We start from the raw sequence: 144,179 nt of genomic DNA, 5'->3' as shown, positions 1-144,179 counted from the left end.
GTTATATTCTAACTGCATATGTGCATGAGTGTGTACATGTTTGTTTTTACATGCATGCATGTTCACACATCTGTACAGGAGCATATGTGCATGTAGCACTGTAGCAGTGTCCTCCTGTTGTTCATCGATTTGCTCGAGCGGGCACCAGTAACGATTCCATTGCGAGACTTTTGTTACTGTTTTTGGCATATCTAATATGCCACGGGGAGCTTGCCAGGCTCTGCAGTGCAGGTGGGATGCTTTCGATATCTTGCCAGGCTCTCTGAAAGGGGCGGAGGAATTGAACCCGGGTTGGCTGCGTGCAAGGCAAATGCCCTACCCATTGTGCTATTGCTAGTACATGGCTGTATATGTATGTATGAGTGTTTGTGTGCATGGATGTGCACCTGTGTGCACGCAAACACACATGTATATGTCTGCATGCCTATGCATAAATGTGTCCACGTATGTGTGAGTGTGTGTGTCTGTGTGTACACATGTGCTTTTTCCTGATGTATGAAAGAGGGAGCTAGCAATAAGGGAAATGCGTGACTGTCAGTTATAACTGACTGCAAATCTAGATTTATTGTCCAAAAGCAGTTTGATTTTTTATAAAATCACTTCTTTTCTGTACCTTCACTTCCATGTCACTTTAAAGGGCAGTGGATCAGGATCTCAGACTTCCTAATTCCCTGTGGGACCCCCCCCCCACTTCCATTCTCTCCTCAAAGATATTTTTTCTGTTCCCTGTTTCCTCTGGGGTCCTCTCCACCACCCGTTCTGCCTCACAGGTCATGTTCTGGGGTGGCAGGAGAGAGCAACCTCACGCAAAATGCCAGCTGCAAATTGACTTTGGCATCTGTATTTTCTGCTTTGACCATCCAGCCACATTTCCTAATCACACAATTTAGTACCCTGCAAACATGGCCACTGCTTCTTTTTTTCTGTGAGCACTCTTGGGAATAGCAGGAAGATTTGTTTCTAGTCATGAACCAAATATGAAGGTCACAGGACTTTGGTTTTTTTTTCTTATCAAAGAAATATGGGAGGTTTATGCAGGCCAACCTTCCAATTAATCCTAAGAACAGCTGCCTTCGAGGTGGGTGAGCCTGAATATTACTCAGTTTTGTAGGCATTTATCAAGAGGGAAAAAAAAGCCTGTGTGCTGTCCTCTGATTGTTTCAGTTCACTGGGGACTGAAATGTAGTGCAGCTGGGGCCCCTGATCTATGGGTGTGATACTGAGAGGTAGTAGCCAAGCCCGCACTGGTTTTCTAGTGAAAAGGACATTGAAAAATTGGACTCTGCACAAGGTGAGCATGACCTATGTACCAATAGATTGGTTTTTGGGCTACACCTAGCTATGCTCAGGGATTCCTCTTGGCTCTGTACTCAGGGATCGCTCCTGGTGAGATGGGAAATCACATGGAATCCAGCGCTAGAACCAGGTTCAATCTACCTTATCACTGTCCGTATAAGATGCTATACTAAGCGAGCTCAAGTGAAATTTACAGAAGGAAAAGAATAATGCTGAACAGATCCTGAAAGCTGTGATGTAGTACAAACTATAAGAGAGCAACGAAAGGGCCATCTTAGAGATTGTCTGCCTGGAAGGATATCTAGGAATTTTTCCTTTTAATTCCAGAGAGAGAAATGGATAAGGGTCCTGAGTATCTGGAAGTCAAATACTCAGGATTAATCTCCCCACCCCCAGGATATTGATTGTGTCCTGGTCCTTGGCTTTAGGCGAGACACTGTGCTAGGCAGTGTGCCCTGTTCTAGTTTCTGTTTCTGAGTGATGTCAGCCCATGTCCTTCACTGGTACATACTTGCTAAGAGCTCCTGAAATTCAGATTCAGTTCAGAACTTTCTCCTGAGATTTTGAGTCAGGCAGCCAATGGACTCCTAGTTTTTCTCCACCTCAAACTTCTCAGCTGAATTCCTTGCAGCTGCTCTCCCTCTGCTCTCTTCATCTGTCTCATCTGACTTTGTTCTTTACATTTGGTGACAGCCAAACCCCTTTGGTTCCAAGTGTCATATTATCCCAAGAACCAGAACCTAAGGATGCATATAGAAAAATAGACCTGTTATAAGGAATCAGCTCAAGCCATTATACAGCCCAGCAAGTCCTAATTTCTGCAGGGTAAATGAACAGTGAAGAGATTCAGGAGACCCAAGTACATGCAGCCAGAAGGCTGAGAGCTTCAAGACCAGGAAGACAATATTTCAATTGGAGTCAAAATGCCTATATTCCAGTTCATAGACAGAAGAATTCTCCTCTCCCCTTGTTTCATTTTGACCTTCAACTGATTTGATGATTCCCCATTTCCTGCCCTCCCCCACACACTAAGTAAATCTGCCTTACTCAGTGTGCTAACGTTGATTTCATTCAAAATCAAAAACGTTGATTTCATTCAAAAGAAAAATGAAGTGTTGAAAAATGATGCTCCCAGCAAGTATTTTCAGCTTTGCTCTTGGTGACAGTGCAGAAGTTTCATAGAAACATTTATATTTGATCATGTATTTGAGACAATTATATTTGATCGTGTATGTGAGTGCCCCAACCATCACATTTTCCCAACCATTTGTTTTCTCAAACACCCTTCTTTTAATACTATGTCTTCTAAGTACTCTATAATCCTGAGACTACTCATTTTGAACCATCGAGTTGAAAGCAATCAGCCAGATCTCTCATTTCCCAGCTTCGAATAGGCTACTTTCAGACCTTTGTGTTGTGACTTAGTGGCCTTCTTGTGCTTGATCTGGCGGGTTGCATCAGTCTTGTGAAAACATGTGCACAAACCTCAATCTAGAAGATATGATTAGTGATTGGCACTTGTATCTCTCTGTTGTGTACTGCAAGCTCTTCCAGTGAAGAATGGAAAAGAGAGTCAGCAGAGTTGAGTATGAATATTGAAGTGTATTTATTGTCAGCTGTGTGGCTTAATTTCTCTGAACAAAACAGTATTTTACCTGTACGGTGATGCTAAAACCTTTCTTCCAGAGTTGTAATTAAAACAAGCACAAGAGAAAGTACCTAAGTAATGCCAGGAGCCTAGTGTACATCAAAAGCTTTTGCTTGATCGAAGGAGGAACAAATTTAAATTGATCACCTTTCAGTTTTAGCATTTCATTTAATTAATATCACGTACTGCATATTAATTTTTGGTTGACTTTTCTTTACTGTACTCTATTTTTGAAAAACATACTTTTTAGGAGGGTTTCAGTTGCAATTTATGGCAACATTAAATGTCCTCTCTCTCCTCTCTCTCAATCTCTCATTACCTAGCATGAATTTTCATTGGAGAATAAGGACTAATGCTTGAAGGGACCATGTAAGTCCCCAGCTCAATTCATTTCAGGAAAAATGAAGTGTTGAAAAATGATGCTCCCAGCAAGTATTTTCAGCTTTGCTCTTGGTGACAGTGCAGAAGTTGCTAGAGGCTATTTTGAGAGAGCGCCTAATAAGTTCAGAACCCAAATACAGACATGGTTGTTAACACCCTGGGAAATGCCAAATCCAAGTTGGATCTTAGCCAGCAGAGAGACATTCATAGCCCTTGATGGCTTATCTCTGAGCAGACATGTATTGTGCAGAAGGTGGAAGGAGCAATTACACAGGAGACAGAGTTCTCCTCTCTGCTCTATGCAGCAGTCTGCAACCAACAGAAAGGTGTGCTGGGCATTTTCAAAATCTTTTGTGAGCTGGTCAATCGCCCCTGTGTTACAGCCTTTGTATCTTACCCATGCTTCCTGTTCACGGTCTCATTCCTGAGACCTCAGCAACTATCTAAGCTAAGAGTTTCTTACTGTGAATTCCTAGCCTTGATTTTTTGGGTTAGACCTTCAGACCTCCTCCTTTTGACTCCCCATGTAGACACCTAAACCCTAGACAGCTTTATCCATCTTGGGCACTCAGCATTTGAGAACAGGTTCTTTGATGCTACACTGGAGCTTTTTCTACCAGGTAGCAATGCGTTTCTGATTATGGCACTGTTGCTAATTGAGATGAAAGCACCCATTCAGAGTTGTTTTGGAAAGGCAACAGTCTGTGACTTAATTACGATTTGAATTCCGAAGGTGTGAGTTTAAATAATCTCTAATGCTTTGGGGAAGCCTGCTGGCTTTCAACATTTTCCAATATAAAAAGTGGAGGATGGTGAAACAAGTAACTCACAGTTATATTGTGCTCACCTTGTGCTAGGCACTGAGTGCCTTTTGCATATCAACTCATTTAATTCCCACAACTTTGTGTGAATATCGTGTTGTGGCTCAATTTGTTCAGAGTTAGGAGTGGAATTTACTGTTCTTGAATAGCCACTTTCCTTACACATTTGAGAGTGAGGAACACATGAGCCTTTGCTCCTAGTCCTGCACTTGAAGTCATGAACAATTTTTCATCCTTTCAATCCCACCTTCCTCTGCCCAGTAAGATTTGATTCACTTCTTTTAAATTTTTTTTAGCTTAAACATATTCTTTTTCAGTTTTCTAGAATGCAGTCTTCAAGTGACATGGTAAACTACATAAAGTATATATATTAAAAAATGAATTGTCTTTTCTCTGTCTAGTTTCCCGGTCATTTTCATATGGAAATGTATGATCTTTAGGCTGATTCATCTACTCAGGAGGTTAGAAAAATAGAGGAATCATTTATTTGTAGAATATCCTTCTTTTTCTACTGTCTCATATTTCCATGGCTGTGAATGCACAGAAGAAGGACCTGGATGACCACACCTGTAGAGAGAATGCCCACCTGTAGAGACAATATCTACATAGAGGTCAAAGTTCCTCATTGCAATATGATAGCCTACAGGCTTTGGGTTGCAGATAGATGATCTTAATTTTTCTACTGAACTGACCCTACTGGCTGATTCTTCCATCCCAGCACCTAGCACCTGAGGGGTTTCCATGTGAGATGGGCCTAATGGAGAGGCAGTGAAGCCTGGGTCAGAACATCACTGTGCCTGGTAGTTTATAAGACCACATAGGGCCAACCTTCTAGTCTTGCTTTCAATTGTAAACTATTATGACCAGCAGAAGGTCTAGAGGTGTGGGAAAAAAGATTAAGGGTATATCTTTCATTTTGGAAGGAAGAAGAGGGAAATTCCAAATAGATAGTGTTCAAGGTTTTGACAACTGGAAAGAATGCTAAAACTTTAGCATTTTTTTTTTACCAATTTTTAAAATCTTTTCTTTTGTAGGGCTGAATCAAATCCAGATTCTCATGCATATAAAGCAAGTTCTCTATTACTGAGCTCTGTCCCTGGCTGTTTTTTTTTTTTTTATTTAACTCAATTACTGTGAGATAGACCATTACAAAGCTGTTTTAATCAAGAAGGTAAAGCTGGTGTAGAGTTTTTAACTAGGAGGCAGCTTTAGGATGTGGACATGACTACCGGGGCTTCTGGAAGTATAGGGAGGTTGGGGGCAGGTAGCCAAGAAAGCCTGAGATTTCAGTCACAAAAAAATCTATATACTCGAATTTTCAGTAGGTTAATTTCTCAGTGAGGTACGTTTCTAGATGGTGGAGTCTGGCAATGGACACGTGGAAGTTTTGGATTGTGGGAGAAAGAAAATGGCTACCAGGGGCTCTGTTTAGGTAAGCACTGAGCTAACCTGACTCCTCCCATGTGCCCTGATTGATTCAGCCATGCATGGGTCCAAGAAGATTTACTGCATCTTTTTTATCTTTTTTCAAGATTTATTTATGAGTCTCTGGAGCAAGGCCAATAAATGAGCTTGCATGGAAGAGCTGGGAGGTGGGGTGGCGGTGGCTCCCAGGTATCTAAAGTTTATTGGTTTAAATTTTTAGGAAACTTGGTTTTGAGTTGTTGGAGTTCAACTGGAAGCAGAGTGGTGACTTTGGGTTGTCAAGAAACCTGAGGGCATCATCAGGTTGCTGATGCTCTTGCCCAGCTGGTCCAGGTTGACCCGCCAGTGGTGCTGTGTCCCTGGGCATGAGTGGTGGCAGCAGCAGTGGCTCTGGCCAGACTAGCATGGGGCTAGGGTAGTTATTGTGTATGACTTGGGTGCTCTGAGTGGGTCACAGCCACCAGTCCAGCAGAACCTGACCAGGGGCACATGCCCCTGTACTTGGGTCTGGTCTCCACACAATTGGTGCCGAGGGAGACTTCCCTCCATAATAAGCTGTTGCAGGAACCAACAGCAAGGGCTGATTCTGAAGAGCAGTGGTGGCAGGGATTCCCTGCCAGAGGCAATGGTTAATTAAATTCAAGATTTAAACACCCATCCCACCACCATTACACCTTCCCACCACCAAATTCGGGATGTTTCCATTCCAAACCCCATATCCCTGTACCAAAACACAACTGAAATAATATATTTTGTTTTGTCTGTTATGAAGAACTGATGTAGATGCTTCCAAAAAACGTGTGCATATAGGAAACAGTGTGAAGATTGTTCTATTTTGGCAGGAGCCATTAAGACATTCTATGGGATATCACTAACATGTTGTTAAAGTTTGGGTGATGTGAGCTTTGATACATATATCTGAAAATATGTATATAAGTATATACATTTAAGTATATAAGTATATATATTTCCCTCTATGATTTGTTGCCACTATCTGAACCCCATCAAATATGGTATGGTAATTATGGAGAATGGGTAGGAAGTGTCTTAGCTGCTGCACGGTCCAGGATATGTTTACTCATATGTGAGGCTTGGCCTGAGAGCATGGCGAGTGGCCTTGAGTGTGGTAGCAGTTGGGTTGTGGAGGTTTTTGGATGCCAGAGCTGGGTTCCTTAGGGCGGGTGTCTCACCAGCACCCCCCTCTGGGGCACCTTTTGTGAAACAGCCTGGTGTGGAATTTGGTGGCATGGCTATGGGAGCCTCATTTTATGCTCCCTTTCAGGAGAAGCAGCCGTGTGACCTGGACATGGCCGATGATGAGATTATCTGGCACTGGCAGGAGGTGGCTTATGGGTGTGACCCCTGGGTTAACAGAGACTGGGGAAAGCGGGAAGAGGATCTCCGCTCCTGGTCCCATTGCTAAAGGCTCTCTTTTTGAGAGAGAATATTCAAAGGTCAATTTTTCAATTCAATTCAAAGGTAGAATTTTTTTACGCCATTGGCCAGCTGTTCAGAGAACTGAGAGCTGCTGTAGCTCAAACTGCTTTGGCACCTGCCACTATGCCACCACCATCTTCACATCTCTTTCTTTCTGGATTTCTTTCTCTTAATAATGCTCATCAGAAAATCCTCTGTTCAGGACTGGACTTTTCAAATAGGACACCAGGTTTGTACAATATTAATTTATTAATTCAATGGTATGGAAAAATCTCACAACACTATGAAGCTGAAGGATTTCTTTAAAAAGGTGAGCACGGGCTAGACTAAGGCTTGAACCTGCTTGGCTATGGCAGGTGGAGATCGGAGCTCATGGCTTTTGGGGGGATGGTGGGAACATGGGAGATTTAGAGCCAGGAATGGCAAGAAAGCCCTGAACCCTTCCAGAAAGTGCAATGGATCTCAGCAATGGATCTGCTGATGACAAACTCCATAGAGAAGCTGCAGAGATTATAGATGCATCTAGAAAAGCTGATGTTAGCAATGCTCTATATAGCAAGACCAACAGGACCCCAGATATACCCCCTGGATGTACAGGAAGAATGGGTAAACATGTGGATTCCTGGGCATTACATAGCCACATTCTAGAAGAAAGAAACTTGTTATATCTAGAATCTAGTAAAGACTTTCAGGGGAAGTCACTTACATGGTCATTGGGGGCGGGGAGGGGGAAGCGGAATCTGAAGACCTGGTTCAAAGTAGTATTGGGCTAAGTGCCTGTCAACTCTCAGGATGAGGGAACCAATTTACCCAGAGATCCAGGTATGTTGCATTTTAAGGTGAGTGAAGAGGGAGTTAGAGGAAGGAAATAAAACACAGTGGCACTGTTGTTGGAGAACTGCTTACAGTGCATCTGCAGTATGCGAGCAGCCTTGGGTGATCAGAAGGCTTGTAGAGACACCAGATAGCTTACACGAGGGCCTGATGACAGTATTAATGAAGGTGTTGGTCACTGGTTGAGAGATACCTGGGATCAAAAACCCTGCATGGCATTTGATTCCAGTTGACTGGGGCTGGTTAAGAGTCATTTGTAGCCCATCTCTGGTTTTCACAGGACCAATGTGAGTGGTTCCAAGACAACGCCAAATACTGCCCTGCCTGGCATTTTGGTGTTGAAAACTGGGTCAATGGTTGGAAACTTGCCACAGGAGTATGTGGGAGGACTAAGGGCAGTTAGGATAGAGAAGGGACCAGTACGACAATAATAGTTGGAAATGATCATTTGAGATAGGAATTGAATGATGAAAGTAGGTAAAGGGACATACCTGATAACCTTTCAGTATCTGTATTTCAAACCATAAATCCGAAAAGGAAAGAGAGATGGTGGATAGGAGAAGAAAAGTGGTAAAGTTCCTGTTATAGGACAGGGACTGGGTGGGTGGGAAGAAAACGGGGGACATAGGTGGTGGGAAATGTACACTGGTGAAGGGACGGGTGTTGTTCATGTACAAACCTGAACAAGTTTGCAGCAGTATCTCACTGTGTTTCAATTAAAATTAAGATTAATTATAATTAAATAAAATATAAAGTCCAGGAAGAAAAAAAAAAAGAATGAGCTATAATGACAAAAAAGAAGACATGGGACCTCTAGTGGCTGTCAGCGCCTCTAATTCTTGGTTCTTATAGTTCCCAGTTCTCAATTTTTTTTCTCTCAGTTGTCTCAATCTCTTTGTTGTCCATAGAGGGTTTGCTCCTAGGTAAGCCTGAAAGGAAGAAACAGAGTCATGTACAGGTGTTGCCAGACTTTTTTGCCCCTGGGTTCTGTCCTCATTCTCTCAAAGGAGACTTTGGAAAGATAGAAAGTATCTTTGAAAAGACAGAACTGACTTTGAAAAGGTAAAAGACATATTGTATGCTCAGCCACATACACCTCCCTTCCAGCGACTTCTTTCAGTGTTTGTTTTGTTAGATACTTCTTTGCCACAAAATTCTGAAACAGGTGTGGCAGAGCCTAGATTTATTCGATTTCTGTGTTAACTTCTACCACTCTGAAGCTTTTTTGTTTGTTTTGGGGTCACACCTGATTGTGATCAGGACTTACTGCTGGCTCTATACTCAGGAATAACTCCTGGTGGGTTTGGGAGACTATCTGGGGTATCAGAGATCAAACCCGGGTTGAGAGATACCTGGGATCAAAAACCCTAACCATTGTACTATCTGTCCCTCCTCTGAAGCTTTTTCTTATCTAACAGTTGCACTCACTGTATTTACTCTGTGCTGAGAAAGGAGCATGGAAAGTGATACAAACAAATTTGACACCATCATTCAGCACTGTGGGCAGGTGGGGTGCTGGACAGTCTAAATCTGAAGGTGAGGTTCCAGGTGAGAATAGTTAAGAGGGAGGCCACCAGGAGAGCAAAGGAAAAGCCAACATCAGGAACTGTTGTTAGCTGAGTTTGTAGGGCGTTTGCCTTGCATGCAGCCAACATGGCCCACCCGAGTTCGATTCCTCCACCCCTCTTGGAGAGCCCGGCAAGCTACCGAGAGTATCTCGCCCGCACGGCAGAGCCTGGCAAGCTCCCCGTGAGGTATTCGAGTTTGTAAATATGGCAAAAATAAATCACATCTACTGACTTAATCTAAGATCAGAAACTGAAAAAAAAGGGAGAGAAAAAAATGGAATGATTGAGAACAATGAGAGGAAGGGGGAAAGGGCATATTCCAATACCTTTCAACATTCAAGCTTAACACTTTGTTAAGTTTTTTCATTTGTCTTGCTATCCTGCTTGCTCTTCTGCATTTGCAATAATGACAAAAGTAGATTTTGGTCATAATAAACATGATGAATGAAGATAAAAGTCAAGTTATTCCAAGGATTTCATTAGTTTTCCAAGGATTGCATCCAGTGATTTAGGTATATTTATTTTGTCTAACATTACTTTTTTCCCTACTGAGAATTGGCTATTCACTTTCAGACAAGCGAGGTCTTTATATTTTATTTTCCCAGTCCTTACAAGTATGCCAGTCTTCGTGCCAATCCTTTTGAGTATGTCCTGGCTCTGACTTCTAAGCACCATTTGGCATCTTTGACTTGCACATTTGGAAGGTGCCAAAGAGGTGACCTGATTCTACCTGGTTTGACAGGAGAGAAAATGATAAAACTTATCTTCAGAAATACAAGGTGGGGATAGAGCTTCTTTTCACTAGGTTGAATTATATCATATTTTATTTAGAAGATGAATGCTAATTTCTCATTCTTCCCTGGGCATATTTGCATTCATATTAAAAAGTGTCATAAGAAACAATCATCTCTGCCGTATGAACAGAGAAACATTATATTTGTGCCAGTGATGTTTGCATTTTGTAATGTAGTAAGATTTTTGACACATCTGAGATTTATGCTTATAAAATGTAGATATTATTGCCCCTGAAGAGAGAGACATACAGTTGCCCAGATAAAGCAAGTGACTTCGCTGTGGGCTAATTATTTGGAAAAAGAGGGAGAGCAAACCAGAGACCCATCACGTTGCTTAATCCATTGGTCATTCCAGACACCCTTTGGAGAATTTTATGGGTTTGTCTCTTTTAAACCTGTTTGTCTCTTTCAAATTCTTATGATGATAGAATATTTTACATACGGAACTGATATGTAGTTGGAAGAAAAGATGCATTTCCCTTATCTTTTCATGACTTTTCTTTCAGTTTATCTTATTCTTTAGACAATATTTATGTTACATCTTTCTTTTCATCTTTTCTATTATTATAACATATTTTAAAAGTACAAAACATTGAAAAATTAACATGGAGGTTGCATACTGTGGCCTGTTATTTTATTTTAAAAGAAAGTTAAAGCAATTTTACTGAGATTTGATTCATATGGCATAATTCAGGGGATTTTATGTTTGCATAAAATTGTACGACTAGGACTGCTAATTTTGAGACAACCGTGCCACCCAACTGTTCACCACTTAAATGTTAGACCCTGTAGGGTCAGTACTTTTGCTTCTCTCACACTTAGCTCTAAATGACCACTACTAACCAATCCATTTTTTTATTTCCATGACATTGCCTATTAGGATTGTTTCAAGTGGAATTAGATATAATAAATACATTGTGTTTTCTAGGTTCATTTATGATATATGTGAATTAATATTTCATTGTATATTACTGCTGAGTAATATTTAGTCATTTAATGTACTGCGTTTTATTTATATTTTCATCAGTTGATGGACATTTAGGCTGTTTTGACATTTGGATATTATACATATGGACATCCATGTACAAGTTTTTACATGAACATATGTATTCATATTCATTTGTCATGGGAATATATTTAGAATGGAATTATTGGGTATTATGAAAACTTCATATCTATTTATGGAAATGTCAAAATATTTTTTTTCAAGTGACTAAACCATTTAACAATTCTGTCAATAACTAGTGAAAGTTCCAATATTTCCACATTCTGCCAAGAATTTTATACTTTTTATTTTGTTCTTTTGTGCTTATCTGTACTAATATTTTACATGGAATTTAAATTTTTCTGAGTACCTAATACCCTCATCAATATATGATTTGTAAATAATCTTTCCAGTCTTTATTTGAAACTCAGAAAGTTTCAAAAGCCAAAGTTATGATAAATCTCTAAATTTCTGTTTTCTTCTTTTTTTATTTGTGAATTTGAAAACATCCAAAAAACCGTTGCCTAATCTAAAGGCAAAATGATTTACCAGGTGTTTCCTTCCAGGAGTTTTATAGTTTTTGGTTCCTTATTTAGGTCTATGGTTCTTTTGAATTAAAGTTTTAAAAATGGTGTGAGGTTAGGGTTCATTTTCAATTTTTACATGTGGATTTACAGTTCTAGTTCCATTTGTTTAAAAGTCTATTCTTTCCCTGTTGGACTGATTTGGCATGTTTAATGAGAAAAAAAATGAACATAACTATCATTTACAACTGTTGTAACAGTTGACCTTAACGTTCTTATCTACTATTCTTATATTTTGTTATATTTGCAGGTATACCATTGGCACATTTCCACATTAAAAAAAATCAAAGTTTGAATGAATTAGTTTAAATCTTGGAGAAGGGAAATAGAAGAGAAAAATCAGATATTCTGAATGAAAAGGTGGAATCTACACAGCGAAATGAAAACCGTATGTTTGTTTGGTACAGGAAAACAAGTAAGACTTGGGGACACATCTGCATCACATATAACAAGGGCGAGGTTAATTTCCTTTATCCATAGATGAGTGAGATAAAGTAATAAAAAAGTCAATAAAGTTTATGAGCAAGTAATACGTAGAAAGGTAAAATGGATGTGAAACATAGATTATCTTTTAGTTAAAGAAATTCAGAAAAATCTTATGAGTGCTATCCCCCTTCATTTGAGACAAACACCGTGGCACTGATTCCTGCTAAGTGGTGATTGGAATGATAATGGGGGGAGCAGACATTCTCACACATTGTGAGTTTGTGTTGCTGTTACAGCTATTAAAGTTGCTCATATTTTTATTTGCCAATTTCATTGCTATAAATATACTTGGTAGAATAAAAAACAAAACCAAACATGAAACAAAATCAGACTTGGAAACAGCTTAAGTGCTTTATTAGGAATTAATTCTCAAGAATTATCTGGTAACGCTTAAATTTTACCACAGAAAAGTCACAAGAATGCTTTTTATCTAGGTAAAAAATTCAGTAGTGAAAAATATACATCATATGTACCCCACACTAAGTTTTAAAAACTAAATATAAAGATGTATAAAGATAAAATGAAAACAAGCATAATCACTGAAAAATAAAAAAATGTATGCATGCACATATGTGCTAGTATAACACCAGATTAAACACACCATTTGTTGTTGTTTAAAAGAAACATTTAACAACTGTTAATAATGATTAACTTTTGAGAAAGGAACTGGGAAGGAAAGCATGACTGTGCTTTGCATTTTACAGTGTTGTACATTGTTAAATATTCAACTTACAAGGTATCAATTTTACATTTTAAAATATGGTCAACTTGGATTATTTTAACTGTGGAATAATGAGTCATTGTTTTTTCTTTATCCGTATCTATTTTTTTAAATTTTATTGAATCACCGTGAGATAGTTACAAGCTTTCATGTTTGAGTTACAATCACACAATGATCAAATACCCGTCCCTCCACCAGTGCACATTCCCCACCACCAGTATCCCCGGTATACCTCCCTTTCCCACCCTCCCCCTGCCTCCATGGCAGACATGATTCCCCATAATCTCTCTCTATTTTTGGGTATTATGGTTTGCAATACAGACCCTGAGAGGTTATCATGTTTGGTCATTTATCCACTTTCTGCACACATCTCCTATCCCGGCCGATTCCTCCAGCCATCTTTTTCTTAGTGATCCCTTCTCTATTCCAGCTTCCCTCTCCCCTTTGCTCATAAGGCAGGCTTCCAGCTATGGAGAAATCTATCTGTCCTGTGTATCCACTATCCTTAGTTGTCAGCCTCATGTTATGTTGTCTTAAACGCCACAAATGAGTGCAGTCCTTCTATGTCTGTCCCTCTCTAGCTCATTTCACTTAGCATGATACTCTCCATGTCTATCCATCTATAAGCAAAGTTCATGACTACATCCCTCCTGACAGCTGCATAGTATTCCGTTGTGTAGATGTACCAAAGTTTCTTTAACCAGAAAGTTCCAGGGCACTTGGGTTGTTTCCAGATTTTGGCTATTGTAAACAACACTGCAATGAACATATAGGTACAGATACCACTTCTCCTGTGCTTTTTTGCATCCTCGGGATATATTCCCAGAAGTGGTATTGAGGAGTGATATTTCTAGATTTCCTCAATTTCTAGATTTTGAAGGACTGTCCATAATGTTTTCTAGAAAGGCTGGACGAATGACATTCCCACCAACAGTGAAAGAGTGTCCCTTTGTTCCCACATCCACACAGCACTGGTTGATTTTGTTCTTTTGAAATGTGTGCCAGTCTCTGTGGTGTGAGATGATACCTCATCGTTGTTTTGATTTGCATCTCCCTGATGACTGGCGATGTGGAGAATTTTCTTATGTGCCTTTTGGCCATTTGTATTTCTTTTTTCGAGGAAACTTCTGTTAATTTCTTCTCCCCATTATTTGATGGGGTTGGAGGTTTTTTTCTTGTGCAATTCTACTAGTGTCTTGTATAATCTGGATATTAATCCCTTATAAGATGGGTATTGGGTAAATAATCTTTCCCATTCTGTGGGCTCTTTCTGTATTTTGGTCACTGTTTCTTTTGAAGTGCAGAAGCTTCTTAGTTTGATGTAGTCCCATTTATTTATGTTTGCTTCCACTTGCATGGTCAATGCTGTTTCATCCTTAAAAATGTTTTTAGCTTCAATGTCGTGGAGAATTCTGCCTACATTTTCCTCTCTGTACCTTATGGATTCACATCTGATATTGAGGTCTTTAATCCACTTTGATCTGACTTTTGTGCCTGACATTAGACAGAGGTCATTCATTTTTTTACAGGTAGCTATTCAGTTTTCCCAGCCCCGCTTGTTGAAGATGCTTTCACACTTCTTGCTCCTTTGTCAAAGATTAAGTTGTTATATACTTGGGGGTCTTTGACAGAATATTCAACTCTGTTCCATTGGTGCAGGTCTGTTTCTAGTCCAGTACCATGCTGTCTTAATTACTACTGCTTTGTAGTACAGTTTGAAGTTGGGGTTTATCCATATATTTACATGAAAAATTCTCTATACCTTTAACAGCTTCTTAAACTAGCCACAAATTGTACTCTGTTAAATTTGGCACTCAACTTTCTCAAGCATGTTGGTTGATGGCTCCTGGAAGCCAGATGCTTGCTAGAGAATGTTGCTAAATTTTGACATCTTGTGCTCACTCATTTTTTTTAATTACAGTAAAATAGTCACAGTGTAAAATTGACCATTTAGCCATTTTTCAGTCAACAGTTTATTGGTCTTAAGTACGTTCACATTGTTATGCAAATATCGCTACATTCCATGTCCAACATTTTTCATCATTCCTAACTAAAACCATCGAAACAATAACTCCTTATTTCCCTCTCTTCCCAGTCCTGGTAGTCACTAGTCTACTTCTAACGGTGAATGTGACTATCTTAGGTCCTTATATAGATAAACTTCTACAATATTTGTCATTTTATGTTTGTTTTATGCCACTTAATATAAAATATGCTCAAACTTTATCAGCGGAGCATGAATCAGCAGTTATTTCCTTTTTTTTTCTTTTTGGGTCATACCCGGCAATGCACAGGGGTTACTCCTGGCTCTGCACTCAGGAATTACTCCTGGAATTACTCCTGGTGGTGCTCTGGGGACCATATGGGTCGCTGGGAATAGAACCTGGGTCGGCTGCATGCACGCAAATGCCCTATTCTCTGTACTATCGCTCCACCCCTATTTTCTTTTTAAAAACTGAGTCATATTGCATTGTATGTATGTTTACCCCTCTTGCTTAGCAACAAAAGTAATTAATGAATAAATGAGTGGGTTAATAGACACCACTGGTTACATCCATATTTTGGCTTCTGTGAGTGATGTTTTGGGTTTCTACTTTTGTTTTTCTCTGGGTGGTACCCAGACTTACCCAATAGATGGTAATTTCAGATTTAATTTTTAGAGGACAGTCCATACTGTAGGTCACAGTAGTTGTATTATTTTATACTTCTAGAAGCAGTACACCATGGTTCTGATTTCTTCACATTCCTGCTGACACTTTTGTACGTGTGTGTATAGATGTTTACTATAGCTGTTCTAGTGAGTTTGAACAAGGCTGTGCTCTGGGTGAAGTATATGAAGTAACAGGGTCCTGTTATCAGAGTGTGTCGAGGAGATGAAAACACAAATGCAAACTGGTGTAACTGCTACTTGGCAAGTGGTTGTGCAGGTGGAAATACTCTGGGACTGGGTCAGATGCTCATTTTCTCTATTATCAATTCCCTCTTTTCTGAGGTGGAAATATTCCAATTCTTAGCCTGAATCTGTGAATAAAATAATGAACTCACTATTCCCTGATATTTTTTCCTGTATGTACACACCTATGCTAAAGTTTGATATATAATTAGGCACTTTAATGATGAAAAACAATTGCAGTGCAACAGAACAAGAATGACAATTAATATCATAAATTAAATGACGGTGGCCTTTTCCTCTCGAAATACCTTATTCTTTTAATATTTTTGGATTGAAGTTGATGGTCCTAACACAAAATGGCGATAAGGAAGTTCTCTACTCATAGCAGGACACAGATGGTGAGTTCAAATACTTGCAAGGGAAAATTAGGACAAGAAAATTTATTATTGAGAAATTTCTATTCATTTACTTTTCTTTTTGAAAGCTGGGAAGAGATGGCATTCTTTGATTTTAGTGTTAGAACTCTTGGACTCTTTGGAGCATGCTCTGAGCACCACAGGCTTAAAAGAACCATATATTTCCAGGAAAATGAAAGAGAAGAGGCGATAAATTCTTCCCCGTGTCATTGCTTCATATGCAGTCTTGGCTGGGATGAGGACCTGTGAATAATTCTGCCACCTGGCATTTGTAGAAGGCATTTAGCTCCTCAGAGCACAGCCACATAATCAGAGGAGGTGGTGTCCGTGCCGAAAAAAGGTTATCACTTAATTTTTCCTAATCTATAATTACTCATGTGCTTCATGCACCTGGTGGAAATTATATTTAACAGGATATGCAAATTCTTATTGCCTGAGTGGGCTTATATTTTGCTAGTTACTTTCTGCAGTTTCCTTAATTTGGACTTTATTAGTTACTTTGACTATTTTTGTCAATATTATCTTTTTGGATAGTAATAGCCTCCATGTAATGTTGGAGATATGAAACAAAATGTTTGTGTATTTATAAATATGACATTTTGAGGATATTATCTTAATTTTAATATTTTGTATGTTGGAAATTTGTCTGTGGCATCATTGGTTGATACTTGTGTAAGTAATTGGTACATTTAAATTTGGATGAGGTTTAGTTTTCCTTCTGCTGTTTTAGATGTTAATAAGCATTCTTCCCAATGCCCTAACTCACGAGGTCAAGGAGTGACTCTAAGATTCATGTTTTTCCTCTTCCTGTCTAAATAACATACAGGGCTTTTCGTCTTGGTTTCCTAGTAATAAAAACTATCTTGGGTTTTGGAGAGGAAAAGGGAATGGAATATACAGCTCTTCTCTCCCTTCCCCTTCCCTCTTACCTCCCTTCCCCTTCTCTTTTTTCCTCTCCTCTCCCTTCCCTCCCTCCTCCTCCCCTCTCTTCCCTTCCTTCTCCCTCTCCTCCCTTCTCCCTCCCTCCCTCCCTCCCTTTCTCCCCTCCCCTCCCCTCCCCTCCCCTCCCCTCCCCTCCCCTCCCCTCCCCTCCCCTCCCCTCTCCTCTCCTCTCCTCTCCTCTCCTCTCCTCTCCTCTCCTCTCCTCTCCTCTCCTCTCCTCTCCTCTCCTCTCCTCTCCTCTCTTCTCCTCTCTTTTTTTCCCACACCTGGTGGCACTTAGGGATTAGTTCTGGCTCTGTGCTCAGGGATCACTCCTGGTGGGTCTTGAAGGACTTTAAGTAGTGCCAGGGATGGAATCTGAGTCAATTGCCATCAAGGCATGTGCCTCATTACTGGTAATATTCCTATGACCCTTGATTTTCTTTAAAAAAATATTGTACTTTAGGTAACATGGTTTATATTAGTATTAAAATTTTACAGTTTTGATATACTAAGTTACTACACATTCACCACTACCAAAGCATCTAGGACCATCCACCACTGTATTTATTTATCTAATTTCTTTCAACTGTGGAGGGAAGACAGAACAGTCATACTCAGGGACTTTAAATATTCACGGAGGAATTAACAGGATACCAAGACCAAAGAATTATATCAGCAGTCCTGGAAAGGTCTACTTGTCATTGGTTAATTCACAAAATGAGTTGTCATGTCTGTATGAGTTGAATTGTATCCCCTCAAAGATGTATTGAAGTTTTAACCCTGATATCAGGCCATACAACCTTGTTTTGCGAATATAATCACCTTAAGAGGAGGTCACACTGGATTAGTTAGGAATTGAGTGCAATGTTATTCTCATCCTTATAGGAAGAGAAGAGATGCAGTCTCAGTCAGAGGGAAGAAAGTCATGGAAGGAGGGATTTGAGAGATGAGCCTACTTGCTAAGGGATGTCATGGTTTCTGTTAGACCACCTGAATTGAGGAGAGAGATTCTCCCTTATAGCTCTCAGTAATAAAGAACCCTAAAAACTCCTGTATTTCAGTGTTAGTTTCCAGAATTGTGAGAAAATATTTGCAAAATCAACCAATTTGCAGTGATTTACTATGGTAGCTCTGGAAATAACATACAACTTCCGTGGGACCAAATGTACCTAGACCCTAAACAAGATGGTTACACTGACATTAAAAGGGTCACAGAAGGATGGAGAAACAGACAAATTATCCACAGTGGGTCCCATGGCAGAAGGTGGGCTTTGGAATCAGACAGGGTCTACTTCCAGTCTTTAGCTATTTTGCAAACTGTCTGAGCTTTGTTTTCCTTGACTTTACCTGCATTAATACCTTTTGCATGGTATTTCTGGCAGAATTTATATATTGATGGTGTTGTGTGAGCCTGACCAGCTCCTAGGATTCTGAAGTCCTCAGCTAGCACTGGTTACCCATACTTTGGACCAAATTCTCTCCTCAGTCAGGTCAGCCATTTATTGTTGGATTCTGTTCTTTCAATTTCATCTTGGTAATTTTTGTCCTTGCATTGTGTTTATTTAAGGAACCACTCAGTTGGGTGAAACCTCACAGCATTTAGGTTTTGGCTCAATGCATTGGAACAATCTAAATGGTATTTATAGCTAAAAACGTTTGTGCACCCAAACCACATTATTTTCATCTCCTGACACTTGAGTGAGCTCTGGTCTGGGTTGGATCTTTAAGCCTTCCTGTGTTGTGGAGGAGAGTGAATTTTCCAACAGCACTCACTCATGTCTCTAAATATATCAGTCCCACCCCATCCAGGCAGGTCCAACTGTGGTCTTTATGGGGTGATGCACATGGTGGTCCCAATTATAAATATGTGGGTAGATACCATGAGGAAACTTTGGTCTTTTGGTGGATTTGGGGCAAGATATTTTCAAAGCTCAGGGCTGGCTACGAGGCTATAGTTTGGGCTCACTTCAATGTTCCTAATAGACACCTTCTGTGGAAAAAAATGTCATTTTGGGGTCGTATGTGTTTTTCATATTGAGTCTTGGCAAGATCTAAATACACACACAATTCTTCTGTTTCTGCGATACACCTGTGTAGGAAGGAGTTAGGATTTATGAAGTTTGTCTTTTTGGAACAAAAATAATTTTATTTTCATCCAGTTCTATGAACTTAATGTGCATTCCAGCAATATCTCCAAAGGCACTTGGAAGAGTGGGTCACACAAACATCAGGGATTCCTAATGGAGGACTGAAGTTAGACAAGAGCAGACTGTGGAGAAGAAAATATTTGGAGAAATAAGAGCTGCATTTTTATTTTTTTGTTTCCACAAAGCCAAAACCAAAGCTGGAATTTTGTGGTTCCGGCACTTTTTTGTGCCTCCCAGTCATTTTACACAGATGGTTCTGGTTTAAGGATAAGACACTTCATCCACCAGAGGAAAGGAGGCCCAGTTAATGTGTCTGAGCTGCCCATTCTCATGCCAAAGTATACTTTACTGCCAGAGAAAAAGAGTATTCAGAGAGGTGGTTCTAAAGCCACCAATTAAAATGCAAAATGTATAACATTACCCACGATGACAAAACTTGAATTTTCCTTTATATTATGTCACTAAGATTTCCTACTGAATTAGTGGAACTGTTAGGTCAGGCCTCTCAATTACATAGACAATTATGAGCTATGGGAGTCAGATCACCTAGAATAAGAGTAACATGACACTAGTTCCTGACAGCTTGCTCTTCCTTTGTCATTTCAGAAAACAGATTGTGAGAAGCTAAGAAGCAGATTTTCTATTTTTCAGAGATTCTTAAAAAAGTGAGAGATACCAAAGTGGAAGATTAGATCAACTCTTTCTTTCTATAGGAGTAGAGACCTTTCCTGGTTGTGTCTTTCCTTTATCAACTTCTTTACGTGTTCCATTTTCTATTCTTGACATCTCAAATCATTTCTTCTCTGACTCTTTCAACTTCTTTCTCCATCTGGGTGTGAGCTGTTTGGGATTTCCAGGAGATCTGGGAATTGTGTATCATCATATCTCCTAGACTATACATGAAAGCCCATGTCTTCTCATCAGAAATACCTTGATTCTTTTCTATTTTTACATTTTGTGTTGGGCTGGAGCAATAGCACAGCGGGTAGGGCGTTTGCCTTGCAAGTGGCCAACATGGCTGACCCGAGTTCAATTCCTCCGCCCCTCTCGGAGAGCCTGGCAAGCTCCCCATGACATATTCGATATGCCAAACACAGTAACAATTGTCACAATGGAGACGTACTGGGCCCGCTCGAGCAAATTGATGAACAATGGAGGAAAGTGACAGTGACATTTTGTGTTAGGATTTGCTTGTTTTAATAAAACATTCCTCCTTGGGGCTGGAGTGATAGCACAGTGGGTAGGGCATTTGCCTTGCACGTGGCCAACCTGGGTTTGATTTCCAGCATCCCATGTGGTCCCCCAAGTACTCCCAGGAGTAATTCCTGAGTACAAAGACAGGAGTAACCCATGAGTATCACCAAGTGTGACCCAAAAAGCAAACTAAATTGACTAACTAACTAACTAAAATGTTCCTCCTTTTTGCCTCTTGCTGAGTTACCCTCTTTTGTGGAGGTCCTTTCCATTCTATGGCATATGGAAACCTTGCTCTGTGAGATTTTTTTCCCATTGGCATTTTAGTTAATCACAATGGGACTGTGAGTTTTTTTTAATGGAGAATAACTAGACCACTTCTTACCTAGTTCTTAGTGGTATTTAGCACTTGGTATTTGGCACCCAGCATATATAAGTGATCAATCAGTTTGTATCTCACAGCCTTAGAGGCAGATTCACTTTTTCCTCTGATATTCCCAATATATCTACTATCTGTGGTTTTCTTGTTGGAAAGTGTGTCCTATGTATTCCTTTTTTGGGAAATGTGAGTAAAAAATATTTTAGAATGATTTATAATTGCCACTGTACTTTCACAAGTGTTTGGATTTTTCTCTTGATTTTATTCAGGAGAAATAAGACATGTTTATTTTACAATGATGAGTGCATTCACTCTCATTTTTCAGATGGGAAAACTAAGACACAGAGGTTTAGTCTAGTTACAAAATTAGTAAATGGTGAAGCTGGGTCTTATAGCCAAGTTCTCTGAATCTTAGCTTGAAATTTTCTATGACAAGCTATTGTTAAGAAAATCATAACAATAACTTTGTGGGATTTATAAAACAAAAGAAACCACAAGCCTCCATGATAACATCAAAGCTCTTGCAACCTTCAGGGAAGATGCTATCTCTGCCTGTTAGTGTGTGTTATGTGCTGAAATGCGGCTGATGTGTAAGCAGAGCCCAAAATCCAGCACAGAGGACAGACTGCAAGGGGCAAACATCATCACAGTTCATCAAGCTCAAAGGTTTGCAAATATGAAACATTTACTAAGATTTGACCCCATGACTGAGCAAGCCAAGTCCTTGGGTGTGGCCATGTTTTTCCATCAATAAGAAACCCAAGAGGACTTTGGCTAGGTTCAGGGTTCACATCTGGGGAGAAAGGTATGATTCATCATTTATTATGTCCATGTTAGCAAGTGGAAGCCAGGTCTTCCTTCAGTGCCAAGTTGGGCTAATTTTCCCTGATATTTCTTTTTTCGGGGTGGAAGCAAGTGGTAACACTGCCAGGTTTCTCATGGGCCAAGATATGCGAGAAAGTACATATATAGTGTATATATTAAATTTCATAATCTGTTTTATAACCAATTTGATGGCTTTAGATCAGTGTTTTCCTCCTCCATGTGGAGGTCTATAGTAGCCATGGGTACAACTCTTTCTGTTTTTTCACTTAAAGAAAGTAGATTTCCAGAGAAAACTGAGTAGTTGTTATCTTTTTTAGGGGTCAGCAAGTCAAATAAGCTTGGGAACCTCTAGTTTGTCTGTGAAGTCACAGTGTCTCAACTCTTAGGAGTGCAGCCTGTTGGATTCTGGAGCTACCAAAGTATGTAGAGCAAAGAAGTTCTTGGACCCTCAATGAGTCCCTTTGGATGAAGATTAGGATGGGGCACTCTCTACCTAAGTGAGCTACTAATGTAAAGGTAGCATGCTGGCAATCAGATAAATCAGCTGAGGCTTACTGAACCCAGTCCTTGTTAATGTCTAGGGAGTGTGACCTCCTCTCTTTCCTTCTGTATTTCCTGAGCCACACAATTTTTTTTTTTAATTAGTGAAACACCATGAGGTACAGTTGTCGACTTACAAATTTTTGTGCTTGGATTTCGGTCATACCATGATCAAATACCCATCCCTCCACCAGTGCCCATTTTCCACCACCAAGGATAATATCCCTCCCCCCCCATTCCCCCCCTCCCCCCTGACACTGTGGCTGGGCATTTCCTTTTGTTTTCTCTCTCCTTTTGGGTGTTGTGATCAGCAAAAGAGGCACTGAGTGGCAAACATGTTCAGTTCAGTCTACTTTCAACCTGCATCTCCCCTCCTGGGAGGATCCTCCAAACACCCTCCATTTGGTGCTCCCTTCTCTATCTGAACTGTCCTTTCCCCTAGAATACCCGGCTGGCCTCTTAGCTATGGAGTAATCCTCCTGGTGTTGATCTCAGCTATTCTTGGGTATTAATCTCATATTTTGTTATTTTATATCCCCCAGATGAATGCAATCTTTCTATGTCTATCCCTCTCTTTCTGACTCATTTCGCTTAGCATGATACTTTCCATATTGTACCACTTGTATGTAAAGTTCATGACTTCATCTTTTCTAAGAGCTACATAGTACTCCATTGTGTAGATGTACCAAAGTTTCTTTAACCAGTCATCTCTTGGGCACTCAGGTTTCTTCCAGTTTCTGGCTACTGTAAAGAGTGCTGCAATGAACAAACAAGTGCAAATGTCACTTCGACTACACATTTTTGCCTCTCTGGGATATATTCCCAGGAGGAGCCACACAATTTTTACAAGCCCCTGTGTCTAGCCCACTAGCTTACCCTGCTGAGGATTTTTTTTTTTGGGTGGGGGGAAATCACACCTGGCGATGCACATGGGTTACTCCTGGCTCTGCACTTAGGAATTACTGCTGGCGGTGCTCAGGGAACCATATGGGCTGTTAGGAATCAAGCCCTGGTCGGCTGTGTGCAAAGCAGATGTCCTAACCATTGTGCTATCGCTACAGCCCCCAACCTGCTGAGGATTTTGAGCAGAGCATCAGTACATCCTTGTTACACTCTAGGACCTGTTATCTCACACAAGAGTCTCAGTGTAAGGAGACGGTAGATTGTCAGGGAAAAGCATCACGTTGGAACCAGATAACTTGGCATCTGAGCCCTGTGTTAACTCAAGATAAAATGGAAGTTTGGGGGAAGGCATTATAAGCCTCTAACTCAGTTTCTCAGTTGCTGTAATTTGGTGTTGGTCAAATCAAAAAGATACATAGGGATTAGTTTCTGCATCTGTTTGCTTATCCATCAGTCAGATTTCTTAACTTGCCCTTGCCTCAGTTTCTTTCTAAATAAAATGACTCTTGTAGTACTTAACAGTATAATTCACACTAAGAACAATTAGTGATACCAGGGATATAATAGAGAAATAATAGTGATATATCTGGCATCACTAATAAGTACAATGAGTGATACCAGGGATAGGGATTGTAGCACTGTAGCACTGTCCTCCCGTTCTTCATCAATTTGCTCGAGCGGGCGCCAGTAATGTCTCAATAGATTATGAGACTTTCTGTTACTGTTTTTGGCATATTGAATATGTCGTGGATAGCTTGCCAGGCTTTGCCATGCGGGCGATATACTCTCGGTAGCTTGCTGGGCTCTCTGAGAAGGGCGGAGGAATTGAACCTGGGTCATCAGCGTGCAAGGCGAATGCCCTACTGCTGTGCTATAGCTCCAGCCCAGGGATAGGGATTATTTGTACAAAACATTTCTCTATAGACATACCTCTCATCAGAAGGGCTTAGTTTGCATCAGCAAGTTTTACTCTCATTTTTAGGGAGTGGGAGGACCTCTCTGGAAATGGTGAAGGTGGGTAGTCTGCTTATTCAGGATAGAGATCTCAGAACCAGGGGGATCGTAAAAGTGAAAGAATGATCAGTCCAGGAGGGTAGATGTTGCAAGACTGGGGTGGGGGAGCGAGTCATTAGCACAAGTAAGGGACAATAGGACTTTAAGCCTTGAGTTAAAGACTAAGGTTTGGAAGGAAATAGGCTTTTGGAAGGGGGAGGGGCAGAGCAGTAGGGGCCAGGGCTGGAGAATCATAACCAAAATTCTGGTGCAGAGCTGGGAAATGTCAGCCTGGGAGAACAGGGCTCAGCAAACACTTAGAGAATCTGTGGACAGCCAGGCTCTCTATGAATGTCAGGAGCAGAGAAGAGGGAACTTTATCCAAGAGATTTCAGTACTCAGTATGACAAAGAAAGGGATCTGAGTTAGTCTAAATTATAACTACAGACCCCTTCATAATGTTTCTGATTAATTGTTCATTTTATTTTTTGCATGAAGCTCTTCACAACCACATGTAGGACCAGCACATATCTTGCTCTGATTATAAGTATTAGAGTTTAGTTTCAAAGGATTCCAATGGCAATTTAATGATGCTTGTGTCTATAAGAGCATTGTCTATTTCCTTATCTTCTGAAGAATACCATCATCTTCCAACATAATTTTGTCAGGTGGTCAGGAACACTATGCAAGAGAGAAAGCACTGCATTGTACACGACACTGTCCAAAGTTAATTGTCATTATATTTATAGGTAATACTTTTTTTTCTGAGAAATGAAGGCCTTACCATTACCCTATGCTCCCCATTTAAAATTCTTGGGTAGAGACTGCCTTCTGCTTCTCTCTCATTTCAAGGATTATAAGATCATGGGGGAAGCTGAAAGACCTGTCATTTTCCTCAGTCCGTCCGAATTTTCTAGTTTGCTCTTTGCCCCATGAAGTGGCCATGTTGAATACTTTTCTCAAAGTGGTTCTGGTGTTCGGCAGCTGTCACTCCCATGTGAGCCTGTTTCTGCTCTGTCTGATCCTCCTCTGCAGGGACTGGCAGAGTGGGGTTGGCAGGAGATGCTGTCCCAAGTGGGAACTGAGTTGAGTATAAGTAAAGTAAAGGCCCTCCCGTTGATCATCGATTTGCTCGAGCGGGCCCAGTAACGTCTCCATTGGAGACTTTGTTGTTACTGTGTCTGGCATATCGAATACGTCATAGGGAGCTTGCCAGGCTCTGCCATGCGGGCAAGATACTCTCGGTAGCTTGTCGGGCTCTCCGAGAGGGGTGAAGAAATCGAACTCAGGTCGGCCATGTTGGCTGCGTGCAAGGCAAACGCCCTACCGCTGTGCTAGACTGTCTGAATAGAGAATGTTGACATGGGGCTCAAGGAGTTGACCAGGATCTGAACATGAGGCTAGCAGACTTAAGTTTTTGTTTTAGAAACTCCTCTCCCTGCCTATACTCAGTTCCTGATTTCACTCCAACAGCAGATTTTTTTTTGACCATTGATAACCTTCATCCCACCCTCATAATTTCCTGACCTGTCATTCATGTGGGAGCCACCCCTACATTTCAGTGTAGCTGTCTGTTCAGCCTTGGGGAGTGGATTGCTTTCACATTTTTGGGTGTTCTTGAGAAGAAGTTACATGTGTGCTAAGGCTGCCCTGTTCAAGTACTGCAGACTGAGTCTTTGTAGAGATTTCAGTTCCTCTCGATTGTGGAGGAAAGAGGTCACAGACCAGAGTGTCTGCAGAGTTGAGTTTTTGTGGGGAGCTTCTGTCTTTGACTGCCTGAGACTCTCTCCCAGTGGGACTCCCACTTTATCTATCTCATAATCTCCCCTTCCAAGGACCCCAGTCATATTGAACCAGAACCACCCCAACGAGCTTATTTAAATTTAATTATCTTTAAGAAGACCCTTTTCCCAAATATGATAATCATGGTTACTGTCACTGTCCTCCCGTTGTTCATTGATTTGCTAGCGCGGGCCCAGTAACGTCTCCATTGTCATAACTGTTACTGTGTTTGGCATATTGAATATGTCACGGGTAGCTTGCCAGGCTTTGCCGTGTGGGCGAGATATTCTCCATACCTTGCTGGGCTCTCCGAGAGGGGTGGAGGAATCGAACTCGGGTCGGCCATGTTGGCTGCTTGCAAGGGCAATGCCCTACTGCTGTGCTGTCGCTGGAAGAATTTGGTGTTGGTCCACTGACATAAAAATTTGGAAAGAGAGGGACACGACTCAGTTGATAGCAAAAAGCCAAGTTCTGAGTTCAAAATATGGTTCAAGGAGCCAGCATAAGCTTCAGTCACTATAGGGTGAATTTGCTGCTGAGCTGCATCTGTCATACTGATGTTGCTATTACAATGCTGGCACTGAAGGAGAGAGGAAAAAAATCAAGCAGGCCTGTGGGAGGAAGAGGGTAAAGCAATGCTCTTAGCTAGTTGTGAGCAGTTGGTTTCACTGAGAGTGACTAGTGAGAGTAAAGTGCATGTCACATGTGAGGGAGAGGATGGTGGAATTGCCAAAAGTCTGCTATTGCACAGGTAGTCGCCTTTTTTAGAGCATAGTTGGAAGATAATTATAAGGATAGACAATCTTCCTGAAAAATCTCAACAAAGCTGGCACAACCCAATGATAGCACACTTAAACACTTGATCACTTGATCACTTGACATCCCATTGCTCATCGATTTGCTTGAGCAGGTGCCAGTAAAGTCTCCATTCATCCCTGTCGCGTGCTAGTGTAGTCCAATGGCATCTGCTCGTTCTAGGAACATGAAGAGCCTCAAACCAATCATTCAGGTTCTTGATGAAGAAGTCTGACCATCTTGTAGGTGGACAACCACGCTATTTTTTTGATGTCCTTGGAATCCAGTCAGTAATGGCTCTAGTTCAGCGGTCGTCTCGAAATCTTATTATGTGTCTGGTCCATCTAATTTTTGATGCCTTGGCAAATGAGACAGCGTCCCTGATTCTTGACCATCAAAGGAGGTTGGAACTCCAGATTCTTTCTCTCATTTGAGTGAAGGGTGATACTCCAAGCACAGCTCTTTCGATTCCTTTTTGGGAGACCTGAATAGTATTCTCATCCTGTTTTCATAGGGCCCAGGTACCTGAGGCTTATATTAATGCAGGAAGAACAGTGGAATTGAAGAGATGTGCCTGGAGCCAGAGGTTCTTCATCCTATTGGCTATTTCTTTCACTCTTGAAGGCATTCAAGCCGCTCTCTTCCTTTTGTGCAACTCAGTTGCCAGATTTTTTATCATACTGACTTCTCGACCTAGGTGCACATAACTGTTGCACTCCACATCAGGACCCATGGCCTAGAATGGAATGAACAGGGTGAGAGACTGACTGAATTCATCATGTTGACCAATACCATCCATGGTAACTCACAGTTCAGGCCGAATCTAAACGTTGTACTTGGAAGTCTTCTGGTGGACAGTTCCACAACAAACTTGACCATATCATATCAAATCGATGGTTTTGCCAGACCGATGCCGCTGTTGTCCCAAAATTCCAAATGGGATAGGACCACCATCTCCTTTGTGCAAAATTCTACTTCACAGAGCGGGGAGAAAGGGCTTCACAATATAAGACGAGAACTCCCAGAATGACCACCAACTGAGAGCTCTTTGGCACTATTGTGGCAACATGGGAAGATGCCATCCTTGAAAACATTGACAAGGATTACTATCGACTGGTTCAGCACCTCCATGATTGTGAGAATACCGAGAGAGAGATAGCCACAAAAAGATGCCTATCTTCAAAAACTCTTGATCTTATTTGCCAACGTGCCTTGGCACAAGCCTCAGGCAACCACAAGCAAACGTCCGAGCTTGCAAAGCAGTGCAGAGAAGCGATAAAGGAAGACCTCAAAGAGAGAAGAGCAGCAGCGCTGTTAGATGTGGCAGAAGCCAGGAAAAGTATTCGCAATGCCTGCCTGTCCTTTGCCAACTACAAGATCAAGATGACTGCCCTCTGACATCCTGATGGATCGATAACATCTTCCAGAAGAACAATGGAGAAGGTTATCCATTATTACCCAAGCACTAATGAGCTTAAAAATCCAAACATTCCCTATGGGCTAAATTCATTTCATGATGGACTCAAACTTTTCTTTTCCTGTACATAATACAGCGGGAACTTTATAGAATGCATTTAATCAATTTCAATGGGAAGATGCATTCTCAGGTCAACCCACTTGGGCTGGGTGTAGCTTCTATCTGTAGCTTCTGAAGAAACTTAGGTCTGCAGATAGGAACGACAAGGCTGATCTGCACAGTGCAGAGTGCTGGAGGGCTGAGCTCTTTTTATTCCACCAAAGCCATTTCTCTTTGTGTGCCAGGAGTGATGTTTTTAAAAATAAAAGCTTTACATTAATGGCAGTCTCATGACAAGACCCCAGATACTCAAGCATTGAGACATGGATAACAGGCAGCAAAACGGCCTTCCCTGAGCAGAAAGGGTGTGGTTAGTTGCAGGGGAGTTGGAAGAGATCAGAGATCGGAGCAACCCGACATGAATCTATAGAAATTATCACTTACTTTTGACATTTATTGGGCCCGATGTCAAAGAGGATCATAGGATGTGGCCTTGACAGATAATTCAAACAATTCAGCACTTTGGGTGGGTCTGGCCTAGGAATCCAACCAGGAGAAGACGAAGGCTCTTAGAGGAAAGGCAAAATGGGAAGTAGGGAAGTAGGGTATGATTTACTTTGTGCCAGCTTGATTCATGTTAACTATACTTTGCAGTAATTACTCTAATTAGTGGTTTTGAGCATGATGAAAGAAAATAATTATAAGTATTTATAGCTGGTCAGTGGGTTACAGATTGGACAACCATGGAAAGTAGACAGTGAGACATAGTTTAGCTGAATTTATTTCATGTTATAATTAAGGCCCACTGTACTTCTCATTACGTTTATTTGACTGCAGTGTAGCTTTTAACATTAATTAAGGAACCACGTGAGAGCAGTTGTGAAGGCAAGGTCTCTGATGATTGGAATTTCTGTTCCAACATCTGTGATAGAAGCCAACAATAGGGATTCCCTATATGTAGGTTGGTGGAGAGCATGCATCAGTCACCTAAAGAGTCCCCAGATTGTTCCCAAAATGATTGAACACCTAGGTTCTAGGGAGCAAGCCCACTTTGTAGGCTGAACAAACCAATGTTGAGAACAAAATAAAGTTCTGAGACCAAGTTGTCTACTCGGGATGAGGCAGACTTGGTTTTCTCGACTTGAGTCCTAATAAAGAGACTTCATTGATGCAGCCTCATTTCCCCACTATGCCCTGCCCATTCCCACTTCCATTTTCATCACTTACTACATGTATGACTGTGCTGATTTCCATGTAAAATAGGGCAGAAATAACTTATCTCGCTGATCTGTTCGTCTGGATGAAATGAGTTAATGTAGACATGTATGCTGTCCATTACTGTCCAATATAGGGCCATGCATTGTTCAGAAAATGACCATTGTTGACCCCAGCATCTACTCCTCATCTCTGCTTCTCTTTCCCAAGCTCCTGGTTGTTTTTTCCTATTCACCAGCCTGAGCTTGCAACTTCCTCTGGGTTCCCAGGCATGCATTTTCCTCTTTCCTGTTCAGTTCAGTTTCCTCTTCTTTATGTTTATAGTGCTGGTTCTTGTGGGATGCACTTGCACTTAGCTCTGTCTCCTGGTACTCTCCCGGGAGAACAGGGATTGCAACCTCTGCTTACTTTTCTCTTTCCTTTCTTTCTCTTCTAAATATCCCATATTCTTATTTTTACAAGGCGACAGCTTTTCTCTAGACTTCCTCCTTCCTCTCCCCCTCCTCCACCCGCCTTGCACCTTCCTTTCTTTACTCTTTGTTGTCCTAATATTGTTGCCATATCTGGGGGTGGTAAAGTCATTTGAGGTACATAGCTGTGGTGTTCACTGGGGCTACACACTTGGTTGTAATGTGGTGTTTTTTTTTCAAAGTTGTATATACATATCACTGTGAAGTTAGGTGCAGTTACAGACTTACAAACTTCCATGCTTACACTTTAGTCATATGGTAATCGAGTGCCATCTCTACACCAGGGGCCATTCTCTACAACCAATGATCCCAGTATCCCTTCCCCCCCCCCCCCCCCATTCTCCTCCCCAACTCCCCACCTCTGTGGCAGGCACATTCCTGTTTGCCCTCTCTCCTTTTGGGTGTTGTGGTTTGCTATACAGGTATTAAGGGGCCATCATGCTCAGTCTATAGTCTACTTCCAGCACACATCTCCCCTCCCTAATGGGTCCTCCAAGCATCCTTTATTTGGTGGTCCCTTCTCTATCTGAGCTGCCTTTTCCCCCCAGCATGTGAGGCCAGCTTCCAAGCCGTGGAGCAATCCTCCTGGTCCTTATCTCTACTAACCTTGGGTGTTAGTCTCCCATTCTGTTGCCTTATATTCCACAAATGAGTGCAGTCTTTATATGTCTGTCCATCTCTTTCTGACTCATTTCACTTATGTACTGTTGTTTAAACTCATTGTGTTGCTGGAGATAACACTGACAGTGCTAGAAATCTATTTGTTTATGAGTTTTTGGGAGAACACAGTTGGCATTGTTTAGGAATCACTTTTGGCTCTATAATCAGGAGACCACTTGCAGTGACAGAGATCATTTAATGGTCATCCTATACAAGTGAGTGATGGGAATTATGTATGGCAATGTGGGGTGGTGCTGGGCATCAAACTCTTGGCTTTACTCAGGCCAATATGGAGCTCTTCCATGGAGTTTTGTTCTAGGGCTCCATCTCTGTTTCCATCAGTGAAGGATGAAAATTGGTTAGATACAGTAAGACCGTCCTGATTTGGCTACTTATTAGCTGTGACTTTGGGTTACTCATGCTGCCTCTTGATCTACAGTATTTTTTTAAATCTGCAGAAAAGGTATAATAATGTTTACCATTGTAGGGTGCCTGTGATTGCAGCAGTGTTTTGTAAGTGCCTGATTCATATTTTGGCAGATATAAGAGACTCCATCAATTGATGATGATGACAATTATATAATAAAGTAGAACAATGATGTTTATTGAGCACATATTATATGCCAGATACTTTCAAATATTGTTTTTTTTCTCTAATAGGTCTTAATTCAGATGAGCTGTATCTTGCACAATGATCTTATGAGAAAGCTGAGGGAACATGATGATAAACAAAGCAAACTTGAGTATTTACTTCACGCCAGCTGCTATACTTAAAGGCAATCATTTAAGGTGTAAAACTGGGAATCATGAGCAATTTAGCCAAGCATGCATAACTAGAGAGGCGCACAGGGCCAGGATTTCAGCTCAGTGTTTCTCATCTTCAGTTCAGTTTCTTTCATTTTCTGCCAGGCGGACAAGGAGTGGCACCAGGTGAATGAGAGGCTTTAGTGTCTGACTCTAAAGTACAGAGTCAACCGTTCAAATTGCAGTGTCTGGAGGTTTCATTCAGACTGTTTCTGTCTTCAGCAGCACTGGGGTCTTGAGCGTAAATCTTCAGAGGCAGAATTTCTGTGATAGCACAGAAATGCGTGGGGTTCTAGGAACTTAAAACGTTGTAGAGGTCCCACACTGGGAACTCTGAAGATTTGTCAAATATTGGGGTAAATTAACAGAATGTACAGAAACATTTTTGGGAAAAGATGTGACCTGCAATGTGAATGAAGAAATGGATGACAGAGTGCCATGTTTTAGTGACACCAACTTGTGTTTTTCAGGGTTAAACCTCCATGGTAATATCTGCAGAACCAGAAACTCAGAGAGGCAAAGGTCAGATCATTTGTGCAGTCTCTGAAAGGCAACAGTGCCGCTTAGTTCTTGGTTAACAGAAAAGTAATGGGATCTGGCAATGATACACTTTGTTTGAAGATGACCTCCCTCCCAAGTGCTGGAGTCCATGTTTGAATCACTGTTCTTTGTATTTGAGCTTTAGTTATTTACACTCTACCAGAAATGGAAGAAGGGATTTCGACTTCCGGGATGTAGGAAATACAAGAAAGTGTCAGGGAGGTTGGTTAAAATATTGATGACAGAATTGGGTGCACAAATTGTTGGATGGAAAGATAAAATGAAAGAGAGCCCCAGACCTTGCCATCCTTTAAAAACTTTTCCAAGTGCTTGAAATCTGTCTTGTCATATGTGGTAAAATATGGCGGGTCAGACCTTTTATCCTCATTAGAAATAATGAAGCTTAGGGAAGGGGGGAGGTAAGAGCTAGCCAAATTTGGTTTCAAATTTGAAAATTGTAAACTCGAGTTTCACTATTTCACTATTTTTCCACCTTTTTTTTGTTGTTGTTGTTGGCTGCGTGCAAGGCAAATGCCCTACCGCTATGCTATCGCTCCAGCATTTTTACTTTTTGGGTCACATCCAGTGATGGTCAGAAGTTATGCCTGGCTCTGCACTCAGGAATTACTCCTGGCAGTGCTTAGTGGACCATATGGGATACCAGGGTGTAGGATAACGTTGCTTTGTCCTTTCTCCCTTGTCACAGGAGCTTAGGTTTATCAGGTTACACCCATCACAGTGCTCCCGAGTCACACCCATTCCTTTGTTTATGTGTAACCACTTCTCTCTGCTCTCTTCCCCAACCACTTAATCAGTTTTTCCCCTAATCAGAATCTGTTAATTTGTAAGGTCAGATCCTTCTAGGACACTGAAATTTTGTTGTAAGTTAATATTGCCTTTCTCCTCTCCTTATGTCTTTTGAATAGTTTATTTTAAAGCAATGTCCTTTTTGTAAAGATACAGAAAGACAGTTAATATTATGCTTTTGTAACTTAGGATTTAATTGGCTTTGAATATTATTCACTCCTGGGCATCTGCTTTCTCGACTTAAGCCTCAGTTGCCCTTGATTCGTAACACCCCCAAAGCAGGGTCCCAACGAGGGACTGAATGGACCCAGGGCAAGTGGTGAGCTATCCTGACATCGAAACGGGCCAGGCCAAAGTGCTATGATTCTTAACTATAAGTAAAGAGCTTGATCATAGACAGATGCTTTCATGATCCAAAAGCATCCTGCTAGGGATAGGAAAGACTATCTGGCCTGAGCACTGTAGTCTGAGATTGAGATGGCCCTAGAAGAGCAATTCTATAAGCTTAAGTATTTCTAGCTGTAAAAGGTAAAGGTAAAGGCCCTCCCGTTGATCGTCGATTTGCTCGAGTGGGCCCAGTAACATCTCCATTGGAGACTTTGTTGTTACTGTGTCTGGCATATCGAATACTCTCAGTAGCTTGCCGGGCTCTCCGAGAGGGGTGGAGGAATCGAACTCGGGTCGGCCATGTTGGCCGCGTGTAAAGTGAACGCCCTACCCGCTGTGCTATCGCTCCAGCCCATTTCTAGCTGTATCTATACAAAATGATTTATATTATGTATGCTTATATGTTTGTTGGACAAGGAGAGGAGAAACACACCAAGGGGATTTCGTTCTTGGGTGGCCGTCCTGCTGAGAGAGTATCTGTCCTAGAAGGGGCTTTCCCCGAGGGAAAGAACTTTACCCCTATGATTGTGACCACACCTCTGTGTAATTGTTACCCCAACCCCTCATGCTTTGGTATTTAACTAGACTATAAGAGTGAGCTGGGGGATGAGAATCCAGACTCCAGAAGGAGAAGGAGAAGGGGGATCAGTATCCAGATTCCAGAGTCAGAAGGAGGATGAAGGGGGATTGAGAAGGAGAATGAAGTAGCATGGGGGAGGAAGAAGCAGGAGGAGAATCAAAGGAGAATGGAGATGGGAATGGAATAAACTGCAACTGACACCAACCAGCCTGGCCCTTGTTTCTTTCCTTTGCTTGCCCATCGTCATTGACCTCCCTGGGGTTGGGGAATGGCCTGAGACTACCGAACGCGGGCGACGGGGAGAGATAGAATGCCACTGCTGTGGTCCTTTTCTGAGTTTACACACCAGAGATTGAACCCAGGTCATTCACATGCAAGGCAAATGCCCGCTCAGCTGTACTATCACTCTGGCACCTGTTTTCTCACCTCCTAAACTCAGTTTATGCACAGAAAATGAGGATGAACTAATCTACCCTATTGTATCATGTATAATCATCAAATTGTGTAAAGCAATCACTTATCTTTCTGTGGAAAAGGTTATTTCACCATGTGGTAGTAGCTGTTACTACTTATGATCCTCTTGGGGACTACGTCATGTAGGAGGTCCCATTGCTCTAGGACTTCAAAAGAGACAGAGCTGGAGAGAAACAGAGAAAAGAAACAGGACTCAAAAAAAAAAAAGAAAGCAGAAATCGCTTTCCTCTTTGCATCTGCCCACGTGGAAAGAGGAGTGCTCCAGAGGTTCCCGCTGCTCCCGAGTTGGCTTTGCTGCCCGCCAACCTGGCCTGCAGCGGATGTGGGAATGGGCTTCGTGCAACAAAACTGAACAAGTTCTTTTCCCTTTTGCCTGTCATTACAGCTAGATGGGTGTGCTCTGCGTAGACAAAGTGGGTTTTCAGCTGAGATCTTCAATCAACATCGCATACAAATTGAGAAGCAGTTCTCAGCTCTTGCCAAGTTTGCTCGGTCTTGGCAGGGAGTGAATTTGAGGGCTTGAGGGGACTTGCTGGAAAACGTTACTCCAGTGTTGGCTTGACACATAGCCTCTTCAGCTATGACTTTAGCCAAGGCACTGGAATCCTTCCGGCCTGGTGGGCTCATTTTCTCCAGGAGGGATTTTCTTCTGGCTCTATCATCTTCACACTTCACAGCTGAGTCAAGAGAAAAGAGTGCCACAATCTGCAGGGTCAGTGGCACAGTGCTTCTCTGCCTGGTATTCATTCATACATTTGATTGACATTTTCTGTGTCTCGGGTTCTAGACTAGGTACTGAAAGTTCAAATACAGTGTCAACAATGCTAAGGCTCTAGCTGTCATATTTTGAGTGGTCTGTGTGCCAAGTAAAAAGAGAAAGAAAAGTGAAGAACAATAGAAATAATTTTTATCAATATGTTTTTTAGTCTATTTTAGTTCTGGCCACTCATACTTCTGCTCCAGTGTTGATGCCTCAAATAACTAAATTTCCCACTCTTGAATAGGATACATTTGCTCTCTTAAAACACTTAATGACTTGTCACTTTTCTGGGGAGGGGGGTGAACCTCTAAAAATAAATATTTCTTTCTTTCCTCTTTCTCACTTTTAGGTGGGCGGGGGAAGGGTCAGGTTGGACTTCCTAGCTCTGTGCTCAGGAGAGATCCCTGGTGCTTGGGACCATCTTAATCCCTATAGTATCTCTCCATCCTCATAAACATTCATTTCAGATGATAAGTATTGGCTACCTATCACATCTAGCGTTTCTCCGTGGCATGTCCTTGAGACATGGGGAGAGTGCTAAGCACTGATGTGGCATCCCGCTTCAGTCCTGGTACTGGCCTTGAGTCCATGAGGCAGAGGCAGATGGTTTTCTGGTCAGGTGTAACTGAAATGTGTTATCTCAACAAAGTCTGGCAGACAATCTCTTCTCCACAAATGCATAGCACATCTCATAAAGAAACCATGCATATTGCATGAACCTCCAAATGTAGAAACAGATACTCATAACATACAAGTCTCAAAATAAAACCGAAACATTGCAAAACAACAGCAGTTGCAATGCCACCAAATTATTTATTTAATTTTTTTCCTGTCAAGATCATGGAAAAAACTCCCCCTCTTCCCCCAAGTCCCTAAAGTGGAAACTGAAATCCCAGCAACCCTGGAGGCGGGGGGGGGGGGGGGGGGGGGAGGGGGGAGGGGAGGGGTTGGAAACGGGGCCTTATTACAGATGTGGGAATGTGATAGAGGAACTGCTTCAGAGAGCGATGGGGCTGAGTAAAAGGTCTTTTCCTGGTCCAGAAGTCAGCAAAGAAGAAAGCATACAGAAGCATTCCAGAATAGAGTCAGAAGGTGTCAAGTTCAAACAGTGAAAGGTTTTGGTGACTGGGAACTCCTGCCCTCTCTGGTTGTTCTCATACTGGTTTATACAGTGGTCCCAGACAGATGAAGTATGGATTTTTTTTTTTTTTTTTGCTTTTTGGGTCACACCCAGCTATGCACAGGGGTTACTCCTGGTTCATGCATTCAGGAATTACACCTGGCCATGCTTGGGGGACCATATGGGTTGCTGGGAATTGAACCTGGGTCGGGCCATGTGCAAGGCAAACACCCTACCCGCTGTGCTATCACTCCAGCCCCAAGTATGGATATCTTTTTCCTTGCCGAATACCCAGTGAATAATGCCAGAGAATTTGGATGCAGTGAATGTTGCCTGATGCTTTTCTCTGATGCTGTCCCAGGTTGCTAGCTCGAATTTCACTCCTCTTTGAACACACATTAGTATGCGACTGAGAGTGACATTATGTGTAGGGTAACCTTTACTATGCTCTAATTTATGAAAAAGGTAACATTTAAAAACTTGGTTCCTTAAAAAAACTTGTTTTTTTTAACTATTATTAGTGCCATGGACAGCTGCTGATTTTGGATTTCTCACTTCTCTATCCACTTCTTAAGCTAACGACCTCTTGTTTTCTTTGGGGGAAAATGACCTTCCTCTCTTCCTCTCTTCGTTGCAGATTCTGGGATCTCCAGTAACAGTAGTGAAGAGGCAGAAATGGAAGGTAAAGAGGAGTTTGAGAAATGCCTCGTAGAAGAAATCAGCAGGGCTTGCTAATGCTTTAGATGGGAGGGGTGAGGGCAGGGCAGAAAGTCAGGCTTTTGGCTGGGGTGACTGTTGGAAGCGGTGCCACAGAGAACAGGGTGAGAAGTGGGTTATTGCTGGAACACTGAATGTGCAGCGTCAATGGACTGCCCATGGGAGAATCATGGGAGCATTTCCCAGCAACATGTACTCATACTGCGTGACCTTTGCTCAAGCTGCTTTCTCACTTCAATGAAATCTTCTCTAATGTCTCAGGGAATACCCATCACATTTCCTTTACATGCTGTCTGCATGATACACAGGCCTAGGCAAGCTACTGGGACTATAACTCCTGCTTGGTGTATCCACCTTCTTAGTCCCCAAGACTGAACCCATGTTGAGGTCAGAAATGGTATGTGACTTATCTCAGGAACCAACATTCTGTGTAGGAGATAGGATATTCCAACACAGGGGATGTTCCAGGGAAGGATGGCCTGCTAATAAAATAGCTTCACCTTTCTTTTCAGGGGCAAGAAGAACCTGTTTCTGACTTCCTAGTGATTAGACCTCCACTTGAGGAGCTTTCTGGTATGGAATGAGTTTGCACTGAACTGCTCTTGTCTCCTCTTTTCACCCCACTCACGACTTGCAGTTAAGTCTGCAGTCTATAAATACTAGGTCTCCTGGCTTCTGGTCTAGAAGACCCTGACACTTTGGATTTGTGGTCAATACGACCAGCAAAGGCTTACAACCAGTGAAGTCAAGACCCACCAATGCACTGTGGGACTTGTGTTTCCCAACTTCGTCACCATGAACTGATGGCGTCAGCAAAGATCACATCTTAGCAGGTTTGCTCAAGTAGAAAGAAGCCAGAAAAATCTATCAGAGGGGTAGTATGGAAGTCTGTTTTTGCAGTTTCTTATACACTAGGTTATTAATTTTCATGCAGAGTAAACAGAAGTTTCTACTTTTTCACATCTCGAGGCTAAGACCAGTTGATGAAAAACTGCTCGAGGGAACAAAATTTGTAAGTGGCAATATCAGTACCATTTTTCTATTCCTGTTATGAGCCATGCACAAAGGATTTATATGATGTGATTTACAGTTTAATAGGATCATTCTGTGTGCTGATTAGAGAAGAGTCTGTGGGCAGTTAGTGTGTGATGGGGTGGGGAACGAGGTGGAATCAGGGATACCAGATTGGAAGCTTTGCATATAGACGCAATAATGAGATTAGTCAGAATAATACAGTTTTGAATATATTTTGAAGCTAAAGCTGGCAGAACTTGTATGTGATATAGAATAGAAAAGATTCTATAGACTTGCTAAGATGTTGGGCATAAGGAGATGAAAAGATTGATTAAATTGCATTTATTTATGGGGAAGATTAGAAGATCAGAAGTTCAGTTTTTTAAAGCTTTTTTTTTTCATTCATTCATCATCCTGTTATTCGTCGATTGCCTCGAGTAGGACCCAGTAACGTCTCCTTCATCCTAGCCCTGAGATTATATTCAAGGCTCTTTAGGAGAATGAGACCCATCATTGTTACTGGTATTTGGCATATTTGGTATGCCACGGGGAGTTTGCCAGACTCTGCCCTGTGGGCAGGCTACATTCGATAGCCTGCAAGTTTGTCCAAAGTAGGAATGAGATAATAAGATGTCATAAAAAGATGTCCTGATAAGATGTCGCGTGGTTCCGGGATCTGGATTTTATAGTCTCTGAGTCTTGGCCGCTGATGGGATTACACGGCGCCAGGGGGCCAGGTGGTGGGTGTGACCCCTGCCTACTGGAATTTGGAGGATCTGGGTGGAGGATGCTCAACTCCAATCTGAGTAGGCTTGGAGATCTTGGCCCCGGAACCCGCGTGGCTTTGTCCCTCTGCCAGTACCTTCATGTGTGCGGAGAGTGGTCTCGGCATGGTGGTGGCTGGTTTTAAAGCTTAAAACTGGGAAAACTGGGATGTCTTTTATCTGTCTAGTCACGATGTTAGGTAGAGTAGTAGTTATCTAAATGGAGAAAATGGAATCTGGGATTATCAGGGGAGATAGCTCAAAGGGCTGGGACTCATGCTGGGCATCCCTGAGCTCAGAGCTCAATACCTAATATCACATGGATCCCTGAGTACCATTGGAGATAGTCCTGGTGCCCGCTGTCCCCATGAGCAACATTGGTCTCAAGCATCACAACAAGCATATAGTGTATACACATATGTATTTATATATTTGCAAGGTTGGACGGACTCAATAGCAATCCACCATAGGAGTGAAGTAATATATTGAGAGAACACAAGTCACTAATATATGATCCAGACCCATGTGCCTATTTTTATTGTATCAGCGTATACTGTACCATGCGCACCATGTGGTATAGTGTACCACATGTACCAGCCTATATTGTACCACATGTACCATGTGGGCACATTTAACCAGTTGAAAGAGAAGGGGGAAAGGAAAAATTTGATTTCTGGAAAATACAGTTTGGTTTATTGGTTCAAAGGGAAAAATGAACATCTGCTGTCACATAGCCCTATTGAAGTGAGTCCCTGAAAGACAATGACAATTGTAAATCCTGCCCATGGAAAGAGCTCTAAGTAATGCACCTGCTTATCTGTTCCATGTTGAATAGAAAATGGTTAGAGTATACACTCATCTTAAGCAGTGGTGAAAGGTCTGACTTATAGGGCAGAGGTCTGGAGGTAAAAAGCACTTAGAAAAAAAGAGACAAGGAGTCTGAGAATAAAACTGTGTGAGTTGGCACAAAGTATAAAGAACTTTGTATTATGTGTTAAGACTTACCAAGAATCAGCTCAGATAGAGAAGGGAGCACCAAATAAAGGGTGTTGGGAGGATCCTCCCAGGATAGGAGATGCATGCTGAAAGTAGACTATAGACCAAACATGATTGCCACTCAATGCCTCTCTTGCAAACCACAACACCCAAAAGGAGAGAGAGAGAGAGAACAAAAGGGAATGCCCTGCCACAGAGGCAGGATTGGATGAGGAGATGGGGGGTCGGAGGGACACTGGGACCCGTGGTGGTGGAAAATGGGCACTGATGGAGGGATGGGTACTTGATTATTGTATAACTGAAACCCAAGCACAAAAATTTGTAAGTCTATAACTGTACCTCATGGTGTTTCACTCATAAAAAAATAAAAATAAAAATAAAAGACTCACCAGGGATCATATGTTGTGACACAGATAGTAACAACCACACAGAGAGATTTATTTCTCCAGCTGACAAAAGTCAGCTTCTGTCATTAGATGCCCAGGGTCGCATGAATAGAAGAGCTCTGAAAACAGGGGTGGAGACTATATATACCCAATTTTATTGACTCCTACTCATCAAAATGAATCTGGCTGATATGTTCAGGTTGATAGAGACAAATTCTAAGCCTCATTTTTGTTACAGCTGCTTGTTGACCACACTTTACCCATTTCTGAAAAGAATGGTGATTAACCCTGACTAGAATTGATAGAGATTATGGGTCAGGATCTGAGCAGCCCACAAGGTTTCAATTGGCACCACTGACTGAGGAATTTTGGAACGTTAGACCCAGAGTCATGGGGGTTTTGAATATTATGCCAAAGGATGCCTTTGGCACAGGAAATGTGATATATAATCATATAATCACAGGATCCATTGGTCCTATAAGATGCCATCACTTGATCACTTGACTTCCCGTTAATCATCGATTTGCTTGAGTGGGCGCCAGTAACGTATCCATTCGTCCGTGTTGTGTGCTAGTGTAGCCCAATGGCATCTGTGCGTTCTAGGAACACAAAGAGCCTCAAACCGATCGGTCAGAGTCTTGACGAAGCAGTCTGACCATCTTGTAGGCAGGCGGCCACGCGGTCTTTTGATGTCCCGTGGAATCCAGTTGGTAATGGCTCTAGTCCAGCGGTCATCTCCAAATCTCATTACATGTTCAGCCCATCTGATTTTCGATGCCTTGGCAAACGAGACAGCATCCCTGATTCTTGACCATTGACGGAGCTCGGAACTCCGGATTCTTTCTCTCATTTGAGTGAAACATGATACTGCAGGCATAGCTTTTTCGATTCTTCCTTGGGAGACCTGAATAGTGTTCTTATCCTGTTTCTGGAGGGCCCAGGTCTCTGAGGCACATGTTAATGCAGGAAGAACAGTGGAATCGAAGAGGTGTGCCAGGAGCCGAAGGTTCTTCTTCCTCTTAGCTATTTCTTCGATGCTCTTGATGGCGTTCTAAGCTGCTCTCTTTCTCATGCGCAACTCAGGTGCCAGGTCATTCATCATGTTGACTTCTTGACCTAGGTACACATAACTGTTGCCTTCGGAGATGGTCGTTCTGTTGAGAGCGAATGGAATGTCAGGAATGAGACTGTTTCTCATTAACATTGTCTTCGTGAGATTCAGCTGTAGTCCAACCTTTCCACACTCACGGTCAAAGTCGGTCAGCATTTGTGCCGCTTGGCTGATGTTTGGTGTTATTAGAACGATGTCATCAGCAAAGTGGAGATGGTGTAGTTGCTGACCATCTATCTACACTCCCATTCCTTCTCATTCCAGTTGTCGCATGACATTTTTGAGGGTGGCACTGAAGAGTTTTGATGAAATGGTATCACCCTGCCGAACCCCTCTCTTGACAACAATGATCACTTCTTTGTAGAATGGTGAGATCCTGTTAGTGAATCCGTAATACAGCTCACGGAGGATCCTGATGAATTGAGTTTGAATACCCTGATTGGCTAGGGTTCAATGATAGCTTCTGTCTCAACAGAATCAAAGGCCTTCTTTAAATCAATGAACATTAGACAGAGCGGCTTCTTGAACTCCCAAGAAACCTCAATGAGCTTGATTATCGTGTGGATATTGTCAATTATGCTGAATCCTTTTTGGAACCTGGCTTGCTCACATGGTTGTCCTTCATCTAGTGTTCTACCAATCCTATTCAGGATGACCTGAGCGAACAGCTTATAGATGACAGACAATAGGCAGATAGGGTGATAGTTGCCAATGTTGTGGATGTCTCCCTTCTTGTACAGTAGCACAGTCCTGCTGGTTTTCCAATTGGGATGGAAACTTGCATTCAGACAGGTAGTGTGTGAAGAGCCGATCCAGTGTATTGATGAGTACTGATGGCAGGTTCTTCAGGTGTTCAGGTCTGACCTTGTCTGGGCCAGGTGCTGTTTGTTTCTTTCCCGAAGAAATGGCGTGTCGGATTTCTGAAGGGCGAACATTGGGAACGATATATGCATCCTGCGGAATTTGGTATGTGGGCAGGTGGAGGTGGCTATTGAAGAGATCTGAGTAGAAATCTTCATTGTCTTTGCACCAACATCCAATTATGATGAAGGAGAAATTGAGAAGTTCGACATGGAAATGGAGAAGTTCTATAAAGAAGACCACACCTTCTACAAAATCATTGTTGGTGATTTTAATGCCAAGATACGACTGAGAAGATCAGCCGAAGAACTCCACATTGGGATCCATGTCCTAGAATGGAACGAACAGGGTGAGAGACTGTCAGAGTTCATCATGCTGACCAAGACCATCCATGTAATTCACAGTTCCAGAAGGCCGAATCTAAACGTTGGACATAGGAGTCTCCTGGTGGACAGTTCCACAACAAAATTGACCACATTGTATTCAATCGATGGTTTTGCCTGACCGATGCCGCTGTTGTCCCCAAATTCCAAATGGGATCTGACCACCGTCTCCTTTATGCAAAATTCTACTTCACAAAGTGGGGAGAAAGGACTGCAAAATTTAAGAAGAGAACTCCCAGAACAACCACCAACTGGGAGCTCTTTGGCACTATTGCTGCAACAGTGGAAGATGCCATTGTTGACAACATTGACGAGGTATACGATCGACTGGTTCAGCACCTCCATGATTGTGTGAAGAATGCCAAGAGAGAGATAGCCACAAAAAAACGCCTGTCTTTGAAAACTCTTGAGCTTATTCGTCAATGTGGTTTGGCGCATGCCTCAGGCAACCACAAGCAAAAGTCCGAGCTCGCAAAGCAGTGCAGAGAAGTGATCAAGGAAGACCTCAAAGAGAGAAGAGCAGCAGTGCTGGTAGATGCAGCAGAAGCCGGGTAAAGCATTCGTAATGCCCACCTGTCCTTCGCCAACTACAGGACCAAGATGACTGCCCTCTGATGTCCTGATGGATCTCTCACATATTTCAGAAAGGCAATGGAGAAGATTATAAGAGCCATACTGCTCAGAAACCACTACCCTGATTCTAGGGCATTAACTTAGACTTGATACCACCATGAGGTTGGTGCACTCTCCTCTAGAATAAAGTATACACCTTAATTCTAGGAACTTTACATGAAACAATGTCTCTAATACTTAGTTCAGTGTTATTAAATCTTTGTATGCCTGTGAACCAGCACTTGTCCTGTATGAGCAGGTATTTATGAACTGGTACCAGTCCCTGGAATGTAGATCGCTGACATTGATTACATGGATATGAGAGCCAAAGTGTAGCATGAAGGGTGAATCAATTCAGCTTCACCCCTGGTCCACTTTCTAGAATTTGATTCTAAAATCTGACTGAAAAAATCCTGCATCCTTTAGAGACACATGAAGAATACCATTGAACTTTTATATATTTTATTAATTTTTAGAGCATGACGAAGCCATTCATAATTGGATTTCAGTTATACAGTATTCCAACACCCATCCCTCTACCAGTGTACATTTTCCACCACCAGTGTCCCCAGGTTTTCTCCCATCACCATGGACCCCCCCCACCCCTGCCTGCCTCTTTGGCAGGTGCTTTCCTTCTCTCTCTCTCTCTGTCTCTGTCTCTCTCTTTCTCTTCTTTTGGGCATTACAGTTTGTAATATTGATAATGAAAGGTTATCAAGAATAAATCATTACCTACTTTTTACCCTCAGATCTCTTCACAGTGATCATTCCCAGCTATTTTTATCATAGCATACCATTGAACTTTAAGCTGTGTTTTTTACCTGATTCTGGCTATTCTGGGAAATTTGTGCCAAGAACATAAGAAACAATCTGTAGTATTACAAAAGTGATCAGGCTATTGCTACACAATGGAATTTAGAAACAATATACTGGGCACATAATGCGATTTGGAGAAGACAGCTGGACTAGAGCTGTTACCAACTGGATTCCACGGTACGTCAAAAGAATGCCTGGCTTCCCACCTACAAGATAGTCAGACTTCTTTGTCAAAACCCTGAACGAATAGTTTAATCGTTTGAGGCTTTTTGTGTTCCTGGAGTGATCAGAGGCCATTGGGCTACACTAACATGTGACAGGGATGAATGGAGACATTGCTGGTGCCTGCTTTAGCACATTGATGAGTAATGAAATGACAAGTAATACAGGTGATACTGTACATGTAGGTTTATTTAAAGTATCTATTCATGTACCAAGGGCAATTTTAATAGTAAATTGATGAAAGCAGCAGTAAGAAGAGCATAATACAGTAATGAGGTAAACAATGTCTCAATTCCTCAATGGAGGAGAGTCTGGATCACCCAGATAGACTAGCAGAGGCAAAAAAAATGAGGAGGGAAAGCTAGAATAGAGACTAATGAGATAGTAAATTTATGTACTAACTTGACTAAGCCACAGTGCCCCTACAATTGGGCATACATTTATGTAGTTGTTGTCCTGAAGGTAGGCTATATATGTTAATATATTTATATTAATATTTAAATCAGTAGATTTGGGGTGAAGCAGAGTATCCCCATAATGTGGTGCATCTCATCCAAACAGTTGAATATCTTAGGATAAATGACCAGTCTCCATGGGAGAAAGTTGCAAGTGTTGCAATATTAACCATTCCTAATGTTCAACCTATTGTCCTACCACGCAAAATCTGGAATGTGCATCAATTTCTAGTCATTTCTCCCTCTCACTTTATCTCTTTCTCTCTCTCTCACACACACACATATGGACCACATGGACACATACACACTCAACACATGACTCATGTTTACACTTTAGTAATTGACAGACATCTAATTGGGAGGAAGAGTATTGCCATTTATATTCATATTTTTGGGTAGATTTTGTATTTGACATTAAGATAGTCACTAGCTTATTATTCTTCTACCAACTTTAGAAGAGTGGTATGATATGAAAAGAGGGCTTTAGAAAAGTACTTTATAAAATAAAATACTTTTTTTATTACAATTTCTGGTGAAAAGCAAATCAGGGGTTGAGGTATTTGCCTTGAATGAAGTTAGCCCCAGTTTGATCTTCAAAGCTGCTTCTGGTCCCCTTAGCACTGCTAGAAATGATGCCTGAGAACTGAGTCAGGAGTAATCCCTGAGCACAGGTGACTTGGCCCACCTCTCCTCCCAAATAGAACAAATACAGAGGGTATGTGAATTAACAGTACACCTAGAATCAGATTCTAATTCACTCTTAGTTCCGTTTTCCCTCCATTTTCCTGTATGCTCACTCACAGAGGTGTTTCATAGATTCACAAACCTTCATATTAAAATTTATACTAGAAAATTATAAATTTAGTCAGTTTAACTCATTGAAGTAGAAATTAAATATTATATAGCTATCATCATTAAACTCAATCATACTAATTATTCTCTGGGCACTTTATAGTTTTGGAAGCATTTTACCTTCAGAATCCAAACCAAATAAAGGTATGGGGGTGTAAATGAAAAAATATACAACCACTTGTTTTTAACTATTTTTCAACAAATCTACTCAGTAGTCTTATAATATGCAAAAGAATACTACCGCCTGCCCTCTATCTACAGTACCATTACTATTCCCTAAGAATGTCAGAGTCAGTGGTGATTTGCTAGGCATTATTTTTTCCTACTATAGTAGTTCCCAAGCTTGTTAATTCTGAAAGTCATTCTGGATTTATAACCCAACATATAAATCCTTTTACACACACACACACACACACACACACACACACACACCCTGCCTCCACCACACATGTGTTGGTGCAGATGTGAAGCCTCTTTACAAACAAACTGAAGATTATTTCAAGAGTCAGTGTAATGAGCAGTGAATATGGGCTGATTACTGCATTTGCAAATTCTTTTTTCCCCTCAACATTGTGCTAAAGAACAGCCTGTGTTTCCTCATTGACTTATAAATGTAAGTAATCAATGTGTTTGCATAAATATTTAATGGTGTCCACACTCATGTTTACAAATCAATGGACTGTCATAATTGTTTTTGTGTGATCTGATAGACACAAACATAAACACGGGCCCAGAGTATTATAGAAAGCTGCCTTATGGAATTTTGAAAACTGTGATAAAAAATTCATGTCACATGGAAAATTTTGTAGGGAGATTTATGATGGAGGAATTCATACTTGGATACATCCAATTATATATTTTTCTTTATTTGTAGCAATTTCTTTAATGATTACTTTTAAAAATTTTTTTTCTTGGGTGGTAGGAAAACAACCTAGATCTATCCTTTTAGTACATATCTAAGTGTCCAAGATATATTCTTGTGTCCTCAGTGCACTGATCTCTAGAATTGATTCATTTTACAAAGCTAAAATTTATGCCCATTTTTATTTATGGCACAAAAAATCCTGATTTGCCCTTCCCAGATATTTAATCTCATAAACTTACTTTATAGAGAAGCTGAGATTGTTGATTCTCACCCAGCTTTGAATTTTTTACCTATAACCTCATAACCATTCACTTGTGGATGTTTGCCTGAGTAATGAGGTTCAATGTGTGAAGTCACAGAGGGAGACCTGGATTGACTTCCAAGTTTAAGTCAGTTTTTCTACTTGTTATTTTACTTTTGGAAAGTGAAGAAACATCCGTGTTTCAATTTTTTTTAACAAAATGGGGAATAATATTTACCTGGCAGAAATACTAGTCAGTCATAAAAAGGAAGGAAATGTCATTTGCAGTAACATGAATGACTCTTGAGTGTATTATGGTAAGTGAAGCAAGTAAGAGAAGGACAAGTCCCATATTATCTCACAAGTGTGTGGAATCTAAAAGACAAAACAAAACAAAACTCACAAATACAGAGAATAGAGTAGTGATTTCCTAAAGAAAAGAGTAGTTGGGTGACAGACAAAAAGAGTGAAGGGATCAAAGGACACAAGATTTCAGTAAAAAAAAATCACAGTTCATGGTGATATAATGCATGGGATGGAGGCTAGAGTTAATAATTCTGTACTGCCTATTGAAATTTGCCAAAGGCATAGCTCCTGAAAGTTCCCATCACAAGAAAAAATCTTAAAAACCTTTGTATTGTGATGGAAGTTAAATAAAATTATGTGGTGATAATGTTGCAAGATATGTAAACATCTGTCACTGTCCTCCCATTGTTCATTGATTTGCTCGAGCGGGCCCAGTAACATTGTGAGACTTGTTACTGTGTTTGGCCTATGGAATAGGTCATGGGTAGCTTGCCAGGCTTTACCGCGTGCTTGAGATACTCTCAGTAGGTTGCCAGGCTCTCTGAGAGGGGCGGAGGAATTGAACTTGGGTCAGCCACATTGGCTGTGTACAAGGCAAACGCCCTACCTACTGTGCTATCGCTCCAGCTCAATTATATTATACTCTCAAAGATAATATAATCATATATATTAAGTATACTTCAATAGGAAAAAATATTTTAACCTAGGGTGATTTTTCTTTTCTTTCCTGTTAAAAAAAAAATCTCTGTCCTACCATCCTCCACCAAGGCACTCTGGTAAGATTTTCCCAGCCAATATTGCATATGAGCAGGCATTTTCTTTTTAACTTCATGCTTTTTTTTTTTCTTCTTGGGTCATACCCAGCGATGCACAGGGGTTACTCCTGGCTCTGCACTCGGGAATTATCCTGGTGGTGCTCAGGAGACCATATGTGATGCTGGGAATCGAACCTGGGTTGGCTGTGTGCAAGGCAAATGCCTACCTGCTGTGATATTGCTCCAGCCCCAACTTCATGCATTTCTTTTGAAATAAAATATATACCCCTTGTGTCTGATGCTGTTCAAATATTTTGTTATAGTTTTCACCATCAGTTAGGCACAGTAAAACCAATATTACCTTGACTTCATAGTTATATATTTGAATACTTAAAGAACCTGGCAAAGGGCCTCTCTCTTTTAGCAAGTTAGATATGGTAGAGGGAAAAGTGGGTTTGAAGTTGGATGACCTGAGTCTTTGTTCTAACTTTATTGTTATTTGTGTGAAGCCATAAGCTACACAGACTTTCTAGACTCTTTCTTCATTTATGAAGGGGTGGTCATAGTTTTATTGCTCATTTTTAAAAGTAAAAATTCTCAAATCTTGAGACTGGAGAGATGGTACAACAGGTACGGTGCTTGGCTTGCATGCAGCTGGCTCAGGTTAGAGTCCTGGCATCCCATAAATGTCCCACAGCACCCATCAGGAATAATTTCCATTTCTGTAGTATGAAAGCAGATGGAATGACCTTATTGCTAAAGTTTTTTTTTAAGACTTTTTTTGTGTTTAGGGAATGTACAACTGAGGAGTGCAGAGCCAGGATTGACCCCTAAGCATTGTGAAGTATGGCCCCAAACTAAAAAGAGTTCTTGCAAATTTTGTCTAAAATGGAGGGGGGTCATATAAATAAAATGAGTGAAATATTTCTTAGTCTACTTGTTTTTAAGAATAATCCAATGTAGTATCTCTTCGGCCCAGTTTCATCTTTTCTTGCAGCTGAGTAGTATTCCAAGTAATACTTATGAACGAATCCCAGAATATTCTAAAAGTATAATAGGATTATTAGTGTTGTTATTTTCATAATAAAGTTTCGCATGGAAAGCAGAACAATATTCCAGAATGTGGAGTCACAAAACTTTCCTCAGTGAACAGCTTTGTCACTGAGCAGATTTGAGACTTTGATGATAGTGGAGCAGGGTGAGGGTTGAGGGGAAGACGTGGGAGCTAAGATTTACTAAATGCTCCCAATATATCAATTTCTGAGTTCTGAACTTTCACATACCATCCCATTCAATCATTGTATATCCTGTTGGTTGGTGATTATTTTCTGTTTTTTGCAGATAAAGTCAATGGGTCCAGGAAGAGTAAGAAAACATTCCAAAATCGCACTAGGAAGATCCCGGTCTCCATCTGGCTCCTGGCCTGGAGCTCTGAGTCATAGTATTTCGCTCCCTTGCCAGGCCTCAATTTCCATTTCTGTAATATGAAAGCAGATGGAATTGACTTTATTGCTAAAGTTTTTTTAAGACTTCTTTTGTGAACTAATGTGTTTAGGGAATGTACAACTGAGGGCAGCAAGACTGCCTTTTCTTTCTCATTTCCTCACCAGCACAGTGGCAGATGCAAACCAGATCATCTCAGAGAGCCTCTTGAAAGAAGCTGGATAAATAACCGAAATCAGGGAATCTTCCCACAAGCTGTGAGCAATATTCTCTAGAGGCACTTATCTCAAATATAAATTCCTGGTCTCAACTTCCTAATGATTTATGTGAGAAGCAGTGATTTTGACCCATCTGTGATGGTTGCCCCTGATAATCTCTAGAGCACTCGCTGAGCACTGCTGCACCCTGGAGTTGGGCTGGACTAAGTCATTCATTGGTTGGAAGTGCATATGACAAACAAGTGGCTTGTTGTTCACTGGGATGTGTCTGTGGTCTAGGAACATAATAAACTTGGGGAACACAGAGAAGAACATTCCTAATGAAAGTCAAGTCTTAGTACAACTTTGAAGGGAAAGTTGCTCTCAAGAACTTTGAATGTAGGCATTTTAGTCAAGCCTTAGCAATGGCAAATATACACAAAATGAGTAAAAGGCACTGGTTACAGGATGTTTTCAGGTATAATCCTACTTATTTTTTGGTATTATTTATTTATTTATTTATTAGTGAAACACCATGAATTTAGCTATAGTGGTTGTGATTTAATAACAAGGGAAACATCTTAATTACACAGGACTAGAGTAAAGTAAAATAGTTATTTGAAGTATTTTCTTAAGTAGATGTAGGGGTTTTTAGCTTTCTATTGCTTTAATTTTTGTTCCCACTTCTCATCAATGAAAAACATCTTTTTTATATATATCTGTAGAAAGAACACCTTGGTCTTGAGGAATAATGGTCATGAATTCAGAATTTATGCAACCCAAATTATTTGAATTTTAGTTCAAATATAGATTTAACTGAATCATAATCCCCTCCAAGATATCTCCTATAACTTTTCCCTAGTAAATTTGTTTTCTTCTAATATATATCCATAACCATTCTTAAAATAATTAAAAATGGGAATTCTATATGATTCGGCAAAATATAAAAAAATACTAATTTAAAAGGACCTTTATGCCCTTAATTCAAAATAGCACTATTAATAAGAGCCAAAACATGAGATTAACCTAAACACCCACCAACAAGCAACTAGGTAAAGAAGCTGTGGTATATAATCAATGGACTACTAATCCTCCTTTAAAAAGACACAGCCATGTCTTTGAAAACAAAATAGATGGATTGTTGAGATTATTATGCTAAGTGAATAAGAATACCCAGCTCCCAGAAGAGAACAATGCAGAGTCTCCTGCCCCCGTGCCTGGCTGTCCTCACCGGGGCCCCTTGGAGGGGAGCGGGTTGAGTTTCCCTCCCTGTCCCGACCAGGGCTCCAGCAGCCGAAAACCTCCAGAACCAGCCACCACCATGCTGAGCCCACTCTCCACACACATGAATGTACCGGCAAAGGAACAAAGGTATGCGGGGGTCCCGGGGCTGAGCTCTCCAAGCCTGCTCGGATCGGGGCTGAGCATCTTCCACCCAGATCCTCCAAATTCCAGGAGGCAGGGATCACACCCACCAACGGACATCTTATTATGGCATCTTATTATCCCATTTCTACTTTGGACAAACTGGCAAGCTACCGAATGTAACCTGCCCACATGGCAGAGTCTGGCAAACTCCCCTTGGTGTACCCAATATGCCAAATACCAGTAACAATGATGGGTCTCATTCTCCTAACTCTGAAAGAGTCTTGAATATGGCACTTTTTTAAAAATCTCAGGGCTAGGACAAAGGAGACGTTACTGGGGCCTGCTCGAGGCAATCAATGAATAACAGGATGGTCGTGAAATAAGAAAACAAATAACAATCACTATATGGATCACATGATGTGAAGAAAATGAATAAAGTAAATGAACTGAGAAAAAAATACCATCAACTCTACCTTCCAGACTTGAGGAAAAATATAGCAGAGGTGACTTAGAGAAATAAGTAGAGAACTCTTTTTGGAGGTGACTTGGTACTGAGACTTTGCTGGTAGGAGTGTGAAGATTGCCCACATGGAGAAGTGTAAAGCTAAAACCTCGTAATTCCATAATATTTAAAATTGATGATTAATAAATGGAAATGTCCTAAATAAATGAATTTGTCATCACATTTCTCATAGTTGACTGTAATCCTCTGTCTCTTTGTGTTACTCACTCCACTCACTCATTCAGCCAGTGAATATTGGTTGAGTGAAAATAAATAAAATTCTCAGGTATATTAATTTCATAAGACTACTATAACAAAGTACCATAAACTGGTGACTTAGAACAACATAATTTTATTGTCTCTCATATTTGAGGATTAGTAGTCCTGAATGAAGGTAGGTAGGGCCACACTCCCTAAGAGTCTCAGGGAAAATATAATCCTTCCTGTCTTCTTTCTAGCTTCTGCTAGTATGGTGATATTTTTGCTATACTCTGATTATGAATGTACCTCTCCAACCCTTTGCCTTCATATGATATTTCCCCTGTGCTTTCTCATCATCTTCTTGCCCTACATGATTGTCCCTGTGTCTAAATTTCTCCTTATCATCAATGCAACCGTTATCTTGATTCAAGTCTACCCTTAATTATCTAATTTAATTCGATCAAATCTGCAAAGACCTTGTTTTCAAATAAGATTGCATTCTGAACAAGTGGATTAGGGCTTCACCATCCTTCCTTTAGGGGAATGAAATTTAACACACAGCACAGGCTGGGGAATAAGTAGATTGATAATATTAGCAAAAAATTTTTAAAACTGCTGAGTGTTCCAAGGACTTGCATCCAGCTGGGAGCATCTTATGGTCCTCACCTGAGCACAGAGGGGAAAAAGCATTGGGATGACAATCTATAATTGGGATGTCCACCTCTACATTATGAGGTTTATTTTACAGGTACTCAGCCTCAAATTGTACCAAAATATTTTTTTAATAATCTTTTATGTGGTCTCTTAAATAGAACCTTTATACTTGCCAATGGGTTGGAGTCTGTTCCTGCCTTCTGGCCTCCACTGCTTACTGGAAGCCCCAAGGAAGCCATTCTCTGACTTATAGCATTGACCTTATAGTCTTTCCCTTTAGTCATCTGGATCTCTTCAAATCAAGTCTGAGTACACTTTGCCTCTGTGGCCCCTTCATGGTTTTTCTTCAGTTGAGAACCTCACAGACACAAAACCACGGACACATCATCTCTGAGCCTCTCTGTGGTGGCTGCACTGGGGAAGAAGGAATAGCATCTCTGTGGAATGGAAGAAAGTGGAAGCTTTGAGAGTGGATATTGACTTGCACAGGCCACACAGCTAATATGGAATGATTTAGAGGGTTGAATTCTGGTGCATTGGGCTCTTCTGTATTTTTGGCATAATTTTACTGCTCCTCTAGGGTGAAATGTCTGGGGATCAGGTCAAGAGAAGTTTTGGCCTCTTTTTATTAAAACCATAATGAACATTCCTTTTAAATGTCCACCTGTGACTTTGATTCAGTTTGTCCTTTTGCACTGCGTGCCAGAGATCGGAGAGGTTGGGAGACATACAAGCAGGTCATAGAAGGTTTATTCCTCTACTTTGCTGTGTTGCTGAGTCTGAACCACCTGCTGTCTGTTTAGGGGCTCTGGGGTGTCCAGATAGGACCAATAGCATTTCTTTGGAATGGGCGAAAGTGGGAGCCCTGAGAGAGAACTCTGACCGTCCAGTCTGGGAGACTCCTCATTCAAATACCTGGGAGATGAATCTTTAAGAATCTTTTAGATTTAATTCCCCACCACCTCTTATGACACCATGCTCAAAAGTAGTATTTTAGGTGCTTTCCAGTGGCAGTCAACTAAAGATAAAAGAGAGCAGTGAACTTGACAGAGACATGTTCTGGCAGGGACAACTGATTCATGGTCAAAGTCTAAAAGGAACCCTTTGGTGTCTCCAGTTCACAGTGCTCTGAGTAGAAGTGGGCATAGGTCTCTGGGGCTGTTTTTGTTAGTCAAGCCACAAAAGAGAACCACATGGCCCAGGGACGAGTCTTGACCAACCACAGGGGCCAGCTCTCAGGAGGGACTGTGGGGGGACTGCAGGATTTGGGTTTCCGCTTTCTCACAGTGGGCTCAATTGATGGTCTCAGGACTGAGGGGGCCTTGCTGAGCAGGAGTGACTCAGCTTCCTTTGTATGCCGCAGTGGGGAGAAGGAGGACATGTGCTTTTTTACACCTCCGTATTCCCACTTCACTTCCTGCTCTATATTATTCAAGGGTTGGGGATGTGGCTCGGTGGTGGAGCCCCTTGCTCTACGTCTGAGGTCTTGGTTCAAACGTTTATACCATAAAAAACAATTCTTCAAGTCTTTGTTTATCTTACAATTGCTGAAAAAAAATTTGCACTTCAAATATCTGTAGTATTTGACAATTTCCAAAAATACTTCTTTGCACTTTCATTATTCATTATTAAAAGTATATAAAATCATTTATCAAGCTAGTAGTAAACAAATCTTTTTAAATCTAGTAGAGGGTAACCATAAATGCCATGGTTGAATATCACATTCAGTGAATGCCAAGTGATGAGAAGTTTGTCTTGTCTTTTAAAGAAGCTTTAAGGCTTTTTTTTTTTTGCAAAACCGGTTTCAAGGCAATGAATTGTCTAAGCTGGTATCTGTCCAGGAAGCTGTCTTTTTCTTTCATATATGAATGACAATCTAGTTGGATAGAGTATTTCTGGTAAGGTATTCATTGCATTGAGTTTTTGTACCATATTCCTTCATTCTCATCTGACTCATAGAGTCTTGTTTGATAGATCTGCTGTGAATCTTATGGACTTTCCTTTGTATGTGAGCTCCTTTTTTGCTCCTGCTGTTTTCAATATTCTGTCTCTATCTTTGGCTTTTGTAATTTAATTATATTGTGCCTTGGAGTTTTTCTATTTAGGTCTATTTTTGATGGGATCCTTCAAGCTCTCTGATCTTGATGACTCCACTTCTCAACTCTGGGGACTTCTTTTTATCTTATATTTTTGGTTAGTTTGCCACACCCAGCTGTGCTCAGGGCTTACTCCTGACTCTGTTTCCAGGAATCACTCCTGGTGGCACTCAGGAGACCATATGAAGTGCTGAGATCAAACCTGCATCTACTGTGTACAAAGTAACTGTTATATAGTATACTATCACTCTGGCCACCAACTCTGAAATTTTTATCTATGATTCCTTTAACTATTGATTCTTCATTGAATTTGCCTTCCCCTATTCTTTAGGCACTCTGATAATTCTTATATTATTCCTCTTGAATTCATCCCATGGTTCTCTGACGTGTTGTGAATTTCCTTTCAATTTTTTCAATCTTCTGTTGTTTTCTAGTGATGTTATGTATCTTATTTAAGAATTCCTTGATGTTTTCCGATGCAGTGAAAATGACATGAATAAGTGTTTAGAGGGAGGCAAAGGCATGGTTTGAGAAAGAATGGTTAAAGGAGTTGGAATGGTTTGCCAGAAAAAATAAGGAAGACCCAGTTTGATTTGAATTCCAGAGACAATGAACATGTTTTTAAGCATGTTCCTGTTCCAAATATTGTGTGAGAAATGCAATCACTGAAATATTGATATTTACTTATCTAAAATTCAAATTTAACAGAATGTCGCACATTTTTGTTTGCTAAATCTGATGATCATGGACTAGAGTGCAAAGCAAATGAGACCATATTATGTAGACTGCAGGAAGTCAGGAAAGAGAGGCTTCTTTTTTTGTGGGGTTTTTTGGCTGAAAAATGGTATTGTTAAATTTCTGTTATAGAAATACTACTCCAGTATCATGAAGGATGATTGTCAAAGGATAACTGAAAACAAACATATTACTTTCAAAAAAGAAAATAGAGTTCTAACCTGGTAAACAACTCAGGCATTCTTAGGCTACAGACTCAGAGATAATTTGGAATTAGAAGCCACACGGTTTGCTGGGCTGGGGAAAGGAAGTAGTATTTGTGTTGGCAATACTTTCTTATTATGGGCACTTTACTTGTCCTTGAAAGCTTATGAGCTTTTAAATGTTCACTCCCAATAGAGCTGGGAATCAGGGAGTCTCTGGGGACTGGAATTCTTTGCCATTAAACACATGGCTCAGTTCTTTATTTCTTTAAGACATATACTGCAGCTGAACTCTGAGCCAGATAATCACATCCTGATTAAGTGGCCAAGACCACAGTGGGCACAGGTGGAAACACTCAGAGCCATGTTAGAGAGTCTATAAAAGAAAATTTTTTCAATATTTTCTTAGGAGAGATTTATTTTTTTCAAAAGGAAGTGTATGTTTTGGAAGGGAGGGATGTTGTTTATTTCTAAGATTAAAATGCACCTCCAAGGTTATAGAATATGTTTGGCTTCTTCGGAGTTGCTGCAGAGAATTCTCAGAGTTGTAAGAAGACTTTCCTTCTGTTACAGGGACTTTCCTTCTGTCACAGTTGGTAGGTACGTTAGGGAAGAGATCTGACCTGTTCAGGAGGTAGCACATAAACTGGGATAGAGAGTTCCTGAGGCCCAGTTAAAGGGCAATGCGATTGCACAACTCAGAGGCTTTCTTTAAACATTTAGGGTTTGGAAACATAGCATCATTCTTTTCCTCAATAACAGATTACAAAGAATTTCTCCTTGAGATTTTCCAATTTGAATCTGAGTAGCAATACAAGTTGGTGTTTATAAAAAGAGATTTCATGAAATTGAGTCATTCAGCACTAACCGCATCTTTATTCCTATTGACAGTCCTTTTGAAACACATTGACACAGTCTAATTCCTGAAGTTCTTAAAGTCTTTGAAACTTGGAAAAAGACGGGTTTATATAAATAGAAAATAAAAGTTATTTGTTAAATGCATTTGCAGTTACACGATTCTGACATTTTGGTAAAGGAAAGCTTTTCCTTCAATATATCAACCAAGTTGTTTTGAAAAAAGAACAAAGAGCAAGTTTTGCATTTCTATTCCAAGGGTGAAGTATCTTTCCTTCATAGAAATCTTAGGAATGTTGTTTGGGACTATGGCCTGATCTGCTTTTGTTTCATTAATTCCAGGGTAACTTACATTGTTAGAACATACCAAGGACATAGAGCAATTAGAACAACTCCTCGTTCTGGACTGAAGAATTCACACCCTCCTAGAGATTTATTAGGAAACTTTGTTTTCTATCAGCAATGTACAACAACTAAATGAATTTTGAACTTTGCATTATTGATTCTCACTCGATTCTTAAACATAATTTTATTTTGTCTCTGATATTCTCATATCTTATATGTAGCCCTTCAACTTGGGGGGTGGTGGTAGGTAAGGAAGTTGAAGAGACTGGAAAGTGGTTTTTAGCTTTGGGTTGTGTTTTTTTATTGATGTCACTTCCTAGATACCCACCATTTCCTGCAATCACCCTAGCCCCTTTACAGGGACTTGAACTTTATCTCCTCCCTATTAATGGAGATAAGGACATCAGACTAATTCCAAAGTGAGGCATGGAAACAGTAAGGACTCTTAATTGACATTGAGAATTAGTACAGAGGACATTCTAAGTAAATCCATGATTGTGTTTCAGGAGTCTGTGAACCACACCCCAGGCATCTGCTCTGTCAGCAACTTCTAGTATTCTCTACTTACTCTGCCTTATGGCAGTGGGCTGGAGCGATAGCACAGCGGTAGGGCGTTTGCCTTACTAGCGGCCAACATGGCCGACCCGAGTTCGATTCCTCCACCCCTCTCGGAGAGCCCGGCAAACTACCGAGAGTATTCGATATGCCAAACACAGTAACAACAAAGTCTCCAATGGAGATGTTACTGGGCCCGCTTGAGCAAATCGACGATCAACGGGAGGGCCTTTTACCTTTACCTTTACCTTACTCTGCCTTATAGTATCAAACTCTTCTGTGATCCAGGTGGTGTTCTAGCCAATGGGGACAGAGCAATGAACAATACAGGCAGGGATCAGGCAAATCATTTTTCACATCAAATGAGGAAAAGATACTAATTGTATACTTCCAGTAAGTATCGATAAAATATGATTTTATACATATGTACTATATATGCTTATGTCTGTGATTGTGTGTATATACTGATTATATGCCATGTGTGTATATACTAATCATATGCCATATGTTATATAGATTTATCAGGTAACTGTATCTCTATCTCATTTTGTAAAGAAGGCCCAGATAGGAAGATGTTTCAGGACTGACAATAAGGAAGAGAATTTGAAAAGGGCCATTGGGTTTCAGGCCCCAGTGACTAGCTATAAGGCCTGGTGCAAGAGCCCCAGGACAAATGGTCTTATAGGACCAGCAAGTGTCATCCCAGAAACCACTGACCTCCCAGCATCAAGATAAGAGGCTTCAAATATGTTGGTAGTTATTTTGTTCTAGAACACCCCTTTTTTTATGTTCCTAATTGCTGTAAAAATAAAATAGCTTGGGTGTGATGGTCTTTGGTAAAAATATAAGTCAATGAAGACTATAGACCAAACATGATTGCCACTCAATGCCTCTTTTGCAAACCACAACACCCAAAATGAGAGAGAGAACAAAAGGGAATACCGTGCCACAGAGGCAGGGTGGGATGGGGGGTTGGGGGGTGGGAGGGATACTGGGACCCGTGGTGGTGGAAAATGGGCACTGGTGGAGGGATGGGTGTGTTTGATAATTGTACAATTGAAACCCAAGCACAAAAATTTGTAAATCTACAACTGTACCTCATAGTGTTTCACTAACAAAAATTTTAAAAAATATGTAAATGATGGAGAATGGGCACTGGTGGAGGGATGGGTACTGGATCATTGTATAACTGAAACCCAAGCACAAAAATTTGTAAGTCTACAACTGTACCTCATGGTGTTTCACTAATAAAAATTTTTTAAAAAATTCAGAAACTTTAAACAAGGCAAATGTTTGCATTTTCTTGTTTCCATTAAAATGGCATGGCTTTTGTCTTTTAAAAATAAAGGAACTCTGTAATTAAGTGTACTGCATCCTGAGATATACTTTTGAGAAGGCAGAAAATAAAAGAGGAAGGTTAAGGAGTAAAGAGGAGGAGCAGTGGTATGAAACAGAGGAACGTCGCAGATTCTGAGTCAGAGAGGTCTGCCTCCAAATCCTGGTTCTGTGCTTCCCGGCTATGTCATCTTGGGTAATTTATTTATCCTCACTGAGCCTCACTTTCCTCATCAATGGAATCACTATTATTACACTTTGCAATTTGGTTTGGGGTATGATTAAATGGGATAATAATATAGTTTTGCCTGGTGTGGAGGAAGTCTTGAATGAATAACTCTTGAAAATATTACTTCTAACTTGTCTGTGAATCACAAGTCCCCTTCCCCTTCATGAAGATGGAGTTACCTAGCTACCTGAAATAGTACCATCCCATGAGGCTTCCTAGATCTATATATATAATTTGTTCTTTAGTATGTTTGGGGGGCCACAGCAGATGTTATTCAAGAAATTGCCCAAAAATTGCTCCTGGTGGTTCTGGGTATTATGCAGCATTAGAAATGGGTTCCTATATGTCAAACTCATGCCATAGCCCCCAGCCCTATTTATTAATGATTTTGGCAGTAATATTAAAAATTTTCAATTATTCTGATACAATTACTGATGTTGGATGCAGTCCTTTCTTCCTCCCTCATTCCTCTTTCACACCCTTCCTTCCTTCCTTCCTTCCTTCTTTCCTTCCTTCCTTCCTTCCTTCCTTCCTTCCTTCCTTCCTTCCTTCCTTCCTTCTTGCTTTCTCCAGCTCTCCATCTCTCTTTCCCTCATTTATTTAAAAAAATACAAAAAAACTCTACCTATAGTGCAGGAAAGATAGTACAGCGGGTAGGACATTAGCGTTGCACAGAGCCATCTCAGGTTTGATCCCCAGAACTTATATAGTTCCTTGAGCCCTCCCAGGAGTTATTCCTGAGTGTGGAGCTAGGAGTAAACTCGGAGCACAGCTATGTATGGCTATAAAACAAAACAAACACAATTCTAGTTTTAAAAAATTGTTTATTTTAATATCGACAAAAGCCACTACAGTCGATCCAATTCTAGAGTTGAAATTTATTAAATAACAAACCTCCAATGTTAAAATCAATAAGTACAAAAATCAATTTTTATGTGAAAATTGTTATATCTAATCACAGGATTAAGTCCTTGTCTAAGAATTTATTAAGTTGTTTGCTGCTAGTCAAGCTTTCTGTTTTGTTTGCTTGTTTGTTGAGTTTAACTGGCTTCTATGTTACTTTCCAATCTAATTTGATATGCTTCTACTAGAATTTCAGTATTGTGGAATTAGGATGTAATCTCTGTGATCCAGAGACTTCAGGATCTACAGTCTGGGCCAATGAGTTCACATGGAAGCAGTTGTTGGAGGTAGGCATGACTTGCAGAGGTTTCCAGAAGTTTGCGGAGGGAGATGTGAGGAAACTGCCCATTGTGATTCCACGAAGACCCCACAGTTCTAACCTGGGCATTGGGGTACCTAAAATTATTTGCAATTGTCATTGATGCAGAGAATATTTGTGAAGTGATGGAACTGAACCCTTGGCATGGCTGCAGTGGTGAGGTGTGAGTGTGGCTGCAAGTGGTCTTTGGCAGGCCGTTACTCAGCCTGCCTGCCTCCCAAGGGTGCCCAAAAGAGTTTTTGGTCGCGGGACCTGTGTGTACATGAATTTTAGTTGCTTGGTGTGCATCTCCTTGGGTGAAGGATGATTATCCTCCTCTGGAATCAGTAGAGCAGGACCAGTGGTGAGTCAACATGGTGGTGGCTGAGGGGGTGGGGGGCGGTGGATGTGGCTGCTGAGGCTTTCAGAAGTATGGGGTGGGTGGAGTTGGGGCATAAAATTCTATTTTATCCTCAGTTCTGGACAAAGAGAAAACATTTTGAGGTCACGAAGACTTGGCCTTACTCCTGAGAAGTTCACTGTCTCATGGAAGATGTACATCTCTGTCCAGGCTAGTAGCAGTGGAAAAGACAGTGGAATGGTAAGCTTTTTCTCGAAGGCTTAGAACTTTCCCTAAGACTTGAAGGAGTTATGTAGAGAAACATGGAAAATCACAGGGGCCTGAGAGATGTCAGCAATGAGCTCAGACTGGATGGAACATGGGTGTTGGGGTGACACTGGGAGAAGTGAAAACTCAGGGTCCAGGCACACACAAATTGTGTTTGTCTTCACATAGTGTTTGGACTATACCATGCTGGCAATGAATAGAGAAGAGCATGCAAGATGGATTAAAGGTGTGAGTTTGAGTGTTAGACATGCCTGGGGAATAAACTTGAGTGGTTGATTGTATCAGGTTGGATTAAGAGGCATTTTTTATTTTAGTTAATAAATTTATTTAGGGGCTCCCAGGGCTGGAGCGATAGCACAGCAGGTAGGGAGTTTGCCTTGCACGCAGCCAACACGGCCGACCTGAGTTCTATTCCTCTGCCCCTCTTGGAGAGCCCAGCAAGCTACCGAGAGTATCTCGCCCACACGGCAAAGCCTGGCAAGCTCCCTGTGATGTATTCAATATGCCAAACACAGTAACAAGTTTCAAAATGTTACTGGGCCCGCTCAAGCAAATCGATGAACAATGGTAGGATAGTGATAGTGATAGTGATAGTGATTGGGGCTCCCAAGAAATCCCCAGGGTTTAGTGTTTTTTCCTGGCAATTCTCATCCAATAGGCTAAAAATTCAATGCAAGAGTGCAAGGATAAAATGTTGCTTGGACCCTGAAGTGCTGGGGGTTACTATTCATGCCATCCTGGTGGTACTTGGGGTCTCTAGGGATACACTGAGTGGTACCCAGAGCTTCCTCGACTACACAGGGGGGCAAATGGTGTCAAGGACTAAATCAGCATTGATTTCATGCAAAGTATGTATCCCAAATCCCTGGACCATCTACTCAATCCCCAAGAACCCATTTTAAATTCCAGTTGAGCAATAAGGATGCGCTGAATTTAGGGCAATGCAAATGGAGAGGAAGAGATGGAATTTATTCCTTTTGAAGGGTTGGAACCATCTTGACTTGCTGGATAATAAGCATATTACTAGGGAATGTGGAGGAACCCTGGGAACAACCAGATAATAATAGGAAAGAGGCATTGAAATGAGGGTTCCTAATTTTTTTCTGCAGCAGGAGTTTCTCTCCTTATAGAAATGACTGGGCATATTCTTAGCTAGGAATCACCTGGAGACTGCTTGAATTGACAGTAGGGTAACCCAGGCTCTCTGTAAACATGCATTGAATGAATGGTTGCTGGGGGTGGAATTCCTGTGCAGGAACTCAAACAGTGCAGTTAGATTTTGAGTCAGTGTAATTGCTCATCTGTTTTCCCTTTCTAACCAGTTACATCATCTGTGTCCTTTATTCTGTCTAATCTCAAAGCTTCTCCAAGGGCCTCCGTGTCCTGTCTACAAGTTAAGAGCAGCTGAAGCCATGGCAAGTCTTTCCCTTGCACTAAACCCTATTCTGGTTCTTTCCATTTGCAGTCCCAGTTGCCTGAGGTTACATCAACTTGATAAGATTGCTGGAAACTAAACCCTGATTAATAGGATTAGATAGAAGACTTGCCCTTCTTATCAAGCCGACTAAATGGATCTTTGCCTAGACACACTAAATCTTATGGGCTAGTGGACCGTCTTCCTTTGAGAAGAGCAAATCTGTATCAGATTTCCAAGTTCCAACTGGGGTCTTTACTTTTCACAACCAAATGCACCCATCACCAAGTCAAAGATGTTACATGGACAATTTAACATGCACACATTCTAACCTTTCATGATTACTTTATGATGCCACATCATAGTAAGAGTATGCTTTTCCCTAAAGGCAAATCTGAGTTGGATTTCTAGTGCCTTCACATATTTCTAATAGTGAGACCTTATAGAGATCACTTAAAATATCCGTGTCTCAGATATGAAGAGATATATCTGAGGGAATGTGACTATTACAGAGACAACATGTGGGTTAGAGAGAGAGGTAAGGTGACTGTCTTGCAAATAGCTGACTCATTTTTAATCCCAATGCCATATGTGGTCCCCTAAACATCTCAGGAGTGATCCCTGAGCACAGAGTCAGGAGTAAGTGCCAGGTGCTGTCGGTTGTGACTCAAAACAAAACAAAAAACTGACAATGAAAGAAGTCAGAGATAGCATGTTACATGTGCCTTTTTTTGGTTTGACTTAATCCATACACATGAGCATAGATCTTGTCTCCTAATTTCTCTAAACTTCCATTCAAAAACAACAAAATGTTTAATGAGTCACCTTTTAGTTTTAAAATTGTTTCTTGGGTATCACATCTTGTGGTATCAGGGTTACTTTTGTCAGTGCCTGAAGAACTATGAGTGTGAGGGATCAAATCTGGGTCTCTGGCATGCAAAACCTGTACTCAAACCCATTGATCTATCTCCTCTTCACCTTTTCATTTTTAAGTCAAATTTTCTGAGACATAATTTATATACAGTAAATTTACGGGTTTTTGTTTTGTTTTGTTTTCTAGTAAATATACTAGCTCCCTGAGTTTTGGGAAAATAACAATAAAACTCAGGACGGCCATGTTGGCCGCTTATAAGGCAAACGTCCTACCGCTGTGCTATAGCTTCAGCATTCGCGGCCGCGTGACATCTTATTATCTCATTCCTACTTTTGACAAACTGGCAGGCTACCGAATGTAACCTGCCCACATGGCAGAGTCTGGCAAACTTCCCGTGGCGTACCCAATATGCCAAATACCAGTAACAATGATGGGTCTCATTCTCCTAACTCTGTAAGAGCCTTGAATATGGCACTTTTTAAAAAATCTCAGGGCTAGGATGAAGGAGACTTTACTGGGGCCTGCTCCAGGCAATCGACGAATAACAGGATGGTCGTGGTCGTGATCATGAACATTAGAACACAGACTTACACTCCTACTATAATTGTTTTTATAATTCCAAAATGTTCTTCAGCAAACCTACTTTGTAGTTAGTACTTTTCTCCCTGTAGTCTCTAGAAACCACTGATCACATTTTCAGACTTAAGTTTTGCTTTATCCAGAATTTTCTCTTCACGTGTGTGTTTTGGGTTTATTTTGGCGGGCCACTCCCGACAGTGCTCAGGACTTACTCCTGGTTCTGTGCTCAGGGATCACTCCTGGCATGTTTGGGGGACATATGGGATGAAGGGGATAAAACCCCATTCTGCCATAGGCAGGCAAGTTCCCTACTTTCTCACTGTACTACCACTCTGGCCTGCTTTTTCCAAAAATTTCCATTTAAAAATTATATAGTGGATACTAGCTTGGGTGTAGTTTTTCTCCATTGCAAAATGAATTTGAGATTTATTGCTAGTTTCAGTTGCTTCTTTCTGTTGCTGAGTATTATCCAATTGTAGATGTGCAAGTTTGTTTCCCTAGTCACCTTTGATGGACCAGTTCTTCCTGGATTTGGAAACTCTGAGCAAATTTGCACACCAGCTTTTCAGGGCTATATATTTTTCGCTTCTTTTGGAAAAGTACCTAATTGTGGAATTTCTAAGTCTTGAGATGAGAAAGTACTAAGATTTATAAAAAAACCTGCCAAAGTACTTTTTAATATCATTGTATTTATTATTACCTTTTTAGGAAAGTTGTTTGGGCCACAACCACTGGTACTTAGGGGCTACTCCTGACTCTAGGATTAGGAATGACCCTGGATATTCTCAGAAGCATAGGCAGGCCCAGGGATTGAAATGAAGTCAGCCTTAATGCCTATACATACTATCTAGCCCCAAGAGCTGCATCATTTTTGTGATTCATCAAAAGAAAAAAAAACAAGAGAGATTCTAAATTCAGATGTGTTCATTTTAATCCCACAAGATTACAGTTGCTCACAGTGCTGTAGTCACATGGAACATTTCTAACACTACGAAGATTTCTTTGTGGCCATCTTAAAGGCACCCTTTTAAAATATTTTTTATTGAGTCACCGTAAGATACAGTTACAAGCTTTCATGATTAAGTTTCAGTTATACAATGATTGAGCATCCATCCCTTCACCAGTGCTCATTTTCTACCACCAATGTTTTCAGTATCCCTCCCTCCACCCTCACCCCATTACACCTCCTGCCTTTGCGGAAGGCACTTTTCTTCCTACTCTCTCTCTCCACTTTTGGGCATTATGGTTTACAATACAGATATTAAGAGGCCATCATGTTTGGTCCTTAGTCTACTCCTCAGCCTGCATCTCTCATCCCGAGCAATCTGTCCACAACCATCATTGACTTAGTGGTCCCTTCTCCATCCCAACTTACCTTTTCCCCCAGCACAGGAGGCTGGCTTCCAAACCATGGAGCGATCCTCCTGGCAAAGGCACCCCTTTTCCCTCATACTTCATTCCACCCTTAAATTCTATAAGTCAGTAATCAGTGATGCATTTTGGTAATTTTAATTTTAAAGTGTAAACTAAAAGGAACCATGCAGTATAAACTTTTGGGATTGGTTCTTTTCAATTTAGCATCATTCTATGAAGTTTCATCCAGGTTGATGTACATATTAATAATTCTCTGGGGACATTGGTGGTGGGAAATGTGTACTGCTGAAGGGAAAGGTATAAACATTGTATGACTGAAGCCCAATCATAAGCAATTTTGTAACTGTGGAAAAAAAATAAAGATTATTGAACTTTAAAAATAATTTACTTCATTTAGTTTCTGAATAGATTTCTGTGACAGAGATAATCACAATTTAAGCAGTTGAAGAACTTTCTGGTTGTTTCCATTTTGAGTTTATTATAAATAATTTTTCTGCTAACATTTATATACAAGCATTTGTATGAGCACAGGTTTCCATTCCCTGGGATAAGACCCCTGTTACAAATGATGGGTCATATGGAAGTTGCATAATAAGTTATAAAAAGCTGCAAATTGTCTTCTAGCCCACTTGTGCTCTTTTCTATCCCCACCTTCTATGCATGAATGATCCCATGGCCTCACCCACTTATTACTGTTTCAACTTCTCAGGGAAATTCTCTGTCCACATGGTTGAAAGATATATCCTTGATTTTGTTATTTCTAAAAGTTAAAATAATTTTTGTAATGTTCTCCAATACAGTGTTCTCTTTCCCTCAGGTAACGTGTTGTCAGAAATCAGATCAAACAAGGGTAAAAACTTCTTTTCTCTATAAAATCACGTGTTTGATTGGGCACCCAGAGATGTACAAGGAACTTTCATTTCCCTTTGAAACTTACAGGGACAATGTTCAACACCAAATGTTAGTTGTCATTGCATCTTCTTAGTCGCCTTTCATTTACTTGTTCATGTCCTTTTCTTTTATGTTTGCTGAACATAATCAACCGCTAAAATTTTTCTTTGCCAGTATTTTCCCATTTCTATAGGCACTGAGCTTAGTCTAGCATTGTCATCACAAAAGTGAATTAAAATCATGCGGAGTCTATCCTATCCATTGAATGGTGTGGTACTTTGGAATAATTCTCTCATCACTGCCCTAGTTCCCCAAAAGATATCTTAATCATATTTATTTATTCATTAATTAATTACCGAAAGAACACTAGCATGGATTTTTATTAGCATCTGACTTCAAGAAGGATCTTAGTCTAAAAGGGAAAGTTAAGCTATGAATATGTAAAGCTACAAAACCAGGCCAAATGTGATGGGTAAAGTCAAAGAATTAAGATGTTCAAATAGCTTGAAGCTATAAAAGATTGTGTCAACAGAAGAGAGTTTGAAGGAATACATTACAGTCTATAGTCTCTGGGGGTAAAGGAATAAGATTAGGAGAGAAAATGGGCAGTTGAATAGTTCCTATTTATTTCATTGAGGGAGCAAACTAAAGCAAATGACGTAAGGCAAAGATTCACGACATCTGTAGTAACTGCCTGAAGAAGAACCAAAGGGATAGGAAAATACCTCCCTACTTCCCTCCATCCTCACAATACAACTCTGGTGTAATGGTCGCATGGCACTGTGGCTGACCCAGGAGCAAGATTCACTCTGTGCAGGAGTGCTGAAATCGTGATCAAATTCTCACTGGGTTTCAACAGCATTTCTAGTATGTGGCACACATGCATCTGAAACTCTTTCATGTGTGTGTATAAAAGAAATATTCAGTTTGCTTACAACTACTGGTGTTAAGCTAACAAAGTACCTCATGTGGTAGAACAATGGAAAAGCATTTGTTTTTATTAAATTTTGCAAAAATTATTCCTCTGCAAGAGCTCAGCGAACCTTGGGCTTTGCTGACAGCCACTGAGCCAGAAGGAGCACAGTGCATGTGTCAGCCAGCTGACCTGGGACAGTCTCCACCCTATCTTTATTTGTGGAATGATGACATTGGGATTTCTGATGACAAAAGTAAATGACATTATACAGGAAGCACATAGCACTTTTTTGGGTGATGCACTATACTAAAGTAAGTTTTAATGTTCTAGTACGCGAGTAGAAACTCAAGATCAGTGAGTTTTTAAATTACACTTTGTATTTTTTTCTATTTTATTGAGGTGACTTGATTTACAATAACTTTTTTTTTTTTTTGGTTTCGGAGCTATGTCCCATGGTTCTCAGGGTTTAATTCTGGCTCTGTACTCAGGGATCATTATTCTTGGAGGACCTCATACCTCATACTAAGTCTGGTGTGGGGTACTGGGGGTTAAACATGGATCTGCCATCTGCAAGGCAAGCATTTTATCCACTGTACTATCTCTCCAGTCCTACAATACCATTAATGGTAGTTTCATGTATGCATAATTCCAACAGTACACCCACCATCAGAGTGTCAGCTTTCTTCCACCAGTGTCCTGATGATTTATTCTATCTCCTCTTTTCCCGTCCAGATCAGCTCAGACCAAGTCTCCTGTTCTGATGCCTTTGCAATTTGTTTTTTCCTAATTATGTCTCTATATCTCACACATGGAAGAGATCATTCTATATCTGTCCCTCTCCTTCTTACTGACATCACTTAGCATGAAATCCAGTTCAATCTACATAGTGGCAAATTGCGTGGGTTAATCTTTCCTTATAGTTGGTAATATTCCTCTCTCTCTCTCTCTCTCTCTCTCTCTCTGTGTGTGTGTGTGTGTGCGTGCGTGCGTGCGTGTGTGTGTGTGCGTGCGTGTGTGTGTGTGTGTGTGTGTGTGTGTGTGTATCATCATTTCTTTATGCAGTCACCTGTTTTTGAGAGCTTGGATTGTTTCCAGATCTTGGTTATTTTGAATAATGCTGTAGTACTCATAGGTGCACAAATGTCTTTTTTAAATAGTGTTTTTAGGCCCTTAGATTAAATGTCAATAAATGGAATTTCTGGGTCATATGAAGTTCAATTTTGTGAAAGTGTTCATATTGTTTTCCAAATAAGTTGAACTTGTCAACATTTTACCAATAGTGAATGAAATTACTTTTAACCCACATCCAAACCAACAATGGTTTGTTTTGTTCTTTTGGAAATGTGTAGTTCGTTGGTGTGAGGTGACATCTTCTTCTTGTGTATATTTGCATTTTTCTGATGATATTTCTACCAAAAAAACCCTCCTAAAGAATAAATTTGTACAGTAAAGGGCAGGTTACTATACCAACACACAGAAATCCATGATATTTCTGTATACAAGAAATAAAGTAGAAGGAAATTTAAAAAAATTCATTCACAATTGTACTTCAAAACAAAAGTACTTGGAAATCAGAAAAACAAAAGAGATGAAAGACATACAAAATAAAGTAAAATTTCCTTCTAAAAGAAATAGAAGACTCAAGGAAATAGAAATACATCCCTCTTCAAATACCCCTGGCATTTTTCAGAGATATAAACCAAATGCTGTTAAAATAGCCAGTATATAAAAAAATCTCAGGAAAAAGAAGGTAAGAAGATTTCTTTTCCCAATTTTTAATTATATGATAAAGTAATAGTGAGCACAATAATGTGGTACTGGAATAATGAAAGACTCTTACACAAATGAAATAGAATTGAGAGACCAAAGACAGATCCATGGGTATATAGATAGTTAATTTTTAGTGCAGCAAGAAAAGCCTTTCTGACACATATGTTGGGAGAACTGGTCGGCCTCCTTTAAAAAAATGAATTTAGATTCTTATTTCACACCTTACACAGAAGCCAATTCAAAATTCATTAAAGGTCTCTGTATGAGACCTCAACACAAAAATTATGTTGAAAAAAAACATAGGCAGAACCCTTCATTAAATTTAATTTAGAGTCGTCTTTAATGATTCAATACCACTGCCCAAGCAAAGAGAAACAAATGTAATGGGACTATATTAAATTATGAAGCTTCTGTTCCTCAAATAATGATAACCAGAATAAAAATATACCCCACATGCTGGGAGTAAATATTTGGGCACCATTAATCTGACAAAAGGTTAATAACCAAGATATAGAAGGCACTTGTAAAACTTAGCAGCAACAGAAACAACCAGGTCAAAGATTTGAGAGAAGAGATAAACAGACACTTGCTTAAATAAGGCATATGACTGGTCAACAGGTCATTGGATTTGAGTTTACAGTTTCCTGAGATGATTTTAACCAATTATTAGATATAATTAACTAGTGGAGAACTTCATTATATTTCTTAACTATTTTATTGAAAGAATAAACCAGGTTTAATTTGTAAGAAGCTGTGAAATAATAACTTTGGACCTAATCATTTTTTAAAAGAGATATTCATTAAATTACCTGTCAGTTTTGGGAATTCATAATTGACTTAACTTGTAAATAATAATTCAATATTTTAAATTATTTTTTGACCCCCCCCCCCCCCCCACCTACCAGTGCTCAGGCCTTATTCTGTGTTCAAGAGGTCACACTTGGTGGTGCTCATGGGACCATATGAAGTACTAGGGATTAAACCAGAATGAACCATGTGTAAAGCAAGAAATTTAGCTCCTATGCTATCTCTCTGAGCCCAATAATTTCTTATTTCTTATCATTAAATATATAAAATTCCAAAAAATACATGTGTTCAGCATGAGCTATCTAAATTCTTTCAGAGATTATATGGAATTGCGTAAACTACTGCTTCCAATGAGGAAGATGATATAGGTTTGGAAGTCTGTTTATCATTTGCGGGAAGGCTCAAGTAGGTGCTCTGCCTGAATACAGTGGCAGAACAGAGGAGATAAGCAGGAGTGGAAACATCTGGGGAAAGAAAGAGCATTAGTCTAACTAATGCTAACTAGAACTGAGTCTTGAAAGAACTCTGGCTTTATACGAAATGAAGGCACATGCTCTTGATCTGAGATTGATTATTCCGAAAGATCCAGCTTTTTCCTTGTTGTTATTGGGTCACACCTGGCAGTGCTGAGGGCTTACTCCTGGCTCTGTGCTCAAGAAATCACTGCTGATGGGGAACTGGGGGACCATATGGGATGCTGAGGATAGAGTCTGCGTCAGCCACATGCAAGGCATCTCACTGTTTTCATCTCTCCAGCCTAATATTCAGCTTTTTAAAATAAATGCATTTCCAAAAGTTTGTCTAGGATGTGGGCTGGAGCGATAGCACAGTGGTAGGGTGTTTGCCTTGCATGCAGCCAACATGGCCAAACCGAGTTCGATTCCTCCGCCCCTCTTGGAGAGCCTGGCAAGCTACTGAGAGTATCTCGCCCGCACGGCAGAGCCTGGCAAGCTACCCGTGATGTATTCGATATGCCAAACACAGTAACAACAAAGTCTCCAATGGAGATGTTACGGGGCCGGCTCGAGCAAATCGATGAACAACGGGGCGACAGTGACAGTGACAGTGACAGGTCTAGGATGTGGGGTGTTGATACAAAGCTTGAAGATTCATAATGAATGTGTGGAAGATGCTTATATTTCTGAGATATTGAAAACAGGAGGAGTTGGCCTGAAGAGATTGGTTTGACTGAAATTTCTTCTCTTCCTTATGCTCCATGGACCTTTCAAGAACAGTGATGGTGATGGGTCAGCGAGAGTAGGATGGAAATCTCCTGCTCTTCTCGTTTTTCTTGTCCTGAACATGTGACAGGTTATCAAAGGAAAAGTCAACTTATTAACAAATGAAGATTTTAACATGACAGTCAATCCTACATAAAAATAATGTGTAACTGGATATTTATCCTGTGTTAGAGTAAGTGGGTGTCAAGGGAGAGGAGATTTTACTTATCAAGAAAGGATTACTTTATTTCATTCTGAGGTAAAAAGAGGAGTTTCTTGTTACAGGGAAGGCCTGCTCAGAGATTACTTTACATCTGGATAACACATTTCCCCCCCCAATACATTCTTCTACTTAAAAAAAAAAAAGGTGGGGGAGTGGTTGATTCCTTGATTAAGGAAAAGGTCAAAGCACTAGAGCTTCTCAGTCTCAAGGGCTTTACTGCTCTTAACTTAGAACAATTTATTCCAAAATGATGACAATTTCTCTTGATGTGCAGAGGGATAGGAGAGGCTGTCATTAGTTCTTCTTTCCAAAGTGAGACCAATCAGAAGATGAATACTCTGGACATACTGAGAAAAGCACTTTCGGGGAGGCTGATCCATAAAGGAGGTACACTGACATCAGAAAAGCCCCAGGGTCCCCACAACCTATGGGTTCCTAGTGCCTGGTCTAATCATTTACGTAGTTATTTTTCAAAACCAAACAAGTGCAGAAGTGAAAGAAGCGGTGCGTTTCTGTGATGCAAAGGTAGCCCTGAGTTTTGGCTGGATAACAGACAACGCTTTTAGGACACTGTGGGGCTTTCTGGTAGAGTCTTTGGAGTCAGTCAGTGATGCCTGAAGAGCTTGAAGCCATTGGTCATGTTCGCTTCTATATGGAGACACTTGTGGGCATATTGTTACTATTCACCAGATTATGAGAAAGGGGGAACTGATTTCTCTGAACTGATTTTTTTTTTTGACCTGTGTTGTAAACAGGAGCGATATCACAGCAGATAAGGCATTTGCCTTGCATGCGGCCAACATGGCCGACCCAGATTTGATTCCTCCGTCCCTCTTGGAGAGCTGGGCAAGCTACAGAGAGTATCTCGCCCTCAGGGCAAAGCCTGGCAAGCTCCCCATGATGTATTCAATGTGCCAAAAACAGTAACAACAAGTCTCACAATTTGTTGTGAGATGTTACTGGTGCCCGCTTGAGTAAATCAATGAACAACGAGAGGACAGTGCAGTGTTCATAATTTGGTTTCTGTCAATACAATGTTCCAACACCCATCCCTTTACCAGTGCACATTTCTCACCACCTCTCACTCTGAACTATTGAGGTTACTTGTGGTCCCCTTGAGTTTCTCTTTCATGATTCACCATGTATATTTCCTTTTTTGCCTTCATTGCTAGCAGTTGAGCTGAATTTGTGACCCAAATCTTATAAATGTGCAATACTTATGTGATAGAAATTTAATGCACAATGACGACTACAAGTTTGATTTATTTGGTCTTTATTTCCTTTCTTCCCCCTTAATCGATAGTTACTGATTTTTATAATCATTTTTTTGGTGGGGGTGGGTGGGAGGGGAAGGCTAGGTTATAAATATAGGTGCAGAAATCAACTACTAGGCATGATTTACACTGGATTGATTTTTCAAAGTTTAATGCCTAAAGAAAATAAACACTATGGAAATCATAATTATATATATAGTTATGATAATAAACTTTAGCAGAGATCTTACTGAATTTTAGGATAGTTTATAACCTTTTCAAAAGGTTTTATTATTTTTTTTTACTTTGGGGTGTGCTGGAGCGATAGCACAGCGGGTAGGGCGTCTGCCTTGCACGCAGCCAACATGGCCGACGCGAGTTCGATTCCTCCGCCCCTCTCAGAGAGCCCAGCAAGCTACCGAGAGTATTCGATATGCCAGACACAGTAACAACAAAGTCTCCAATGGAGACGTTACTGGGCCCGCTCGAGCAAAATCGATGATCAACGGGAGGGCCTTTACTTTACTTTGGGGTGTGTGTGTGGGCTCTCAAGAATTCCTTAGGGAGTCCAAAGGGAACTCTTGAAAATTCTCCAACAATCAAGTTACAAAGTAGTATGTTAGGGTCTGAGGGTAGGTGCTGCTTAGGCCCTGTAGTGTCAAGGAAGGCTGATGTCAGCTTGGCAGTGCTTGGGGCAACTGGGCCATACCAGGTGATGCTCAAATCTCTCTTGATGATGTCCAGAGGTTCACGTGGTGCAAAAGCTGGGTGCCCCAACACCTATGCTCTACTCCTGCTCATCATTTCAAAATTATTAGTAAATTCATCATTACAATACATTTCCATTACTGAGTATATGGCAGTGCTATAATTAAAAATCTTAACCACTTGGCCATCCCGGTAGGGCTGGAGCGATATCACAGTGGTAGGGTGTTTGCCTTGCACACAGCCAACATGGCCGACCCGAGTTCGATTCCTCCGCCCCTCTCAGAGAGCCCAGCAAGCTACCGAGAGTATCTCACCCGCATGGCAGAGCCTGGCAAGTTCCCCGTGACATATTCGATATGCCAGACACAGTAACAACAAAGTCTCCAATGGAGACGTTACTGGGCCCGCTTGAGCAAATCGATGAACAACGAGAGGGCCTTTACCTTTACCTTTACATATATATATATATATATATATATATACACATACATATATATATATGTATGACCATGTACACATTCCTTTATATCACTTGAAATGAGAACTGTTAACATCTCTCTTGCTGGTTGATCCAAGGATTGAGTTAGAACACCTTGGTTAAATATGTAGATAATTTCAGATCTAGTTGACAGTAGTAAATAATGGTAATATAAGAACACAGGACAGAAAGAAGAACTGGATCTAATTTCGAACTCCAACTATTGTCAATAACATGGAGTGTGATCTATTCTCCAGCTAAGAAATATGAAAATGCTTTGTCAATTACACATAGTCAAACAATACCCAACATCAACAGTCTAATAATGAAGTTGTATCTGCAGAACTTCAAAAGTTGTGAGGCAAGTGGCATGGGACAAGTACTTCCATTATTTTCAGCTCGTTTTGAAAAACCACACATAAGTCATTATAGGTAAAAAGGAATGATTTATGAGTTTTCTGGAATTCATTTTGACTAGGATTCTCAATAGGATTCTATTTTGTTGTTCTTGAACTTATTTGCATAAAGGTTTTTTTTCCCTTTGCATATTTTACAGGCATCTCAAACTCAACACTTTACAACAAATAGTCATTTCACTTTAAATCTGATCTTTCTTTAATCTTCTGTCTCTAAATAGCACTTCCTTTTCCTATGTTGCCTAGAGAGACCCCACCTATCATTCACCCAAACTTTCTCATTCTCTCCATCCCAAAGCACAATCAAACTCAGCTTTCAGGTCTCTCTGATTCATAGATTTTCCTGCATCATGTAATTTCACCTACATGTAGATATATGTATTTATATATTTATACATTTTTTGCACACATATTTTTTATTCAACTTGATAATTACATACTACTTAATATGTGCCAAATGCTGTTTATGGGCATTAGGCATATTAATACATTTGATCTCCACAGCAACCCAATGGGGTAGCTGATATTATCATTTCCATCTTATGGTATGAAGACTGAGTCAGAGATTTTGAACCATGTTTACTCAGAACTATAAGGGTAGAAACTGATAAAACTCAAAGTCAAACCCAAGAAATCTGGAACCCATGCTTCAGAATGTGGGGAATAGTCAAAATAAATGCTAATAGTATAAGTCAGAGCACTTACCTGGCTTTGTAAGAAATGGAGCAACTCTGAGAGTCATGTGTTATTTGTCACATTTTCCAGAGAGTAATACAGATTTAAGGATTTTAAGGAGAGAATTCATCTCCTACAAAGAGCAGGAAAGAGTAGAGGCATGTCAGAAGCAAAGGCAGTGCCAGCAGTCAGGAGGCATACCAAAACAGAATGTGAGGGTAGGGTACTGCTCTGTTTGCTTCAATTAGATATTTTTTTCTTTTGGGGTCATACCCAGTGATGCACAGGGGTTACTCCTGGCTCATGCACTCAGGAATTACTCCTGGAAGTGCTCGGGGGAGACCATATGGGAAGCTGGGAATCAAACTCTGGTCAGTGGCGTGCAAGGCGAACACCCTACCTGCTGTGCTATCACTCCAGTCCTGCTTCAACTAGATTTAACTTGTGTGTTATTGTAATATATAACACAAAAACCGAAAGTAAGTTCTTAGAGTTGAATGTCAGAGATGAGCAGGACCAAGGGGTCATCTAGTTGAGGATCTTCTTATTCAGACAATATTCCAGATCATGTAGTGTGGGAGACTCTTAAAGCCTCATATTGAGGAAATGATAAGGTCAGCCTGACTCATGTCCTCCAAAGTTAAACCAACAAGCACAGAGGTGTCTCTCTCATGACCGAGTAAAATCCCCCAATATGAGAGAATCGAGATGGACAACAGTTGTAGTCAGCATTCTCTTTCTCTCTTTTCCTCCCTCCCCTCTTTTTCTTCATCTGCTTAACTAAGAAATTCCTATAATCAGTTACAAATTCTCACATCATCTCTGCATTCTTATCAGCTCTTTGCAGTTGAGAGATAAAGACCCATGTATCTTCAGATCAAGCAGCAGTTGAAATGATGAATCTTTCCTTCCTAATTTGTCAAAACCACAAGGTGGGCCCCACATTCTAACCAGTGATGGGAACGGGGTAAACCAGAGGGAAACATGACACTGTGTGCATGTGAGCCAGTGACTCTGCCAGAGGCTCACCCTAGCCCTCCCCTCTGACCTACTTTTTTTGGTCCACCAAACAGAAGAGAGATGCTACAGAGAGATGTGCTAAAGCTGGACCTGATAGCATCTCGCCTGTTCCCACCAGATAAACATTCCCAAGATTGCTTCTGTCAGTCTCTGCGTAGGAGGTCAAGGTGCTGCCATAATCAATGGAAACAATAGCCTACTATTAGCTTTGGAATGTCTGTCCCCAGCATAGTTCAGGGTTTCTCAGACTGGGTTGAAAGGCTGACATTCATGGAGATGAATAGGACATTTTTAATCACCAGTCTCTATCCCACAGGCATTCTGCCCAGGGACCATTGAGGACAGAAAGAGGAATGATAATAAGGGAACCTAAGACTTCATTCTTACCACCTAAGAATGCCACTGGTGGGTAGGAAGAAAACAATCTGATGTGTTTTTATTAATCCTCCACAGTGCGTCTGGGATGAGGATATGGATGCTAAAAATTTAAGCCAGTCTGCTCTGAATCCCTTTGGAAACTGCTGGATTCCATTTTCAGAAATAACAGAATACCATATTTTTAGTTTATTTTCCCAAGTAAAATACCAATTCATGTAAATGGATCATTGAACTAGATCTGACAAAGTCTCATTTTCTTAATGATTTCCATTTTCTGGAAACCCAAAAGCATGTTTCTGAAGATGTTAATCATCTCGATTTTTTTCTCATTTGATACTGCTTGTAATTCTCTTAATGGCTCCCATTCATTCTTGTTTCTCTGTCTTTGAAATTTGATTTCCATCCTTACCCCACCAATTCTTACCAATTGTTTAAGAATTAACGCTGTATTTTAAACTTTCTTGTTTCAAGATTATTCTTGAAACAAAATATGTTTATCTTTTCCTGAGTAGGCAAGGTTTTCATTCTGCAGTGATATTAGAAGTTTGAACTTAATTTATTTGTTTTGTTTTTTGAGGCCACACGTTGTAGTACTTAGGAATTACTCCTGGTGGTCAGGGAACAATATGGGATGACAGGGACAGAACCCAGTTCGGCTGCATGCAAGGCAAATGTGCTACCCCCTGTGCTATCACTCCAACTCCCTGAATTGCAGCATACATGTGAAAAATTACATTAAGTAAAATTTTTATATAAAATATTTTGCATATAAAATTTTAAATGCATCTATGCAACCAGCACAGATAAAAATGGAGTGTTTCTAGGACTTGGAAGTTGTTTTTACCTACTCCCCTTTTTGTCAAAAGTTCACCTAAGACATAGCCACATGTTGTTTTCGATCACCAACTCAATTTTCTCTATAACTCTGTAACTTGCTATAAATGCAGTATGTACTTTTTGGATCTGACTTCTTTTGATTAACATCAATGGCTTTTGGATTTATCCATGTTATATGTGCAGCACTGGGTTTTTAGAATTATTATGTAGTAGTCCATTATTTGACTATTCAATAATTTCTATACTATTCTTCTCCTGATGTATGGGTGTTCGAGTTGTTTCAGCTTTTAACAGTTGTAAATATACCTGGTATCAAAAATCCTGTTCATTTTTCAATGTGTATATGTACAGGTATATTCACTCCTTTTTTTTTCCTAAGTGCTCAAAAGGATGACAGTCCCATGATAATTTTGGGCCAGCTGGACCAGTGGTTCAATGCAAAGACCCAAGGGAGCAATGTTGCTCTGTCTCGGCAATGCCTGAGATACCTGAGCCACTCTGTCAGTGCTAGGGGCCTCCATGGACACACCCTGTAGTGCTTGGCCAGGGGACCATGTGGTGCCAAGAACTGAACCTATGACTGGCCCATGGTAGATATGTACCCCAACCACTGTATTATATCCTGACCCCTGATGCATTATTACTTTAAGGGATAAAAGTCTAATTGGAATTGGTGATATACAGATTAAATCTATGTTTAGGATTAGCAGATGGTAGATACAAACACAGTTGAATGATGTGTTTGCATCAATTTTCTAGCGTAGATACCCAGAGAAATCAGGAGTGAGAAAATAAGTCAGTTCCAATATCTAGCCAGATTTAGGTTCTTGTCTTTTTGTCAAAGAAAAGAGTTTCCAGAAAAGAAGATATTGAAGTAAGATCATTTTATTTAGGAAATAAGAGAGAAAAAAGAGAACCCTGTAAAGCAGACAGAAGAAATTACATGCCCTAATTTGGAAAGTACAGGCGATTCTAAAATTAAGTAGACAAAGTCAATGCAAGGAAATTATGCATTTCATGCTGGGATACAGGAGAGCCTCAATGGAGTGTACCAAATAGTTAAGGGAAAGTTGCATACCGAACCGAGGGATGTAAGTGACTCTGGAGTGGGGTGCACAGGGATTGCTTTTGAAAAGCTGATTTTTCTATTTGTCTGTGGTTCACTCTTGGTGATACTCATGGATCATTTCTGACTCTAATATCAAGAGTCACTACTGGCAGTGTTCAGGAAGTCAAACCAAGTCAAGTGACTTAACCTGTTACTACCTCTCTGACTCATTTTTTAAAAATTCATTTCAAAAAGCCAACCAAAAATAGTACTGAGAAGACATTATGTAGCAGAGCACATGTTGAGTATATGTGTGGTCCCGAATTTAATCGTTGGGAGCCAAGTACACCTCTGGGTTTAAGTACCAAACATGAAAGCTTGCTTTCCGTCTCAAGGTCAAGCATCATAGGAATAGCCTCTATAAAACAACAAAAATTATTTGTCTTGGTTAAGTCCTTTCCACAGGTTGTTATTGGTCTTCCTTTATGTTCACAGCATTAGGACTAAAATTGTTTTGATACAGAGCTACAGATGGAGAGTAGGATTCCTGTGAGCAGCTCAATTCAAATTCCACCTTCTAGAAAGCTCTTACCTGCCCTTCTTTTGCTATACAGAAAAGGAAACTTTCTATTAACCTTACTTGTGGTTTTCCTGGTATTTGGAACTGTTACAAATTTATGATGCAAAATTTCCATTTTCAGCATTCAAGGTTCTGCTTTTCTCCACTCCTATTTATAGAAGCTTCTTGTATAATCAGGTAGAGAAAATATTATTAACAGTTGCCACCAACATCCCTTGTTTGAAAAAAGTAGTTTGTCAAGTGGTTGGTGTTGAAGGGTTTGTGTTTGGACAGGAGCTTAAATGTAACATGCCTTGCATGAGGCCAAGAGAGGAATTGTTTGACTCTGGAGAGTTGGTAAGTAGAACAGAAGAGAGGTGAGGACTCCTGATCCCTTAGGGATGTTGCCAAAACACTTTAAGATGATGCTATCCATGATTGCATTTAAAAATGCTGATGCAGTAGATTCTATTGCTGTGTGCCACTTCCTGTGGGAGAATTATACATCTCCACACTCTCAGAAATCAGGCTTGACCATGTGACTTGCTTTAGTCAATAAATTGTGAGGGAAGAAATTGATATGCGTCATTTTCCAAGCTAAAGCTTTAAGAGTTAGAAAGTGATTCCCTCTTCTGTGATGACTGGCCATGTTCCAAATAGCAAATGCTCTGTCAACTTCTGTTCACAAAGAATAAAATGGGCACAGAGCCAGAACCAACAGAGATGAACATGTACAGTGAACAGACTATAAAACTGTAGTATTGGAAACCACTAAGCTTTGGGGGTCATTTGCTCAACCTCAATTATTTTTATACAATTTAGCCTTTCCTGATTGATTGAACTCAGTCTGTTTTATAAACTCTTCTCTCTGCAATCAAGAAAGCATCTAGCAAATTCTGCTCTGTTCGAACTACCCTGGATGAGTAAATTTTGTTGTTGAATCAAGGGAGGGACTGCATTTTGGATCTCAGATGATACAATGCTGAACCAGAGGAAGAGGATGATCTTGAGAATGCTAGCCGTCCTGGAATCTTCATAAGTGGTAGGAAGTGCTTTAACTTCCCCAGAATATGACAGGGAAGAACTGAGTCTATTTTTTTTTATTTCTTTTTTTTTTTTTTATTAGTGAAACACCATGAGGTACAGTTGTAGATTTACAAATTTTTGTGCTTGGATCTCGGTCATACCACGATCAAATACCCATCCCTCCACCAGTGCCCATTTTCCACCACCAGGATAATATCCCTCCCCCCCCATCCTCCCATCCCCCCATCCCCCCCCTGCCACTGTGGCAGGGCATTCCCCCCTGTTCTCTCTCTCCTCCTGGGCGCTGTGATCAGTCAAAGAGGCATTGAGTGGCGAACATGTTCAGTCCAGTCTACTTTCAACCTGCATCTCCCCTCCTGGGAGGATCCTCCAAACACCCTCCACTTGGTGTTCCCCTTTCTATCTGAATTGTCCTTTCCCCTAGAATACCCAGCTGGCCTCTAAGTTATGGAGTAATTCTCCTGGTGTTGCTCGAACTGAGCCTATTTTTAACTGGATAGTCAAACAGCAAGAGACTTCCATTTAACATTTAAGACATCTTTGAAGGAACTAAACTATAAGAATATCACCCACGGATGCTTGACATAATCTTCATTATTAGTTCACTGTATCACTGTCATCCCGTTGATGTTGCTTTACTCAAGTGGGATCCAGTAACGTCTCTATTCCTCCCAGCCCTGAGATCTTAGCAGCCTCTTCTTACGCATCTTTTCCCAATGATTGGAGGCTCTTTCAGGGTCAGGAGAATGAGACCTGTTGTTGTTATTGTATTTGGCGTATCAAATACGCCACGGGGAGCTTGCCAGGGTCTACCCGTGCAGGTGGGATACTTTTGCTAGCTTGCCGGGCTCTCCGAGAGGCATATATTTATATATTTCTCTCTATGACTTGTTGCCTACTGTGTGAACCCCACCAGATATGGTGTAGTAATTATGGAAAATGGGTAGGAAGTGTCATAATGTGTTATGCAGCTTCTTTGTTTTCATTATCTTGGGATATTTGTTATTTTGCTATTGTTTCTTTACATCCTACATGAGAGAGATCATTCTGTGTGGGTCTCTCATCCTCTGAATAAGTTCACTTAGCACGACACTCTCCAGGTCCTTCCATGTAGTGGCAAATTTTATGAATTTATCTTTTCTTATGGCTGACAAATATTCCATTGTGTACCATAGTTTCTTTACCCAGTCATCAATTCTTAGAAACCTGGATTGTTTTCAGAATTTCAGCTATTATCAATATCAGTGTTTGAATCCTCAATGGAATCTGTCAATATTCAAAATGCATTATTTCATTTTTACTTGATTAGGATAGCACAGCAGTAGGGCGTTTGCCTTGCACACAGCCAGCCTGGCCGAGCTGGGTTTGATTCCTCCGCCCCTCTCGGAGAGCCCAGCAAGCTACCCATAGTATCTCGCCCACACGGCAAAGCCTGGCAAGGTACCTGTGACGTATTCAATATGCCAAACACAGTAACAACAAGTCTCAAAATGGAGACATTACTGGGCCTGCTCGACCAAATCGATGAACAACAAGAGGACAGTGCTACAGCAGTGCTACTTGATTAGGACTAGATTCCCCTTCCTACCTTACACCTCAATTAAATATGTAGGTAATTTGAGGCAAGAATATCATATTGCTTGCTGATCTTTAAGCCCACATTAGAATAATGCTGGCGCATGATTGAACTTAAATAAATACTTTTAGGGAAGTGATGGTACCACATGAATATTTTATGAGAACAGGTTCTGCTTCTGTTTAATTTCCTACCATATTCCTGCTTCTTACATGATACATGGAAAATAGCAGACTGTACAAGAATTCCTTCTTGAAAAAACTTGTGGCATCTCCTGAACTATTTAGAAAAATCTTTAAAGACAACTCAGTTCCCAAAACAGCAAGTGGGACAAAACAACCAAATCTTCAGCAATTAAGCAGGACTGCCCTAAATAATTTTTCAAATCTTATCTAGAAGAAAATGGTCAAGTAGATTGTTGACTTCGTTCTAAATCATGTCAATAAGCACCCACTTCCTGTGCATATCATTATGTGAGAAGCCTTTCCATTTTATGGACGCCATCATTATTTGCTGTAAGTGCTGTGAGAGAGAAGCATTTTATCTCTGAAAATTTGTTGGGAATATAATGATAAGTGGTGAATCTCCAAGTGACATGGATATGTGATAACTGGGCTTTATTCATGAGCTTGGTGACATGGTGGGTACAGTGTGGGCGATTGCACAGCAAATTGCCAATGAGAGCTTATTATACACCTGGGCTGTTTGTTACATGATAGAAGAAATTATGATGTTAACTCACAAATGGACGCGTGTAATTTATTATTGTGAATCTGGTTTTAACCTTGAAGGATTTGGTCCTGATAAAGCATATATTAAAGTTTGAAGACTCCTTCAAGCATCAACAAATCTGAGAGTTTACTTGTCTGATTCTGGACTGATAATAAATAAATAAGTATCTGGAGTAATTCCTCTGACCCTATCTATAGACATGTAAGCAATGCCTGGCATTCTTCTATGTTATTGCTAGTTTAAGAGAGATACATCTCTGGTTGCAATTTTCAGCTGTTCCATTTTTCAAAACTACTTTTATTTTTCTTCCCCCCATACTGATCGCTTTTTCTGGGTTTCCTTGTTCTCTATTCCTTTCCTTTGCACAACAAGGATTTTAGAAACCTTTCACTTTTTGACTGTCTAACAAAGGGCTTTGCTTCTGCCCTTCTTATCCCAAGTGAGTTCCCTGAAGATTTCAGAAAAGCTTTTTGGTCTGCAGTTACTGTTGTGTAACTTTTGTTTCAAATCCTCTAGAGGAAGTTCTCTCTTCTAGCTGTCTAATCAACTCTGACAGCTCTGGGACCCACGACCTGTAATTAGTCACACCATGAAGGCAAGTGGCATTTACACTGCTCACCTTTAGAAACTTACATCCGGGTTTCCTGCAGAGAAATCTAGGTTGGGATTCCAAGTCAGTGACTGGCTCATCCCCCCCCAGGATCACTGATTAGGAACAGGCTGTTCCCCCAAGATCATTTCCATATCTATGGCAGGCTTTGAATAGAACTAATACATTTTAGAAATGCAAATGGCCTTAATTTGAGCAAGTGAGTGACAGGCTAAGCTAGATTCTTATTTTTTTACCAATTGCTTTCTGCCATATTCTTTCAGGCAGATGTTTTGGATAAAGAGTAAAGCCAAATGCACATCATGCTGGTAAGGGTGGTGAGGCTGGCCTTGTAGCTACTAAATAACCCCATGCAGAAATTCCTCCCAGTTAGCAGGGCAAGGCATGTGCCACAGATTGCTAAGATTGAGACTGAAAGAGGAAGCCCCAGTCCCATTCTCTAGGCAACATGTCAAGGGGGGCAGGCAGGCCAACCTCAGAAAAGCTAAGAAAGGGAATCATCAGGGGCTGGAGTGATAGCACGGCCGGTAGGGAGTTTGCCTTGCATGTGACCGACCTGGGTTCGATTCCCAGCATCCCATATGGTCCCCCGAGCACACACAGGAGTAATTCCTGAGTGCAGAGCCAGGAGTAACCCCTGTGCATTGCCGGGTGTGAAACAAAAAGAAAAATAAACAAATAAATAAATAAAATAAAAGAAAGAGAATCATAACTATGAAATGTCATAAGGGTGACTTGGGTGTTAGTCTCCTATTTTACTTTATGTTCCCCAGATGAATGCAATCTTTCTATGTCTGTCCCTCTCTTTCTGACTCATTTCGCTTAGCATGATACTTTCCATGTAGTACCACTTGTATGTAAATTTCATGACTTCATCCTTTCTAACAGCTACATAGTACTCCAGTGTGTAGATGTATCAAAATTTTCTTAACCAGTCATCTGTTCTCAGGCACTCACTTTTTTTTCCAGATTCTAGCTATTGTAAAAAGTGCTGAGATAAGTACCAGGAGGTACTTATCTCGCTGGCTTGGAGGCCAGCCGCACACTCTAGGGGTAATGGCAGCCCAGATAGAGAAGGGAGCACCAAATAAAGGGTGTTGGGAAGATCTGCCCAAGATGGGAGATGCATGCTGAAAGTAGACTCTAGACCAAACATGATTGCCACTCAATGCCTCTTTTGCAAACCACAGCACCCAAAAGGAGAGAGAGAACAAAAGGGAATGCCCTGCCACAGAGGCAGGGTGGGATGGGGGGGATGAGAGGGGTAGGAGGGATACTGGCATTAGTGGTGGTGGAGAAAGGGCACTGGTGGAGGGATGGGTACTCGATCATTGTACAACTGAAACCCAAGCACAAAAATTTGTAAATCTACAACTGTACCTCATGGTGTTTCACTAATAAAAATTAGAAAACAAAACAAAACAAAACAAAAACAACAAGGGTGACTTGGGCCATGCTTGATAACCCAGAGAACCTAGGCCCAGCCGTGTTATCTGGATGACTGGAAACCAGAAGATAATCATCTCAGCATCTTCTCCCCTATTTTAATAACTGTGTTTCAGCTCCAGGCACTAAAAAGGCCCTATTCTAAGTATACAGTTCACCTTCAACTCCCAAATATTACACTCATGTCCTAGACACTAGGTCATTTCAGTCTTTCCTATGTGTACTTTGCTTGGACGTAATATACTGTGTCTTTTTGAATAATAGAAAATACTTGGTCTTGGCTCTCTTGGGTCCTGTTCTTCTAGGTCCTGTGGCGGACTCTTCATGTCATAGCTGTCAGCAGCTGGCCTTATAACCTTCTTGTCAGGTTTATTTTCTCTAGGTTTGAGTCCATCACAGATGGTAATTAATGTGAAACTGATGTCTGTGGACCCTACGATAAAACCATGGATTCAGGTAATTGAGGCATGGTATTGCAGACCTCCAGGCATCTCTCTTCCTAAGACTCCCTGACTGGATGGGACCCTTATGTGATCAACGTCCCAAGTAAGCATGAAGAAGTCAGATCTATTCGATGCCCCATTTCCTGACTACAATTAGGACTTCATCTCTGAAAGGGGGGAGTGAAAGAGGAAGCCTCAGTTTCCTCTTGCCAACAGAGAGGAGCCCACAATTTCCCCTCACCAGCAGTTCCATTTCTGCCTATTGACCTTATCCTCAAGACCCTGTCTTTGACATCCTTGGAGTTCCCCAGGACCATTTTCTTCTCTCCCAGAACTAGGAGTCACAAGACTAAGATAATGAATAGTACCCAAGGGAGGTAACCAGAAAGACAAAACAGCCTGACCACCCTGTAGATTCCCTGAATTCTCTGTTATACAAAAACTCAGTTTTCCTATAAAAATCTCACAAAAAGAGCCATAGTGATCTTAGTCTTATACTCAGTTCCTTCTCACTTGGGCAGTTCCTTTTCTTTTCTCTTCTGTTTTCCAATACATTTTTCTACCTTCCAACTCTGAGTCTGAGCACCTTTCTTATTCAATAATTTTATTCTTGAAGATACTGAAGAACCTGGGAATTGCAAATGAACATGGAGACCCGCTGCTGCCACTTTTGCCTTGCCTGAATCAAGACCGGCTTGTTCCTAAGTATAGTTTTTCATCTAAATGACAAAAGAGGTAATCTTGGAGAAAGCCACTATCATTATATGCTCTTTATGAGCTGAAACACTATTATATACATTATTCTGTTTTATTAGGGCATGTGATTCAGTTAGTTTCCAGCTGATCCTGTAACAGGATACTTAACAGTTGAAGCTCATCCAGCAATTGGAAGTTCAGCACAATGTAAACAAAAATCAGGGCTAGGACAGTCCAGCTGGGAGGTAGCTGACCCAGGTTCTATGGATAGAACCCCAGAAGGTTCCCCGAGCCCAGTGTGGAGCGATTCCTGAGCAGTCAGGCGTAAATCCTCAGCACTGCAGAACATGCCCCGCCCAAAATGGATCAATCAACACAAAACATTATGATAGATGAATATTAATGCCCAGTGATTTTTGAGCATTATTTTTTGGTGTTATTGGTGGGGGCTGGAGGAATAGCACAGCGGGTTGGGCGTTTACCTTTTACATGGCTAACCTGGGTTCAATTCCTCCGCCCCTCTCGGAGAGCCCGGCAAACTACCAAGAGTTTCCCACCCGCACGGCGGAGCCTGGCAAGCTCCCCGTGGCATATTTGATATGCCAAAAACAGTAACAACAAGTCTCACAATGGAGACATTACTGGAGCCTGCTCGAGTAAATCAATGAACAACAGGAGGACAGTGCTACGGTGCTATTAGGTTCTTAGTCTAATGGAGAAATGGAGAATTCAGGCCTGAAGGTCCATGATAATAGACTTTGATCTTGGACAAGTAAATTGGCTTAGCCTCCTCCACCTTCTGTTTCTTGGCTTCCTGTCAGAGGTCTTTCTAATACAGGTTCCATCAAAGAGGAGGGAAATGCCAGGGAAAAGAGGCTCTCCATGTCTGTAAAAACATCCAGTCTGCAAGCATTTCTTTCTATGTACAAGGCCTTACAAAGGATTATACTTCCTAGAGAAATCTGGATCCCTAAAGGAATCTGGTAAAAGTTCAGATAATGATACCTATGATTTATGTATCAAATTATATGTTCTGAGAACCTTGATTCTGAAGCTGGGTAGCACTGTAGCACTGTAGCACTCTCCTATTGTTCATCGATTTGCTTGAGCGGGCCCAGTAACATCTCCATTGTGAGACTTATTGTTACTGTGTTTGGCATATTGAATACGTCACGGGTAGCTTGCCAGGCTTTGCCGTGCGGGCGAGATACTCCTGGTAGCTTGCCGGGCTCTCCGTGAGGGGTAGGTTATAATATTGTGATACTGAATTCCACGATCACTTTATAACATTTATAAACACTATTGACTGATTTCATTACTGACACATTGAAGTGATCAATAACTAGCCTAGACTATTTTGAGCTCCTTTTCAAGTAGGTCCTGTCCTTGACATTGTTTTCCTTTTTCAAAAGAAAGAAATTTTATTTATTTACTTATTTATTTTTTATTGAATCACCATGAACCATATGGAATGCCAGGGATCGAACCCGGGTTAGCTGCATGCCAGGCAAACGCCCTACCTGCTGTACGATTGCTTTGGCCCCAGCTTAGGTTTTGGTTTCAAAAGCCCAGTTATAGCAAGAATTCTGCTGAGTATGTTTAACTAGAATCGTCCATCCTGATTATCTGATCAAATTTGTCATCTCCCACCATTTGCCTGGGCAGTAACTGGCCTCCTCCTTTGTTCTCAGTAAAGGTCCTGTTTGCTTAATCTGGAAGAGTGCTTTATCTGTGAAAGTTCCTTGTGGCTAATTTCACATCCATTAATTCCTCCCACACCTAGTTCTGGGCTGGAAATCCTCCTCTTCCCTTCTTATATTTGAATATAGGGTATTTCTCTTTTGACATCTCTTTTCTTCTATTTCAGTTGCTTCTGAGTAGAATCACTACTGTCCAGCTCTGGAGTGTTGATTACAATATTATTAGCATCAACTTGTGATAATTTACATTTTTCTAAAGCATTTTGAGTCTAACTTGAGGCACACAATCACATTAGAAACGGGGACTGGAAATCCTTCTTTTCAGAAGACAATAAAAGCCATGTTGATTTGTCTGTGCTTATGAAATGAATAAAATGTGGAGAAAAACTTGAGCCCAAGTCTGTCTCTGAGCCCTTTTATCTTGCCACTTGGACTCAATTTTCTTTTTCTTTATTGTTCTTTAATCTCATGAGAACTAGGGGCCAGGGTGACTTTTGGAACTTTTGAGAGCAGTGATGACAAAAAATAAAATAGTGCCAACATCTTTACAAGTGTTATGCAGTTTATAAAACTCTTTTATATATCTCGTATAATACTTTCATAGTCATAGCTATATCTGTATAATCACATGTGATCTATAGCTTTATATTTTTACATAAAATAGAACATTGCCTAGATGTGCAGCACTTTAATCTCTAGCTAAGGAAAGTGTTAATGTTTTCAGTATTTAATTATTAAAAATAATGATGCAAAGGAGATTATATGTGTATATATGTATACGTACACACTTGAATGTGTTTAAAGAATTCTGTTTCTCCCTTTGACAAAAATTCCCTTAAATGGTATCACGAGGACATTTGTGATTCTGACATGTTCTGCCAAATTGTTCTCCAGTAAAGTTTTGCCAATATACAGCTTCCATCAGTCGAGTATATGAATTTTTTTCTCTATCCTCTATGACAATGCTGAGTATCATCAATCTTTCAAATCTTTTGCTGCAGATTTTTAGCTTAATGTAATTCTACTCAAGTTTTAATATTTTCCCCTTCAAAAGATTATACAATTAAAAGTGTAAAAAAATAGACTCAGCCATGGCAATAAATCTAAATATAATGTCAATTAGAGTCATGCAGAGTGAGTTTGAGATAGCCAACAATGAATCATAAAAAGCTGTTAGAAACATGCACAGATGAGATGTTTTGAAAAATCTATCATCTGATTAAACAATGGCAGGAGAAGAAAAAATCACAGATCTTAGAAAATCACAATGTGATTGTGTGAATCACACAGCAACATGCAATATGGCACTCAACATGAGTTTACAAAGTAAACAGGAAGGTGTTGAGCTACTCTGAATGATTCGTAGCACGATGAAGAGGAACTTTATATTAGGCCAGCTCTGTCTTCTTCACCTGGCACTAACCATGGTGCAGATAGATGTTGCCTCCTTTGTCTGTCCAGCCGTTGATTTTATTTGCTCCCTATTCACCTATCCATTGTTAAGTAAGCAATTTTATGTTCATTGTGTTTACTGAATCAATATTTATTGTTGATTTTTGTGCTAGATGTCCTAGGACTTAGTATTTTTCTGCCTCATTTATCTCTATGTTGCTGTCCCTGGGTTCATTCTGTAAATAAGACTTGACCTCAGTGAGACCACGTACCCACCAGAACCCTTGGATTCACACTCTTTTATTAAAGCAGATAAACTAAGCCGAACCAAAAGTATATATCTATATCTCTATATATGTATATGTCTCTCTATATGTATGTAAACTTTTTATATCTATATATCTATATCTCTATATATGTATATGTCTCTATATATCTATGTATGTAAACTTTGAGTATATACCCATACACAATATGCGCTGTTCTCCTCCAGCTCTACACACTGATAAGATGACTATATATAGATAGATATAAAAAAGAAGCTATATTCATGAAGGAAGATATTGATCTCTCCCTTCATTTATCAATCCCATGGAAAGAACTGATTAGCCTGGCTTATAATATATCCTCACTATGAAGTCATCATCTTTGATCAAGGGTGGAGAATTTTAGTTGCCTTACCTGGCTCATGGGTCCAACCCTGTTCTGAAGAGGACAAGCACTGACTCATTATGTATTGACAAGATCAGTGTGGAAGAGGAATGTAATTAAATCAGACAAGAGCAGTTATCATTGTTCATTAAGAGGGGAGGCGGTGATAAACACACGGGTGGCTCTGTGTCCTATGGGTGGTATAGGGATATTATTAGTAGAGAACTAGGAAGGGCAGGTATCGTAAAGATAAAAGATATGTGTGGAACTGAAGGAAACTGAAAAGTGTGTGTGTTCATGGAAGAATGAGTAATCATGTCAATTTGCAGGGGATGGGTTGTGGTGGGCAGTAATTGACTATAGGAAGAGAGAAACTTTTATGGGGTCAGAGAGATAATATAGAGGTTAAGATACTTGCCTTACGTGTGCTTAAGCCTAATTTAATCACCAGCTCCATATGCTGTCCCTGAACCCTGAGCACCTCCAAAAGTAATCCCTGAGCGTAGAACCAGGAGTAACCCTGAGCACCACCAGGGTACTCAACCCCCCCAAACAAAACAAAACAGAACAAAACAAACCAAAACACTCCGTGTATTTCCCTTTAGAGTTAGAATTGCTTGGAAATATGAGAGATCAGCTGCACTCATGTTGAGATACATTTGGAAGTAGGGATGGGGAGTAGGGATTTGAGGTGGACAGAGTAGCAGACAGAGTGGGCATATTTAGATACAGGTGAGGTGAGAGATGATGAAAGATAAAAAGAGAGCATCATGGTTAAAGGCCTATTACAGTTCAGACAAGAGTTGACGGTGACTTTGATGAAACCCATTTAGCAGATAAGCAAACCATAACTCGTAAACTTCCCAGTACTTCTGTATCTATGTAGCCTTTCTAATGGTTCCAGGATCTCAGTAGATACTTTTTTGAATCAAACTGAAAGAAGAGGCAATGTCACTTGCTCAAGTGTAAAAAAGGCAATTATGGGACAATATTTTGATTCAAAGTCATGACTACTTCACCCCAAGTCCAGGAATCTCGTTTGTTTCTTTAGGGATCACATTTTACTCTGCACTTAGGAATCATTCCTGGCAGGCATAGAAGACCATGTGGGATGCTGGGGATGAAACCTTGGGTGGACTGTGTGCAAGGCAGTACTAGCCTTCTGTACTGTTTCCCGCTGTACTATCTCCAGAACTAGAGTTTATTTCATAATATAGCACACGCAGATTTCTAGAAATCATATTCCATCAAAAATATGTTTTTGTTTTGAAATTAATAAGAACAGTGCATTTCTCTCTCTTTCTCTCACTGATGCTATATATCTTCCTCTCTTTGAGTTCTTATGGATAGCATTGTAGCACTGTCTTCCCATTGTTCATCGATTTCCTTGAGCAAGCACCAATAACGTCTCACAACAAATTGTGAGATTTGCTGTTACTGTTTTTGGCATATTGAATACGTCACGGGTAGCTTGCCAGGCTTTGCAGTGCTGATGAGATAGTCTCGGTAGCTTGCCAGGCTCTCGGAGAGGGGTGGAGGAATCGAACCCGAGTTGGCCGCGTGCAAGGCAAACTCCCTACCCGCTGTGATATCGCTCCAGCCAGAGTTCTTATGGATAACAAGAGTTCTTATGGATAATTAGTAATATTAGCACGCTGACCACCTGAAGTCTTCAGCATCACGAATCTATATTTTACAGCTCACGTAGATGCATTGACAGCAACCTTCACATCTGAGACAGCAATTGTACCACACACGTTTCTCTTCCCAGGAGCCTCTCTCTTCCTCCAGAGAACCAGAAAAGCAGACTCTGCATCAGGAGCTTAGAATCCTTAACACCTGCAGCTAAAAAGGGTATGCATCCCTCCCTTGCTCTCGTATTGGTTGCTATATATGTAAATGAGGGTTTGAACGGACCAATCGGGTCCTGATTCCCCTACACACGCGCACAAGGGTTTGCAACACAACCAAACAGAAACATTTGTAAATGAAGGACTCTCTGGAGGTTTGATTATCTGGCCTGGTCCTCCTTATTTCCTTTGAAACATTACCATTAGCAAATCTATTGTTTTATTTTAGATACTGAAAGTACAATATTTATTTCCTAGAAAAAAATTGTAATAACTATCAAGAATAGGGCACCTATAGAAGTAACTAAAATAATACTTTCCTTAATTAAGAAAGACTGCATTTCTAATTTGTAATATTTAAAAGAACTTAATAGCTAATATTTATTTCATGTCAACTACATGCTTTGCATGTGTTATAGCTTATACTTAATAAAGTATTTTAATATGGTATTACTTTCCTCTCGCTGGAGCAATAGCACAGCGGTAGGGTGCTTGCCTTGCGTGCAGCCAGCTTGGTCAAGCGGGGTTTGATTCCTCCGCCCCTCTCCGAGAGCCCGGCCAGCTACTGAGAGTATCTCGCCCACACAACAAAGCCTGGCAAGCTAGCCATGACGTATTCAATATGACAAACAGAGTAACAAGTCTCAAAATGGAGACGTTACTGGGCGCGCTCAGGCAAATCATGAACAATGGGAAGACAGTGTTTGTGTTGTTTATTACTTTCCTCAATTTGTTGATTAAGAAAAATCAGCCTCACTGAGTATAAATTATTTGCCTAGGAGACTAAAACTCAAAAATGACAAAACTCTGAACTCTGTGAAGTTCAGCTTTCCAGCAACCAAGGAACTACCTGTCTGTCCTATTCCACATATCCACCTGCTGGCAAGACCAGGCAAAATCCTTTGGGAATACTCCAGCTTTGTCAAGCTTAAGGAACCTGAACCTATCAATCATCCTTACTTGATGAGTGAAATAGCTGTGTGAAATAGCTATTTCTTTGACTAAGAAATAGTCTTAATCCCTTTATGACACTGTGTCAAATTAAAATGAAAAAAATGGACAAATTAAAAAATCACACAGCAGTTAAATAAGATAGATTTAAATAGGTCAAGCTATATGAGCATATATTGTGTGTAAGCAATTTTTATTCTCAGGACCCCTAACAGACACAAAGGTTGAAGGCATGATAAGGAAAAGATGCAATGTTTGCAATATAAGTTATTTCTTCTCTTTATAATTTTTATTTTTCTCCTTTATTTCCTTCCTCCAGCCTTATTGAAATAATTTTCTTTTCTCAACTGGTATTCTTGTTATTTTTTATGTTACTGACATGCCTGTGAATACATGGGCTTGTCTGAGAGAATAGAAGCATGGTCTAAACTCTCTCAGTTTAATACTTGGAAAGAATGGAATTTTTCTTCTCCTCTATCATTCATGCTTTGCTGGTAGGAGATCACAAAGCCAGGCACTTTCACAAGTGGAAAATAATATTGAAGAAGTAAGCAGAAAAAGAATGTACTCATTCTGAAAGAGAACGTCAACACCCTGCTGCCCATTTCACCAACACTGGCATAGACATTATTTGGGTGGTAAAAGAAGAAAATAAATTAACAATCTTGCTTTGGAAATTCTTGATCACCCAGTATCAGGGGTGAACACAAGGCAGATTGAGATGTTTGCTTTCCTAGCTATGGAAGACATTCACGTTTGCAAAGAAAACATTCTGAAGAACGTTTCTGCATTGCAACATCTCAAAAGCTTGGCACAGTATATTTGGTATATGGAACTAATTATACTGACTCTCCCCCACACAAGTTGGTTTTGAAGCAAATGAGATGCCAGTAAAGGATATGCGTAGAAAATTAGAAATCGTTGTATACATAGAATAGATTAACTGTACGTGATACTGACAACTAGATTGTTAACTCTTTGAGAGAGTCATAGGCATGCTTCACAACTTCTTTACCAGCTTGAAACAAATTTCTCACTCCTCTGTATGCCATTTCTCAATTTATGAGGTCTGGTACTGTGATACAATGTGTAAATGGCCAGTTTGATATGGACCTTAGCACTATTTTCTGTTTCCATGATGTTACTTTTTCTCTGCCTAATCAGGATTTCTTTTGGATTTATGTAATTTTAATTTGGTTGCTGACAGATTTTAAATGCAAACCACTTAATTTCAACTTGTTTTGTGTTCAAAGAAGACCCTAGTTTTGAAATCACTCAATTTAGGCAATTGTGCCCAGTTGTATAGCTGTGAATAAATGGTGTCTTCTCCTTGCCCCCCTCCTCTTTAATATGGGTCAGATCTGTAGTGATTTAATACCCACCTAACACAATTGAGATTTTTGCTATCTAGCTCATAGTTTCTCTATACAAACCTTCTTTTGTCTTGACCTCCTTGAGATTTCCTTTTCTGCTTTCCTCCTTCCTTCCTTCCTTCCTTCCTTCCTTCCTTCCTTCCTTCCTTCCTTCCTCCCTCCCTCCCTCCCTCCCTTCCTTTCTTCCTTCCTTTCCTTTCTCCTTCTCTTATTCCTCCTCCTTCTCTTCTTCTTCCTCCTCTTAGCAAAAACAGGTTGAAAAATGAATGAAGGAAGGGCATCTCCTAAGCAAGATTTGCTGTCCTCAGGATTATTTTCTCACATTAAATCTTGACTTACATTTCTGTTAGATGTTGGGAATTCACTTTTGCTAGATCTTCCTTCCTGTATCAGTAGCTGTGATTTGTTTTTCCCGTGTGGTTACTCACCTTTCTAGTTCTGCTTAGCTTCTTGTCATCCTTCAACATTCTTCAAAACTAACCAAGAATACATTTATACTGGTGTTATAGATTTGTAACAGGGTTTTGTCTCCTGCTCTCTATGAATTTACATGCATAAACTAGCATATAAACACCTGCAATCATACTGATTATAAAGTAAAAGTAAAATGAAAATCATGGATGGTACAAAAAATTGTTTTATTATATTTTGTCCCTGCTATTGCCTTCCTAGAATATGAAAATGTTAGCTAAGGTCAAGCAGACAAATGTTTATTAACTCTCTAATACCGGAGTTTTCTTGATATAGGTGTTATTATTATAATATAGTTTTATCACAAACTTTATTCTGCTAGTCAAAGTTCAAATCTAAGTTTCCAATTTCATACATTTATGTTTATTCCTTTTTTGTTTATTGGTTTTTAGGCCACATGTCAGTGCTCAGGCCTTGCTAAGTCATCACTCCCGAAAGGGTTTGAGAGACCACAGAGAATACTACAGAGAATTCTGGGGATTGAACCCTCGTCAGTTCTGTGAAAGTCAGTTCCCTACATACGGTACTATCTCTCCAGTTCTATTGTTCTTTGTGTGCTATTAATTGTTAATTTTTCTTCTCTAACTGTGCCACTCACATACTTTTATGCATTTATTCTGTTTTATGCTACCAGTTGTACATTGAAGGTCCTCATCATGAGGGTTATTGACATGTCCTTTAAGAAAGAATGTCTTTTGTCAAAATTAACAAAAAAGTGAAACATACCTGTTACTAGAAAGTTTCTTAATAATCTATCAATAAGTTTTTTATCACAATATTGAGAGACTTGCTCATTAAAATATGAATTCAGGTTCCGTCAATAAACCTACATTGACTTTAAAGGAAAAGAAGTTGAGAAAAGAAAATATTTTTTTGTAGTAGTAATTTGGTAACTGTGCAGTTAATAATAATTTTACCATCTTTAGAATTGATTATATTTTGCACATTAAAATCATTTATGAATATTTATGTAGGATTTCCGGCAGGCTACAGAGAGTATTGCGCCCGCATGGCAGAGTCTGGCAAGCTGCCCATGATGCATTCGATATGCCAAAAACAGTAACAACAAGTCTCACAATGGAGATGTTACTAGTGCCAACTCAAGCAAATCGATGAATAATGGGAGGACAGTGCTAAAGTGCTATATAGACTTTATTTGAATTATTTATTTCTTTATTTTAATTGAATCATCACCATGAGATAGACCATCAAAAAGCTATTCATGATTGGGTTTCAGTCATACAATGCTCCAATACCCATCCACCAGCATACATTTCCCACTACCAATGTCCAAAGTTTCCCTGCCCCCCACTCAACCCCCTCTTTTATGTCTGCCTCTGTGGCAAGCAATTTTCTTCTCTCTCTCTTTCTCTCTCTCTCTCTCTCTCTCTCTCTCTCTCTCTCTCTCTCTCTCTCTGTCTCCTTTTGTGCATCATGGTTTGCAACTGGGAGGTGCCTTTGTGTTGGGGCATGACTGCTGAGGTGTCTGAAAGTACAGGGAGGAAGCCCATCCTGACCCTGAGAGAAAGGTTGGAGATTTCAGTCAGAAAACCCACATACTCGAATTTTCAGCAGGTTACTATCTTGGTGAGGTCCATCCTGAGATGGTACAATCTGGCTAGGGGCATAGCAGTGATTTTTAGTTATGGGAGCAAGCAGCTGCTGGGTGCTCTGCTTGGGCAGATACTGGCAAATTGGCCTCCTTCCACAGTGTACAGCCTTGCAGGATCTGAGATTAACTGCGACTTCTAATCTCACATGAGATTTATCTTTTTTTTTTTCTTTTTGGGTCACACCCAGCAATGCCTAGGGGTTACTAGTGGCTCTGCACTCAGGGATTACTACTGGCAGTGCTTGGGAGACCATATGGTATGCTGGGAATCAAACCTGGGTTGGCCAAGTGCAAGACAGATGCCCTACCCTCTGTACTATCTCTCCAGCCCCTCGTATGAGATTTATTTATGAGTCTCTGAAGCAAGGCTGATGGAAGAGTTTCCATGGTGGCGCTGGAGTTGGTTCATGGAGGTGATTGCCAATGCTTCCAGGAGTATAGAGAAGTAGGGGGAGGTAGCTCATCCCAATTCTGAGAAAGCCTGGAGATTTCAGTCTCAAAACCTGAATACCTAAATGTTCATCAGATTAATATTTTGGTGAGGTTTGTACCAGGACATTGGAATCTGGCCAAGGACATGGCAGTAATTTGGGATTGTGAAAATTTGGAGCAAGAGACTGCTGGGGGCTCTTCTTGGGCAAACCTGTCCCCTCCAATGTACACCATCTTTAGAGCCTTGTGCTGGTCTGAGATTAACTGCGGCTTTTGATCTCTTTCAAGATTTATTTATGGGTCTCTGAAGCAAGGCTGACAAAAGAGCTTGTGTGGATGAGCCGGAGGTGGCTTGTGGATATTCCACATACCTCACTTTGGGTTGTTTAATTTCTCAGTAAACTTGGTTCTGAATTGCTGGAGTCCAACCAAAGGCACAGTGGCACTTTGAGGGTTATTGGAAAGCCTGGGACACCATCAGGCTGCTGGTGCATTCACTCCGCAGGTTCAGGTTGATCTGCTGTCAGCACCTTAACCCCTGGGTCCTAGTAGCAACAGTAGCACTGGTCCCAGCAGAGACCAGGACTGGGTCCATGGCTGTTACAGTACATGGTTTGGGCACTCTGGGTGGGCTGCAGCCACCAGTTCAACACAACCGGACCTGGGGCCACACAGCCCCAGCTTTGGTCTCCAGACAGTTGATACTCAGAAACTATTTCCTTCATAATATGCTGTGAGTGATGTGGGCTGGTTGGGAAGGAAATGGTGGTGGGGAACCCCACCTGTAGTGTGGGAACCTGGAGTACCTCCTCAACTCCGAGACCTCAACACCCGAGCTTCCAGTGGATCCAAGTTGAACCCAAAGAGTCCTAATTAGACCCATTAAAACTCTGCCACAGTCTGTCATGCTAAGAGCTGCAGGACCTCTTCCAGCTCGTGGTTAGGCTGCCGCCATCCTCACACATCCTTACTCTGGGACTAGCGCTCCATGGCAGGCAACTGGCTGGTTTCATTTAATGACTCTCTTGCTGAGCCAGAGTATCTAAGGAACACCCACGTTCACTCATGCAGAAATCTGTGGCCCCATCACTCATTCAGAGCACTGAGAGCTGCCATCCTTCTGCCCCTTGCTGCTGCGCTACTGACATTGTGACCTGAACTCCTTAAGTAATTATTTATTTATTTCTTTTAATTCCATGGTTAGGCTTTGCCCTTCCATCTACATTATGAATTACTTTTAAGAGAGTTTCATTTCTGACTTCAGATAGCAAATCAAATGGAGGCAATATATTATTATAGGTAGCAATATTTTCAATAGGTAAAAATGGTTTACAATCCAATAAATGCATAGCTTAATGTGAAACCAAAAAAAGGGAAACATAATTAAGTAATTGATAAATTTAAAATGTTTAGTAAGAGAACATAGAATGGGTAAAATTAATTAAAAATGGCTTTTCAAAGACAATGTAGAATGCTATGAAATAATCAACATTTGAAGATGCTTCTATATCCTTAGACATTTTCTTAGAAAAATTTTCTGAGACAAAAATTAGAAATGTCATATAATGTTTAGAAATGTAAGAAAAATATTTTTTTTTGTGGTGGGGGTCACACCCGGCAATGCACAGGGGTTACTCCTGGCTCATGCACTCAAGAATTACTCCTGGCGGTGCTCAGGGAACCATATGGGATGCTGGAAATCGAACCCAGGTGGGCAGTGTGCAAGGCAAATGCCCTACCCACTGTGCTATCGCTCCAGCGTTTGCCTTGCGCACAGTCAGCCCAGCTGAACCGGGTTCTATTCCTCTGCCCCTCTTGGAGAGCCCGGCAAGCTACTGAGAGTATCTCGCCCACGCGGCAATGCCTGGCAAGCTACCCATGACGTATTCAATATGCCAAACACAGTAACAACAAGTCTCAAAATGGAGATGTTACTGGGCCTGCTCGAGCAAATCAATGAACAATGGGAGGGCAGTGACAGGGTAGTAAGAAAAATGCCAAAGAGATAGTATAGAGTTTTAGCAACTTACTGTGCACATAGCCAACTCTAGTTTAATCTCTGGCACTGCATATAGTTCCTAAGCACTGTCAGGAGTGATCCTTGAGCACAGATTCAGAAGTAAGCCCTGAGTATGGCAGGTGTGGCCCCCAAAGAGAAAGTGAAAAATAAAAACAAATTATTTTATAACATAAAAAATGCACAGAATTATTGAAAAAATAAAATACATTCTAACGAATGGATTCAGATGCTTAAAGTATTATAAAACTTTGAATACTAGTATATTACATAAAAATTGGGCTGGAGTGATAGCACAGCAGGTAGGGTATTTGCCTTGCACGCAGCCAACATGGCCAACCCCAGTTCGATTCCTCTGCCCCTCTCAGAGAGCCCGGCAAGCTACTGAGGGTATCTCGCTTGCATGGCAAAGCCTGGCAAGCTACCCGTGACATATTCGATATGCGAAACACAGTAACAACATGTGTCACGATGGAGACATTACTGGGCCCGCTCGAGCAAATCGATGAACAACGGGAGGACAGTGACAGTGACATACACAAAAATTACCACTTGTGAAACTGTCATGTAAACTGTAGTGTTTCTAGCAAAATCAAAAGAGAATGAATTGCCTCCATCAGGTTATTGGACCAGCAGTTTCCAGGGTCATAAAGAGCTTGAGAAGGCATGGGACTAGTAGCACTATAGCACTGCAGCACTGTCCTCCTGTTGTTCATTGATTTGTTTGAACGGGCGCCAGTAACGTCTCCATTGTGAGACTTGTTGCTACTGTTTTTGGCATATTGAATATGCCGTGGGGAGCTTGCCAGGCTCTGCCATATGGGCAGGATACTCTTGGTAGTTTTCCGGGCTCTCTGAAATGGACGGGAGAATTGAACCCAGGTTGGCTGTGTGCAGGGCAAATGCCCTATCTGCTGTACTATTGCTCCAGCCCATGGGACTAGTATCCAGAGAAAATTATGTATCTTCACAGAGCTCTGCCACTTTCTCTGTAAAATGGAGGAAATTACATGATATGGCATATTTAAAAACTTTTTGGATATATGATATATTGAACAAAGGTACAGAGATATTATAATGCATTATTATTACTGAAAAGAATTTTTGAAGTTGAATAAGCATATTATAACAACCATGAATGGAAACTTTCAAGGTGCTGAAAATAATCTCCATAAGATTTATAGACTCTGGTTCAGCCTCTTCTCTTTGTTTAGTTATCTATTCTCTGGCAGTTGCTTAATGAATGCCTTCTGCGTATCTTTCACTGAAATACTTGATAAATGGACTCTTCAACTAGCTCTTTGGTTCATTCACTCATTCATTCAGTTGCTAATTTGTCTAATGCACGTGTATGTGGTCCAGGCACAGTGCTAGAACTATGGATTTAGAGATAATATAGATGGTCCCATTCCTGAAAAGTCCAGTTATTAGGATCTACACAGGTGTGAATAGTGAACAAAAGAAGCAATATAGTCTGATGGATGAGAGGAGCAGCACTGATCTCCTTGTGAAGATCAGAACGAGTCTTGGAGGGGATGACCGCAAGGTATCTGAACTTGATCTTAAAGAATAATCAAGTGACAGCTTGGGAAAGAAGGAGGGTTCAAGGAGTGAGAGGTGCACGTGGTTCTTCTAATAAGCGACACCCCAAATATCATGTGCTAGTTCAGTCTCAATGTTGAATTTGTAAGACAAACAAACTTCTTAAGTGTTTGAAAAGTGGTATGTGGCATACGAAGCATAGAAAATAGCTCTTCAGTTAATCAATTCTCTTTTATGCTGCCCAGTTTATAATTGTGTTCGTTCTTGAAGCAGCTCATAAATATATTACCACTTCAGGCCCAGTTTTTCAAAATGTATAAATGAAAAATGAGCAGTGGTTCCTTCCTTGCTGTGAATATTTTAAGTTTCAACATTAATATACTCATTTCTATTTTATAAGTGCCAAGATGAACATTGAAAATAATGAGTTTTTCTTTATCGATTTCAGAGAAAATATAGAAATGTAAAAACATTGAAGTTCTTTTTTTTTCAAAGAAGCAGCCAAATAAAACAAATTTTTGCCTCTAATAAAACACTAATTTAGGGGTCAGAGAGATAACACAGCAGGTAGGGCACTTGCTTTGCATGCAGCTGACTTGAGTTCGATTTACAGCATCCCATCTGGTCCCTCAGGCACTGCTGGGAGTAGTTCCTCAGTGCAGAGCCAAGAGTAAGCCCTGAGCACTGCCACATGTGGCCCAAAAAGCAAACAAACAAATAAAATCCACTAATCTAATATGAAATAGTTCATATTATGCCAGCATATTTGCTAATATGAGGAAAAGAAATGCATATGAGTCACACAGAACTAAACTTGGAATTGGATTTTGAGATATTTTCACTGACAAGAAATGTCAGTAGTGAAAAACCAGCATGAAGAGTTACAGCAATGTTAGGAATTGCACTTGAGCTGGAAATTAAGGCACTAAGGCTTCTAAGATTTGACACTGAAGAACAAAGGGAGGAAATAGGAAGAAAAATTTATCTGGAGTTATGCATTGTATGTGGGATGGGGAATAATACTATCTTTATTTCACAGATAAGAAATATCAGGCTCACATATGTCACTGAACTTGCCCTCTCACAGATTTTTTTTTCATTGTCATAGCTGTAATTCAGACTCAGGTCCATCAGACTCCTAATCCTAGTTTTAGTTATGACCACTTGTGTTAGATAAGGGCAGAGTAGAGTGAAAAACAAATACTTGGAGAAGAGCACAGCTCTCTATAACAAAGAGATATAATCATTTTTCTTAAGTGGAGGAAAGTCTCTTGCAAGATGAGGGAAAAAGAGGTAAAGGTCAAAATCATTGTTGATTTGTTTATCAGGTGATTAAACCAAGATCATCAGTCAGATTTTATCGATCGATCATATTCTTTTTAGATAGAGAGAAATAATGAAGGGGGAAGACTTTTAAACTGTGAACTTTGATTTTTGTTTCAAAATGTAGTTACTACAGGACAATTTTCTGTGACAGAAAGCCATCAACAGATGAATGTTGCATCTTATTTGGGGAGACTCAAAGATTTATGTGTGCCTGCATAAGCCCATGTGTGCGTGTTTATATATGTGCATATGTAAATAATGTAACTGCATTTTTCAAGCAGCCATCTCAGCAAGAACTGAAACCCTGATGATTAAATTCCACGAATCCTTTTTTCTTTGCCATCAGGAACCTGTGAGTCCTCTTTCCTCTTAGTCACCTAACTTCTTGTTAAACACTTTAATCATTACTCCTTGAAAAGATTGGATAATTATTACTGAATTGGTCTCCCAGACAGACTTGTATTCAATCTGAAACTTCTAGGATGCTTAACATAAAGCGGTGAGCCCCAAATGGCCCAAGTCAGCAGAATGAACTATATAAATGATGTGATATGATGTGAGTGTTGCTCTTGAGAGTAAAGTTCTGTTTCTCTAAAGGGCGTTTAAAATTCCAAGGATTCTACTCAGACAGGTCAGAATTGAATTTGATCGAAGGATTCCTCACTATACAATGTTTAGTTTAGCAATTATTAAAATTTCTACCTGCTGATTAGGCCCACACTGATTTTTAATTATTTTGGCTTCGGGGAAAAAAAAAGAGAAACATTCAGAAATGAAAGCCTCCTAACAGCTTGTTATAGCATTATTTGTTCACAACTACTAGCAAATGTATTTTGTCGAATGTTTCAAATCCAGTTTTTTAAGACTGAGCTGCAGCTAGTAATCATTTCATAAATATTAATGGAGAATATGCAAGTGGAAAGTTAAATTAAAATGCTACCAAATGGCTAGCAGACAGCAGAAAATGAGCAGGAATCTCTAATCAGTGGAATTCATGGTTGTATAACTTTTATCCTCCCATTAGAGTACAAAACAGAAGTTGATTTTTTCTCCCACTTAAAATCAGTTCATGTTGAAGGGAAAATGCAAATCAGCTCAATTACTGAGAAATTCCAGAAACAACTATTCTTTATAGTAAGATAGCTTCTCAGGGTTGAAAGCAAACTACTGGAGACATAGACTTTCTGATGGACTGGGTGGCTTAGCAAGATTTTAGAAAGGAGAGAACAAGCACTATTTAATTAATATGTTATAAATCTATATTTTAGTCATCATAGTGAAAACCTAATTAATATTAAAAATTCCAAACTGATAGAGAATAAAAGTATAGAGTTCTGATTACTGGTCTGTTGTCACTGTAGTGTCTTATTTTAGATCAGTATCAATTTTGCACCCCATATTATAAGCGTCCATCTATCCAGATAATAAGTGCTTACTGAGTATTCACTATAAACTTGTAGCTATATTAATAGTTAGATATTCTTATCCAATAAGTCATGGTCAGATGCTTTCTTATATCACCAATGTCAGTACAAGATAGCAATTATATTGTTGCCTTTTATGAGAGTGAAGATATTTTAAAATGTAAAACATTCAGAATAATTCTAGACACATAGTATAGATCTATTGCAAGCCTGGTGTAAGAATGGGTAAGAGTAGGAGATGAAGATGGACAAAGTGGGAAGAATCTGACCATAATAAGTTTCATATGTTATGCATATTTTCTTGGGAGAAAAAGAAATGAAGAGTGCAAAGCAGAAGGATGAAGTGATTAGCCATGCGTATCAATAAGACGATTGGGACTGCTGTGTAGAAAATGGGTTTTAGATAATGATGTCTAGAGAGCTCAACACAGTAATAGGAAATAAGATTAAAGGAGGTGCAAGAAGACAGTGGGCTGAATAAAGAACTTAGCATACAGGATGACGGTGGGTTGTTATCTGACATTTTAAAGAGGTTTGTTTGTTGGCTATTGTAGCTCTTTAGAAAAAAATATAGTGGGGGAAACACTGGGGTCTCAGTTGTTACCTTATTTGTAAATAGGTGACTGGAAGGTAGTTGAAAGCAAGAAAAAACCATAAAATTAATCACTTAACACAAAGTGAATCTAGCAGAATCAAAATTCTGTCAAAGCAGAAACATCATTCTCGGAAATGACATTTTACCATTTTGGAATTCTATTTCCAATCTCGTAAAACAAGGGAAAATGCAATCCTAATCACAGTCATTGCTTAGAATGCGAATAGGTACAGTACATCCACATATATTGGACGTCAGGACTCAGAATGTGCTGATGAATCTGATGGTAGGGGCTGAAGAAGATTTCATTCTGAGTGATTTACTCAGATTGGAATGCTTAATGAAAAGGAAAAAGAGTCATTTGCACATTGCTCATTCATGTTTTCATTTTACTCCTTCATCTATTTGAAAAATTTTTAAAAGTTAATTTTATTTTTGTAAAGTTGTTCACAATAATTGATTACATTTAATATTCCAACACTAGTCCCGCCACCAATACACCTTCTCATCACCATATTTCAAATGTTTCCACCCTGACCCTTAAAGCCTGAACTTCACACAGGACCTAAATAATTTATTTTGTATTTTTTGTGATAAATAATGCACTAAAAATGATCCAAAAAAGTTTCCTTAGAGGAAAGTGTGTGAGGATTGTTGGAGCCATTAAGCCCTTGTCTTGGTACATCAATGGTGTAGAGTATGAGATGTCCAGGAATTCTAAAATTTTAAAAATACAGTGATAGAGCTGAAGTTCATTTATTTATTTTTAAATGGATAGTGACTTTGAGGTCCAGATGCTCTCGTGTTGTTCTCTTCTGAGAGATTTATTTCTGAGTCTCTGAATCATGAGTTTATGGCACCAGAGGCAATTTGTGGGCATGAATGCCAGGCTACTGGAAGCACAAGGAGATGTGGGGAGGTCGCACATTTCCAACTCCAAACAAGTCTGGAGATTTCAGTGACAGGTCCCGCATACCTGGATTTTTCAGCAGATTCACTCATAGATGAGGCCCATTCTAGCCTGTGGAAGTTGGCCGTGAGTATGGCGGCGATTGAGTTCTGGAGGTTTTCCACCGTCAGGGCTCTATCGGGGCCAGTGTGGGGGACTCCCCTGCTCCCCTCCAGGTTGCTCTTGATGAGAGAGCCACCCATGGGATCCGAAGGCATCTCTGCAGCGTTCTGCTCGCGTTGCTCTCTTCCAAGAGGTTTATTTCAGAGTCTCTATTTGGCAAGAATTTTCTGAAGACTTTATATAGGTAGGAAGCATGTCAGGTGCTTTGTAAAGGAGAATTTGGTAAACAAAGAGTCCTTGGTTCTCTTGTCTAGTCTTTGCACTAAAATAACTGTCAGGTTTACTTTTATCTTTTTTTGCTCACCTTGCCCAGTAGCATGAGAATGCAACAATTTTATCTCTTAGACTCTCAAAACCCAGCACTCACCCTTCATATCACCGTAGGGACAACAGGAGAAAGCACATGGACACTTGCCAGTGAATCCATTTCTGTTTTTCATTTGAGATCAAAATAATAATTGATGGACAAATGATTAATACTAATAATTAGATCAAGCATTTTCTAATAGATCATTTCATATCCATGATCTCAGCTAATTCTATGAGATTGGTACAAATTTTTTTAGTTTAACAATGAGGAAATTGGAACTAAAGAGTAATATCTCATTTGGTTAAAATCACGCAGCTTAAAAGAACAATGTGCAGTTAGTAAGCAGTAAATCTGGGGTGGCGACCTAGGTCTATATGACTGTAACTCCTAGAACAGTAGCTTAGAATCACTGTAACTCAGGAAAATATGGATGTATCATAGTGCCCATGTTTTAATGTGCTTAAATGGTAATGTTTTCTCATCTTCTTAGTATAATTCAATATCCTTCTCAGTGCATATATTGTGTACATATATCTTTTTCAGAGCCTGACAAGCTACCGAGAGTATCTCGCCTGCATGGCAAAGCCTGGCAAGCTACCTGTTACATATTTGATATGCTAAACACAGTAACAACAAGTCTCAAAATGGAGACGTTACTGGGCCTGCTTGAGCAAATCGATGAACAACGGGACGACAGTGACAGTGACAATTATCTAATATATTGTTTTGCTATTTGATTTCCTTCTCTTATTCACATTTTAGAATATGAGCTACATGGGGGCAGAAACCATGTCTCTTGGTCTTGTAACTGGCAAATAATTAACAGTTAGAATAACTTTGATAATTAATCTATATTACGTATCAAGATTATCATATATGACTCACCAAAACTTTGCCACAACAAAGATCGATATAAATTATCTTATTTCATGTGATACATAATGATCCTATTTAGTTTCAAAAATCTCAAAATGTATTTTGTTTGAAAAGCCTGCTGTGCACAGATTTATTCTCTCCTTTATGTTTCCATATAGTTGCCTCCATCGGTCCATTGTTTTATAGGATTATAGTGATAATTTATGTGTCTGATTCCATGTACCTTGAACTTGGCTGCATAGATATTAACCTCTCCTGATGGTTGAAGTTGTAGTAGAGATCACATCACTGTGCCTTTTCAGAAACCAAAAACATAGCAACCCATTTAGCTGATGGCTTCTCAGCGACCTTCAGGTAAGTCTTTCTATGTTAGAACCAATTCAAAAAGCCTGGTAATTGTATACTCAAATGGAAAGATATCATTAAAAGGCAATCAGAGACACAATAAAGAAAACATGGTACTAGTGAAGGAACATAATGATTTCCCAGTAATTGACCCCAAAACATTAAAATTTATATTACTTTAGAAATAATTTAGAATAATTATTTTAAGGGGGCTCAGAAAAATTCAGGAGAGCACAGACCAATCAACTAATTAAAGAAAATAATACATGAACTAGGTAGGACTTAAACTAATAAAATGCAAATAAATAAAAAAGACTGAAACAAAAATCCTGGAGCTGAAGAAATAAATTAAATTAAATTTTAGTATAGAACTTCATCATTAGTCTCTATCAGGAAGAAGAAATCTGCAGAGTTGAAGATAAATATTTATAGTACTATACAGACACAGGGAAAGATAAATTAGAATAAAAATGGGTTGGGCCAGAATGATAGTACAGCAGAAAGGATGCTAGCCTTGCACATGGCCAACCCAGGTGAACCCTAGCACCACATGTGGTCTCCCAAGTCCCGTTAGGTGTGATTTCAGAGTACAAAGCTCTGAGCACTGTTGTGTGTGGTTCAGCCAACCCCCTCAAAATAATGAAAAAAAAAAACAAATTCTACAGACATTATCAATACAAAAGTATATGTTTTATAGGAATACCAGAAATATATGAGAGAAAGGGTCAGAAAATGTAAAAAGAATGATGTTTGATGGAGTAGGGAGTAGGTTGCCCATTCTCGCCACTTCTATTCAATATAGTACTGGAAGTTCTTGCCAAAGCAATTAGGCAAGAAAAAGATATCAAAGACAAACAGAGAGGAAATGAAGATTTCAAGTTATCAATATTTGAGGACGATATGATACTAAGAAAATCCTAAAGATCTTCAAAAAAGCTCCTAAAAATAGGTTTGTTTAGTAAAATGGCAGGCTACAAATTCAATACGCCAAAGTCCATAACTTTCTTATATACAAATAATGAAAGAGAAGGAAGATATGTTTAAAAAACTCTGTTCGCAATAGTGTCTCAGAAAATAAAAAATCAGCTTAACTTGAAATCAGCTTAACTAAAAAGGTGAAGGACCTATACAAAGAAAATTACAAAACACTACTTCAAGAAATAAGAGAGGACACTAAGGAATGGAGACACATCCCCTGTTCATGGATAAGGAGGATTAACATTATCAAAATGGCAATACTCCCCAAAGTACTATAAAAATTTAATGCAGTCCCTATAAGGATACCCATGACATTTTTCAAAGAAATAGACAAACACTCCTGAAATTCATATGGAACAATAAACCTACATGAATAGCTAAAGCAATCCTTGGGAAAAAGAAGATGAGTGGCATCACCTTCCCCAACTTCAAACTGTACTGCAAAGCAGTAGTAATTAAAACAGCATGGCATTGAACTAGAAATAGACCCACAGACCTATAGAACAGAGTTGAATATTCTGTCACAGACTGTCCAATATGCGATCACTTAATTTTTGACAAAAGAGCAAGAAATATGAAGTGGAACAAGGAAAGCCTCTTCAACAAATGGTGCTGGGAAAACTGGACAGCTACATGCAAAAAAAAAATGAATTCTGACCTCTGTCTAATACCCGGCACAAAAGTCAGATCAAAGTGGATTAAAGACCTCAATACCAGACATGAATCCATAAGGTACATAGAGGAAAATGTAGGCAGAACTCTTTATGACATTGAAGCTAAAAGCAACTTTAAGGATGAAACAGCATTGACCATGAAAGTAGAAGCAAACATAAACAAATGGGACTACTACATCAAACTAAGAAGCTTCTGCACTTCATAAGAAACATTGACCAAAATACAGAAAAAGCCCACAGAATGGGAAAGAATATTTACCCAATATCCATCTGATAAGGGATTAATATCCAGAATATACAAGACACTAGTAGAATTGTACATGAAAAAAACCTCCAACCCCATCAAAAAAAGGGGAGAAGAAATGAACAGACGCTTTCTCGAAAAAGAAATACAAATGGCCAAAAGGCACATGAGAAAATGCTCTACATCACTAATCATCAGGGAGATGCAAATCAAAACAACAATGAGGTATCTTACACCACAGAGACTGACGCACATTAAAAAGAACAAGAACAACCAGTGTTGGTGGATGTGGGGAGAAAGGGAATCTCTTTCATTGTTGGTTGGAAAGACAACTGGTCCAGCCTTTTGGAAAAACAATATAGGCATTACTTCAAAAAATAGAAATTGAGTGAACCCACAATTATATCCTGAGGGTGCAAAACAGCACAGTAGAAATGACATCTGCACCTGTATTTTCATTGCAGTGTTGTTCACAATAGCCAGAATCTGGAAACAATCTGAGTGCCTGAGAACAGTCGACTGGTTAAAGAAACTTTTGGTATATCTACACAGTGGAATACTATGCAGCTATTAGGAAAGATGAAGTTATGAAATTTGCTTATAAGTTGATGGTCATGGAGAATATTAGGCTAAGTGAAATGCATCAGAAAGAGAGAGACAGATAAAATGATTGAACTCATCTGTGGAATATAAAAATGAACTTGGGACATTCAGCCAGCAAGCACTGTAGCACAGTCCTCCCGTTGTTCATCAATTTTCTCGAGTGGGCCCAGTAACATCTCCATTGTGAGACTTGTTGCTACTGTGTTTGGCATATCGAATATGTCACGGGTAGCTTGCCAGGCTTTGCCATGTGGGCGAGATACTCTCAGTAGCTTGCCTGGCTCTCTGAGAGGGGAGGAAGAATCGAACATGGCTCGGCCGAGTCAGCCACGTGCAAGGAAAATGCCCTACCACTGTGCTATCGCTTCAGTGGAATATAAAATAACATAATATGAGACTGACACCCAAGGACTGTAGAGATAGGGCCAGGAATATTGTTGTATGTTTGGTAGCCTGTATCATGAGCTGGGGGAGGAGGCAGCTGGAATAGAAAAGGAATCACTAAGTCAATGATGGTTGGAGGGATCATTTGGGATGGGAGATGTGTGCTGAAAGGACCATATGTGATAGCCTTTCAGTATCTGTATTGCAAACATAATGCCCCAAAGTAGAGAGAGAGTATGGGGAAAATTGTCTGCCATAGAGGCAGGAAGAATACTGGGGTCATTGGTGGTAGAAAACGTGCACTGGTGGAGGGATGGATGTTCAATCATTGTATGACTAAAACTCAAACTAAAAGCTTTGTAACTGTATCTCATGGTGATTCAATAAAAAAATTAAAATTTTTAAAATAAAGTGATAAAAATTAGTTGAGTCATGATTTTCAGTGATCAAACCTTGATTCTCAAATACCTGATATTGAGAAGTGTATAAAATGAAAAAATATTATCCTGGATATGGAGAGCATTATGCTGAGCGAAGTCAGTAGAGGGAGAGATACAGAATGATGTCTCTCATATGTGGAATATCAAGAAATATAATAGGGAAATAACAAATGTCCAACAGCAACGGAAACTAAGAACTGCTCTTCAGTAGGAAGCTTACCATAGGGCGGAGGTTAAGGAGAATAAGATGGAATGATGGTAGAGGGGAGAAGTCATTGTGATGAAGGGCACAGTGATGGAATGTTTTATGCAAGAAAACCTAACATTAACAGTGCTGTAAAACATAGAGCCTAAAATAAAATGAAAAAAATAAGTAAAATAAATCCCCCCACCCCCAAGAAAGATAATAATTTAAAGAACTTCCTTGAAGATACAGACATGTTCAATAACAAATATATAAATTCTTACTGATCTACTAAGGCCTGGAAATTAGAAAGAACAGTCAGTGGACACAGCAACTTGGAGCAGAGGAGATAAGTCCTGTACTCCAGCTGTCCTGTCTGTACAGAATGCTGCCTTCCCTGGATGGTCTTTCTTTCTTTCTTTCTTTCTTTCTTTCTTTCTTTCTTTCTTTCTTTCTTTCTTTCTTTCTTTCTTTCTCTCTCTCTCTCTCTTTCTTTCTTTCTTTCTTTCTTTCTCTTTCCTTCCTTTCGTTCTTTCTTCATTTCTTCCTCTTTTTTGGTCACACCAGATGGTTCTCAGGGGTTACTTCTTGCTCTGCACTCAGGAATTAGTCCTGGCGGTGCTTGGAGGATCATATGGGATGCTGGGAATATAGCCCTGGTTGGCCATGTGCAAGGCAAACACCCTTAATTCTGTACTATAAGCTCCAGCCCTGAGTCCTCTTTCTGATCCTAATAGTGGGCCCAAAATTTTCTTATGTTGATGTAGTAGTAGGTTTCTATTTCTTGCAATATAAACAGTCTAACTAAAGCACTTTCTTACTCATTATCCTTCCACCTGTATGTTTTAATGATTTCCAAACAAAGTGCTTGTGAAATATACTATATGAGATAATATGTGCACATAATTTCAATGGGATTTGGCACAGGGTAGATATTCACTAGTCACTGACTTCCTTCTTAAGAGAATAGAGAACATATTCACCACCCAAACTTCTCACTGTTTAAGGGGAAAACTAAAGCCCATAAAGGTGAAATGACTTGTAGATGATGAACACCTATTATCCCTTAATTTCCATTCTCTAATTTTCTCAGGGGCTCGAATTATAGCATAGCAGGTCAGGTGTTTGCCTTGCACGTGGCTGGCCCAGCCGACCCAGGTTTGATTCCTCTGCCCTTCTTGAAGAACCCGGTAAGCAGCCTAGAGTATCTCACCTGCACGGCGAAGCCTGGCTCCTTTGTGGAACCCGGCTTGCTCACATGGTTGTCCTTCATCTAGTGTTCTGCTAATCCTATTCGGGATGACTCAAGTGAACAGCTTGTAAATGACAGACAATAGGCAGATCGGGTGATAGTTGCCAATGTTGTGCATGTCTCCCTTCTTGTACAGTAGTATAGTCCTGCTGGTTTTCCACTGGGATGGAACCTTGCATTCAGACAGGTAGTGTGTGAAGAGTCGAGCCAGTGTATTGATGAGAACTGACAGCAAGTTCTTCAGGTGTTCGGGTCTAACCTTGTCTGGGCCGGGTGCTGTTCGCTTCTTTACTGACGAAATGGGGTGTTGGATTTTGGAAGGGAAAATGTTGGGAACAGCATAGCCATCTTGCAGAATTTGGTATGTGGACAGGTGTACGTGACTGTCAAAGAGATCCGAGTAGAATTCATGGACAATCTTCTCCATTGCCCTTCTGGAAGACGTGATAGACCCATTAGGACATCAGAGGGCAGTCATCTTGGTCTTGTAGTTGGCAAAGGACAGGCTGGCATTGTGAATGCTTTTCCCGATTTCTTCCACATCTGCCAGCACTGCTGTTCTTCTCTCTTTGAGGTCTTCCTTTATTGCTTCTCTGCACTGCTTTGTGAGTTCAGATGTTTGCTTGTTGGTGACTGAGGCTTGCACTAAACTGCTTTTGAGAATGAGCTCAAGAGTTTTCAAAGACAGGCTTCTTTTGTGGCTATCTCTCTCTCAGTGTTCCTCGCATAATCATGGAGGTGCTGAACCAGTCAATCATATTCCTTGTCAATGTTGTCAATGATGGCATCTTCCCATGTTGCCGCAATAGTGTGAAAGAGCTCCCAATTGGTGGTTGTTCTGGGAGTTCTCTTAAACTTTGCAGCCCTTTCTCCATGCTTCGTGAAGTAGAGTTTTGCTTGAAGGAGACAGTGGTTCGATCCCATTTGAAATGTTGGGACAATAGTGACATTATTCAGGAAAAACTGTCAATTGATATAATTTGGTCAATTTCATTGTGGAACTGTCCACCGGGCAACTCCTGTGTCCAATGTTTAGATTTGGCCTTCTGGAACTGTGAATTACCATGGATGGTCTTGGTCGACATGATGAACTCAGACATTCTCTCACCCTGTCATTCCATTCTAGGTTATGGGTCCCGATGTGGAGTTCTTCAGCTGATCTTTTTGGTCCTATCTTGGCATTGAAATCACTGACAATGATCTTGTAGAGGGTGTGATCTTCTTTATTGAACTTCTCCAGCTCCTTGTAGAACTTCTCAATTTCTCCTTCATCATAATTGGATGTTGATGCGTAGACAATGAAGATAGAAACTGCTGGCAGTGAGCCACATCTATTCAATTGTAATCATCTGATTCAGGTTGTTAGGCATTCAAATGAATGAATGCTCATGGCCAAGTTCATGTTCACAAGGACACCAACACCACCGATGCCTCTTTTGTCGCATGTACCAAGGAACAGTTATTCTCCAGTGTCAAAAATGGCATGATGTGATTGATGTCTTCTCTTCTTGGTAAGACCAATGATGTCGTACTTGGTCTTTCACTCTTGCACCATCAGGTCTTCTATGGATGCATCTGATACCAGCATACGTGCATTGAAAGTACAGTCAGTCAATTTTGTCCTTCTTCGTTTTGGCAGCCTAGTTCGGCCTTGAGATTTTATCAGCCTCTCCTTCCTCATCCTTCTTAATGCTGCTGTATTGGTGGCACTTTCAATGTCAGGGGAATGAGACCCATTGTATTTACTGGTTTTGGCATATTGAATATATATGGCACATAAGCTTCCCAGTCTCTGCTGTGCGGGTGGTATATTCTTTATAGCTTGCCAGGCTCTCTGAGAGGGATAGAGGCTTTTAGGGCGGCCTCTAATCACCCTTGCATGTGTTCCCATGGTTCAAACCATATTTGTACCCCATCAAATATGGTGCAGTAATCTTGGAAGATGGGTATTAAGTGTCTTATGATGTGTCTTAAGATCCAGAAAGCAGCCTGGAGCTTGGCAGTAGCTGGATAGTGGAGGTAGTGGAGATCTGCCGATGAGGTATTTATTTGGTACCTGTAGGGTGGGGCTTCCGGGTATAATTTCTTGCTCACCGGAGATTGGTGAGAGCAGGCAGAGGATCTCTATTTCCGGGTCCCATTCAGCCTGGATTTCAAGGTTGCAGAGTTTCACTTACCTGGTTCTGTGGGGCTTCACTCGTGTGTGAATCTCAGACCCAAGCATCTGGAACGTGGCCTGGAGTGTGGCAGAGACTGGGTAGTGGAGGTAGTGGAGTTTAATACTTATATAAACATTACTAGAAATCTATAAGGTACATTTTATTAACCCACTTTGTTTTTTCAATTGGGGGCTGTACTTGGGAGACCATATGGTACTGGCCATTAAACATTGGTCTCCTGCATGCAAAGCATGCACAAAATGCTTTGAACAGTCTATCTGGTCCAATTAACCTACTTTGCAGGTGAGAAAACTGTTTTTAGTGAATTTAGGCAGCATATATCTCAGAGATGTTAGAGCTGATGGGTCTAAGAGCAGGGACAATTCTGATTCATCTGTGATTATGCTTCTACAATCTAACTTTTTGGAGAAAAAGAGTCAGCAGGGTCGGAAGAGAAAAATGACTCAAATAGCTCCATGGAGGCAGCCAAAGAGGTCTGATCAAATGTTTTCCCCAAATTTCTCCAGCAGCTTCCAGCTTGAGAATCTGTCCTTCCTATTCTCCATTTTAGTGAGTCATCAATGAAATTCAAAAAACCCCTCAGCTATACAACTGTATGTTGAATTTCAACACACAGATGAGTGGTGACTGGATGTTCGGTCTCTGCTAGATACAGGCCCTTGGTGTGTGACGAATGCCAGAAAGGGGCAATTCAGTATGGAAATCCAACTCCAACTTGCTTCCGCCACATCAGGGGATGGTAGGATCAAAATGCATTTAGTACTGATGAATGAAATGCATTATTAGAGATAGTTCTTCCAAAAGCAGAGGTAATTATCTCAGCATTAACATTTCTAATTTAATTCAGCCCTGATTAAGCTTCTGCTTTCAGAAAGAGGAAATTGAAAGTAAAAAATGCAGGATGGGAAGAAAGGTTCTAACAAAGGTGGCTCTCAATTGGGAAGAAACTTGACATGGGACTGAATTATGCATACTTCATAATGCATACCAGGTGAGGCTTAGAGAACAACCTCCGTCTGACAAAGTAGGCAACTCCAATACTTTTCACATAGGCGCGTTTGAGGAATATTCATATTGATTTTTAGATATCATGTGACTTTTCCCCTGGAACCGTCAGGCTGGGCTCTTTGCATCAGACACCTTGCTCCTTTCCTCTGTCCTTTGAAATAATAATTGTCTTGTTAGCCGCTCGTTTCTCTCACAGAATTTCAAGGACAGTGGCAATGACGTAAGTGCCTTTACATTCTCTGTGCCAATCATATTACCTGGCACAGAAGAGGAACTGACAGATGAAATAACTAACGAGCTAATGAACCGGAACAGCTTCTGCTTCCCTTGACCAACATCTCTACATCAATCCTTCTGCTCCACAATCATTTATTCATTTCCTGGCCAGAGAACAGAATACTTTAGCAAAGTACTTTGGGGGTATTGAGGGGAGAAATGGAGGCAAAGAACAAGGAATGACTAATCATCTGAGAATAATAAAATGCAAGCTTATATCTCCTGAATTTCAGAATGAAAGGTGGAGTATCAGATCCCATTTCCCATGTGAAATTCTTGGCTGTTTTTTTTTTCCCCCAACAGTCAAGCTAAAAAAGGAATTTTTCACAAAAGAGGTATTTTTCTTCTTGGCCTGGAAAATCAATTTCGATGTTAATCTTGTTCTTTGGAATGTCCTCCCCCACCCTTTTCCACCTAGCAAAATAATCTTCATCTTTCATAGCCCAGCTCAAATGTCAGTTTTTCAAATAACAATAATCATAGGTAATATCTGTGGAGTCTTAACACTGGGGCAGGAATTATGCTAGGTTTTTTTTTTTTTATAGAAATAATGCTACATCAAGAAAGAAGTGTACCAGCTAGTGATCTCTCTGCCTAACAGACCATCTCTCTCTCTCTCTCTCTCTCTCTCTCTCTCTCTCTCTCTCTCTCTCTCTCTCACACACACACACAGAGCATTAAGTTAAAAACAGTGATGAGTATGTTTATTATTCTTTGTAATTCATTATTCTTCTATGGTATAGTCTTGCATCCACTCAAACATTGATGTAAGAAATTAGAGCACATAACAGCATCTAACTTTTCTAACAGATGATACTTAGAAATTCAGAATGGTAGAATAGATTAGTTTTGCTTTTCTTAAATCATATTTCATGTTTAAAAGCATCCTTTCAAAACATGATTTCACAATAGATATATCTGAGATCTGAGGTCCTGAAAGATAAAAGAATCAGCATGTAAATCACATTTAACTGAAATGTCATTTTGGGACATCATGCTTGTGGGGCTTGTGAAGCTAAAGCAAGAGAAAAATCATTTTAAGTTCTGTTTTATTGCTTTCTCTGGAGGTAAATTCCTGAAATCAGTGTAAGTTCTCATGTTTAATAGACAAAATGGAGTTTTCCAATACAGATGACATCCTATCTTGACAATTGCATATATATATATATATTTTGCCTTCACTCAAATATAAAACTTTTACTTTTCTGTATACACTTTAACCATTGGAGACAGTACCGAGGAACCATGAAATAATGGGTTAATAAAAATATTTGATCATGGTGTTTCACTGATAAAAATTTTTTTTAAAAAATAAAAGCACTTGAAAATTTATCAGGAGATAATTCAAGGAGCTAGAAAACACACACACACATACACACATATACATACATATATATTTTCCACACAGGAGGTCTGGGTTAAATTCCTGGCTCAATGAAGTACTACTGAGATTACCTTTCTAGAACTGGGCAGATTCTGAGCATCCCCTATTGTACCATTCAGACCAAAAGTAAATAGATAAATAAGAAAACTAATAATCAAGTGGTGTGTGTTTAATATGAGCAATAAACTTTCCATACCTCCATGGTCTCATTGGACATGTAGCATTAATAACAGTAACAACTATTTCACTGGACTTTGATGGAAATTAAATTATTTATTGCACATGATATTAAAACTACCACTATATGATAGTTATTACTTGTGACTTGTGAAATAAAGACCTAAAGTTCCATGTCTGATAACCATCCAATTAACTTTTCTGAACCTAAAAACGTCCTTTATACTATAGATCCCACATGTATGATTTCATATCATGTTATTCTCTATGTCACTCTTGTGTTTTCAGCAGAATTTATAGTCTAACTGATTATTATCTATCACTGTTGCCCTCAGCAACCAACCTACTGTCCCCTTTTCTCCTACCATGCTCTTTGCAGTATGAACTACACATTCATACACACATGTTCATGTGCGCACAAGCATGTAACACAGATTAATACACAAATGTACATAAAACACAGACTAACAAGTCTCCTTTACATATCACTGTCATTTTCTCTGGCTTGTCTTCATGTGGCTTTCTCCTTGGCTCAGAAAAACTCTTTGAAAGGACTTTATGGCATCCCAAAACTTTAATTAGATGCCCTGTCTTGGTGTATATATAACCTAACACTATCATGATCTGCTTTAAAGACTGAATCTTATATGTTGGGGGAGCTATAGAGAATAAAGGGTGTTAGAAGCAGAATAACATGTCTGGAGCTTCCAGGACACATAGTGGAATGTTCATTAGTACTTTTGTCAGAATATTGATTGAATGGAAGAGCCTTAGTTTCATAATTTAGCCAAAAAAAAAAAGAGAAAAACGTGGGGGCTGGAAAGCAATTGGTGCTCTTAGCTGAGACCTGGTATTGGTAGCAGAAAGTTCAGGAAATTGCCTATTGGACTTTGAATTCTATATGTGCCTACCATCAGCTCATGAAAACCACAAACTTACATTTTTCTCGATATCCATGAAAGTCGGTGGGCAGGAGGCTGGAGGAGAGAAGGAGAGTTATAAAGTAATTTACACCAGAAATTCTGATGGCAGTTAGTTTTGTCTCTTATTATTGTTGTACTATCTATTGATAGTACAAATAAATTTTTATTTAATATGTATACTTTCACTGGTAGTCAGACTTACAATGGTGGTATATAGACACCACCTGGGGAAGAAGAGTAGTGGCATCTGCAACAGAATATGTGAGCTATATTCTTCTATTTGTGTTTTTTTGGGGGGTCATAATGAATGATACTTGAATGATACTTAGGCATACTGTTGTAGGGACACTCCTGGAGATTCTTGGGGTGCCATATAGAACTGGAGCTTGAACCTTGACCTGCAGCATATAGAGCATGCTCTCAGCCCTTTATGCTTTCCCACCCATTTTATGATATGATAGTTTTAAATTTATTATTTTTTAAAAAAACTTTCACAACAAAGTACCACAAGTTGGTGCAAACAAAACAAATCTAATCCACTGTCTCGAAGTTTTGGGGGATGGAAATCTGAGATCAAAGAGTTAGTAGGGTTGATTCCTTCTGAGGGTTCTGAGGTAAATTCTACTCTAGTTCTTTCTCTTTGACTTTTTTTCTTCTTCCTTTATTACTTCACATCAGCATCTCTCTATGATTATCGATGTCTAAGTTTCCCCCTTCTTTTGTAAGGCCATCAATCATATTGGAAATATATTCTAACCTACTTAACGACCTCACATTGTCACGATTGCCTCAGTAGAGAACAGAACTCAAAGAAGGCCATATTCTGGAATTCTAGGAGCTAGGTATTCAACACTTGAATTTAGGAGAGAGGAACAATTCGGCCTGTAATGCTTGAAAGACTGCCTAATCCCAGGGTCCTGTGACTTTTGCCCTGGTACTTGCTTTATTAAATGCCACCTCCCCCACTTCATTCTCCATGAATTTACAGAGAGGCACACAGATAACGTTTCCTGAATTCTAACTCTTCTTGTGCTGCTGCAAAGCTGTTATTCTCTTTAGTTTCTTCTTTCATCAACCTGGCTGACAACCAATATCTTAAAAAAAAATCCCCATGCTGCAAGCTGAGTTCCTGCCTTGGGTCGATGTGGGTTTATTGATATTCCAGCATGGTTTGCTCCACAATTTATGCTCTGCAGTTTGTGAACCACAGACCCAAGGGGAAAAGTGATAGTGAAAGAGGGGATTTTTCGATCACTTCATATGCAGTAAGTGAATCTCAATTTCCTGCCATATTATTTCAGAGTCTTTAAATATCCTTTTCTCTGCCTGGACTTTAGAAATTATGAAAGCCCCCAATTCCGCAGCATAAAATGAGTCTTGTAAGATTTATAATGAGAACAACCTCTTAACAAGGTAGCTGTATCTCTGAACATCTATATATCCATTTTTTCTGGTTGAGGGAAGTATGCCTGTGATAGGATCTGAAATGACAGGAACAACTGAGGTTTAGGAGAGCTTCATTCCAGGATTGTGAGCACAGGAACCATCCATCTCTTTGACTTTGCTTCTCTTAGCATAGAAATAAAGTACAATTTTATTTAGACTATAGACCTATGCTCAGAACAGGACTTTTAAAACAAGTGATGGTAAGGATGATGAATTTTTCAGGCTAAGATTTAAAATTGGGAAAGTATGCAATAGCAATGCCAGAGGAGAACTTTGGAACTATTTTAAGTGAGAAAAAAACAGGCCCACGCCACTGTTTTTGAATGTGCAATGGTTGCATAATAAGAAAAAAAAAACAGACCATTATTTGTAATGAATAAAATAGTCCTAACATTCTATTTCTGGTAAGTATAGAAATCAGCATAGAAGGGTTTCACAACAGAGAAAGAAGAAAATGGACAGGGGTGAGGAAACACAAGGAGTGGGGGAGGATGGTAGAAGTTTCTGTACTCTCTATTTGTGCATGTGTGTGTGTGTGTGTGTGTGTGTGTGTGCGCGCGCGTGTGTGTTTATGGAAGACCAACCCATTTGTACAGAAGCTTCCACACGGTTTGGCTTACTTTTGAGAGCTCATGAGAAAGAAAATGTGAAGTTGCTGAAGGTTCTGCTCTAGTTATTTCAACCAGTTCCTTTCCAAGTCCAAAGATTAGAGTGACAAGAATTAAGGAGAACTATTTCAGATGTGAAACTCTACAGTACTCATTTTTTTCCTTACACTTATGACGTCCTTGAAAATGGAGCCTGGATAACTCATTGACAAGATGATTGTTCCTACTATAAGGAACACAGAATAAGAAATTGAAATTAAGGGTCATTTTGCCTTATTAGTGCTCAGTGATGGACCTTAAGTGGGCTGCTATGGCAATCCAAAGCAGGGGGAGAGCTCAGCTCTCTCGGACACCAGTTTTTTTTTTTTATCCTTTCCTTCTAGTTGGACTCTAGGTTTCCTTAAGTCATCTCTGTCCTGGGGATTTACTCATATTTGAAAGTCTATCTTATTCACCTTTAGTATTGTCTGTTAATTTGCTGAAGAGAGGACAGAGAGATTTTTCAATCTGGATATGCTCCAAATTATTATTTTGAAAATTCTATCTCTTAGAATGCTTTTATGCTTGTAATCAACATATAAAGGCTTGATCATTCAAATAGCCTCTAGCCATCACTTAGCTGGATTCTTCCAAAGGCCATCCCTTATCTTTATGGCTTTCTTCCTTTCATAGTTTCATCAAGTGTAGATGAAATTTCTTGTAAGGTGTAGGCACTGTGCACTCCTAATGATTCTTGTGCTGTGAATTTCAATTTGATAGGCAGTGTTCTACCTAAATCCACCAAATCTAATTAGGTAGGGCCTTAAATACAATGCATCAGTGGCAACTCTATTTAAAAATTAAATCTCAATTTTGCCTATAAGCTCTTAAAGTTGAGAGGGATATGGGTGGAGCCTGGTGTGGAAAAGAAAATTGCAAGGAAACAAGAACAAGTCATTTGAGGATCATGTGTGACTAAGGAGCAGAGTTAGAAGCAAATGAGAATCCCTAAAGAGAGACGCTGGGATGAAAATCATATATATATATATATATATATATATATATATATATATATAAAACACTTCGTGATTCAATCCAGGGCATAAGCCTATTTTTACTATAGAAAGCACCTATGTCATGGATTGTATTATTATGAAATTTCTGCTTTTTACATGGAATCATTTACTTTATTCCAAATACTTTATTCCAAATAGGTGTTAAAACACCAAAGGAATATATGACACGATTCCCGTTATCGAGAAATGTGTGATGATAGGTGAGATCTGTCTTTCACTTCTACTATTTACTTATTCATTCAGTGTATATTTACTAAATGATAGAGCTCTGGAGTATAATCAAAGGATCTGGAACTCAGAAATCATGCAACATGGAATCAAAGTCTGATTATGTCAATTACATGAGACAAGTCACTTGGTCCCCGTTTTTTTATTTTTAAAATAGGAGTAATGCCTCTGGGGTTGTCATTGAAAGAAGAAAAGCCTCTGACTTACACAGTGTAGTTTCCGACCCCTGGTGAACACTGAGGGAATGTTTTCTCACATTATTCTATGAGGGGTGGTTGTTGGAGACATGGTAGCTGGCAAGGATGCAAATAATGGAAGAACCCTCTAGATAGTTGGCACTGACATCTACACAATGCTATACTATGCAGCTGTTAGGAAAAATGAAGTAATGAAATTTGCCTATAAATGTATGGACATGAAGAGTATCACGCCGAGTGAAATGAGTCAGAAGGAAAGGGACAGATATAGAATGACTGCATTCATTTGTGGTACATAAAAATATGTACAGTGGAAGAATAATATCCATAGTCAGGGAAAACAGGAGTTAAGAGGACTGGTCAAAAGTTGGCACTGAAGATCCCATTTGATATGGAGAAAAGTCAGTCGGTGGAACCGTCAGGGAGAAGGATTTCCAACTGAGAAACACATGAGCATCAAGTTATTGCAGAAGAACAGAGGCTGAATGAACAGAGTCAGGCATGCCTGGGGTTCACTGAGCAGAGATGACAGGATGGGATGACAGAAGTCATACTGGAGAAGAGTCAGGGGAAATTCATGCTGAGTCTTGTGATCCCCACCAGGAGTTTGGATGTGGTTTCAAGTGTAAGGAATAAAGCAGCTGAGACATGATGTGATTTTCATGCCTTTGCTTAGTATGTGCAAATAGTTGAGGAAATGTCTTCCAGGTTTTCAGAATCAAATAGTGGGTGTGCAGGTTCAAAAAGGCAGAGAGCAGAACTGCAATCTTGGCAGAAAATTGGGTTGCACTCACTGGGCATGAAAAGATTCTTCCTTTAAAGAAATATTGCAGGGAAGTAGGAAGCTTCCCTCAGATATACCTGACTGCGTAATCCCACTTCTGAAGTGCAGACACACATCTGTGACTGTTTGCGTGAATTAGCTCTCAGTTCATGTGCAGGGAGAATTCAGTTTGCTGTTTAGCATGCCAAGCCCTTTGCTGGGCTAAGGACATAAATGTAAATCAGATTCACTGCCATCCCAAGAACTCACTCTTCTGATGCCAGAGGCAGATTAATGGCAGGTGGATCCCATGTGTGAAAAGTGTGGGTGGAAGAAAGTAGTTGAGGCAGTCCATGAAGGCAGCAAGAAGAGAGAACTCTTCTCTCAGGGGAACACAAGAGAGGAGTGACAGAGTGTTAATGGAAGGAGGTCACCTTTCCTGACTGTCTGTCACCTCCATCTATCTTGACCAAATGGATTTGCCCTCTATTTCATGTCCTTTGAGTCCACTTTTCTTCCCAGTGAGAAAGTGCCATTTGGAGGTATTGACTCAAGCATGGAGGAAATAAGTTCAGAGAGTGTCATGCATTCTCCCAAGCAAATGGAATGTTTCCATCTGACTTGGGAACCACTGAGGGGAAGACATAGCTTAAAGACCCCAGATTTTGATTTTTAAGAATTTCTGACCTATAATTAAAGCTATGAGAGGAGATTATAAGAAGCTATATGACACAAATACTACCTATATATATATACATACATAATTGTTTTGACATTTATGTAGCTTAATTTGTGTGTGTGTGTGTGTGTGTGTGTGTGTGTGTGTGTGTGTGTGTGTAGGATATCATTAGTTTGTCCTTTCTCCCTTGCCACAGGGAGCTTATGTTTATTGGGTTACTCCCATCATAGTGCTCCCATTCCTCTGTGTTTACTTGTAACTCCTTTCTTTGTGCTCTATTGACTTGTAAATATTGTTTCTCTCTTCTCCTTAAGTCCTTTTCATAGTTAATTCAGAGCAATGTTATTATTGTGTGGACACAAGAAGACAGTTAATACTATGCTTTGTAACTTGGGAGTTAATTGACTCTGAATGAGATTTACCTCCTAGATATCTGTTCTCTGACATAAGCCTCAGTTACACTTCCTAGCCGCCCAAAAGCAGGGTCCCGACGAGGGGGAGAACTGCCCGGGCCTTCCCTAGCCACCTAGAGATTATACACATATGTATTAATTCTTGGATTAAATATAATTATCATATATATGTTTACTTATTTCATGTATTTAGCCAATATTTATTGAGTACTTTTAAATAAGACATTTCACTGGATCCTTGGCATTTCATTCACAAGAAACAGATATTATTTGCATTCTTAAGGACCTCATATATCCAGAGAAGAACTATATCAGATAGATGAAAAAGAGGAAACTGGTATGGTTTTATAACCTAAAGGGTAAAACTATGACTCATAGATGCAAGTTTTCATCAATTGGATTTCAGCTAAAGATAAGAAAAAGTTTTCCAGTGGATGAGATCTCAAGGGGTTGGGAGAGATTCCTGTCACCATTAGGTCTCTTCAGATGATAAACCCAAGGCAAATGGCTTAGTGGGATAGAAGTACCTTGCAGAGGACATTAAAGGGAAAAAGTAGAATTATATAAAGGGGGTTAATAGTATGGACCTTAGTGATTAATGAACACTAAACACTAGAAAATTTTCTATTTTAAATCTAGTTCAAGGTTTATTTGGGAGTGTTGTTGGTCCATTCCTGGTGTCTCTCAGGGTCTATCTCCTAGCTCTGTGTGCAGGAATAACCCTGGAAAGTGCAATGGGAAACATTTGTGATGCCAGGGATTGAAATTTTGTATAACTAAACTTGCATGAAAAGCAAGTGCCTTGATTCCTGTACTATCCCAGAAACCTCTAGACCAAGGATTTTTTTTAATAGGTAAGAAAGAGATTCTGTGAAGTTCAGAAAATTGGCTTGAGTCTTCACTTTTAACAGCTTGCTTTTAAGAGCTTTGCTTATAATGACCAAAGCTTGAATTTAACCAAGAGCTTCAGTAGTGAATGAATAGATAAATGATACTTCCAGACAATGATATATTCTTAAGAATCAGAAGGAAAGGAGATACCAAGTTATGGAAAATCATGGATAAAACTTAAATGCTACGTGAGCGAGCAAAACTGAAAATACCACACACAGTGATTCCAACTATATGACATTCTAAAAAAGGCAAAAGCTATGGAGATAGAAAAAGATAAGTGGTTCCCAGGAGTTGTAAGGAGAAGAAGAATATAGAGCACAGAGGAATTTTAAGGCGGTAAAAATAGTTTGCATGAAAACATAGTAATAAATGCTTGTTTTCATATTTGTCTAAACTATATGTGAGTTGTAATGCAAGGAAAGAATTTTGTGTGATTCTGAAGTGTTAATGTAGGTCCATCAATTATGAAAAATGTGCCATTAACTATTGAAAGATGTTGGTAAGGAGGAGGAAAGGTGAATGTGGGGGCAGAGGGTATATAAGAAATCTGTTACTTTGCCTCAAAATTGCTCTGGATTTAAAATTCTCTTAATATTAAAAACTAATAAATAATAAACAAATGAGAAAATGGGGGTCAGATGATACTTACATGATTGACTTAGAGTGCTGTGAAAGGATTTGCTGGACATGTTTGCCCCACAAGGACCTTCACTCATTGGTTTGGTGAACCCACAGGTACATGAGACCTTTCAAGAATCTGATGAAGAAAAGTTTCATAAATATAATACTCAGAGCACAGAGCACGGATATACCCAGCTGAGAGCTCCACATGAACCTAGAACTTAAAGTGTTTTTTTATTTTTATTATTAGTGAAACACCATGAGGTACATTGTAGACTTACAAACTTTTGTGCTTGGGTTTCAGTTATACAATGATCGAGTACCCATCCTTCCACCAGTGCCCATTCTTCACCACCAATGATCCCAGTAGCACTCCCACCCTGCACCCCATTCCTCCTACCCCATCCCACCTCTGTGGCAGGGCATTCCCTTTTGCTCTCTCTTTCCCTTAGGGTGTTGTAGTTTGTAATAGAGGTATTGAGTGGCCATTGTTAGAACTTAAAGCATTTTGAAATAAAGTGTGGGTCCTTACTGGCAATCAGAGGATTCCTCAAAATTAGATCCTACTTCTTTGCCCCCACTCCGCCTCATTTTCCCTGCTCCCATCTCACCCTATATGCTACCCTCAAAAGAGGTACCACCTTAGGTCCAACCACTATTTGTTTCACAAAGGGAGTGTGCTCTTTATATGACCCACCCACACTCTCTATTCTCCACCTTTGACCTGAGAATGGTGACTAACAGTAAAGGTAAAGGTAAAGGTAAAGGTAAAGGCCCTCCCGTTGTTCATCGATTTGCTCGAGTGGGCCCAGTAACGTCTCCATTGGAGACTTTGTTGTTACTGTGTTTGGCATATCGAATACGTCACGGGGAGCTTGCCAGGCTCTGCTGTGCGGGCGAGATACTCTCAGTAGCTTGCCGGGCTCTCCGAGAGGGGTGGAGAAATCGAACTCGGGTCGGCCATGTTGGCTGCGTGCAAGGCAAACGCCCTGCTGCTGTGCTATCGCTCCGTATCAAAAATAATTTTCTAGGTTGGTGAAAAGACAAATTTCACTGTGTCTTTGGGTTATGAGTTGGGCTGTGATTGCAATACATTTCTCTGAAGTAGTAATTTCTGTAGTTCACTGCTATGAACCACACAGTCTTAAAATCAGAGATGGTCTAGATTTCTTATCAGTGAACTCAAGACCTTTTAAGAATCTTTTAGTGAAGCTTTATCTATTCTCTCATGGGGGAAAATAACCACTGCCTTTCATTATCATGATGCTAGCATTCTGAGTGCCAAAGCCATTCCTATAATGGCCCTACCGCTCAGAAGCTCCTTGTAAAAAACGGTTTCTAGGCTCTAAATCCAGGTTCAGATTGAATGGAGGCTGAATTTCAAGAAGCTGCTCCTGTGGGGTGAATAGGCAACCGGCCTCTGCTTCTGGGTCCCAGGCAAGGCTCTGTGTGTAATTCCTTCTTTCCCCAGGGTATCTTCTGCTCCATAAAGCAGGTTTGAGAAAGTCTATTGAAATCCCAGGGTTATAAGAAATTCTTAAGCCTACATGAGGATTCTTTATGATAATTTAGTTTATTTTTTTAACGTGTGAGAAGTCATTATGCTCTCAATAAGTCTTCATTGTGTGTGTGTGTGCATGACAGTTTAAAAGGTGCTTTCCCAGGTCTCAACTAATTTATTCTTTAAGTTAATTCTGTGAGAAAAGCAGAAGGAGGAAGAATTGAGTGGGGATCTTGAGGATAGAGTGACTTTTTGAAAGAGACAAGGGTGATGGGACCAGGTCTGGAGAGTCCTGTGGCAGAAATTAGTTTGGGGGCCAGAAAGTACAGCAGGTACAATTTGCCTCGGACTTGATTATGATCCTCAGTACCTGGTTTTGATCCCCAGTACCCCCACATATAGTCCCCCGAGTCTTTCAGAAGCAATTTCTGAGCACAGAGATAGGAATAAGCCTTGAGTATAGCTGGGTGTGGTCCAAACACAAACCCAAAAAGCCTATTTTGGAATCAAAGATCTTTTAGTTCTTGTCCTTTTACCATCTATGCCCATCTGGGTATTGCTGAGAATCATGGTTCTTCCTCTGTCTTCTAAAAGCGCATGTTGTATTGTGAGGATTGAAAAACAATGCTTCTATTCATAAGAATCTGCAGGTTTCCAGTGAAGTTATTGATTAGCTGAATGCTGTAGTTGAGGTGACCCATGCAGAGCACTGAGCCACACTCAATGAACAATGACTGTCACAGCTGATAGCTTTCCTGAGCTCCTGAAGATTCAGATGATTGATATATAAATAGTGATTTGACCCCCTTTAACAGAAAAGAAACCTGTGCTTGAAATATCACAGCTACTAAGTAGCAACTGGGATTTGAACCTAATAAAGGATTTTTCCCTAATAACCAAAGTTGCTCATTGATACAAACAAAATTTGGAATTAGAAAATAATTTTGAGAAAAGGATTATATGAGAATTAGAAAGTTTAGAACATATAAGATTCCCCCTTACCGCCCCCCCCCCCTCCTTGCTAATAAGGAAACTGAGTCCCAGGAAAGGGACTTGTGCAAAACCACCAGTGTGTTAATATAGGACAGAGGTTAGAAGACAAAGTCTCCTGCTTCTTTCCCTATACTCTAGGCAAAGATATGTGCCTCTGTCTTCTGCAATATTTCCTGTCTTGTGCCTTTCCTCTGGGTCATTGATGTTATCCCTACCCTACCCTCTCCACCAAGCCACATTTATTCTATATGTAAGCAAGATGCATATGCACATGTCTATATTCTAGAACTGTAGCACTATCCTCCCGTTGTTCATCCATTTGCTCAAGTGGGCAGCAGTAATGTCACCATTGCGAGACTTATTGTTACTGTTTTTGGCATATTGAATACACCATGAGGAGCTTGCTAGGCTCTGCCGTGCGGGCTGGATATTCTTGGTAGCTTGCTGGGCTCTCCTTGAGGGACAGAAGAATTGAACCTGGGTCAGCCACATGCAAGGCAAATGCCCTACGCACTGTGCTATAGCTCCAGCTTGCCCCAGATGTACCACCTTCAAGATATACTCGCTAAATAAAACAAATGATTTATGACTATTAGCAGTTTTATTTATCTGTTTTATTTAATGAGTATATCTCAAAGTTGGTACATTTGGGGCAAGAGAAACAAAAGTTTAAATATATATTGAAATTTTCACAAGATGCACCTTGATCTGGTTGTGATTCAAGAAAAGAAAGTCTCATAAATAAAAGTATCCAAAAATGTTGTCTCCTCTAAGATAGTTCATATGTAGATCATTAACAGATACATGGAAACTAAGGGCCCAGCTGATTTCCTTCATTGAGAAGTGGCTCATGTGTGTTTTCTGGAATGGTCCAGGGAAATGGCTGAGTGATCCAGAACATATAGACAGACAAAAGGACCACAGAGGTTCAGTAGTGTACATTGTTGCTGATATTTTTTATTTTTTGAATAAACACTAAGGAGAGTATGAATCTAAATCAAGCTCTATGGTCACTGAGGGAAAAGAACTTATCGAACTCAAGTTCTTGAGGTTTATCTTAAACACTTAAAAATATACCTTTTGAGTAATACATTTGCGTTGGCTCTTTGAGCTTTACTATTTGATTCTTATAGATATAATTCCTTGTAAGGACAGATTTAGCTGAGGTCCATTTTCTATGGTGACATATGAAAGTTTTAATCCAAAGTATACTTCTCCATCACAGCTACAGCTTTATAAAACAAAGAAATACAAAACTCTAGTATCTAAATTTAAATCTTTCTACAGAAAAGATTCAGATTATTATTATTATTTTTCCTCCCAGATCTTCAGGTATTTTTAATATAAGTCTATACATTGAGAAGTATGCCCTGTGACAAGATAAGCACAACCATATTCAAGGAAAGGGGGTTCCCTGGAAGAGATGATATTTGTTGTAATAAAATAGTATCCTCTCATCTCACAACAAGAATTAGGGCATGGAATTTCTAATTGAGTCATGACACATTACTCACTTCCAAATGAATTTAAAATGTAACTTCTTTATATGGAATTCAAAATCACCCACAGCCTGGTAATCTCCTGCATTGCTAGCTTAGTCTCTTATTTTCTATTTTCTACATTTTATTATTCAATTGCGTGAGACTACTCAATGAACCACAAACGTGTTCTGCATTTCTTTAAGTCCACTCTATGTGCCCTTCTTATGACTTATGGCTGCTCAGTTTTGCAAGATAAATACTAACCCACTAAACTCCAGGTTCCTAGTAGCCTTCACTTCTGGTCAGCAGTCAGTCCTGCATTGATTTCCCAGGGATGGTTGGTTCTATGCCTCTATCAGAGCAGTGAGTGGATATGGAGACCAATTCCCTCTTTTAGCCTGACTATTCTTTGACTCACTCTCCCAGCCACAGACCTCACAGGAGCTTAGTTAATGCATATGGAATGAAGGACAAAAATGACAAAACTCTACTTTATAATTGGGAGTTGAGATGGAATAATTTTGCTTTCTAATACTCCCCCCCCCCCCCCCCATACTTCTGAGCCTTTCGATCCCGAAGTGCTGTGACTAGGAGGACTCTCTGTTCCTCTCACAGATGGAAAGACTGCACTGTTAAGAGGAGAACCAATACTTCAAGTACATCTCAGTGATCAGAGAAAGAAGAATGGTAGTTATGCTAATTGTTAGGCTAATTTTCTTCCGTTAGGTATAGCATCCTCCTGCACACAAGGTCCTGTCCATTTGTGTTTAAGTACCATGGTGAACACCAATTACATGAAGACATTAACTTTCATGAATTTGAGAGTTTCAATTCCCTCCATAAACTCACAGCTCCTGCAGGTGAAGTCTGGCCATTATTTTTTCTCATTCCACTATCTATAGGATGCCTCCACTTCAATTTTTCCATAGGCCCTTGAATGCCCATCCTTAACTCATTATCTTCTCAAATTCTGCTCACTTCTTATCTCAGAAAAGGATATAAAAACATGAAAATCATTCAGAACCACCCTTTCCTTTTACCCACCAGAAAAATACAATCTTTTGTTAGTTTTTTGGTGTCCCCTTAGAAGCATATTTTCCCAACTTCAGATCTGTTAGAGCCTGGATCAATTCCTCTGTGTCGGCTGCTTGCTATTTTTCCAAAAGAGAATTTCAAATGTTATTTTTTTTTAAAAATGGTTCTTCTTCCTTGGATTCACAGATGATTTAAAAAATGGTAATTACCTCTTCCATCTTCAGTTATGATTCTATTTTGGAATCTTCCTCTAATTAAAAAAAATCACCAGCTCCTAGTGCTATTTGAGTCTGAGTCATTTGTGCATTAAAATCAGCAGAGTTGCACAAATAACTGTGCAATTTTGATTTCCCATTCCACACCCCTGTCCCACAGCCCACCTTCAGATCAAGATCAAGTACCTTCGTAAGATATAAACCTCTGTCTCAAACAACATTGCATTTTGGGGCAATTTCCATTCACATTTTAAAAAAATACTTCAGAATACCTGGCATATGTAGAGGTATTTTCCCTTACTGTATATATTATTTATTGACTTCAAATTATACATAAATTACACTCATAATTCCCTGAGGTTAAGGCTAATGATTAATTTTTATTCTGGTCATCTCATCTTCAATTCCTTTAGTTGTCAAAGATTAATCAATTTGGAAACCCCATAAAGCTTATCAAGCTTGATCCCTTTATTTTTGTTTATTTAGATCATACAACTAGTAAGCATGGCCATTTGATTTTAGAAACATACAATACAGGGGCCAGAGCAATAGTACAGAGGGTAGGGAATTTGCCTTGTATGCGGCAGAACTGGGTTCTATCCCCGGCATCCCATATGGTCTTCTGAGCACTTCCTGAGTAATTCCTGAGTGCAGAACCAGGACTAACCCTGAGCACTGCCAAACGTGAGCCAAAAAGCAATAAATAAATAAATATAAAATAAGAAAGAAAGAAAAAAGAGGGAAAGAAAGAGAAAAAGAAAGAAGGAAGGAAAGAAGAAAGAAAGAAAGAAAGAAAGAAAGAAAGGAAGAAAGAAAGAAAGAAAGGAAGAAAGAAAGAAAGAAAAAAGAAAGAAAGACCTAACACATACTGAATCCAGACTTCTCCCAGGAAGAGTTCACCAGAATATATTATTCATGGGGTCAGCACAGTTACAATTACTTTGGGAATGTCTGAATGCATCCTGACTTTCCAGCCTCACTGCAGAAATCAAGCAGAAAGCATAGGTATTGTGATTCAGTCGGTTAGAAGGGATGTGTTGGATCTGAATCAGATAGATATGACCTAAAGGTTAAGAAAGGGAAGATTCACATGAGATCCAAACTACAACAGCCAAACTTTAAAATGTGCCTGCAAGGTTGCTTCCTGGAGGTCACAGGAGGGAACTGGGGAACACTGGTGGAGGGAAGTTGACACTGGTGGTGTGATTGATGCAGGAATATTATATATTTAAAACTTAACTATCAATAATTGTGTAAAGCATGTTGTGTAAAAAAATGTGTAAAAATAAAATAATTTTCTAAAAAAGGGGGAGATCCTGGTTTACTAAAGGTACTGAGTAAAAACTGAGAAGAGCTTACACTATACTTTTTCAGTTTGAATTCACTTTGACAATATTTTTATGAATGCATAAGCCCTCAGACATTGTTGTACAAAGAGTGAAATTGCATATGTTGCTGTCTTGGGAAGATCCAGATGATTGCGTATCCTTATTTAGAGGGTTCTGTATTGTGAAGAATTTACTGAAGGGTTGGGGCGTCAGAGAAGGAGCACTACTGTGCATGGAGTGACATAATGACAGAACTGACATCTCAGCTGGCCATTGAAGTGTCAGGGGGGCTTTCTAAGATGGGGTGACCAAGGAAGGGAAAGGGCAGTTTAGGTAATGTTAGGTTTTATTCAAGGACACTGCATATCTGACATTCCAGGGGTGTAGACAATAGGAGTGAAATGCAAGTAGGAGATACTAAGAGATTAGGTTGAAACTAGATCAGGATAAACTTCTCTGTCAAGCTTTAAACTTTGTCATGAGTAGACAAGCAGGCAGTAGCTGTCTTTCAGCTAGGATTGTCCAACATCCTGCGTTTCACTGGAATGGTCTTGTCCCCTCACGTAGCCAGGGTTATCATCTACTTGTTAAATTGGAAATCTGAAAGTCCTTTTGATTCTTGCTTCCTCAGTTTCCTTCCTCTTGATCATGCCTAGTTCATCCTCACACAGCCACAGACCACCTCATGTCTATTCACTCACCACTGTCCCTTTCTAGCCTGTCACCATCACTGCTTGCATGAACAATTGCAACTGTTTCCCCAGGACTTTACTTCCCTGTCCCTTTCTGCCAATGTATTTTGTAAAATCCATTTATATTTCTCAGTAGCACTTACTGCACCTGACACATAGTAGATAATAAATATTTGTGGAATGAGAAAACTTTACTCCTCTTATACATCTTTTAAAGACCAGATTTTGTTGATACTGCCTGATGGTTGGCACACAAACTTATATTCAGAATTAGAAAAAGTGACTTGGGCTGAGCCAAACACATTTACTGATTATCTACTAATCAGGTTCTTTCTCTCAAAGACCACAGAATAAATATTAAGATGCTAGTCTAGTGTTTCCCAAAGTAGGCAACCACTCGCTGCTTTAGGGTCCTGTGATACTCTTGGGTGTGCTGGTTAGAGGCCTTGGGTATCACTGGGGTTTTCTTCTGTTTTCTTACTTAAATAAGGGTATTGCTGAATTATTATTATTACTTTTTTTGAAAAGAGGACAGTAGAAAATTTAAATTTTGGAACCTCTGCTCTAGTTAGTTGATTGCAAGTCTTGGCTTTCTAATAGCTGTAGTCTTAGAATTGGGCTATTTATAAATAGAGAACATTGATTCAGAGAAAAAAAAGAAAATTTGGGATAAAAATTCAATAAAGGCAGTGACTACACAGAATTCTAAATCAGGAAGAGTGCTATTAAATTCTGACTATTTAAAAAATTTTCTTTTTAAATTTTAGACATGGGCTAGAGCGATAGCACAGTGGGTAGGGCATTTGCCTTGCATGCGGTCTACCCAGGATCGATTCTCAGCATCTCATATGGTCCCCTGTACACCATCAGGAGTAATTCCTGAATGAAGAGCCAGGAGTAACCTCTGAGCATCACCGGGTGTGACCCAAAAATCAAAAATAAATAAATAAATAAATTTTAGACACTGTGGCTTACAATACTATTAATGATAAGGTTTTGCGTATAAAACATTCCAGTATCACACCCTCCATATCATCACACCCACTACAGTGTCCGCTTTGCTTCACCTTTGTCTCAGTGTCCACCTATTCCATTCTTCCCTTCAGCACCCATCTCTTGTTGAAGTTCTCAGTTTCTGTTGCCTTTGGGCCTTTATTATTCCTTTGTATGTTTCTTTATATCTCACATGAGAGAGATCATATGTGGGACATGAGAGAGATCATATGTGGGATATATGTGTCTGTCCTCTTTCTGACTATACTCAGTGTGATACTCTACAGATCCACCCATGTAACAGCAAATCAAATCCTGATTCTTTCTTGCTTCTGTTTCCCTAAATTTGTGTCCCTTCAGATCTGTGTGTCATTTTTATTTTTAGATGGTTCCTCTTTGTTTAAGCCATTATAACTTTATGTTAATAAGAACATGAGATGTAGATAAAGACATTGAGGGAGATCAACGTGGTCACAGCATGGAGGGTCAACATGAGTAGCGAGTTTCATATAGGACAAGTATTAGGTGGCTTTTGCAGCATGTTAAGTGAGAAATAATATGATCTGGAGGTGGGGAAACTGGAATGATACAGCGAGTAGGGCATTTGCCTTGCTTGCAGCTGACCTGAGTTTGATTAGAGGTACCCCATATAGCTCCCAGAACTTGTTGGGAGTGATTCCCCAAGTATTGAAGCAGGAGTAATCCCTGAAAACATGTGGGTGTAACCCAAACACCAGGAAAAAAAAGAGGCCACTATGAGATCTGAACCAAGGAAAGTAGAGATGATCGGGGGAAAGGTTCATGTTACCAATGAACACGGTACCAATAGGAGTCTAAGAAGATGAGTTAAAATGAGACTCACTTTTAGCTTGGTTCACCCAGAGATGATCATTTTACAAGTTGAATTCAAATGTAGGAGTGGATATAGGAGTAAAGATAACTTACACCTCCCCAAAACTATTCCTATTTACCAGGCAGGATGCCAGACCTGTTCCCACTCTCACTGGAAGAATCCAACTATGCCCATTTCTAATGTTAAAGCTCTTATTTAGTCACTAAAATTTTTAATTCAAATAATTTGCATTTGGTCTCATTAATATCTTACTCATCCTTCAAGATTTATTTCAAGTTTCTTCTTTCCTGCCTGCCAGAATTTCCTGCGTACCCAAGTCCTCTGACATGGTGTTGCCATGGAAAGTCATAGAAACTTTCTGTGTACCACATGTAAAAATTTGGAACTCCATGCATGCTTTGTATATCCTGTATTCTACTCACGATCACGGTCACGATCATCCTGTTGTTCATCGATTGCCTTGAGAAGGCACCAGTTAGGTCTCCTTCGCCCTAGCCCTGAGATTTTAAAAAGTGCCATATTCAAGGCTCTTTCAGGGTTAGGAGAATGAGACCCATCATTGTTACTGGTATTTGGCATATTGGGTACACCACGGGGAGTTTGCAAGACTCTGCCGTGTGGGCAGGTTACATTCAGTAGCCTGCCAGGTTGTCCAAAGTAAGAAAGAGATAATAAGATGTAGTGTGACCGCCTGTATTCTATTAGAGGCAAGATCTTCCTTAAGAGAATTAGTGGATTGTCTTTTTCACACACAATTGGCTTAGTTTTGTACAACATTGGTTTATTTTTATTCTTCTCAAAGACTTGAAAGAGTTACGTGTTTTCAGAAACTATACTATTTGTTCATTTGGGACTTTTTTCTTCAATTCATGACAGAGAGCACTTACATGTCAGACCAGCAAATTAAACCACAATCCTCTACTGCCTTATCTAAAGCCTGGGTAAGGGAAGTGATATGTATGAAGACTTGTTTGAAGGGCATGCTATTTATCCCTTCCTCTAGTGTGCTAATTTTTATTCCTGCATCAAGCTGTGCACTTGGACCATATGTTCTTAGTCCCCAGAAGAGTTTTTATGCATTTTAATTTTATTTCCTTGGCTCATATCCAGAGATATTATACATAATGGCTTTGTGAAAACTATTACTTGGAGGGATGTCTTTGAAGTGTATGGATTAGGTCATTCAGTTCCTTCTATATGGAGTCTAGAGCATGAAAATCTGTAAAGATAAAGGCCAAGGAAAATTTGGCTTCCTTTAAGGAACTGGAAAAGCTATTTCTTTTTGGTGACAAGTCTATCTTTGCTTTTAGGATGGACCGTCAGGAAGCTTAGAATCCAACTTTTCGAAGAACAGAAAGGACCATGAAATCCTGTATAGTTTATACACATGGGAGGCAGCACTTGGAGTGAACATGGTAACAGTAATAGGTCTTTGCACAGAAACAAAAAGTGGGCTAGGAGTGAGACCGGACATTTTGGAGCCTTGAAATTCTTGCAGGCTACACTCTACAATACCTCCACTTGAACCACTATTTACTTTGATTCTCTCCTGTTCTGTGGCCAGAGTCAGTCAAGGCACCAGACCTCAGTGTTTTAGAAAGTGAAAGAATTATAGTAAGGTCTGTAATTGAGGGCTCATTGGGGACCCTCTCTAACTGTTTATGGATAAGGATATTCTTCTCAGTTCATCCTTCTTTTCTCCACTTTTTTCTCTGGCCTTGCCTTTTCTGGAAAACCTCCAGCTACCTCTCATCTGAGCTGTTGACTTTGATAGTAAATGGATATGGGAATTATATAGGAAGTAATTCCGCCCCCCCTTTTTCTTTTGTTTTTGGACATACCTGGCAGTGCTAGCGCCTCTATCCCAGGCTCTGTGCACAGGGATCACTCATGGCAGGGCTTGAGGGACCATATGGATGCAGGTACCTAAACCAGATCGACTGCATACATGGCAAGGAACTGACTCATTGCTTTAGCTCTCGAGACTAAAACTTATATGTATAGTTATGTACACCTTTTACCAAATGACTCAGTCTTTGTGTTTATGTTTCTAGATGTCTTTTAAAAAATGTAAAGGGGCTAGAGAGATAGTACAGGGGAGAGATAGTACAGGGGTTAAAGTCTTGCATACAGCAAGAAAACTGGTCTAATCTCTGGCACTGCATATAGTCCTCCAAGCACCACAAGGGATGATCCCTGAGTTTAGAGCCAGAGGTAAGCCCTGAGCACCACTGGGTTTGACTCAAAGCTCCCGTGGTCCCCTACCCCCAAACCTGTAGGTGATGAAAATGTGAAGCCCATAATAAGAGTCAGAATTTTTCAAAATTTACAATCATGGCTTTTACCTAATGATCTTTTAAATGCAAATCCTGACTTCAAAGGCTTGAGGTGATACCTGAGAGTTTGCATTTCTAAAAAGATATCAGGAGATCTGACACTGCTGATCTCTGAGTCACACTCAGAGAAGCTGGGGTACAAGAGACATGATGGAGGATGTGAAGGTGGAAATGCAACTGATTGACTTCATCAGGAACTCAGACAAGGGCACATCCAGTAGGGCAGAAAGTAGCAGAGTCATTATCTGTTGTCTGCTTTTGGTTAGAGCCAAGTCTAACCTGAGACCCAGGTGAAGGGCTATGCTCAAGCATGTACTTTGTCTTTCCTGCCCACCTTCTCTGCGTTGATCTCTCCTGGGATTGTCTGTGATTAGATACCTGTCTTAACACACACACACACACACACACACACACACAACACACACACACACATGCACACAGAGGAATTTGTTTACTAAGTAGACTATAAGAAACTTCAAAACAGTCAGATGTTGATTGAATCCAACGGGTATGTTGAGTGAGTGAAATGAGTCAGTGTTTGGGGAATAGGAAGGAGGATTAATATTATTACTGCTACTGTGTGACATACAGCAATTCTGTTTCACAAAGGAAAAAGAATATTTTAGAACATCGCCATAACGTTTTGGGGGGAGGAATACAGGCTGGTACAATGGGGTTCCTGGCTCTGTGCACAGAAATCAGAGCCAGTAGTTTCAGGGGACCTGGTGGTTTCAGGAATAGAATCGTGCCTCTGTATGCTCAAGCTCATTGAACTATTTTCTTGGTTCTTGCACAGAAAATTTAAAGTCCCAGAATAGTGTTCCTTCCTCTGTGTTTGTTCCTACCTGGAAGGCTGGCTTGCCCTTACCTAGGACAATAGCTTCTCTCTTAAGGCTCAACTAAGGAAATCTCTTCTTGTATCCAATTTTTCTTTACCTCTCTTGGCCTCTTGGTTGCTGCAACCCTAGAACAACACCCATCATCAACTGTCCTACTCATGGGTCTCTTATCCGTATATTCACAGCATTCTTCACATTGCCCGGCACAGGACAGAAATTTAGTGAGTAAAAGTTGAATTAAATAAGATGATACATTAAGTAAAATTTAAAAACTTCCTTGCTTGGTTCTTCTTGATTTTCATTCACTAAAAGCATAATTAACCAAGACAGCAAGAAGCAGATTAAGGTTGGCTACCACTGTGAATACAGGAGTACTAAACCCTGATTTCCTCTGAAATTGGAAGCTGTTCAGATGTAGCCCAGTGCAGCAATAATTTTTGGTCTTTGTAACTACCCTTCCTGAAGCTGGCAGGTTGCTTCCCAACAGCTGGGCATTCTACTTCCAGACTGGGTTACAGAAATCTCTTTCCTCTGAAACAGGGACCCAATGATCCTGGAGGGACTGTTTACCAAAGGAAAGTGAAACCTCCTTGCCAAGTTGGAGATACCCTGTTGGCTCCTGTTGGGTGCGATTGATTTCTGATTAACTCAGAACTCATGATTAACACTCCTTTATTACAGGAAAGTGACATTTGCTATTATGTGATTCAAAGCATACTTGTTAATTATTGTATTTTTAGCTGATACACAGCATCCATTTTTAGAACATTCAGAAAAAATGTCATCTCTTTGAAGGCATGTCTAGGTAATGAAACCCAGGGTAGTCATAGTTAAGAATTTTCTTTTCTCTCTCTTGTAATTAAGAGCTAGAATGAAAGAATATAGTTCTATTAAAAATGATGACAAGTTACTGCTACTGAGGGAGAGAACTGCCTCACCGCACCTTCTTTCTGGTGCTCTCAGGGATGGTGATAACGAGGGAGACTCTTCTGCCATGGTTGCATGACCCTGTGTCAAGGACATATATTGCATCTGTAAGTAGGTGGATAGAGTGAGGACTACATTGCAAATATGACAACTGGCAGTTGAATCTAAGAGAAAAATGCAAACTTAATGTGTGCATTAAAGTTTGATTTACATGTTGTATATCATGATTTATTCTCTACTTAAAATGAGATCATTAGTAGTTAGAGAAAAAAACAATCAAAATTGCAAGAATTTTCACAACGAGGAGAAGGATGTTTTCTGTTTTGAAGACTTGAAGGAGCAAACTCAGTGAATACTTTCTATGCTGTCAGTTAGAATCAGAGCAGAATCCTAGATTCACCCTTGATTAGCTGGGAGAGGGCAGGGGAGAGAAGTTCCAGCTAACTACTAGGTGTGGGCAGGTTCTGCACTCTCCTTCCCAGCTACAAGTCCTCAAAGATGCTCTCCAGACAGTTGTTCTTTTATCTTCTTTTGAAAATGCCTGGTTTCATTCCCCTGTAAAAAACTATGCACGCAGGAGTTTGTGTGTTTGCAGGCTCTCTGGACGGCTCTATCTCACCGCCCGGGTTCGGTGCCCTTGAGCCGCTGTGTGTGGCCTGGATCAGGACGGCTGTTGGCCAAGGGCAGATGAAGAAAGAGATGAGGGTCAGGCCAGTTGATCTTAGTAGCAGTTTATTACAAGGAAGTTTATCCCATAGAAGAAATTTATGTTATGGAGAGCCTAGGTTCTCTCAAGCACATGTTCCCCTTGCTAGTCTCTCCATGGTCCATCTTGCAGCCGCTCTCTCTCTCTCTCTCTCTCTCTCTCTCTCTCTCTCTCTCTCTCCAGCTCCCTTGTCTCTCCAACTCCCTGGAAGTCTGGGCTGACACTCCATCCAGACAAGTAGCCAAATCAACATAAGAAAGCCCTTCCTGAGGGCCCACCTAAAAGGTAATTCTAAAGCCCTTCCTGACTTCCCAAGGGCAACATACCTCTTAAGGTGTTTTTCTCTTTTCCTTAGTCCAATAAACTATAACTATTCCTGAGGTTATGCAAGAAGGACAGAACAGTGTTATCCTACATCTCCCCCTTTTTCTTTTTACAAAAAACACAAGTCTCTGCCCCCGCGCCTGGGTGTTCCTTCCCGGAGTCCCTTGGAGGGGAGCGGGTTGAGCTTTCCTCCCCGCCCCGACCAGGGCTACGGCAGCCGAAGACCTCCAGGACCAGCCACCACCATGCTGAGACCACTCTCCGCACACATGAAGGTACTGGCAGAGGGACAAAGCCACGCGGGTTCCGGGGCCGAGACCTCCAAGCCTACTCGAATTGGAGTCGAGCATCTTCCACCCAGATCCTCCAAATTCCAGTAGGCGGGGGTCACACCCACCACCTGGCCCCCTGGCGCCGTGTAATCCCATCAGCGGCCAAGACTCAGAGACTATAAAATCCAGATCCCGGAACCTCGACATCTTATCAGAACTTTTTTTTATGACATCTTATTATCTCATTCCTACTTTGGACAAACTTGCAGGCTATCGAATGTAGCCTGCCCACAGGGCAGAGTCTGGCAAACTCCCCGTGGCCTACCAAATATGCCAAATACCAGTAACAATGATGGGTCTCATTCTCCTAAAGAGCCGTGAATATAATCTCAGGGCTAGGATGAAAGAGACGTTACTGGGGCCTGCTCGAGGCAATCGACGATTAACAGGATGATGAAATGAAATGAAATGAAAAAACACAAAATTTGAAACAGAAAAAATTACTAGCTATTTTTGTATGGACACAGTAAGAGGTAACATTGAGACTTGTAGGGCAGCTTTCCTGGGAACATTTTGCCACAGACTCAGACTACAGAGCTCAGGCCAGATTAATCATTCCTAACCCTAGCAGGGTCCGAATCTAGTTATTACTTTTTGGATCATGACAGCATTTGTTCATGACCAAGCTCTTAAGTTATAGTTAAGCATTATGGCACTTTGGCCAGGCCTATTTCAATGCCAGGGTAGTACATAGCTCACTGCTTTCCCTGGGTACATCCAGTCCCTCATCGAGGGCCTGCCATTAGGGGTGCTAGGAAGTAAGGGCAGCTGAGGCTTAAGTTGAGAAAGCAGATGCCCAGGAATGAAATATCACTGAGAGTCACATTACAGAAGCATGTCTTCTTGTACAAAAAGGACATTGCTCTGAATAAACTATGCAAAGGAACTTAGGAAGAAGAGAAAACCAATATTTACCAGTCAACAGAGCAGGAAGAAAGAAGTTACAAATAAACACAGAGGAATGGGAGCACTGTGATGAGAGCAACCCAATAAACCTAAACTACCTGAGGCTATGCAGGGAGAACAGAACAGTGTTATCCTACACTCCTCCCTCCTTTTTTCCCTCCTCCTTTTCTGAGGGATAGACAATTAAGACTAGTGAGGGCTATGAACAATGTTGCTTTATTTCTTCTTATAAATGTTCATTTCCTGTTCATTTTTTTGCTAGGTCACAGGAAGGGCTGTGTGGCTTGAATTTGCCAGTGCCCATTCATCGGAGGGTGAGCCCACACTTGGCATGAGAGCTGGCCGAAGGCGTGCTATTGAAATTTACTCCATGTCCTCTGGGTCATGGCTTTGGGGTTCTTTTCTTACAGAATGGTCAGCCATGAAGACTGACTCTTTGGTATATACTGTGTTCAACTCTGATCAAGGTCCAGTCCCTCAGACCCTCTAGACAATTCTGTGCTCATTTCAAAGGTTTGTAGACTGACCAGCACTTTATACAACACCTAGCACCTAGACAATCCCTTGTTGAATAGACAGTCCTGTTAAATTCTGGAGTATTATTAACAAATAGTTTTTAAAAGATAGGTTAATCTTTCACATTTAGAAGAGCAGACTAGAAGTTAGTCTATGGTTGTGAGGTCTAAACTGGACTTTAATTCATGGTTGGCATTGAGTGTGGAAGTTTACCTGCATAATAAAGCGAAAGAAAATTTCAGGAACTTGAAGTCTTCCTGAAGCAGGACAAGGGTGGAGAGTATGAGTGTGTGCAGGTGTGTGTGTGTGTGTGTGTGTGTGTTTGTGTGTGTGTGTGTTTGAGAGAGAGAAAGAGGATAGAGAGAGATAGAGAAGGAGAGGGAAGGGAGAGGGAAAGAGGGGAGAAAGAAAAGGGGGAGAGAGAGAAGGGGGGCTGGAGGAGTAGAAGAGGAAGAGAGGTAGAGGAAGGTGGAAACAGAGATGGGAAAACTGTGGAGAGCAGAAATCATCTAAGAACTCTGTGCCCTGGCACAGACTTGGGTGTGATCCAGACATGTAAGACTGGCAGGACAAAGCAGCATGTCTCTCCTTTGGGCCAAGAAGAGGAAATGAGGTTGATGAACGCTCTGTCAGCTCTGTTATACTTGTTGAATTCAACTTTTGCCACCACATCACTCCACTGAAACTCCTTAGTGAGGACACCAATCGAAGGACAAAAGTAGCACTGTAGCACTGTCCTCCCATTGTTCATCAATTTGCTTGAGCAGGCACCAGTAACGTCTTCATTGTGAGACTTGTTACTCCTTTGTTACTGTTTTCGGCATATTGAATACACCACAGGGAGCTTGCCAGGCTCTGCAATGTGGGCGGGATACTCTCAGTAGCTTGCCGGGCTCTCTGAGAGGGATGGAGGAATCGAACCCGGGTTGGCCACATGCAAGTCAAATACCCTACCTGCTGTGCTATTGCTGAAGCCCTAAAGGGTAAAAGTACTGAACAAAATGATTGGTTTCCAGTCACCATTCCATGTGACCTCACAGCATCACAGCTGTCTGCTTCCCTTTTCTTTGAAACATTTTCTATATATGATTATTTTCTCTACTTTTTTTTCTGCCACGGTGGCCTCCTTACCTCCTTAGTTTCTGCTCTTTCTGTGCAGATACTTTAGGTCTCAGGTCTTATACCTCTTTTTATTCTATCTACAATCATTCACTAAACTTATCCCATTAAAGCACATGGAATTAGATGCTATCTCTACCCAGACTTACTAAATTCATGTATCTTGTCAACTGGCTTTATTTATAGATTTATTTCTCTCCAGTTAATTAGAATCTCAGAGAGGCAAATATTCTTGCTTCTTTGTCCAAAACACTTACATGAATACCTGGCAGATAAAATATCTGGTGTTGACATGAAAGAATAATTTATGCATTTTTCTCAATGGTGAGAGATAGGGATATCCTTTCTAGAAGGAGATGGAAATGTCTGGACTGCCTCATGGAGGTTTGAAGTCAGAAGGGTCTTGGAGTGTCAGAATGCAGCAGGACTCTCTTCTATTGCTGAACCACATTCCCTAATCTAAAGCTTCCTGCTCTGTGCAACTGGGTTCCTCTGGCTGCTTTGTAAGGAATCTATAAGAAAATCAATTCTAACTGTGGGCTTACAGTAGAGGATGGTCTTCTACTTGCCTCGCTGTCTCCCTACTTCATCACTATACAGAATTGTTCCTCATGCTTCAGGGTAAATGGCATTGGGATTCTCTTTTGAGCCTGAGAATTGCATTCTATTTTCCCAAATGCCTCCTTTACATTTTTCAGCTCCTGGGAGAGAACAAGACAGAGTCTCCTACCCTATGCCTGACTGTCTCCACCAGGGCCCAACAGCTGAAGACCACCGAGGCCCAGCCAAAGCCATGCTGGGACCACTCTCCACACACTTGGATGAGCCTCACGCATAAAAGAACTGACAGAGGAACCCAGGTGTGTGGGACCCGGGGCTGAGATCTCCAAGCCTGCACAGTTTGGGACTGGACCTGCCAGTAACTAGACAGTTACACCCACCAACTGCCGTGTAACTCCAACAACGGCCAGGATCCAGAGATCATCACACTCAGCTCCCGGAAGGCAGGCTACCAAACTGGCAGGCTACCAAATGTAACATGCCCACACGGCAGAGTCTGGCAAACTCCCCGTGGTATACCCAATATGCCAAATACCAGTAACAATGATGGGTCTCATTCTCCTAACCCTGAAAAAGCCTTGAATATGGCACTTTAAAAAAAAAAAATCTCAGGGCTAGGACGAAGAAGACGTTACTGGCACCTGCTCGAGGCAATCGACGAACAACAGGGTGGTCGTGATCGTGATCTCCTTTACATCTTGTGCTTGGACCATTGAGGCAAAACATTTTCCTCTTAGAAGATACTCTCTGAGTTGCCAGAGTACACTGAACCTCAATGTCTACACTGATTGCATGGCTTAAATATGGGTGACATCTAAGAATTTGTTTTTGTTCTGGAAAAGATAGATAAAATAAAGCTACCTCTTCAGAGAAGATGTATGCATTTTGAGATGTGTGTGTGTGTGTGTGTGTGTGTATGCATGTGTGTGTGCACACACACATACATGCAAAATGAGAGAACCCAACCCGAACCTACTGGGTCCCACATTTCAGGACTAAACCTGGAGAAAGAAGATTACTGGAAAGAAATATTTAGAAACCAAGTTTTGGTTTAGCAACAGAATGCTGAGAAGATGAAGGAAGTGTTTGGAGTATGAGAACAGCCATGGCCTCCGCCCATCTCACAATGACCACAAACCTACAGAGGCTGTCAGTCCTTGCAGCTCTAAAATTCATGGCAGATGGAGAAGGATGATCCAGAATTGGTTGCTGCTGCCAGATGGCAGTCCTTTAAAAAGCATTCCCTTGATAAAATGTGACCCCAATTAATCTGTATTCACACAAGACTTGTCCTCAGGCACCTAGTTTTTGTCCTCCCATATTTCTAGGGTCTTGGAAAGGGTATATCATATTTTGAAAAATAAACTAAAATAAGGGTGCATTCAAATTTTTATTTGATTGATAAGTTAGTACTATCTGTTGCGCAAGTTTTAAGCTTCTAATACTTTAATTGAGAGTTAAAAATCAGATTACATGTAAGGATTCGTCTACTCTTCTTTTATTCTCCACAGATTGAAGAAGGTAGCAAAATATGACCTCCCTGTACATTCTGTTTGGTCAGTTGTTGCCCTTTTCTTTCATTAACCATGATAGTTTTGAGGTCTTTAGTTAGGACAGGATCTGACCACTTGTTTGTTGTTTGGTTTGCCCAAAATCTGTTTCTCAGTCTTTACTAAAGAGATTGTTAATATCAGCACCTCAACATCCCTTTATTTCTTGGGAATATGTCTCATCTTAGGGCTTCATGGTCACGGTTCTCCCGTTGTTCATTGATTTGTTCGAGCGGGCCCAGTAACATCTCCATCATGAGACTTGTTGTTACTATGTTTGGCATATCAAATACGTCACGGGGAGCTTGCCAGGCTTTGCCATGTGGGCGAGATACTCTCAGTAGCTTGCCGGGCTCTCCGAGAGGGGCAGAGAAATCAAACTCAGGTCGGCAATGTTGGCTGCTTGTAAGGCAAATGCCCTACCACTGTGCTATCTTTCCAGCCCATCTTAGGGCTTAAGCAACAAAAATTTGTTTCAAATGTATCTTATTGGAAACTTGTGAAATTGGACAAATCACTTAATAGGAAGACTCATATATGATTTTGTTTTGATTTATTATTATTTACTTAAATTTGAGGAAATTCAGGAACCTTTTGTAATGATAAGTGATGGCTTCTCTAGAAACAAAGTGTTTATGTGAACACACAACATATGCAATTTATTTATAATACAATTTTTGGAAATCCACCTAGAACCAAAGACCATATTAGAAGCACTGGTACTCAGAGCGGGTATTGTAAAAGGGTCTGCACATCAATATGTGCACAGGACAATCCACAGAGGTATCAAAAGAATATGTCAGGACTTCCAATGTGACTGAACTTATACGTTCAATTAAGAAAGGAGAACTAAACTAGACTGAAAGGTGACTCTGAGACTTGCAACAAGCATGGTTTTCAGTCCATGACATGAGGTGTCTTGATGGGGTAGAAGGATTGGCTCACTGCCGGTCCATTTTCTTGAGAGAGCCTTGGGCCTGTTACAGTTTACTGGTGATGCAATATTGTGATCGACGTGGTGGATGTCACAGAGACAGGCCTTTAAATGATATTTATAACACTTTGCCCTGAGATGTGAGGCCTTTTTAATCTTTCATGTCATGCAGAAGATTTATGATTTTCTCCAGGCATAATGCAAACGTCTTTTGGAATCTAAAGTTGCAATTTTTCTTTAATAGCAAAACACATGCTTGAGATGCCCCGAACTTCTTGTGGGATGACAAGTGATAGTAGTGTTGCCCTGCTCAAGAATATATTTAATTTGTCTTTTCAAGGTAGTAATGACGTTTAAAATGAAAGCAGAAGAGCAGATTTTGGAAAGAAATTTTTTACAGAACATTTAAAGCATGAATGGTTGGAAATATTCCAATTATTTTGTGCTTTGCTGCTAAAATCAATAAATCACTTTTAAAAGATTGGTGTTTGGGCCGGTAAAGTAGCTCCCTGGCGGATGTGTGCCCATAACATCCAAGTTCATTTGTTTGACTATATAATCTCAAATAAGAGAATTTAAACAAATGAAGGCCCATACAATCATATATATTTATATATAGTGATAACATTAATATTAATATTTTATATAAATATGTTTGTTATCAATCCTGATTGATATCACTGATTACTTCAAAAGTCTTTGCACAAACAGTAGAGAGAATTCCAAAATAAATAACAATTTTTAAAAATTCATACAATGTGCTTCTTCATTTTGTATATATTTTTTGAAAGGTATTTTAAGATATTTTTTAAAAGATTGTAGTACAGTCAAGAATTAAAATAAATTAAAACATGTTCTTTATTTGTGATGTTCCTATTATTGTTATTATTACTGGGTCATGTTCAGCAGTGCTCAGGGATTATTTTTGGTGGTACTCAGGGGGTCACATACATTGCCAGGTATCTAATGTGGTCTATTGCATGCAATGCAAGAGCTTTAATACCTGAACAGTCTCTCTGACCCTCATTTTAAAAAAATAACACAACATATTCCATCATGTATTTCTTTTAAACTGTATACACTAATCATTTATTCTTCTATTAAATGACATAAAGGCAACTAAAATTCAATTTAACAAAAATACATCTCAGTTCTCATTAAAAATGCTCCAGGTTTTGAATATCTCATTTAAGCACCTGCCCATATACAAATCAATTTACAAATTTGCATAAAGACTTAGAAGTATATTTATATTTTAAGGAGTCTGATCAAGTTTATTTTCTTCCTTGAGAAAGGCAGATCATCAAAAAGATGTGAAATCTGTTGATTTAGACCACGGTTTGGGGACAATAGGAAACACTGCTCTATGCAAGCTTTTAGAAGCTGCCTTCAAACTGCTGTGCTATTTTTAGTCACCAAATCTCAGAAAAACAAAACTACTAGTGATTTCATCAAGATCTCTGAAACATAGAAAATAGATTAAAATATAGGAATAAGGCAGGTGATGTGTGTGTGTGTGTGTGTGTGTGTGTGTGTGTGTGTGTATGGTGTGTGTGTGTAAATTATAGTAGGAAATGTCAAAGGCTTTTGAATAACCTCCATTTCTTTGTTAATCCTTATCAGTAGGATTTTGCAAGAAGAGGAGGAGGAAAGCAGAGAAGGAAAGGAGAGACTATTGCTGGAGACCATTGCTCTCTTCCATTGGGCTGCATCTTGCAGTAAGAGGCAGCTGGAGTCCCCAAATCCAGTGCTTTCTCGGTGTTCACAGAGATATTTGTCCTGCCCTGACAATCCAATAATTGTCCTTGCTTCCTACCTGGGTTTTCTCTGAGCTAACGTACACATAGAAAAGTGGTTCATGAACTAAGTTAACCAAACCTAAACCTCCATTGAAAAAGGTTAATGCTATCCTCAATTTTTTTTAAAGCTCAATCATCTGATGGCAGGGTATCCATCACCCTGATCAGACATCCGAATGGTGCATCATCTTTGACTAAGTGACCGCACAGGATTTGCTTCATATAACTGCACACTTACTAATACCTGGTAGTAATACAGTCTGTCTTGCTTTACGAGACTGGTAAGGACTTTCCCAGTTAAATATTTCTCCAGCTCACTTGTCTCATTCTATTGACATGACATGGTACATCACTCTCAAAGAGCAGATTAAATTTAGAGAGAAGAAAGCCTAAGAAAGGGTTGGGTCAGAGAGATAGAGTGTATGCCTCACAAAAGTGATGTCCTGAATTTGATTCCCAGTACTTAAAAAATTCTAGAGCAAGATCTTAGAAAAAGTGTCTCATTTAAAAATTTTATTTTATTTTTATAAAATTATTCACAATAATTGATTACATTTAATATTTGAACAACAATCCCACCACCATTACACCTTCCCCCACCATATTTCAAATGTTTCTATCATAATCCCAAACCCTGCCCCCCAAAGCAGAACTGAAGTAATTTATTTTGTATTAATTGTTATGAATAATTT

The sequence above is a fragment of the Sorex fumeus genome, unplaced genomic scaffold (genome assembly GCF_029834395.1).
Source record: "Sorex fumeus unplaced genomic scaffold, SorFum_2.1 ptg000006l, whole genome shotgun sequence".
NCBI lineage: Eukaryota > Metazoa > Chordata > Mammalia > Eulipotyphla > Soricidae > Sorex > Sorex fumeus.
Note: the sequence above shows the minus strand (reverse complement) of the source record.